This window comes from Megalobrama amblycephala, linkage group LG3, assembly GCF_018812025.1.
Source record: "Megalobrama amblycephala isolate DHTTF-2021 linkage group LG3, ASM1881202v1, whole genome shotgun sequence".
NCBI classification, from domain to species: Eukaryota; Metazoa; Chordata; class Actinopteri; order Cypriniformes; family Xenocyprididae; genus Megalobrama; species Megalobrama amblycephala.
Window position 1 is genome coordinate 36,871,297 of NC_063046.1, and position 116,400 is coordinate 36,987,696.

The 116,400-nt window shown below is 39.3% G+C and overlaps 1 protein-coding gene across 4 annotated transcripts; it reads right to left on the reverse strand.

Annotated features, from left to right (window-relative positions):
* Positions 1-13,794: 13,794 nt before the first annotated feature.
* casq1b (calsequestrin 1b) lies at positions 13,795-90,359 on the reverse strand. 4 transcript variants are annotated; one of them, XM_048185344.1, is made up of 13 exons: positions 89,941-89,957; positions 32,082-32,114; positions 31,863-31,970; positions 27,216-27,309; positions 26,633-26,733; positions 26,448-26,559; positions 26,227-26,300; positions 17,674-17,804; positions 17,536-17,581; positions 15,976-16,030; positions 15,769-15,869; positions 14,953-15,027; positions 13,795-14,440 (listed from the first exon to the last, which is right to left on the reverse strand). In XM_048185344.1, the coding sequence occupies exons 3-13, from the start codon at positions 31,908-31,910 to the stop codon at positions 14,189-14,191; spliced, it is 1,089 nt and encodes a 362-aa protein (XP_048041301.1). In that variant the 5' UTR covers positions 31,911-31,970; positions 32,082-32,114; positions 89,941-89,957; the 3' UTR covers positions 13,795-14,188. The 4 variants fall into 4 exon arrangements, with proteins under 4 accessions (XP_048041301.1, XP_048041299.1, XP_048041300.1 ...); XM_048185342.1 differs by lacking the exon at positions 31,863-31,970 and having other exon boundaries at positions 89,941-90,356; XM_048185345.1 differs by lacking the exon at positions 31,863-31,970 and having other exon boundaries at positions 14,305-14,440; positions 14,909-15,027; positions 89,941-90,359.
* Between the last annotated feature and the right edge of the window lie 26,041 nt (positions 90,360-116,400).

Here is a 116,400-nt window from a genome sequence, read left to right on the forward strand (position 1 = left end):
GCAACCACCTAGCAACCGTCCAGAACAGACTAGCAACCACCTAGCAACACCGTAGTGACCACCCCAAGTACCTTAGCAACTGCCTAGCAACACCCTAGCAACCACCCAGGTTACCATAGCAACCGCCTAGCAACCACCCAGAACACCCTAGCAACCACCTAGCAACACCTTAGCAACCACCCCAAGTACCTTAGCAACTGCCTAGCAACCGCCTAGCAACCACCCAGATTACCATAGCAACCGCCTAGCAACCACCCAGAACACCCTAGCAACCGCATAGCAACTGACCAGAACACCCTAGCAACCGCCTAGTAACACCGTAGTGACCACCCCAGGTACCTTAGCAACTGCCTAGCAACACCCTACCAACCACCCAGGTTACCATAGCAACTGCCTAGCAACCACCCTGAACACCCTAGCAACCGCCTAGCAACACCTTAGCAACCACCCCAAGTACCTTAGCAACTGCCTAGCAACCAGGTGCCGAGTTTTGCCACTGCAAGCACCATTCACATTTTCTTCAGGAAATGTACATTCTAGTTATTATTATTATTATTATTATTATTATTATTATTTCATTGATATTAAATTACATTTTAAAGTTTCAACCAAAAATAAAGTATGAGAAAAAGTGTTGTTGTTGTTGTTGTTATTTGGACAATTCATTTGCTCAGTCGTAAAATAAGTGGCTCTTTTAAAATTCTCTATAAATTAATTAATTTCCTTTGAGCTCAATTGACCTGTGTCCCTTACACAAATATCTGCCCGACTGCAAATGTGACACTGATTATTATACAACAGGTAAAAAAAAGTACATTTTAAACACAGTAGCCTACTGTCAGTATTTACTCTATTTTGCAACAAAATAATAGTCCCAACGAAATCCACAGCAGAACTACAACACCCATAAAGAAATACAGCCAAGAATGAATGACTCGATGACTCACTCATAAAAACAGTGACTTGCCGCCACCTACTGGCGGTTTTAGTTTAATATTTAAGTATCACTTTGTTTTAATTACATATTTCTCCACTGACCATTTTTATTTAAACATTATTTTATATAGTTATTCATAAAGGTAAAAATATGCATTGGGAAATCAATTTAGGGGGCAAATATTGTCCCTTAATGGAAAAGGTGTGAGTGGAAGAGAAGGGGTATGCAGAAGAATGGTAAACCCTTCAGGTGGTACTCCACTCTAAAAACCACTCTTACGCCGAGAGAGTTTACTGCTGTCTTACCGAATACCCACTAAGTAAACTAGACTACACTGGGGAAGCGAACCCGTAAGGGACGCTGCGGAGGCCACTACCTACCCAAAGGGGGAGGAGTTTACGTGGAGAATACACATATGGACTGGCCCGGGGGGCAGTACACATATGGGGTCCCTGGGATGGCTCCACCTGGGTAGGGGGAGACTCATCTGACAGGTGACAGCAGAGCTGGCTCTGCTAAGGGAAAGACACGGGCTCGCCGTAGGGAGTTTAGACCCGTGGACAATTACACATATGGGACCGCTCACGTAGAGGGGTCACGACATATGGGCCCCAGCCAACAGACAGCGTCAGCGACGGATGTAGGCCTGGCATCAGACACTCCGCAATGTCCGAGCCGAAGGGGGAGGCGGAGGAACTCGACAGGGTTCGCCAAGCGGGGAACACGACTGGAGTAAAAGTATGCACGTATCCGGCCAGGGGGCGGGAATGGCATTGCAAGCCGACACTTAGAGCGGGTACAACACGTCTACCGACTAGTAGATGCGAGTACACGTGAAGATACCGGCTCTACACGTAGGCTTTAAAACCTAGCGAACATGTTAGGTGTCGCCCAGCCCGCAGCTCTACAGATATCTGTCAGCGAGGCGCCATGAGCCAGCGCCCAGGAAGAGGCCACCCCTCTGGTGGAGTGGGCTCTCAACCCGAGCGGGCAAGGCACGCCCTGGGATTCATACGCCAAGGCGATGGCATCCACTATCCAGTGGGCCATCCTCTGCTTGGAGACAGCCTTCCCTTCTGCTGGCCTCCGTAACAGACAAAGAGCTGATCTGAGGTCCTGAAGCTTCGCGTTCTGTCCACGTACACACGCAGAGCGTGGACGGGACAGAGCAAAGCTAGGGCTGGGTCTGCCTCCTCCGAGGGCAGCGCTTGCAGGTTCACTACCTGATCTCTGAAGGAAGTGGTAGGAACCTTGGGCACGTATCCAGGCCGGGGTCTCAGGATGACGTGAGAATCACCGGGCCTGAATTCTAGGCACGCTTCGTCGACCGAAAACGATGCAGGTCCCCTACCCTCTTCAGGGAAGCCAATGCAACCAGAAGGACAGTTTTAGGACATAACCTTCAGTCGACTGATCCAAAGGCTCAAAGGGATGACCCCGGAGAGCTGTGAGAACCAGGGTCAGATCCCAAGAGGGTACGGAGGAAGGGCGAGGAGGATTCAGTCTCCTTGCCCCCCTCAGGAACCTGACGATCAGATCGTGTTTCCCCAGGGACTTACCCTCAACTGCATGGTGATGTGCAGCGATAGCGGCAACATACACCTTCAGGGTGGAGGGAGACAGCCTTCGCTCCAACCCTTCTTGCAGGAAGGAAAGCACAGATCTGACCGAGCATGATCGGGGGTCCTCTCGGCGAGAGGCGCACCATTCGACGAACAGGTTCCACTTCAGCGCTTAGAGACTCCTAGTGGAAGGAGCTCTAGCGGAAGTGATGGTGTCTATGACCGCTTGCGGGAGATCACTCAGAACCTCCGCATCCCGTCCAGGGACCACACGTGGAGGTTCCACAGATCGGGACGCGGGTGCCACAGGGTGCCCCGTCTCTGAGTCAGGAGGTCCTTCCTCAGAGGAATCGGCCAGGGAGGGGCTGTCGCGAGGAGAATGAGGTCTGAGAACCAGGTCAGAGTGGGCCAGTACGGAGCCACTAACAGAACCTGCTCCCCGTCCTCCCTGACCTTGCACAGGAGTTGTGCGAGAAGGCTCACTGGGGGAAACGCATATTTGCGTAGACCCGGGGGCCAGCTGTGTGCCAGGGCATCCGTGCCGAGCGTGCCGCCGGTCAGGGAATAGAACCACTGGCAGTGGGCAGTTTCCGGGGAGGCAAACAGGTCTACCTGGGCCTCACCGAAACGCTGCCAAATCAGCTGAACCGCCTGGGGGTGGAGCCGCCACTCGCCCGCAAGTGGAGGCTGCCGTGACAGCTCGTCGGCCGCACGGTTGAGCACACCTGGGACATGAGTGGCCCGAAGGGACCTCAGATGCTTCTGACTCCACAACAAGAGATGGCGGGCGAGTTGCGACATGCGACGGGAGCGTAGACCACCTTGATGGTTGATGTACGCAACGGCCGCAGTGCTGTCCGAACGGACCAGTACATGCTTGTCTGACAACAGCTCCTTGAAGCGGGCCAGAGCAAGACGTACTGCTAGCAACTCGAGGCAATTGATATGCCAATGCAGCTGAGGCCCCGTCCAAAGACCCGACACTGCATGCCCGTTGTACGTGGCCCCCCATCCCGTGGCAGAGGCATCTGTGGAGACCACAGCATGCCTGGACACTTGTTCCAGGGGTACTCCGGCCCGCAGGAACGAAGGGTCCGACCACCGGACAAGGGTGCGGCGGCAGCTCAGTGTCACGGGGACACGGAGCGTGCCGCGCTGCCACGCCCATCTCGGGACCCGGCCGCATGTTGAAGCGGTCTCATATGGAGCAATCCGAGCGGCGTGACCGCGGCTACAGATGCCATATGCCCCAGGAGCCTCTGAAAATCTTTCAGTGGAGCCACTGTCCTGCGCTTGAGCGAGCTCAGGCAGTTCAACACCGACTGGACGCGCGCCTCAGTGAGACGCGCAGTCCGTGCGACCGAGTCTAGCTCGAGACCGAGATAAGAGATCCTCTGCCCGGGGGCGAGTTTGCTCTTGTCCCAGTTGACCCGAAGACCCAACCGGCTGAGGTGAGCTAAAACCATGTCCCTGTGTTCGCACAACTGCTCTCGTGAGCTGGCCAGGATCAGCCAGTCGTCGAGATAGTTGAGGATACGAACGCCCTGTTCCTTGAGGGGAACAATGGCCGCCTCCGCAACCTTCGTAAAGACGCGGGGGGACAGGGCCAGCCCGAAGGGCAGGACTTTGTACTGATATGCCCGACCCTCGAACGCAAACCGCAGGAAGGGTCTGTGTCGAGGCAGAATCGAGACATGAAAGTACGCGTCCTTCAGGTCGATTGCTGCAAACCAATCCCGGGGACGGACGCATTTGAAAATGCGCTTCTGCGTGAGCATCTTGAACGGCATCTTGTGGAGATACCGGTTCAGGACGCGCAGATCCAGGATTGGCCGTAGCCCACGGCCCTTTTTCGGTACAATGAAGTAGGGGCTGTAAAACCCCGACTTCATATCGGCTGGAGGGACCGGCTCGATTGCATCCTTCGCCAGGAGGACAGCAATCTCCGCCCGGAGAACAGGTGCACTGTCCAACGACACCTGAGTGAAGTGGACACCCCTGAAGACCGGGGGACGCCGGGCGAACTGAATCGCATAGCCGAGTCTGATAGTGCGAATGAGCCAGCGGGACGGGCTGGGAAGCGTGATCCACGCCTCCAGACTCCGAGCCAGCGGGACCAAAGGCACCACAGACGCACCGGGGGTGGGGCAGCGAGGTAGAGTGGGATCCAACTCGGACGGCATGGGAGCGGCCCGGAGTGTGGTCGAACTCTGGGAGGCAGCAGTGCGTATGGGAGACGGCGCACGGGGCGCGGGCTGCACCATCACACTGCCACCTGCTGGCGAAATGGGAGGGGGCTGCGAGTGGCGAGGCGGGGCCTGGCACACTGGCAGGCGCACCCTGTTGTGACCTGGAGTTTGAGGAAACTGCTCTTTTTGTGATAAAGTGGGTACCGCTGGACTCCGGGGAGCCAGCGGCGGAAGATAGACAGACATCACGAATTCCCCCCGGCCCTCCTCCGGGGGTGGGAGAGAAGGTGGAAAACTCTCCCGAAGAGCAAGATCCTTCCCCTCCAGGTTGCCCGTCTCAGGGCCGTGACTTCCTCTTGCGTTTGCCACCTGGCTTGGCTGAGACGGGCTGGGCACCACGTCCGCGACCGGCACCCTGCTGCTTGGCTGGTGTAGGCTGCTGCTTTGCCGAACCAGCAGGGGCGGAGGACGACGCAGGCGGGCGCCCTCGGCGACGAGCGGGCTGAGGCTGAGCCACGGGCGGGTGGGTGGAGGCAGCAGCGGACCGCCGTGGCATGACGTGTTTGATAGCCTCAGCCTGCTTCTGTGCGGCGGAGAACTGTTGGGCGAAGCTCTCCACCGCGTCGCCGAAGAGGCCGACCGGGGACACGGGGGAATTCAGGAACCGCTGCTTGTCGGTTTCCCGCATGTCCGCCAAGGTCAGCCAGAGATGGCGTTGCTGGACTACCAGGGTAGACATCGCATGACCAACAGCGCGTGCTGTCACCTTCGTCGCCCGGAGGGCGAGGTCGGTGGCAGCGCGCAGCTCCCCAAGCAGTTGTTGGTCAGGCCCTTCCTGGGGCATCTCCGACAGCGCTTTTGCCTGGTACACCTGCAAAAGGGCCATCGCGTGCAGGGCGGAGGCAGCCTGCCCACAGGAGCTGTAAGCCTTCTCAGTCAGACCGGCTGAGAACTTACAGGCCCGGGACGGGAGGCGCGGCTCACCACGCCAGCCAGTGGCCGTTGGACACAGTTGCATCGCAACGGACCGCTCGACTGGCGGGATCCTCGCGTACGCCATCCAGGGAGGAGAAGGCGGACGAGGGACCGGGCCTCGCACGAACACTATAAGGTGTTTGCCAAGACCTGGTCACCTCATCGTGCACTTCCGGGAAGAAAGGCATTGGGGCGGGACGCTGGACCTGACCAGCGCGACCCCCCCCAAATACCAATCATCCAACCGAGATGGGCCGGGGCAGGGTGGAGGGTTCCACTCGAGCCCGACACACAAGGCGGCCCGGGAAAGCACAGCCGTCAACTCGGGATCCGACTCGGCCACCGCTACTGTCCCGGAGGGCGGCAGCGCGTCCGGATCTTCCTCCCCCGAGGACCCTGGCTCACCTTCCGATGCAGAGATCGACATCCGGTCCGCCGCAGGCGCACCAAAGGTAACGGCTGGACAGTCCGTAGAGGGCCCAGCGGAAACCAACGGCGGCACGACGGGTTGCGGTGCTGATTTCCGCTTCCGCTCGGCGGGGAAGCCCTGACCGTAATCCTCAGGTCACCCTTCCCATACACCGCCAAACCGTCCTTCCGGCCCGGGACGGAAAAAAACGGTCGAACGGGGCATAGGAGAGGGGACCCCCGCTTCCTGAGACCTCAGGAAGGAGAGTCTAGACCTCAGCACCGCGATAGTCATATTCCCGCAATGGGAACATGAACCATCCACAAAAGCTGCTTCAGCGTGCTGAACGCCCAAACACGAGATGCAGCGATTGTGCCCATCAGCAGGGACCAGGGAACGACCGCACCCAGTAACGCACAGACGAAATGACATACTGTCAGGGTTCGTCTGTAAAGCTCTTTTAGAAGGGGAAAGATCAGCTCACTTGTGCTGAAGCACACAGGGAGTGACGCGATGCGCTCAGGTACACCACTCCCTGAACACACCGAGGAACCGGCCCAAATCGCAACACGCACACACACTTTTAGAGTGTTGCTGTTACAACAGCAGTTGAGAGCTTATAGCTCGGCTCCTCGGAAACTCGCGACCTCGCTGGAGTGCCTTCACAACCAACACGAACAGCGCGCTGTTAATCCTCTTCTGAGGCAGTTTTAGTTTCAACTTAAACAAAGTCTGAAGCAGGACACCAGTGTATGGCTCCGAAGCGAAAGACAGAGTGCGATTGCATCTGCTTCCTATTTATATACACCTGTCGGGGGCGGTGCGCATTATGCAAATATCGCACGCCAATTCCATTGGCTTGTTTTAGTTCACACGAAGCTGATAGGGCTCTCTAAGCGATATCCCAATTCGTCGGTCACTACTGACGTACGTCGAACGTGACCGACTGAAAGGGAACCAGACCAATATGTTGTTTCAACTTAAAAATAAAAAATAAAAAATAGTAATTAGTCATCACAAAAAAAGTGTGATAACTAATTTCAACAACTACACCAATTTCAATAATTACTTTGCATTACCTTAATGTTTCGCATGTTCATATTGAACATTTATGATAGAATACTCTGTTAGTCTTTATCTCCCTCTGCTGGTGAGAAATAAGACGATTAAACTTAGAAAGTGCTTATTAATTAAATGCAGTGCTGCACTCAATTCCCGATCTTGAATCCACCCCATCACAAACAGTCAATCTTAAATTAGGATTGACTGTTTGTGATGAATTAGGATTGACTGTTTGTAATGAAGTCAGATATTTGTTCACACTGGGTAGTCTAGGGTTTCTCAGCTCTGGCCGTCAAGGACTGTCCTGCAGAACTGATCCCTGATCAAACACACCTGAACAAGCAAGGTCTTCATGATAACTAGAAAGTTACATACAGTTACAATACACTTTAAAATAATACTTAACCCTGTACTCTGTTACCCTCATTTTCCCCACTTGGGGTCAATTTGACCGCAGCAATTTAAACCTCCAGAATATGATTTTATTTGCAAGGGTTTATGTGTCAGGAACTTTGTTTCTTTACTACTCAAATAACTCTTTAAATAAAACACCCCCCACCCCCCTTCCGCTGCCTCTTATACATCTGGAATACCTATTGCTCATATATGAACAAATTTGCAAATCACAAAATTTCATGACTGACATAAAATTGAAAAAAAAAAAAAAAAAAAAAAAAAAAAAACAGATATTAATGGCTTCATATTATTATACATATCAAATTTGCTAACAAGGGTAATAACATGCCGTGTGGATTACTTTTTTTTGATGGATGGATGCACTTTTTTGGGCTTCAAAATCGTCATTCACTAGCATTATAAAGCTTGGAAGAGCCAGGATATTTTTAATATAACTCTGATTGTGTTTGTCTGAAAGAAGATAAACACAGGATGGCTTGACCCTAGTGGAAAAAAAGGTATACTTTATTGTATTTTAAATATATTCCCTTTTTCTATAGTACACTGCAAATATACTAACAAAAAATGTACTATCATTAAATATATAAAAAGTATATTAGTATCATATTTTCACAATGCAACTTTTAACACACTTTAAAATAATTGTACTTTAGTATATTTTCTAAAAAAATATATTTTAGAAAAATATACTTGAAGTGTAAGTTCAGTTTATTTTTTAAAAGTGTATTTATTTGCACTTTATAAAAATATATTTGAGGTATATTTTAACAGTGTGCTGAAAATGATCATTGTAACAATGCACTGAAAGTATATTTAAAAAATACATTATTTAATATCCTGAAGTTGTAGTGTATCTAATGTTAAATTTGAGTATATTTTTTAAGTTTACTTCTTCATCCTTGGAATTCATTATATTACTTGTGCTTATTTATTTCAGTATGAATGCATTACAAGCCCATTTAGTATATGCAGTGTAGCCTATACAATTTCCAAATATGTGTAAATGTTTATTAAGTTTAAAATGGCAGAATCATTTTACAATCGTACACACAAATCTATATTAAACAACACACCAGCAGCACAAGCAATGCGAAAAAATATGTTGAGTGGTTAAACTTATCGGAATTCAAATGTCTCTTCAACTTGGTCTGTGACCAATCAGATTTTGTTGCTCACTACCTTCAGCCAATCAGAGCTGCTGACGTCACGGTCGTCGTCTGAATCCCCTCGCTCAGTCACTCAGGTGAAGTATAATGTCGCAATGTATAATTTATTTAATAAAACACTGAAAGCGCAATACATCGCTCAATCTTGGGGATTCTGACCAGTTCAATCAAGTGACATCGCAGACTGACCGTGATGGCGACGACAACCGGCTAATCTAATGGCCTACGCGATCCTGAAAGAACCGGAGAAAAGTGCTGCTATTGGGAGGTGAGTTGTAGTCTACCAGTTAACAAACTTTATTTTCTTTTCTTTAACAAACGGAGAGCGATATTTCGGCTTGATATCTCCTTTTTGAGATTTTGTGTGGTGGTTTATGGCACATGTTTGTATGCAGCACCAAAACATTCATATGATTGGTCAAATCGGCCCGTATTCTGTACGATATTAATTCATAAAGTGTTTTATGCTTGACTATGTACCGAAAACAATATCGACATGCCATTCTGATACAGTTACCTGCTGCTAATCCTCATTTACTGTTCAAAAATAGTATTGGTTCAATGTAGGATTTAGACAGACTATTGTAAACGTGAATAAAGAGTTGAACATGCTGTCTTATATCTTTGGTATATTCTGTCAACAGATGTTGTTCTTCACGAGTCTCTGCGGTCATCATTGTGCCATCAGACACAATGAGAAGCTCATCAGAAAATGGAATATAATGTGTAATTTGTATTTGTGTATAGAGGGTCACCATGGTCCAATATTTTTTTTTTTCTTTAATGAAAAACATGGTAAGTTTTGCTGAATCTAAGTTTAAATAAAAACTATGCATTAAACTTTGGGAAAATGTGTTAAACTGTATTTAAATAATAGCACAACTGTATTGTGTGAGATTATGTAATTCAAAGTACAGTAGTCAACGTTTGAAGTGGATCAAAAAAGTTAGGACAACTTTGATTAAATGTTTTGATCCGCTTCAAATGTTGACTATATTATACAAAGTATAAGTAATAACAAAGTGTATTGTTATTGACTGCAAAGTGTGTAATGTTTTTTATTTGGAATAAGCCAAAGGTACTGAGCATACAGTATATACTATTACCTGTAAAATAATATATTCAGTGTATATTGCTTGTGTTTTCTGAAGACACTCGTAATTATTTTGTAATGTAGCCTACTTAAATCACAAATAAAGTGTACTTATAACACAAAGTGTACTCATAACAGAAATAAAGTATATTTATAACAGAAATAAAGTATACTTATAATACAACGTATATTATAACAAAAAATATACTTTTAACACAAATAAAGTATACTTATAACACAAATTAAGTACACTTTAATATCACTAATCAAGCATGTAATTAGTCCCTACACAGACATATACTTAAAGTGTACTAAGTATACTTGAAGTTGTTCCAATTTAGCACACATAAGTATACTAAATATACTTAAAGTTGTATTTTAATACTACTATAGCACACTTTAAATGAACTAATCATTAACACACTTGAAATATACTAATAATTAGTCTTGCTACAAGTATACTTAGTATACTTTTTTTTCACTAGGGCATGCTTTCTCAGGGGATCAGGGACCCTGTCCATTTTTTTCCTGGTGTTTTTCAGAGTCAGTAGAAAGGTCTGTTTTGTGTCCTAAGTTATTGGAGCTGTGACCTTTATTGTCTATAAACTGTTAGTGTCTTAAGGACTTTTCCACAGATAAGCATAATCTTTTCTTTTTTCTTTTTTTTTTTTTTTTCAAAGAAAAATCTGTAAATTTTGGATTTTTAAAAAATTATCTTTAAAATAGAACAGAGGATAATCATGCTTTTTAAATGTATTTATATTTTTGATTAGCTTTTTTCGTGTTAGAGCTTGCAATGCACCAGATTAAAGATGGATACATGAATAACAAGTAAAATTATAAATTATATATATTTTTTATTAAATTATATTAAATTATGGCTATACCTGGCTTATATGCAATATAGTCCAACACAGCCAGAATGGAGGGGGAAAAAAACTGAGGTGATTCAAAAAATATTAGCACAATTACCTAAAATAAAATAAATGAAAATAAACACATTATGTGTGACCGTATTTTTAAGATTTTTTATTTCCCGGGATTCAGACAAGGCTTAAGCATAGTCCCAGGCCCTGTTTACACCTGGTATTAAGATATGTTTTGGTCGATTGGATCACAGGAACATGAGGCAAACACATTCCCGTTTACACCTGGTATATTAATTCTTCTCTTTTGTCCACTTTTAACCACTTCTGTCCTAATTTATTTGAGGGCAGGGTCTATGGGCAGGTAAATGTATGGGTTTTTTCAAATCTTTCGATCTAATGAACAAAATAAACTCACTCAATTTGCATATGAATGAGATGACAAGCAAACATACAGAGAGCATCAGCTTTCGTTTCTGCTCTGATAGCTGCAAGACCACGACAAACGTGGTGAATGTGTGTTAGAAATCAGTAATGGTGAGAGAACATTGTGCTCGGTATGATTTTCGTCCAAACTAAACTTGTCTCCAGCCAATAAAGTTTAAATCTGGCTAGCACACTTCCCATAATGTTTACTCACAGAGTATGTCAGTAGGTGATCTTTTGTGGTAGTTCGAACACATTCCACCCCATTCATCTACGAAAACAATCCGGTCTTTTTCGATGACCCTTGGAAGTTGTCGAAAGTGGCTCTCCAGACTAAAGTACATGTTTGACCTGACCTAGGGCACATTTATAAAAGCTACTTAAATGTCCTAATTGAACTAAGGCCTAATCCTGGCTTAAAGGGGTCCTTGATTATGATTTCACTTTTTTAACTTTAGTTAGTGTGTAATGTTGCAGTTTGAGGATAAACAACATCTGTAAAGTCACAAAGGGGTTACTCAAAGGGAGATATTTTCTTTTACATAAATCACTTTTTAAGGACTACAACAAATGGCTGGTAGGGACTACAATGAGCTTCTTCCTGGGTTGGTGACATCACTTCATAAACAGCAGGTACATACACCCTGCCCCCCGAGAAAACGCACCAAAGGGTGTGAGGCCATGTTGGACTGCTTTAGAGAAGAGGAAAAGTTGTTGTAGTAGAGTGTTGTTGCCATGCGTCATTTACGCCGGACTGCTTCACAAATGAGGATCAATTCAATGCTGGATTTACACAAAAGATTAACATGATGGCACATGCTAGTCCTTGAGTTGAATCAACTCCACAGCAACTACATAAATGTATCCACTAACGATTCAGAAACGTCTAGTTGCATTCTACAAGTTGTAACTTCTTCCTGAGTCTCTCCATCAGTGTCCGACTCCAGTTTGAACAATGTAAGGCTAAACACTGTTACTGACAATCGTCAGTTTGGCAGCGTGAGATTCTCCAGATTTGTTGTTGTTGAGCAACTGAAGCGCAAGCTTTTAAAACTTTGCCCTCTTATGGAAAGGGGACTGGGAGCAGCAGCTCATTTGCATTTAAAGGGTCTGCAGAGTCTCAATGTTCACTGCACAATATTTGACCCCAAATATTGGGGGCGTACATATTAATTATCCCGACTGTTACGTAACAGTCAGTGTTATGTTGAGATTCGCCTGTTCTTCGGAGGTCTTTTAAACAAATGAGATTTACACAAGGAGGAAACAATGGTGTTTGAGACTAACTGTATGTCATTTCCATGTACTGAACTCTTGTTATTCAACTATACCAAGGTAAATTAAATTTTTGATTCAAGGGCACCTTTAAGTGTCGGTAGAACTATTTTTAAAATTCATAAAAAATAAATAAAATGAAACTGTTTACTGCAAACTTCACCTGATTCTTGTTATACATGTTCCCAAGTACCACTGTGGTGATCTTCATGTTGATTTTCTGTTTTATTCTTTAATAATTATATGCAAGTAGCGATAGTTCATTCAAAGTTTACTCAAGTGGAAGAATGTGACAAACATTGTAATAAACTTAGGCTTACTAGCACTATGCATTATATTTTTAAAAAGTAGATTATCTTAATATCAAAACCTTACATTTTCTCTGGACTCAATGATTAACACATGTCTGACCATTGGAACGAATCAAAAAAAAAAAAAAAAACAACTAGAAAATCGCATTCATGATGATTTATGGTGATTTTATTTCCGTTAGACCTTTGCCTATTGACGCTGATGCATTAAAGAGGAGGGGCTCCCCTGTTCCAAGATGGCAGCTCTATTGACGCATTCGTTCCAATGAACTGCCGTAGCCAAGGCGACATCTAGTGTATATATCTATGGTAAACACCGACTCGGTACTTCCGCCTACGTCAAGCGTGACCTTTTCAACGTAATTGTGTATTATGTGACGCCACGAACACGCATAGCATAACAGAGCAAGGGGAGCATTTGTGCTTACAAAACTTACATTTTTTAATTTTTTTTTTTTTAAATGACTGATCGTTTCACTAGATAAGACCCTTATTCATAGTCTGGTATCGTTTAAAGCCCTTTGAAGCTGCACTGAAACTGTCATTTGGACCTTGAACCGTTTGGTGCCCATTGAAGTCCATTATATGGAGAAAAATCCTGGAATGTTTTCATCAAAAACCTTAATTTCTTTTCGACTGAAGAAAGAAAGACATGGACATCTTGGATGACATGGGGGTGAGTAAATTATCAGCAAAAGTTTTAAGTGGACTAATCCTTTAATATGCATAAAAATATGTGTAAATGTGTAGGAAGAACATACGTTGGGTAATAAACCCAAACATATATATATATATATATATATATATATATATATATATATATATACTGTATAGGCTTGGAAAGAATATGTATAAATTTTAAAATGTTATGCTCTTAATGTTAATGTGTTAGATTCAGTTGTATAAATTCAAACTTAGTAGTTAAGTAATGCAGTGTTTTTATATTTGCTTTCTTTTGTGAGAAACTGATGATTCCAGTCTACTAATGAAGTGAAACTCCACATGCAATCTTGAGTATATTCACACACACACACACACACAAAGATTCTTAATCAGTGACCATTTCTTTCTGTATCTTCTCATTGCATTTACATTGCACAAAAACAAGGGAAACATTCTTTTTTTCTTTTTAATTTTATTTGTGATATTCCAGATGATGGAAGGTTAAGACTTCTCTTGAAAGTCAATAAAAAAAAAGATCTAAATAATTACAAGGCTTTTCCACTGTTTAACAAACACCTGCTTCTTTAGCACACACATTCTCATTAGATGTTACATGGGGAGTAAAACAGGTGCAGTGATCCTTGAATATGATGTTTATTTTTCTGAAGAATGATTATATTGGTGCAGAGTAAACGACAAGACAAAATGTTTCTCAAGTCCTCCAGACCGCATGACAGCTCAGTTTGCAATGGCTGAATATTTGGAGACTGATGAGTTCTTAATGTCACAAACACACGCGTATGACAGCGAAGTGATGCCTGAGATGAAGGTAAGAATTTATTCATCCTCATCATCATTGTCATCATCATCCTCATCATCGTCATCCTCATCATCCTCATCTTCACCATCATCATCATCCTCATCTTCACCATCATTGTCATCCTCATCCTCATCCTCATCCTCATCGTCATAGTCATTTTCATCATCAGGGTTGATTTTGCCAGTCATCACATCTTCGATCCAGGTGTCAAGCTCGTCAGCGGTGGGCATGTCCTCATCATCATCCATCTCCATCCACACACTATCAGCCTGAGAATCAGACAGACAAGATGAATTAGAGTTACTGAGAAAGAGACGGACAAACACAATTAATAATATAGAATAATCACAAATTTCGAAAATCTCCATGAGATTTAAAATGAGCTTGATGCACTTATATCAGACCTACTTAATTCAGATGGCTCTTTCCAACCTCTCCACTAATAATAATCACTTGTATGGAAACATCCTGACTCTTAATAATAAAGATTCTTTATTGGTATCAATGGTTCCCTGAAGAACCTTAAACATCCATGGAAGCTTTCCATTGCACAAAAAGTTATTTATAGTGGGAAAAGGTTGTTTTGATTATTAAAATTTTATTTCACACTAAGAAAAAAAGAAAAAAAAAAATCTTTTAAAAATTGATCATCAAAAATGGTTCTACTATGACACTGCTGCGAAGACCCCCTTTTAGAACCTTTATTTCCAAAACCGTATAATCTAAATCGCACTTACATGATCACTGCCATTAGAGACATGAAAGAAAATTATGTTCTCACATCCTCAACATCCACCACACCAATCTGAGGGGAGGAGAGGTCAATGCCAAAGGTCTTCTCCCAGTATGGCACCATCTGCAGGGATAGAGAGAGGTCAAAGGTCAAACCTCGGTTCATATGGTACAGTACAGTACTGGTACAGTAGTTCACTGTGAAATGTCATATTTGTAAGTGAGCGATCACTCTTGAAAAACTTCAAAAACTATTTTAAATTTTACTGCAGGGTTAAATAAAAAAGGTTTCTTTTCCATTAGGGGGATGGATTTTTTATTTTTTATTTTTCCCAGAAATTACGCTGTTCCATAAAGATAAATAGGCTACATCTGTTCTGATTGTCATATCTTTTTTGGAAAAAATAAATAAACAAACAAATAAATTCCTTGGAGGTTTTTAAAGCTGATGTGTGCTACATACTACATTAAACTTATTCAGTGGTCAGATTTCTCCTGAAGAGGGCAGCAGAGTCAAACAGATCGAGAAAGTGTTGAAGCACCTGCTCTAAATGTCAGTAGTATTAATTACATGCATGATTTTATAACAGCTGAGCATATAATGTGTTGTATATGTGATATAATGTATTGTGTATGTCATTAAACTGATTTTATGAATTATGAAAGTATGTATCTTCTATATCAACAATAGCACCAATGAAATATGTAAAATGACATCAACAATGTAGATTTGTTCATATCCTATAAACAACAACAACAAAAACTGCATTTTATCCAAGGCATCTTGTAAAAGGTACATCATTCAAAAAATTATCAAAGTTATGTTTAATGTTTCTGGATTCAGTATTTTTGTGGTTTGTCATACCAATGGAAAGTCATCAGGATCAATCCAGATGATGCTTAAATCTGGGTTCTCTGTGTTTTGTTGAGCCACTTCCTTCAGGATCTCCAGGAACTCATAACCGTCTGGTAAAAGTCAACATTCAGTCATTTGGTGTCAGTATATGAAATCCTTCAAAGACTCTCAAAAATAGTGGCTTATTGTACTGTGGCTTATTGTACTAGTGTTTACCAGGGTCAGACTCCTCAGCAAAAGCAACAATGTGCTGTCCATTAATATCATCTTCCTAAGACCAATAGAAGACAGTAACTGTCATGATAATGATCAGGTGTTGCAGAAATGAAATGATATACAACATCAACATTTTGCAAATGTTGCCGTAATGACTCTGCTACTGTTTTTTTTTTTTGTTTTTTGTTTTTAATTAAAAACCATTATAAAAACATAAATACACAAACCAGAAACATTTAAATGTAATTTAGAATAAATCTGTGAAAATAATTGTTTTAAACTGGGGTCATCTTTTAAGAGACACAAAAAAGATGAAAAAAAGGAAGAAAAAAAAAAAAGGATTTTAGGACTATTAAAGTTAGCATGTAAACTTAAGATATTAATTAAAAATGTTTCATTTAAAATAAGAGTCCATTTCACATTCATCAAATTAAAAATATTATAATATAATAATATTATTAAATTAATAATACAGTGGAGCTCAAAGGTTTACATACCACTTGCAGAATACACAAAAATGTTAATCATTATAACAAAATAAGAAGGATCGTGAAAATTGCATGCTATTTTTATTTAGTACTCTCCTGAATAAACTATTTAACATAATAACAGATGTTTACATAAAATTCCACAAGACAAAAAAAAAAAAAAAAAAAATACAGCTGAAAAAAAACACAAACAAACAAAAAAAAAACTGTTCAAAAGTTTACATAGCCTCGATCCTTAATACTGTTTTCAGCTTTTTTAATAGTTGTGCTTGAGTCCCTCAATTGTCCTCAGTGTGAAAAGGTGGATCTTAAAATCATACAGTCACTGCTGAAAAGGGTATGCAAAACATGCAGGAAAATCAAAGAATTTGCAAGATATGGAGGATTTTTCTGAAGAACAGAGCTCAGTTTAACTGCTCAGGACAAACAAGGGACTCATGAACAACCATCACATCATGGATCATCCAGGTAATGACACACAGTATTAAGAATCAAGGGTATGTAAACTTTTGAACGGGGTGATTTTTATAAATTCAGCTATTTTTTGTCTTGTGGACTTTATGTAAACATCTGTGGAATAGTTTATTCAGGACAGTTGTAAATAAAAAATAACATGCAATTTTCATGAACCTCCTTATTTTGTTAAAATTATTAACATTTTTGCATATTCTGCAAGGGGTATGTAAACTTTTGAGCTCAACTGTATAACTGTATTACATTTTTTTTTCCTCTCACAGTAAATGGGTTTTTACTGTATACATAAAACTGTTGTTAGGACCATGTGGTCAAAAACTTTTATAATGTAATGTAAATTATAATGTAAATATAATGTAATTATAATTTTATAATTTAACACTCTCCAAAATATGATTGCAGTAAGATCAAAACATAATTTATAGAGTGGGGGATGAAGTCACAGCAACAGGACTGAACATAAAGATTAAATTTCCTGAGAAAGACTCATACTGCACATAAAGAGCAAATACTGTAAAAGTATATAAAACAAATATTTTTGAATTCCCTGTATAGACTTTGTTGAAGTTAGTTTTGGATAAAGGATTGACTTAATTACCCAGATCTCATACATGCTGTGGGGCTCCAATTTTCTTAGAGTTGGTCTAAAGTAAGTACAAAAATAAGTAACAAGTAAGAAAAAAATATATATTTTTATAAATATTTTTTTATTAATGTATAAATGAACAGTGTTAACCTGTCATGTTCCTCAATGTAGCTAATGATGTCCTCCTCCATGTAGGGTTTGCCAGGGATGGTGACAGGTTTGCTCATGAAGGGCTCATAGAAATCCACTTCATTCATCTGCAGGTTTAATTTCTTAGCAATCTGGAGACAATCAGAGACACATGAATGAATACATAGCTCATTAAAGTGCCTCTATGTTTTTGGGATATTACCTATGATGCAGTGTGTGTAATATAGATATTTGTCAATGTAAAAGGTCTGCAAAGTTTCAAAGATCAAAGTGCAGATAAATGGAATTATTGTCTCCCAAAAAAAAAAAAAAAGAACCAATTCTGAATTGCCTGAAACGAGTCATCAGTAACTCCAGTACCAAATGGGACACTTCATATGCACTTTCTTGTGGACTTACAATGGTCACCATGTGTACGTGAAGTCCACGAGACCACAGGGTGTCACATTGACACTTTACGTTTCAGAGGGGTGCTCACAAGTGCCCCCTTTGCAGTCGATATGTGAGTGATCTCTGCAGCAGACTTCTTCCTAACAGTCAAAGCGGCTATTCGTCATGAAAGTGCGGACTAGTAGTAAGACCGTGAGTGTTTAGGGTGCCATTTGGGACAGGGCCTTACTTCCTGCGGGTTTTGTAACAGATTTGCATAATGCCAGCCTGTGGTCTTCACTTGCTGCCTATGAACAGCATCTACTTTAGCCAACACTGTATTTGTAGCTGAGCCTGGAAGAGTTTGGTTTATGTTGTCGACATAAGAAGATGCTGTTTTCTGTGCTGCCAAAGCAAATCCACTTTGATGCACTTCCAAAGGATGAGAACTTGGGCTGGAATTGGTACTTTTCATTTCACTCTAGAGCCGCATGATTAATCTTAAATGCTTGATTAATCTTAAATCTTAATTTTTTAAATGCTTCTAGTCTGCTTTCAAGGGTTCATTATTTCATATCACACAAGACAACTTATGTTCCCTTTCAAAAGAGAACTTGCACTGCATCCTGAGACACATATGGGGAATGCCTTCATGTGACTGGTATCTGAAGCAACTGTCAAATCACGGCAATTAACCCTTCGCAAAGACCCGCCCCCCTTAGTTACTGTTGCTTTGTCCGACAAGCCGTGGCGCTTTCACACCACACGCAGTGAAAAATACATCGCGGAGCAAAGAGGATACTGACAACACGTCGACAGACAAGACAAAGCAGGTAACTTATGATATTAAACAAAGTCCCAGCTTTCAAACTTTGTAATTTTTTAAGAAATTCAAATAATAAAACCTGTTTTGTGGCTCTTTAATGTGTCGTGACAGATTGCTGTAGCGCCTCAGCTCAAGAGGCTCGTAAACCGATCATCTCTTCCTACTAGTTCATTTATTGCATCCAGGGATGGGCAGTATTTATGATACATGTATTTCAAATACAAAATAGTATTTTGTAATTTGTTTTTGATAGGGTTGATGAAAATGGCTTTGTATTTTGTATAAAAATACTTTAGTTTTTTGTAGTTTTAAAATACTGTAAAATACTTTGTAAGAAGTCTACATGATGACATAATAACAATGCAGCCTCTGATTGGTGCTTATTCAGTAGTTTGCCCAGACTTGTTGAGTTCAGAACAGATGTTAAGTTTTAGAATAGTTTACCAATTTACATAATGCTCTTGAAAACTATTATACCGAGCAGCAGCCCTCCATATTTATGATTTAAAATCAATTGATTGATTGACCCTTCGTTACCAAATACCAAGTAACTAAACTAGGATACAACTATGAGTCATTCGCAAACTGTTAAATATTAAACTGTTGGTTACTTTAAAACTAACTGTCTGAATATGAATATTTGATCTGTTAAAGCCACAATATGTAAATTTTCGCCGCTAGATGTCGCTTATCCTTGATTTTGTGGAATCATGGGATGTGTTTTCTTCATGTCTACAGCCAGTGGAAAAGAATCGGGTTGGGACTCGGGCAGAAATCATGTTCATGGATGAGATTATTAACGTTACTGTGGTATAAAGCAGAGCAAGGCCTGAACGAGACCAATGGAGCGATTGCTAATGAGAGACGAGCGTGACTTGAGAGCAGCAGAACTTTTATTATGCCACAGTCACCGCTTGCGATTTTTCGATCTAGTGTATGTGGGGTAACGCAGTGCTGTTTATCATATTAGATACATTTGTGTGTTGAAAGTTGTTATAATGCTACTCTGCGTTCACATGGCAGCTGCTATGCGACATTGTTGCACACTGCAGTAAGCTAGATCGATACGAGGCATGGTAAAACATGGTACTCACAGTAACAAGAAGCTATATAACATGATTCGTTTTCTGTCAATGAATGAATCTAAACAGTTCCTCATCTGTCTAATAAAACATATAATATGTCTTATTAGACAGATGAGGAATATAATGCGTCTTTGGTGTTTCCATGGTTTCTGCAAAATAAAACCAGAACTTGAGGGTAACACAGGTATATATCACAGGCACAGTGTGTCGCCTATTAATTGTGTCCTGGTTAAAATTGCTTATTTCTCTGGATTTAAACAATCTTGGAAACATTTGGGATAATGTAAATACAAAAGTCAACAAAATATATAACATTGTTCTAGTGGTTTTAATCCAAATCCTACTGTACATATTGTGCCGTTAACTGGTTGCATATGTCAGATTTATTGCATGACTCAGGCAGTTGCTATCAAACATTGTTTACTTAAAGGTCCCGTTCTTCGTGATCCCATGTTTCAAACTTTAGTTAGTGTGTAATGTTGTTGTTAGAGTATAAATAAAATCTGTAAAATTTTAAAGCTCAAAGTTCAATGCCAAGCGAGATATTTTATTTAACAGAAGTCGCCTACATCGAACGGCCAGTTTGGACTACATCCCTCTACTTCCTTCTTTAATGACGTCACTAAAACAGTTTTTTGACTAACCTCCGCCCACAGGAATACACAAGAGTTGCGTTTGTAGAGTGTGTTTGTCGCCATGTCGTCGAAACGCTGTTATTTTCATCCCGCAGTCCAATCACCGGGTCTGATTCCGGCTCAAATTGATAGGGTAAAATTAAAGACATGTTTACAATAACACTGAGCGCGTGCATCTCTACGTTATGGTAAGAGGCGTGACCTTTCTGGGCAAGGAGCGCTAAACTGCTGTCGAATCACAACACAGGAACCGCTGGCACAATCAGAACTCGTTGCGTATTTCTGAAGGAGGGACTTCATAGAACAAGGAAGTCATCAGCCCGTTTTTATGACAGTGGAAACAGCGGTATACAGATAAGTAAATTATGTGAAAAATACTGGTTTTTTTTACACGCGAAACATGAACGCATGTTATATTGCACACTATAAACACAATCAAAGCTTCAAAAAAACACGAAAAACGGGACCTTTAATCAACTGAGTCAGTGTAATGGTGAAGGGATAGATCTAATAGGCCAATTGATGGAAGGTTTGCGAAGAAATTTCATGCTCCCTTGTAAAAGTATTTTTCAGTATTTTTAAAATACAAAAATACAGTAGTTTATTTTGATACATGGTGTGGCTGCTGTATTTTGTAGTTTTTGATACACTTAAAATTAAGCTGTTTGGTATTTTATTTTAACCCTTTAACACGTACGATCACACTGGTGTGATCAGTCTTGGCTGGTCCCTGGAGCGTACGATCACACCGGTGTGATTAGAACGTTCAGTGCATCGCGTGATCAACTGCCAAATTCAAATGTGCGTGCGCGCTTTGGCTGGCGCTAAACCAGAGACGGACGCGCGCAGCGCTTTTCATATATTACATATATGCAGTGTTTTCAACCAAATAATGTTTATTTTAGGTTTCAGAGATTTAAATACACATGAGTACTAACAAAACAATATATTTAGAGTTTGTAAAATACACAATGATGTCTATAGAAGCGGAAATAACAACCCTTTCCATTATAATTAGACGACACGTTTTATTCATATCAGATTGTGAAAGTAACTTTAAAGCTTACTCTATTCTTCCCCAGTTCACCGACTCACTTACTTTCATGTATTTCGGGAGAAGTGGATAAATTCACGGGTTGTAAATCCAACAGATCCAATTCACTGTGCGGCGCAAACTAACATGGCGGCGCCCATCGCTCATATGGCTCAACTAACATGATCGTTATAAAGGTGTTTAAACTGCAAAACACATCCACTTGCACATATTTGTCAATCGGAATATTAGATATTTCATGCTATAGTCAACAAATTTGTGAATATTTTGAATAACAAAGGAAAAATTAAATGAAAGCAGATCATCAGCCATACAGCGCTGCGGTGTGTCACATAACAAGCGATGACGCGTCACCATGGAAACCATAAAGTGATACGTTCTAAATAACGGTCGCTTCAAAAAACTCATGCTGGGGGGTTAGCCAGAATATTTAAAACTTACGTGCGAAAGGGTTAAAATACATTTTGATGCATTTTTGCCTAACCCTGATTGCATCAAATAAACATGAATGAACATGAGCAGGAATGTTGTTTCAAATGCGGAAAGACATCAATACACACCATTTTTCAAGTTTAAATCCATCGAGGTTAATCTTCTAACTCCTGACTGCTTTGATGGACAAAATGGCAGATTCAACGTTCTGATTGGGTAGATCGCTTGTCAATCAAACTCCCTGCGAAGGATCAATTCTATTGGCTAATAGTGCAACCAGAAAGTAAAGAAGGGGCGCCTAGAAAATATGCCGTTCTCTTTTCATCTTCAGGGACTGTTTGTTTGTAGCGAACTGTTCTATCAAGGTAAGAAGAAGTCTGTTAAACGTTTCAAGTGGTGACATGACTTGTGCGTTTGGGTGAGGAACATGCACGCTCAGTTCTCGAGGGAGCTGTTTGCGTTCATTGCAAACATTTCCCCTTGAGGACGCTCTGCTCTCTTTTGTCCATGAGTTCAAGAGAGGCGTGACTCTCTTGCATGAACCAGCAGTTGACAGAGCGTTCTGCTGGATGAGGATGCACTTTCCCTGGGTTCCTCTGGTACAGCAGACAGTGCTCTACTGGCAGCATGCCAGGAAGAGCAGGATATGGTTGATGAGGGTGAAGAAGGTGATATATCTGACCCCTCGTGGCCACCATGTCCTACGTATGATGATCTGTTGAGCGTTATGGAATGCACTTCAGGTAGACTTAAGCTGTTGTGAGAGTGTGTTAGGAAAGAGACCCCTCGTGGTAGATTAGACAAGAGGTTTCTTTCCAGCCATAACCCCGTGAGCTTTCCATTCCTTCCAAATCTCCACACTGAGATCGAGAAGGCATGGAAGAATCTGTATTCAGCCTGCATTCACAGACATAGACATATATTTATGCCAATGTTAAGGGGATGCACAAGCACAGATATGTGGAAATGCCCCCCATTGACAAGACATTTGCAAACTATCTTGCAGGTGGGGCGGCATCTTCCCTTAAAGCTCCGGCCCTGACTACAAAGGTGCTCAAGGGCATACGTGACAGCGAGTCAGGCTGGTGCTTCACTTTATACTATGTGCTTCAAGCATACCAGGCTGATCTGCTGAAAGACTTGGACCAGGGCCAGGGTCCTTCCCCTGAGGCAGTATCTGAGTTGCACCGCTCCACAGATCTAAGCACTAAGTAGACTGCCACCGTGAGCAGTGGATTGATGGCGGCAATGGTGGCAACAGAGAGGCACCTGTGAGTGGACCAGGCGGACATCGGGGAGAAAGAGAAAGGGTTTCTCCTTGATGCCCTGGTCTCGCCGACTGCACTTTTTGGTGCCTCCATTGAGACCTCCATTGAGGGGGCCCTGGCCCATCTTGGTTCGAAGACCGCAGACAGAGCCAGAGGGATAGCATTGCCTCCTGGGCCCCTCCTCCTTCGAGGATTAGATGCAGGGAAAAGAAACAGGATCTGAGGGAAGTGATCCAATGCCCAGCACCTGTGAGGTGATCCTTCCCTCTGAGGGTCTTCTTTTTTCTCTTCCCCCCTGTACTATTCTTCCCCTACAGGTACTTATAACATCAGGCCTGAAGCCTGGGCCAACAATGAGTTTGTTCCATCAATTGGAACCCCTCTGAAGGCCCAACGCCAGGCTTGGTAGTGAGTGCAGCCTTTCAGACTGCCACTTTATCATTTTCCCTGTTGTGAGTTGGGTTGGCCTCCTCTCTTTTTGAGAACTGTCTGTTGAGGCCACCGCTCCACTGAGCACACAGGAAGGTCATGAATATGGGTGTTTTGGCCCGCCTTGGGCCACCCCTTTTATGCGGCCTAGGCTTAGTACTTTTGGAATATGTCTAACTAGACAGAGGTAGTTTTTGCTTTTGCATCTACACCTCCTAGTCTGCGGTGGCTCAATGTAGGCTGCTCCCAGGAGAGCCTCTCCAGTCCAATACTTGCAGCTAGGGATCCTAGTAAGCCTCCTCTCACTGTAAGAGTCATCCTGCCGGATTGAGCGTTGTTAAGTTTCCTGTCAGTTAGAGAGTCAAAGCGCTTGTGCTGAAGCCTACGTTCTCTAGGGCCCTGGTTAATTAGTATTATCTGGCTTGTGACCTTTGAGCAGGTTAAGCTTAGCTCAGACAGCAACCTGTCTTGGAGCGAAAAATTTTTTGTTTAGACTTGCACCTTTAGTTTTGCTTCATGTCAAGCTGGTATTTAACTCCCCTTGTTCAGGGACCAGTGCTTTACTCCCAGAGCTCTGAAGTCCCTTGTGTCCAACACCAGTGATGCTCAGGTCGAGCCGACTAAGTGCTCCCTCCTATTCTGAATGGTTTTTGAGTACGCTACCTCAGAGCTCAGCCATTAGCCCTGAGCTCATACATGTGTTATTATGGAGTAGTAAGCCCTGTATAGTGGCCTCCTCAACAGTCTGGTTGCATGAGACCTGTACTCCCCTTGTTTTAAGGGTAGAAAGTGATATGCTGATTACATCACTTGTGTGGCAATGTGAATGAGTATTCCAACCTCTGGTTCAGTATCTCTGTTAGATTAATTTCCAAATTGTTGGCCCTCCTTGGTCCGCCCTTATGGTGATTCTCTGGGTCGAGCTACATCCTTAGCACTTCTAGCAAGTTTGTGTGTCCTGGCTCCCTGTAGTACACAGATCGAGACACAGACACAGGCTCCCAGGAGCACCCCTGAATCTAGCCCCAGGGCTTGGTTGATACTTTACTAAGTTGAGCTTGGATGGTACTCCTCTCATGTTAGAGGGTCGTTTTGTAGAGTACCTCGCTTGCTGAGTCTGGTCAGAAGGTCAAGGGACTCACGTTAGATCTCCCTGGTAGATTAGCTTTTTAATTTTAGAGCTGTAGGCACTCCTTTCTTGAGGTACGTCCTAGAGAGTTTGCTCCCTGAGTTTGCTCTGTGAGGTCGAAAGATACTTGTGTACTCCCTTGTCAGATCAGCTCCTGTTAGAGCTGGAGGTATTTCTCTCATATGGAACCCTATTAGGAGTGCCCAGACTCTAGAGTGCTCTTTGAAAAGTGCTCTGTATGTCCAGGGTCGAGCAGAGTGTCTCCCCTCATTTGTCAGGGTTTGGGAGGCACTATGCTGAGTCCTGCTCCCCAGGATACCAGTCTCTTTGTCCGGTGTGCATTGGTTACTGCTTTGTCTGCAGTCTCTCTCATTTGGCTACCTTCTCTGAGGTAAAATATTAAGAGACTCTGTTCGGAAACAGACAGGTTGTTGGCTAGATTGAGTCTCTAGTTGGACCAGGTCAGCCTCCCTGGTTGCTCTAGGAGTTGACACAAAGTCCCCCTAAAACATGACTGGCTAGGGCTCCTTTCAGTCCCTTGGCCAATACTCCCTTAAAGGAACCCCTTCTCAGTGAAGACTCTGGTTCCAAAACCTTGAGTGGCCTTTGATAAGTCCTTCTTTTATTTCATGAAGTCATTTCCTCATTTAGGAGTGATAGTTTGGATAGTGGCCATAGGGAGTAATGTCAATCACAGCCATTTCTCGGCATGCACTTCCCTCAGCATGGTGGTGTGGGTATTTTGTTCCCCATATGTGTCTCAGGACGCAGTGTGAGTTCCCTTTCGAAAGGGAACATCTTGGGTTACGACTGTTACCCTGGTTCCCTGAGAATGGGGAACGAGACACTGCGTCTCCCTGTCATGCCTCCGGGCTGCCTGCGTACAGTCCCTTCAGACGATAAGTGGACAACATGCTTTCTAGGTGCCCCTTATATACTTTCTGGCCGCACTAGTATTACGTTTTCCTACTTAATCCTAATAATAATTTGTTTGCATATTGCATTTAAGTTGACAGTTTTGGTGGAAACGCTGTGACACAACAGCATTTACTTGAAATATAGATCTTTTGTAACATTATGTCTTTACTGTCACTTTTGATCAATTTAATGTGTCCTTGCTGCAGAAAAGTATTAATTTCTAAATAAATAAATTAATGGGATTTTTACTTGCTATATAAGCACACTTTAATTACTTTTCATTTAATAAATGGGGTGTGCAAAAACAGGCATCATAGTCACAGTCATGTCAGTTTCCCTTTTTAAATGAATGAATGAATGAATGTATAAATGTATGAATAAATCGAATGAATGTGTGAAAGCACCTACTTTTGGCTCAAAGGTGGCAAAGAACTTGATGAAGGGATGAAATTCCTCAGCTGCGTCATCATACTCAATGAAGTCTGAGAAATAACAAATTTGGCATGATGGAAGTTGCTTGTTAAAATGAATTTAGAAAAAAGTACAACCTTAGCTGGAATCATCTCCTGAAATTATCTGGAATTTTTTATCAGAGTTTGTACATGGCAAACCCTAAATGGCATACTTACGTGAAGATTTCTCACTCTTGAAGTAGCCCATGAGTTTAATGTCCTCCTCGATGTTATGAAAGCCTTTGAGCTCTCTGTCATTACTGATGATCTCCACTGGTTCCTCAATCACCTGATAGAAGAACTATTAAATTACAAGTGACCTTTGGGTGTGTGATCTATAATCATGATGTATAATCGCTCACATCATAGAGGAATTCCAGCAGAGTGCCAGCTGCCAACTCGCCATCATACTCAATGATCTCATCATCGGCAAAGACATAGATGCTGTCCACCTCCAGCAGGCCTGCAGAAAACAAGCATCTGATTATAATCCAATGATAGTCCAAACTTTACTTTTAAAGTCAGAATAAAATGTTTTAATGATAAGAGTGTTGTTCTAGTAACAAAAAATAATATAGATCAAGGAACATGCTTTATTTTTTACAAATTGCATTAAAGCAATAGTTCCCTCAACAATTAAAATCTGTTAAACATTTATTCAGCCTCATGTCCAACTTGCATGACTTTTACAAATGCAATTTCAGTCTGGTGCTCAAAAAAAGTTATATGGACTACCTTTATAGAAGGTAAAACTTTACAAAAAGGTCCCATTAGTTACCATTAGTTTTCCATGATACAGAGCATTTATTTAATTTTTTGTTCACCAACAGTGTATACTTCAACAGACTGATGGCTACTGAAAACCGAAGATAAGAATTGTATTACAGGCTGTAAATGAAAGAATAGGGATTTCAGATGCATTCGTAGGATGTGATCAGAGATTACCCAGCTTCTTAGCAAATGCTCTGTCTTTCTTTGAATCCACCAGGCCGAATCCAACATCCTCATCCTCAAAATCATCAAGCACCTGGGCAGCAAGCTGTGGGAACAGCAAAGAGTTTATTGTAACCTGTGCAAGTCTAACTCTGAGACATAGTCTAAATGCAGAGCAGTTCTTTACTAATTGTGCAATCCTTTAAGAGTAGGCCATTCAGAACTACAGCCATAAAACACAACCTCTTTCACACTCAATATAGTCAAAGCCCAAACAAGGCACAAGGCCATCAATGCACATGCCAGAAGTGCTGCCTTTGTGCCTTTTAAATCTGTGTGAAAGAAGCTAGAGATAGACAAGAGATCTGACCAATGCAGGGTCTGTTCAGATCAGGCATGTAAAAGACTGGACACATAGGCACAGGTGCAAATGTATGTATGCTGTTGCTTAGGTCAACCGCATACATAAACATACAAACAGATCAATGCACACTATGATTATCAACACAACATAAGCATGTGACCATTCTATCATTTTAGCTTGTATACACACATGCTTGAAATGAATGCATAATGTAAACACAATAGTAATATTCAATTATCATATTAAAAATACAATCAAAAATAGCATAAATAATTATTTACCTTCACGTGGAGAAATGGGAGCTTTTAGCGGAAGTTCTACCCAGAAGACTCTAATGCACGTCATTACTCATTATCTAGCCAATCATTACACGTCACCTGAGTATATAAGTTCCGTTCCCACCCACTATTATGTTTGCAGTTACCTACGCCGGCATTCACCTCCTCCTCCCCACCACCACAAGGTCGGTCCCTGTCCATACATCGGGGGTAGGCTCCACCCCTGCCTTCATCTTAAGGCAGGATCTGCAAACGTCACAACCCATGTAAAGATAATAATTCCACAAATAACTGCAATTGCAGGTTTCAAACAGATATGGTGACAAAGAGGCAAAACTTATGGACTACAGCTTTAAATAGAGTACACTTTTATTACCATGTTTCTTAACACATGCAAGAACACTTTTAAAAAGTGCACTTTGAAACAATGTCTAATTAAAATTTAATTTAAAGTGCATTTTAAATAATTGTTTTATAATTCTGTGAGATCAACAAACTTGTCAAACCACTATTTCGTACTATTAAGACCTTTCTGAAACTTTTCAGAGAGTACTGTCTTTTCAGACTAGTACTGTCTTTCAGTGGCTTACTTCATATCTCTTGGACAGGCAGCAATTCATTAGCATTAATAAGCTCAAATCTCGCTCTGTCACTGTTTCCCATGTACCTCAAGGATCTGTTCTTGGTCCATTTCTATTTCTAATCTATATGCTTCAGATCATCCAGTGTCATGGTCTTAATTTCCATTGTTATGCTGATGATACACAAATCTATTTTACCTTTCCGCCCAATACTGTTTTTTCTCCCCCTTCTCTCACTTCCTACAGTATGTGTTTATGGGTTTAACTGAAGAAATGCTATATTAAACAGTACAGTAATAACACATCAATAATTTGTGTATTTAACAAACCAATAAATAAAATTATATAAAATCATGTGAAAACTATAACATACAAAAAATATAAACACAAAATTTTGCACTTTGATATCAAAACTGAATACAGGAACAGAAAGGACACGATTCTATCTAAGATCTCTACAACCTGTCAAGATACTGTGGAAACCCAACTCAGATTATGTAGAAAATGCTCACGCTCCCTTCAGTCTACCAGAGTATGTTGATTTACCCTTATAAACTGATAATTCTGATTATGTTCAAGATGCATACATGTTCAAGATGTTTTGTTCAACAAACAAACAAACAAAAAAAAACTTAGCGATCAGGTGTGAAATGAGAAGTGTCGGGGGTAACACATTACAAGTAACATGCATAACGTAATCAGATTACTTTTTGATGTAAGGAGTAGAGTAACGCATTACAAGTAATGTACATTATGTAATCAGATTACTTTATGATGTTACAAGTAAAGTACATTTCTTTTTTTATCTAAAACTTTGAAAGTTGTTCTTCACCAGCTGCAGAGCTTTTTGAACGAAAATAAGGTTTTTGATGTCTTCCAATCAGGTTGTAAGCACTTGTAAAAGCTTTAAATTATGTTTTAATGGCCACTGACTTAGGTGACTCTGTTGTATTGGTACTTTTAGAATTAAGTTCTGCATTTGATACAGTTGACCATGAGGTCCTTCTTACTTGGCTACAGAAAGTTGTGGGCATCAGAGGAACTGCACAAAGTTGGTTTCAGTCATACCTTAAAAATATAGGCTTTTCGCTCAATATAGGAGGATGCCATTTTGCCATCTTTATTGTTTTCTGTATGCTTACCTTTTGGCTCTATATTTGAAAAGCATGGCTTGTACTATAATTGTTATGCAGACGATACTAAACTTTATTTGCCCCTACAGCCCAAAAATGGCTCAGACTCCATCTGTGCCTGTCTTTCCGATGTCAAAGCCTGGATGACAATATTTTTTTTTTAAATCTAAATGAGAGTAAAACAGAGATCATCGTGTTTGGCTCTTCTGAAATCCCAAACATTTCTCATTAAATTCTGGTGTTTTATCTTCTTCAGTTAAGTCATATGTCAAAAACTTGAGCGTCTTATTTGATGGTGCACTTAAATTTGATATGCAAATAAATTTAGTTGTCAAATCAAGTTTTTACCAACTAAGAGCTCTCGCTAAAGTGAAGACTTTCCTGTCTTTTAAGCACTTTGAAACTGCAATTCATGCTTTTATTTCTTCTTGAATTGACTATTGTAACTGTGTCTGTATCCCTCTATCTTGGAATAAACAATTCTTCATTATCTAGATTACAAATGGCCCAAAACGTGGCTGCAAGACTTTTATGCAAGACATCACTGCTGCTATATATATACACACACACACACACACACACACACACAATATTTTATATATATATATGTAACCCCTCTTGTCCAGGTCCTTCTCACCCCGCCCTACGCGGGTCTCGAACCTGGGTCTCCGGCATGGGAGTCGGACGCTCTAACAAGGAGGCTAAAGGCTGCAACCTCTAGCGTCAGTCGCTAGAGCATCTCTTGAGATCAGAGGAGTGAGGTTTACTCGCACAGCAACTACTAGCTGGCCTCCGTTACACTCACCCCCCTAAACCTCACTCCCATCCGGGTCACGGCACCAATGTAACCCCTCTTGTCCAGGTCCTTCTCACCCCGCCCTACGCGGGTCTCGAACCTGGGTCTCCGGCATGGGAGTCGGACGCTCTAACAAGGAGGCTAAAGGCTGCAACCTCTAGCGTCAGTCGCTAGAGCATCTCTTGAGATCAGAGGAGTGAGGTTTACTCGCACAGCAACTACTAGCTGGCCTCCGTTACATATATATATATATATATATATATATATATATATATATATATATATATATATATATATATATATATATATATATATATATATATATATATATATATATATATATATATATATATATATATATATATATATATATATATATATATATATATATATATATATATATATATATATATATATATACTTGGTTTTGGTCTTTTTATGTTTGGTCTTTTTAGAACATTGTACAGCACATTGGTCAACTGTGGTAGTTTTTAACTGTGCTTTATAAATAAATTAAGATTGAGATTTAAAGTAATGCATTAAGTAACGTGCATTACGTAATCAGATTACTTTTTTGATGTAATAAGTAAAATAATACATTACACGTAATGTACATTATGTAATCACATTACTTTTTGATATTAATGCAAATCACACGACTAACACAAATACATTTGTGTAGAGTCAAAAAAGTTACTGCAGATGAAGTATTTTAAAAAAAAAAATGCTCACAGTAATAATATGAATTGTAGCTGAAATATAGCTAGTGTTACATGATGCACTACTGTCCATTGTAGAGGCTGATATGCAATTATGCCATCAAAAACCCATGCATATGCAAGAAAATGCTTTTTGAATAGCTGTCAACTGGAGCTCTATGCATTAAAGGGTTAAAATACTTGTGAAAAAAAAGTTTGAATATGCAACTGACTGTAAATGAAATTTGACAGTACAGTGGAGGGGAATATTTTCTATGAATAAACTTGTATTTTGCTATTTAATGACTTTGAAAGACTTGGAATATATGCGATGGACTACTTTTATGATAAATTAATGGCACTTATTTGTCAATTATGTAGCTTTCATAATTTTAGAAACCTGAACATTCTGCAAAACATCACCTTTTATGTTCCACAGGAGAAAGACATGGTTTCGAACAACATTAGGATGTGTAAATGATGGCTGCATTCTCATGTTTGGGTGAAATCATTCTTTAACATTCCTGACTTCAGTAAATCAGCACACAAATGTCAAAGACACAGCACTCACAAGACACTTAAGCTTCATTCCGACACTTTTTCGCTACATCAGAGTTTGTCCCAATCTTCTTGAATGAAATCAACAAGGCTGTGTTTAACACAGCTCATGATGTAAAAGTTGGGACAAGCTCTGTTCCTCTCGAGGGAGAGTGGCACATTCAAGAACAGACGAATAAGCGGACGGATGCATTAATGGTAGCAGCTCTTGTTGTCTCTGCCTCACAGGAAGTGCTATCCTGTAAACTCACTGCGACAGCTCTCACCGACCACATCCAACACGTCTGAAGGAGCATCATTCATTCTCTCCATGGGTCTTACAAACCGTTCATATGTCATAAAACGCCTTTAGAGTGGCTCTAGTGAGGGGGGAAGGATGCTATTCAGATATTTTGGATGAAGCTTTAGTGATAAGCCAGACTTGAGAAACAGAGAGAGAGAGAACAGAACACAACAGGACTTGAACATACCTGGTAGGTCAAGGCAGCAGGGCTTGTTAGCAACTGCAGAGAAAGGTCAGGTGACTTTAGAGTTTAGCATAAAATAACCAACACAGCATAAAATTAACTATTATTGCTCTTAGTCACAATTAAAGATTTGAAAACGAATTATGTTGTGTAATTGCTTTGTACAAGCCTTTGGGCTTTTTAGAAACACTTTCCCTGCACTTTTGTTCTGTTATATTTGTCTCATCGTGTCTCATATTTGTATATTATGCTGTCAAAAGATGTTCAGAAACAAATTCAAACAAACATCCCAGGCTCATTGGAAATACTCGACTGCAAAACAGCTCAAATGTATAGGCCTACCTATACACACATTTCACTGCAGTTGTGAAATGTGTGCTGAAAATGTTCCAGCTGAAATAAACACAAGTGGCAGTGAACACTAATTATGATTACAGGTGCACATTATTGATAAATACTTATTTTAGTATGGTTTCTTGCACAATATGACCTCAAAATACTTTTATAATAACTTTTATAATAGTGCATGATTTGTAAACTAATACATTTTGATGTTTTCATCACACAACCAGCTCCACATGTGTGGCTTTTCTGACATAATAAACTTGCTCAGTAGCTCACCTGGCTGGTACATCTTTGCACTTGTAATGTGGAGTGCTCTAGTATGAATCCCATGAAATCACGATTCTAAAAATATGATTTAAGAAAAAACAAAAAAACACCAGAAGCAAGCTAAAATGGCATGGTTGCTTCAACAAATGTGCTTTTATCTCACGTTTGCTTAACACTTGGTGGTACATTATTTTCAAATGCGTTTTAGCACTCACCAGGCATGCCGCAATACGTACAATAATCGCTGAAATTAAATTTTGCAACAGTCACATTTTAATTTATTTTAAGGAAATTTAACTCAATATTTTGGGACACATTTCACTTTAAAACTGCCGTGCTACACGCAACACAATACAATTTAGCAAAAATGTACCAGGCACATTTTTTTTTTTATGACTATCTGAGCTGTTTAATCCAATTTGTTTTGCAACCCAGAAGAAAGCTATTTTCTGTGAATGTGTGAGACTTCAGATTCATCAGACGCTATAGGTAAATAACTACAAGAATAACAAAGTGCAGTAACTGGTGAAACTATTTATACTACAAACCAGTGTGTTTGATTGCTGATGAAAATAAAATGACAACATATAGGCTTACTAGTTTGCAATATAATCTGTATAATGGACTGGTTTTGTACAGGTAAAAGAACTGAAAGCAGATGACAAATGGAATCCTTTACACATATTCGGGTTATAAATGCCCACACCGATCTTACATTAAAAATAAGGGCTGCATTCAAAATTGCATACTTCCCTACTATATAGTAGGTTAAAAAACAGTATGTGACATAAGAAGTATGTCTGAATTCACAGTACTAATAAAAGAGTATGCAAAGGATTGATGAATCCGAACGGGTTGATGTGCGCGTTTATATGTCACAAGCTTCTGATCAGATTTAATCTTTTGACATGCGTACACTGCACGAATATACAGAGTTTACCACTGTTGTTGCATACTAACCATTCTCATGTTATTTGTTTTAAAAAGCAGACTTAATATTTATCTAATTCGGGTCCTAATTAGGCGACAACGAGGACATGAACTGTTGAGTCATGCTGCCTGTATTTATCAAGTAGTAAAAGCAATTTATTCAACAGGAAAAACAGCTCGTTCCACACATCATACTTCATTATGCCATTTCTACGTCACTGCACATGCGCTCTACTCTCCAGTTTCAGTTTTCAATCCGATCAAGTGTTTACATGTCCTCTCGATCACATTACAAAAGGAAATATAGCTGCGAGCAGCGATGACGGGCCAAAGCCTGGTGGCACCGCTACCCCGGTGGCTTCAGGGCAACTGTGCATGGCGGGCAATGGGCATTTAAAACAGTTAAACATAAAAGGACTATGTCAATTTCAAACCACATTTACTGCAGCAGCTGATGCTCCTATGATCACAAACCACAACAGCCACATCCATGAGATTGTTTAAATTGAGATGACTTTCATGTCATAGAATGTCGTAAATCAATTTCAAATGAGTGCAGAATATCATCCTAATCTGACGTCTGTGATTTTTCTCAGACAACCCCTATAAAAATTCTAGAGGAAATTATATACTATTATTTGTGCAAACTCCACAGTGCTCTGATAAATCTAATCCAGCCTTAATGCAAATGTCTGTGATTGCTGATGTTGTATAATCCTAACACTTCTCTTCATGTGTTTTTTGACCTCCCTGAGCTGTTGTTTGTGCACCAATCTTATGCACCAAAAGCATGCTTTCATTTAAAAAATCCCATGGCACTTCTCGTAAAGAGTAGGGGTGTAACCCCGGTGTCCTGGCCAAATTCCCTCTATAGGCCCTTACCAATCACGGCCTCCTAATAATCCCCATCCATTGAATTGGCTCTTTCACTCTCTCTCCTCTCCACCTACAGCTGGTGTGTGGTGAGCGCACTGGCGCCGTTGTACTGTGGCTGCCGTCCCATCATCCAAGTGGATGCTGCACACTGGTGGTGGATGAGGAGAGACCCCTGATATGATTGTAAAGCGCTTTGGGTGTACAGTTGTACATATGAAAGCGCTATATAAATGCCTCATTCATTCATTCATTCATTCATTTAATTGCAATATGTGTGGTATAAGATGAAAAAAATAAATAAATTAATTAATAGAGCCAAATCACAGATACTGCAAAGACAATTTTAATGTCAGTCTCAGGTAATAGTAAGGTACATGTCTAGATTTTTCTGCTCACTTATGCAATTTTATTTTAAACAGCCACTTTTATAATAATGTGAAATTTACTGAAACAGGGTTTTTGTAGGGAGGATTATTATTTATGGGGGAGGAGGGAGAGAGAGAGAGACAGACTGAGAAGATCATTTTAAACAAACAACAACAAAAAAAAAACATCTAAATTGTGACATAAAGTAGTCTTTGATATATTTTTAAATATACCTGCACAAACAGTATAATAAAAACAAAGGCATTGTTCTATCTATATAAACTATTGCTCTAGTGCTTGATTTATCCAACCCTGTTTAAAAATAGGTATATTCTGCCCTCTTGTTGTTACTCTATGTATGACATTTATCCATTTTTCAATCAAATATAATTAAATCTGCCTATTTTTAACTTACACATGCTTTTTGAATAAAAAAAAAATGAATAAAATGTGTTTATTTGAAACATTTGTATTATTCTATATATAAATTAATAGTGTATAGTGTTTTTTTTTTTATAGAAAATATGAGTCATTCCGTTTCCGTTTTTTGACATTACTTCAATCTATCACCATGGCAACACCGTTCGAGATATCCATTATCCATTCTCAATTTAACATATTCAATGTCTTAGCACCATGGTAAAAAACGTTTGGTCTGAATCGAATAAACCCCCTAGAAGTAATAGTTTAAAATTCAGAGCCTGTTTATTAAAAAAAAAAAAATCCACATTCAAACCAAAATATCTGACTTCTTGTTGGTCAGAGCTAATGACTGTAAATCAGAAAGTTGTCCGGATTAATGAGAACAATAAGTGTACCGAGTTTGGTGATTGTAGGTTAAACTAACCCCCCCACTTTTGTCAAAAGGTGGCACTGTAGAGCCCCTGCTCCCTGCCCGTTTCTATGGCTTTGTCAATGTCTACTGTATGACAAGTATGACAATATTGAAGTGTGTCGAGTTTCATGCAATTTGAAGCATGTTAAGAGCCTCAAAAATGCCCAAGAATAATATAAAAGGTTCACGTGTTGCCATTGCAACAATATTTAAGATATCAAAAAAACATTGACAGGTCTACATCTGCCATGCTTTGACATTATTTTGCTGAAGTTTGAAGCAAATCGGGTAAAAATAAGAGGGTGATCTCAAAGCATTTTAAAAGTGATACACTTCCTGCAGGTGGCTCTTTGAATACATCTGAAGACTGCCATGTAGATGTCTTCAGGCCAGGATTATTATTAAACGTGAATTTTGGTGCCAAATGGACATTGCCTGAGTTACAACAACTGCCTGAGTTACAACAACTTCCTGTTTCATGGCATTAATCACATACATTAGCACTTAGCCAGGTGTTGCATGATTTAACATGTTTCTAGCATGTTTAGTACATATTGGGATATTTAAATGCTTCTGGGAGTGAATTACAGTGTAAAGCATGCTATTTCCTTTTGCCATCAGGTGGCGCTATGACTAACTGAATATTGGCATGTACAAGTCTTCACACCAGGACTCTTATCATACGTGTGAAGTTTTGGGTAGGTCGGACATTGTATGCCTGAGTTACAACAGCTTCTCCTTACATGGCGCAATATAAGACTTTGTCAGGCTGCCACGGACATGCCCTTCAATGAAAACTCAACATCAATGCAATTTAACATCGCTAAGGCCTTAAGATTAGAGTGAACAAATATGATGTTGATCTGGTTAAATCTCTATGAGGAGTTAATCACAGTGTAAAACATGCCATTTCCTGTTGCCTGGAGGTGGCGCTATAACTGTAACTGAATATTGGCATGTAGATGTCTTCAGGCCAAGACTCTAATAAAACACATGAAGTTTGGGGCAGATCGGACATTGTATGCCCAAGTTACAACAATTTCCTGTTTCATGGCAAAACATCAAAATTTGTCAGGCCGCCACGGACACGCCCTTCAGTGAAAAGTCAAGATCTTCGCAATTTAATGTCACAAAGGCCTTTACATTAGACTGACCAAATATGATGTTTATCTGATAAAATCTCTAGGAGGAGTTTGTTAAAATGCAACATCTTTGACCAAGCAATTACAATATAGTTCTCACACCATCGGTACTCGAGCCCTTTTAGGGTCCATGTAAACACAGCTAGTGACAACATGGTGAATTTAGTATGTCCAGATTACATTCATGTTAATATATAGAACACACTTTTTTAGGGCTTTCAAAGTAAGCACTTATTCAAAACAAGTACCTACTTAAGAGTGTGTACGATTTTGGACGCAGCCAAGGTGAATAAACCCGTATCTGCAATGGAGAGAAAAATTATATCGCTTATAACGTTTCTTGTGGATGTGTCATATGAAAAGTGCAATGAGATGTACCCAAAAAGCACCAAACTATTCCTTGTTCACAAATAGAGATAATTTATTTTTTATATGTATATTTTGAAGGTATTAAAGGCAAATTAAAATACAAACCCGATTCCAAAAAAGTTGGGACACTGTACAAATTGTGAATAAAAAAGAAATGCAATAATTTACAAATCTGATAAACTTATATTTTATTCACAATAGAATATAGATAACATATCAAATGTTGAAAGTGAGACATTTTGAAATGTCATGCCAAATATTGGCTCATTTTGGATTTCATGAGAGCTACACATTCCAAAAAAGTTGGGACAAGTAGAAATAAGAGGCCGGAAAAGTTAAATTTACATATAAGGAACAGCTGGAGGACCAATTTTCTACTTATTAGGTCAATTGGCAACATGATTGGGTATAAAAAGAGCCTCTCAGAGTGGCATGGTCTCTCAGAAGTCAAGATGGGCAGAGGATCACCAATTCCACCAATTCCCCCAATTCTGCGGTGAAAAATAGTGGAGCAATATCAGAAAGGAGTTTCTCAGAGAAAAATTGCAAAGAGTTTGAAGTTATCATCATCTACAGTGCATAATATCATCCAAAGATTCAGAGAATCTGGAACAATCTTTGTGCGTAAGGGTCAAGGCCGGAAAACCATACTGGATGCCCGTGAACTTCGGGCCCTTAGACGGCACTGCATCACATACAGGAATGCTACTGTAATGGAAATCACAACATGGGCTCAGGAATACTTCCAGAAAACATTGTTGGTGAACACAATCCACCGTGCCATTCGCCGTTGCCAGCTAAAACTCTATAGGTCAAAAAAGAAGCCATATCTAAACATGATCCAGAAGCGCAGGCGTTTTCTCTGGGCCAAGGCTCATTTAAAATGGACTGTGGCAAAGTGGAAAAGTGTTCTGTGGTCAGACAAATCAAAATTTGAAGTTCTTTTTGGAAAACTGGGACGCCATGTCATCCGGACTAAAGAGGACAAGGACAACCCAAGTTGTTATCAGCGCTCAGTTCAGAAGCCTGCATCTCTGATGGTATTGGGTTGCATGAGTGCATGTGGCATGGGCAGCTTACACACCTGGAAAGGCACCATCAATGCTGAAAGGTATATCCAAGTTCTTGAACAACATATTCTCCCATCCAGACGTCGTCTCTTTCAGGGAAGACCTTACATTTTCCAACATGACAATTCCAGACCACACACTGCATCAATTACAACATCATGGCTGCGTAGAAGAAGGATCCGGGTACTGAAATGGCCAGCCTGCAGTCCAGATCTTTCACCCATAGAAAACATTTGGCACATCATGAAGAGGAAGATGCGACAAAGAAGACCTAAGACAGTCGAGCAACTAGAAGCCTGTATTAGACAAGAATAAGATAACATTCCTATTCCTAAACTTGAGCAACTTGTCTCCTCAGTCCCCAGACGTTTGCAGACTGTTATAAAAAGAAGAGGGGATGCCACACAGTGGTAAACATGGCCTTGTCCCAACTTTTTTGAGATATGTTGATGCCATGAAATTTAAAATCAACTTATTTTTCCCTTAAAATGATACATTTTCTCAGTTTAAACATTTGATATGTCGTATTCTGAATAAAATATTGAAATTTGAAACTTCCACATCATTGCATTCTGTTTTTATTCACAATTTGTACAGTGTTCCAACTTTTTTGGAATTGGGTTTGTAGTAAAACCATTAAACAATTCTGTTAAAACCTGATAAATAACCTGCTCCATAAAATAAATCTTTTGATGCACTTGTAGCACCAGATTGTTGATGTGAAGTATGCTTATTTGTGAGAATATGACAGCTGAAATGACTCAGCTATGATTCATATCTGACAGCATGTGTTTAGACAGAGAAAGAAGCTTTTCAACTGAGAAAATAAAGAAAGAAAAAGAAAAACAATTCTTTAAGCTGAATTAACACCAAAATCATTTGTGACCCAATCATGGATGTTTTGTGTGAAAGGATTGAGGTCGAATTCAAATTACTGTATTTTTTGATGGTGAAGAGGAACTGAATTGTCTATGCCAATTTTCCCACCATAAATGTTTTATTCGTCCTGTCTGTAATGTTTAAAATGAATAAAGAGGTCTGACCTTCACTTCAGAAGTCAGTGAGTTCAGGAATCAGACAACAATGAGGAAAATAGTTCCTTTAAATATCTAAACCTGCACCAGAGAAAGTCAATGACATCTTTGACCTTTGGGTTCAGAGGTGACTTCATAACAGCTACTTTAACAATATAACAAAAAGTAGCATGGTGTTTGGAGTTGTTTTACTTCTTCGAGTAAATGGCAAAATTGAGCAGTAGTCCTTGACTGGCTTTGCTTTTTTATGATAATTCAACACAGTAGCTACTACATTTGTTCTATAGTTATTCCATTTTTTTGTTGTTGTTGTTGTTGTTCTTTATGTCTGTAAGGCCTATAAACCTTCAAACTTCAATACATTTTCAATGTTTTATCAGAACTTTCAAACAAGACTTTGTCAAGTCGAGTCACCATTATTTATTTAGCACTTTATACAATACTGATTGTTTCAAAGCAGCTTAACAGTAATAAACAGAATCAATGATACAACTTCATCATATATGAGACAAATTCAAATTCTGCTGTAAGGCAGCTCTAAAAGACAATAGTGTCATTATTCAACTCAAATTAGTTCAATGTTGATCCAATTCAGTTCAATGACTGTCTATGCTGCAAAAAAAAAACATATTGTAATATATTAATAAAACTATTTCGATTCAGCAAAAAGCAGCTCTTCAGAAGACAATATATAGTGTCATCATCAGATCAATTCAGATAAAGTTTTGTTACCTTTCAGTCAGTCACTCTCTATGTGTGGTCAGGGTTGGGGTTGGGGGTGGGGGTGGGGGTGGGGGTGGGGGGGGGGCATCATGCTCAGCTATGTGATTCAGCTCGTACAGCGTCCCCCCAAGTTCAGAGGCATTCAGTTCACTTCACTGAAAGCTGTCGAGGCCCATGTCTTGCGAGCGGAGATCACAGTCCTACTCATGAAGGACGCCATAGAGCCGGTCCCGATTTGGCAAACCCTGTTGAGTCCTCTATCACCCCTGGCAGCTGGACGTGATGGAGCATCTGATGCCAGGTCTATACCTGTTGTATCCATGTGCACCAGTTCTAAGCTGGGTGCCCATATGTGTGACCCCGAGGGGATCCCATATGTGTATTTTCCACGGTAAAGCTCCTACATGGAAGCCTGTGTCTCCCAAACCAGGTGAGAGCCACTTCAAAGACTTCCATATGAAGTACGGCCCTACAGGGTTGGTCCTTGTGTATACTCCAATAATAACATCCTGTGGGTGCTGCAGCATTTCCTTTCCTGTGGAAAGGGCACGCTTTCCCAGTGTTATCCAAGTTCACTGTGTAGGCAGTGTTCACCTTCTCTGTGTAAGCCTTGTCCTATCCTAGAGAAGGGATCAGCTGGCATTTGCAGGGCACTGGAAGGCGTTTTGCTAGGGATTCAAATTCATCTGTCTTCTCCGACATGACGTTGAGTGTGAACAGCTGAAAGAGAACATCTCGGTTACGTATGGAAATGGAGACGTCATATCCTGTCATTACAGTTGCTGTACCACTGCTGGGGCGCCGGGCAACCAGCTTGCCTCCTCAGTGAAAACCTGATATGCATTGCAATTGCTACCTATTTATAGCCGTGCTGCAGGGCGTGACAGTCAGATGCAAATATTGCATGCCCATTTGCGTTGGCTTGTTTAGTTTTCACTCGAAGTAGATTGGTCTCTCTAGCGAGATCCCAATTGGTTGGTCTTCTCCGACATGATGTCTCCATTTCCATCTTCAGGGAACAAGAGTTACATATGTAACCGAGACGTTCTTTCATCCGACAGTGTCAGAGAAGTCAAAAAGATAATATTATTGAATATTAATATTGACTTTTGTCAATCGAACATTCAAAATGTATCTTGGCTAACATTACTTTAACATTAACACTACTTTAACATTACTTTTCTAGTTAAATTTTGTGAATTTCTTTGAATTCCAATTAAATATTCACATTCACATTTGAATTAGTTCTGCAGCCTGTTTGCATGCTTAGATCAAATTTAGCTACATTTCATGAACTGAAATGGAATTAAACTGTGCTCAAGCATCTGCAGCTTTCTAAATGGCTGCTGAGAGATAAAATGTGCAGATACTGTTTGTCATTCCTTCTGTTACAATGCACATGGTCTGTGGGCTCTGTGCATGTTGTCTTGGGGTTTTTATGAGTGTCTTGGTTTGGACTGGTGGCTCAGTGTGTGAGTGAGTAGGTGCGTTTCATTCGACCGTAAGTGGACTGTGAAGTGTATTTCACAGGATATTTCGGCATCTTAAGTGAGATTCCAATCCGAAGGGTGCGAACATGTTCAGTTCGAAGGGCACTGCGAACAGTATAGGGAATAAGGGAACATCGATACATCACTTCACAGGAAGTAGAGAGGTAAAATCACCCAACTGTCATTGCGCACCGCGTCACCAGTCAGAACTACAATGGAGCAGAGCCGTTGAAAGAGGATTTAAACGGCTCTCCGATGGAAGAATTTATGTTTGCGTTTTGAGTATTTATAAATTTTGTTATTATTATACGAATGAAAATATGAATGGTTATGGCGATGAGTGTTACGTTTGCATATTTTATTGTATGAATAGGCATGACAAAGTGTTGAAAAGCTGGCTGTCATTATTTAGTTTAATTTAACATTACTTCAGGAGTGTTTACTATGCTGCTGCGCGTGAAAAAGAAAGTGCACGAGATGAGACCCAAACCACGGATTAAGAATACATTCATACAGTTAACCAAATGAGAATGATTTATTTCCATATGGCATGACAGTTACTGCCTCTAATCTGTTAAGAGTCAATTTTAAATTCCAAAGTAAATTATAATATCTATTTATTTATATTATATCATAATCTGCGTGACACCATCGTTGACTTTCTTTGATAATGTTTGCAGGGCATTCCAAATGAGCGATTGTTGTCAGTGAAGTCTACTTCAACTGATATACCGTGCTCAGGGAGTAGGGAGCAGTGAACACTGCATAGGGACCCTGTCGAATGGAACACAGCTAGTGAGTGAGTGAGTGAGTGAGTGATTAAATGAGTTAGTTTGCTCTGATGACTGATGAGAATCAACACATCACCTCTGACTCATCACCGCTCTCGTCACACTAAACGACAGCACCTGTTTCTTTTCTCCTCTACACATAAAATAATCCAACATTTTCCATCCTCCAAAACCTGCAAACCACAATGGGACATTCTGACTGCAGCTTGCTGTTTAATGGCAATAAAAAAGAGTGATGTGAATGGCAAAAGACCAATAGAAAAGAATGATGCTTTTCATTAGATGAACCCAAAATTTAGTATCAACATTTTAGTGAAGCCTAATTTTCTATCTTGCCATTTAAAATCACTAGGGATATAAGAAACAGCTATGATTACAGAGCAAGACTATTAAAATCATAACTACAATCCTGAAGGCACTTGAAGACAATATCTAATGAAACTTAAACTGTCAATTATTTTCACTTTCTTATTCTTATCCACCAATGCCTTTGTTTTACATGATAATTACATTATCATGCCAGATGGTCCTATTCATGCATCATACATCCTAACAGTGAATTCAAAACTGGTTTAGTTGTAGTTATGACTATAATAATATATATACAATATATTAAAATATATTACAGACACTTTGTAAATGAGATTCCCTGAGCAAGGTTTGGCTAACGTTCTTATTAAGATATGAAAACATTATTTCTGAATGTTTCTGAATGTTCAAAGCCTCTTTTCTTTAATAGTTGTTTAGCTTTGGAGATAAGCTTAATGTATTTGTAAACATTTTAATGAACTCTTAATACTAATGCAGGTAATGTCCAATAAAGTTTGGTATAAAGGGGACCAATAATGCCCCTTTTACAAGATGTAATATATGTCTCTGGTGTCCCCAGGATGTGTTTATGAAGTTTCAGCTCAAATTACCACACAGATCATTTATTATAGCTTGTCATATTTGCTCCTATTTGTGTGTAAGCAAAAATGCCATTTTTGTGTGTCCCTTTAAATGCTCCCATCCGTTTTCCAGAAGGGGGTGGAGCTTTATTAGCTCATGCTTTAGTTGCTCAACAACAACAAAACTGGAGAATCTCACATGCAGCCAAAATGACTATTGCCAGTAACGGTGTTCAGCCTTACATTGTTCAAACCAGAGTCAGACAATGATGGAGAGACTCAGGAAGAAGTTACAACATTCAAATGCATCTGCATGTTTTTTTGTTGATTCAACTCATTGACTAGCATGTGCTGTCATGTTGAACTTTTGTGCAAATCCAGCGTTGAATTGACCTTCGTTTGTGAAGCAGTCAGGCAAAAAATGACGGCATGATAACAACACTATACTAAAACAACTCTCTTTCTCTCTAAAACAGTCCAACATGGCATCACCCCCTTTGTTGCATGTTCTCAGGGGCAGGTTTATGTAAATTGTAGGGTTAGTGATGTCACTAACCTGGGATGAAGCTTGTTGTAGTCCCTACCAGCAGTTTGTTGTAGTCCTTAACCCTCTGGGGTCTGAGGATTTTTGGGGCCCTGGAGAAGTTTTGACATGCCTTGACATTTGTGCTTTTTTCAGTTGTTTATAAACATATTAATGGCAGAAGTGTCATTATACTGTATTCAGCACAAATTTGGCTACCATAATATGTGAGCAACATGTATGTACATGTTTGTATTTTTGAGAGAATGACGTTTAGGCGTGGTTATTGAAAATAAATAAATAAGTCACTGAAATAAGGCCACAAAACAAATACTAAATATGTGTTCTCAAGACTTTACTGAATGTAGAAGCCTAGAATTTTTGCTTTAAAATGATGTGAAAATCATGCTGATTACTAATTCACATAAACAATATATTGATTTAAATTTTGTAAGACACTCTTTGGTTTAGAAAGACAGTATGCGTGGAGACATGAATAATCCTGAATAATGCTGTGATTCACACCTGAGGAGACAATTACCTGCATAATGAGCCACATAATGAGCCTTTCAGTCAGGTAGGCTTTGTGAGAGAAAATTAAGGAACCTGAGAACAAAGTAGTTTATTTTGTATTTAGTTTATTTAGAATATAGTTAACAATATAAATTAGACACATTTTGAATAAATGAGGGCACATTTTGAGTATACAGATTTACCTGGAAATAAATCCTGTTCAAAGATATAAGTGAGCATCACTTACAGTACCTGGCACTCCAAGGTGTTTGGTGTTTTTATGCGCTGGATAAAAAAAAACAAAAAAAACAAAAAACAAAGAGAAAATAAACCCTTTCCTGTTTTAAGTCAGTGATCTCACCATCATATTCATTCAGAATGTCCAATGTGGGTCAACAGATTCTGAAATCTGTGAGATAAAATAAAAAAAACCCTCTGTGAGCATGCTGATAAATAATAATATAAACTACTGTATTAATATTAATATAATGTCCACTCTTAACAGAAAACATGATTTGTGTGATCTCATGCATGCACGTATTATTGCACATCATGTGAAGAAATTATGTATAGGCCTATTATATTTTAAATTATACACGGTACCGGTCAAAAGATTGGACACATTTCTATTTTTAATGTTTTTGAAAGTCTCATGCTCATCAAGCCTGCATTTATTTGATCAAAAATGCAGAGAAAAAAAACAAAACAGCAATGTTGTGAAACATTATTACAATTTAAAATAATGGTTTTCTATTTGAATATACTTTAAAATATAATTTATTTCTGTGATGCAAAGCTGAATTTTCATCATTCATTGTGAAAAAAAAAAAAAAAAACTTTAGTGATGTGGCACTTCACATATGGCTAATTTATTTGCAATTTAATATGTTGCTAACACATTTTATTTAATTGTTTATTACAAATTTCAGTCAATTTCACTCATCTCAGTATAGCAATATTTGGGGTAAGCCAATATGGCATGTTTACTAATGTAAGTTATGTATAGTAAACGAAAACACACATCTGCGGCATTCATAAAGAGACACACAGAACATGCAGGATTCATATTTAAACAGTGTCTTTGCCGTTGAAACAGCAGGCAGCATTGACTGTTTACATGGATCGCCTCAGAATTTGCCTTTGAATAGTGTGTGCTGTTCATGGGCATGGCAACATTAGCAGAAATTCAAACAGATTACACAAACAGAGACTATTTGTTTTTGATTTGACTTACATTATTTAAAACCTGACATTTCAACACTTCTTTGGACATATGTGTTGTGTTTGTGTTATAAGTATTCTCTAAGTTACAGTTCATTTTCTGAGGGAGTATCAGAATGGATTTCATTCAGATAGAGAGGGCAGATTGTGCATCATGTTTGTTTTTATTTATTTTGCAAAAACACTTGGAGATGGAGATAAATCCAGGTACAAGAGTTTATTAAACAGAAACTGAAGAAACAGGTGAATAGCTGGAGATGAGTATAAGGTAATTGATGGTATCATAACTCATGAAACTGATTTCAGTTTAATAATCAACAAAATAGAGAGATCATTGGTGATAACTAAGCAAATATTTAATTACTACAATATTATAATATTATAATTAATTACAACAGTTGCAGTACACAATGTGGACAGGCAATAAGATTAGATCAGATTCCAATTGGATACACAAATAATCAGAATTGCACAGACAGCGTGAATGTAGCCATAGTGTATTGCAACTGTTCAGATCAGGGCTGGATTTCCCGAAACCTTCTTAACTCTACATCGTTCTTAAATTATACCTTAAGCTGTACCTTAACATTAATACGTGTTTCCCGAAATGTTCTTAGTTAAATATACCTTCTGTAAGTCATACTTTCATAAGGTTGGTCTGGACCACTCTTAGCTATACCTTATAGCTAAGTACAAAGTAGATAAGGAAAACTAGAATGCTGGGTGCACTCAGAGCACTGCCATTACTGTTTACAATGCATGGAATGGTGCATTGTGATTGGTTGAGCGGATATATCGCATTCTGCAGAGAAGGGAGACTGGCGTTTGTCGTGGTTTGGAAAGAAAGGGAGAAAACATAACAGAATAACATGGCAGATTTCGCATTTTGAGTAAAATTAAAAATTGACTTTTCAATACCGACCAGATACAATACTGATTTTGCCCATTTATTCATTTATTTTTTTAAGGCATTTATTGTGTCTCATTTGCAATCACCCTGCTACTTTTTTTTTTTTTTTTTTTTTTTTAATTAAACTGCAGTTAGGTTCTCTTATTTCAAGCTGCTGCTTTTTGTTACAGAGCACATGGTTATATTCCTGTGGTCGGTCAGTTGACATAACTAAAGGACAGAACTGTGCTTTATTGTGCCAAATTGGGCTATGATAGTAGCTGAGGATGGCAGTGGACTTCAAAGCTCAGATGCCTAAAGCTGAAGTGGAATCTATGTTTGAGAGATGCGAGTGCTTTTATGAGTGTGATTCAGCTGTAATATGAACACTGAGTGTTCTTCACTGTGCAAATTTTGCTATCCAGCAGCAATGATAGGAAACATAGAGAGAAAGATAATGAAGCATGTGAAGCTGTGCTTCTTGAGTGATTACACATTCATAGAGTCTCTATGGAGTCCAGATGCATCCAATTCATCCAGTTTGTAGCTATAGTTTGGATGAATATGTAGACTTGCATACAGAACAGGAATTATACCAGCGGGTAAGAGCATGTGGTTTAAGGAAAATCTATGACATAATTAACAAGGGAATTATGTAATAGTCCTGATTGCAGCCAATTTGTCTAAAAATATACTTTTAAAATATACTGCACCATATCACAATGAAGTGGCCCTTATTTTGTTAAGGAAACGTGCTATTATACTAGTATACTGTCCATTTCAGTGAATTGGTTCAAAACGGGGATTTCAAGGATTGTTTTTTTTTTTTTTTTTTTTTTTTTTTTGCTTTATCAAATATATACACTGCGTTCCAAATTATTATGCAATTGACATATCAGTAAGATTTCAGTACAATAAACATTCAGATTTTAGTTTTTCTAAGAAAATGTTTGTTTGTTTATTTATCCATGTCTTTTTAGATCACTGGTATCAATCTCAGACAAAATAATTTGCCAGATCTATGGAAACCCTACTTAGAGGTTGTTCCACATTATTAAGCAAGTCACAGTTCCCATGCAATATGGGGCGAAAGAAAGATCTTTTTGAAGATGAAAAGCATGAAATGGTGCAATGTTGTGCAAAAGGCATGAAAACAACTAATATTGTGTGAAACTGAATGGAGATTATCAAATTATCATAAGATTTGTGAGTGATTTAGAGCACAGCAGAACTTGGTTTATTAATGAAAGTTCCTGTCAAAAAAATTAATTGTATTAAAAGGGCAGCTATAAAAAAAGCCAGTGTTGAGCAGCAAACATGTATTTGAAGCTGCTGGTGTCTCTGGAGTCTCAAGAAGCTCTCCATGCAGGCTGGCAGCTGTGCTTAAAGATGCATTTCAGCCACTCCAAACCAAACTTCACAAAGAGAAACATTTACAGTGGGTTTAGAAATACATGAAGACTCATTTTTAAATAGTATTTTTCACTGACTAATGCCGTACTACAATGGATGGTCTAAACGGATGGATTTCGGGATGGTTGGTGAATGGCCACCACATTCCAACAAGACTGTGACGTCAGCAAGGAGCTGGCGGGTGATGATTTGGGCTGGAATACTGGGAAGTGAGATGGAGGGTATTAAAATGACTTTTGCAAGATATGTGAAGTTCATAACTGGCCATTTTCAGTTATGGTATAAAAAGGAGGATAGTGCATAGTACAATGCACTATTGTACAATGCACTATGCACTATCCCATGCTGCAAAAAAACACCACAGCAATAAAACTGTTTGAAAATGTATTTCTACACCCACTGTAAATGTTTCTCTTTGTGAGGTTTGGTTAATGGTGTCTAAAATGCATCTTTATGCACAGCTGCCAGCCTGCATGGAGAGCTTCTTGAAACTCCAGAGACACCAGCAGCTTCAAATACCTGTTTGCTGCTCAACACTGGCTTTTTTATAGCTGCCCTTTTAATACAATACATTTTTTTGATAGGAACTTTCCTCAATAAGCCTTTATCTGACCAAGTTCTGCTTTGCTCTAAATCACTCACAAATCTTATGATAGTTCAATAATCATCGTTCAGTTTTCACACAATATTAGTTGTTTTCATGCCTTTTGCACAACATTGCACCATTTCATGCTTTTCATCTTCAGAAAGATCTTTCTTCCTCCCCATATTGCATGGGAACTGTGACTTGCTTAATAATGTGGAACAACCTCTAAGTAGGGTTTCCATAGATCTGGCAAATTATTTTGTCTGAGATTGATACCAGTTATCTAAAAAGACACGGATAAATAAACAAACAAACATTTTCTTAGAAAAACTAAAATCTGAATGTTTATTGTACTGAAATCTTACTGATATGTCAATTGCATAATAATTTAGAACGCAGTGTATTGCACCGTATGTCACAATAATAAACACTTATGTTTCTCTGATTTTTTTTCAATGGGCGGTCATTTTTGACCAATATCAGCTCAGATCAATGAGGCCTACGATAATTCAGTTTCAAAAATAAAAATACAAAACCTGTCCTAATTTAAAGAAAACAAGTTGACAAAAAGATTGAATCCAATATTTGGTAATAAAACAGCGTAGCAAGTGATTTATAAGCTGTTTTTGTAGGCCGGTAATTTTTGACCGGGAACACCACAAGTGTGACTTTATATGTTTACATTTCAAAGCACATTTCCTGCTTAAACATTAAAGCACACTAGTATGATAAACAATGCAATTTTTTTTTTCATATTTTTTGTAAAATTGACAATTATCCACAAAAAACACTTTATGATGTTTTATTAAGAAAATTCGGGAGGAGCAAGTTCAGATAATTAACCTAATTAGCACAGGTGGAGAGCTTTCAGTTAATCAACTCAACCAATGTCAAAAGGTATAATTTCAGCAGACTTACTTCTGTTCATCTGAGAGTTTATCAGCATCCCTCCTCCACCCCATCTCCTCACTTCTAGTTCTATCTACTTTTACCACACCAGGGGGAGTACTCTGGGTTCGGGCCACAATTTCGAGCTTGAATGCCCTCTCCCCGGACAGCATGCCAAATACGCATAACTTTACTCTATTTAATTATATGGTTATGTGAACTCGTGAATTTCACTCAAAAACTGAGGTGCCTACTCTCAGATTAATGAGGCCTATGCTTAATCAGATGCAAAAAGAAATACAAAACCAGTACTAAATGAAAGAAAACAAGTTGGAAAAAAGATTTAATCCAATATTTGGTGATAATATAGCATAATGAGAGATTTATATGCAATTTTTTGTAAGCCGGTCATTTTTGACTGGGAACACCACAAGTGTGACAAAGTAAGAAAATCTTCTCCGGGTCAAAATGACCCGAACACCACATGAGGGATATATATATATTTGGCCATCCAGTTGTCTAGAGAGTGGATGAGTGTTTATGTTTTATTAGTTTCTGTGATACTAAACTTCAGTAGCAAAACAGTGATGTAGTTATAGTAAGTTAATTTTCCTGAATCAGTTCAAACTGTCCATTTTAATGAACTGATTCAAAACTCTGATTCAAAGATTTATTTCGCATCATCACTCATACTCATTTTTATGTTTTAAGCTGTTATGATGTAAGTAAGTATCTGGCTCAGACATTTTACAGACTTTTTGGCTGTTTTTGCTGCGAGTATATGCATGTTTATGCAACTACTGGCACTTTTAAGTCCTAGCAATGAAATTTTAGATTTATGTTAAAAAATTGTCATATGATGCTTGATAAATATAAACACAGTGTCACTGCACACCTTGACATTAAAAAAAATTGCTGATTAAATTGATTTAATGAAAAATTATGAAGAATTCATAGGTCCAAACACCATTTTTGTGCATGTCCCACAACTGTAGTCTCAATGCTAAGATACGTAAAATGAGTTAATTCTTTTACAAAAAGAAATGATTTAAAATGAATTTCTTCATATAAATATTACTTTACACCATCTTAAAGATCTTTTTTTATTTTGTTTACTGATCATTTATATGAATATTTTTCATCTAAATGGACCTGTCTCACACTATTGAATCCTTACCGCCACACTGAAAAAAGACTTTTAATATGACATTTGTTCAAAGCCAAACAAAACTAGTTTCTATGGAAACAGAAATTAGTACATGAGCACATGGCTGACAGATTGGGCTGCCCACATTAGGTCACTTTTCTTCTGAAGTATTTATTGTGTGTCCTTACCATACCACTTAGTACTTGTGTATTTTGAACTACTGTACAAAAATTAATTATACATTTATATTACTGTTTAATACATGTATATTAGGTGATAAAAGATAAAACTAATGCATCAAACTTTGCTAGCTGCCAGTTATCTGCAATATTAGCAAAAAATGCAATTTCTGCAATATGTCTTACCGCAGAAGCTTTGGGTGTCACAGTGAAAATCTTGTGTTAGGGTAGAGACAAATTCATGGTTTATACTGTATGTTAAACTGATCAGCCACAACAATAAACCACTGACAGGTGAAGTGAATACTATTAATAATATCATTACAAAGGCAAGGCCTGGGATATATTAGGCATCAAGTGAACAGTCAGTTCTTTAATTTCATGTGTATCAATGCTTCCCATGATAGGATAGTATCAGAACACAGAGTGCATAGCAGTTTGCTGCATAACTGCACACTGGACAGGGTGTCCATGATGACCCCTGTCCACTGCCGAAAGTGCCTACAATGGTATCAAAACTCGACCACTTGACCAAGAGATGGCAGCAGAATGCCCTATGAGAAAAAGGCAGGCTGGTGGAGGCAGTGCATGCTCAGGGCAATGTTCTGCTGGGAAACCTTTGGTCCTGGTATTCATGTGGATGTTACTTTGACACGTACCACCTACATGAAGATTGTTGCAGAACATGGCAATGGTGTTCCCTGATGGTTCCTTTTTCAGCAGGCTAATGCACCCTGCCACACTGCAAAAATTGTTCAGGAATGGTTTGAAGGACATGACAAAGGGTTCAAGGCCTCCAAATTCCCCATATCTCAATCCGATTGAGCATCTATGGGGTGTGCTTGATGAAAAAATCTGATTCATGGAGGCCCCACCTTGCAACCTGATACCACAAGACACATTCAGAGGTCTTGTGGAGTCCTTGCCTTAACATATTACACCTACATGATATTAAGCAGGTGATTTTAATGCTGTGGCTGATCAGTGTACAGTATATTGAAAATATTCTATTGTAAACTAAATATAAAAATGCCATTTTTGCAACCTTAGATGAAATTCATCTGCAATACGATGACAGAAATGCAGAGAAGTAATGAGAAAAGACCCAGAAAGATATGAAGAGTTATGGAAAAAGCATTACCTTAAAGAGAGAGAGAGAGAGAGAGAGAGAGAGCACCTAATCCAAACAACAAAAGATGTGTTCGTATGTGCTCTTTATATTCATCCCTCTGAATCTCATCATACTATAATGAGGACATCTTTGTATCTCTCCACAGTCAAATTAACCACTTCCAGGCCAAGGGAAGTGTGTTAATCTGTGGGTTCTAAATGCCAGAACAGGATCCTTCCTGACAACACTACAGATAATGGAAATAACTATATTTTTGGACAGAACTTCCCACAAAACATTGTAAACTTCACAAGGTATAACTCTGATGCCCAAGTAAACACAAACGAGAAGCATCTGATTGAGCTTGGTCTGTACCTCGTCAATGGCAGGATGAGAGGGGATTGTCTAGGGAGATACACCTACAGTTAATTTCATGGTTGCTCAACAGTTGACTACACGATCACATTTTTAGATCCATTCTCTTTCAGAGTATTCACAGTTAAACCACTAACACCTCTATCAGATCACAGCCAAATTGTGATTTATCTAAAAAGGACAAAAAATACTACAATAAATTCACAGCCCAGTAAGCTGTACAAAATTAGAGAAAAATACAGATGGGCGCAAAACAGCACAGAAAAATACGTGACAGCAATGGACCATCCAAAAGTATGGTCAATTATAGACAACTTCCACAACAGAATTTATCCTCATGATGGAGATGGAGTAAATCTGGCTGTGGAGAACATAAATTGTATATTTAAATATTTGGCAACTTTATCTAACCTCAAATCCTCTAAATCCATAAAACAAAACAAGATAATGAAAAATGGTTTGATTTAGACTGTAAAACAATGAGGAAAAAAATAAGACAATTATCAAATCAAAAACACAGACAACCAAATGATGCAGATTTGTGTCATCAATATTGTAAGGAACTTAAACAGTATAAAAATATACTCAGAAAAAGAGAGAAAAGAGAGAACAGTGCATGCAAAATCAGCTAAAAACTATCAGCTAACTAAGAATCTGTAAATTCTAAAGAATTCTGGGACAATAGGAATTTCCTGAATAAGAAAACAACATGAACAAACAGCCATACAAAAATGGAGACACCTGGAAAAATCACTTTGAACAACTTTATAGCAAAATAAAAATGAACCCAGAACAAATCCAAATTTATGAAAAAAATGATCAATATGGAACATAAAATTGGTAAATGCCAAAACCCATTAGACTACCCCATCACAGAAAATGAACTGATTAATAAAATCCAGATCCTAAATATCAAAAAAGCAAGTGGACCAGATGGCATCCTCAATGAAATGCTGAAGAACACAGAGCACAAATTAAGATTGGCCTTACTAAAACTCTTCAACTTGGTTCTGAGTGTAATTTTCCTGACACCTGGAATAGAGGACTCATAACACCCATATTCAAAAGTGGAGACAAATTAGATCCAAATAATTACAGGGGCATGTGAGCAGTAATCTGGGGAAGCTGTTATGCAGTATCATCAACAGAAGACTCATACAATTCCTTACAGAGCACAATGTCCTGAGCAAAAGTCAGATTGGATTCTTACCAAATTATAGAACATCAGACCATATCTGAGCTTGCTTTGTAGATTTCCAGAAGGCCTTTGATTCAATTTGTCTTCTGTCTAAACTTCTAGAATCAGGTATTGGGGGTAAAAAATAAACAGAGTTCTTCACTCAAGGGCGGGGTGTGAAACAGGGCTGCCCACTATCACCGACCCTCTTCAATATTTACATTAATGAATTGGCGAAACAACTAGAACAATCAGCAGCACCTGACCTCACACTACATGACTCCACTATAAAGTTCATCCTGTATGCAGATGATCTGGTCCTGCTGTCTCCAACAGAAGAGGGTCTACAGCAGAACCTAGACATCCTGCATCGGTTCTGTCAGACCTGGGCCCTGACTATTAACTGTAACAAAACTAAAGTACTAGCATTCCAGAAAAGACCTAGATGTCAGGTAAATAGACACAATTTCACCCTTGGTATGACCAAAATTGATCATGCCACAAACCTTGGGCTGAAAATAAGTGCAATTGGAAAGCTAAATTTGGCCATGAATGAACTGAAAGAGAAAGCAAGAAGGGCCTTCTATGCTAGCAAAAAATCAATCCAAATTGAAATACCAATCAGAATCTGGCTCAAAATATTCCAATCAGTCATAGAACCTATTGCACTATATGGCAGTGAAGTTTGGGGTCCTCCTCTAAACCACAAATTTGACAAATGGGACAAATCACCAACAGAAGCCCTGCATGCTGAGTTTTGTAAGAGTATCCTGAAAGTACAGAGGAATACACCGAACAATGCATGCAGGGCAGAATTAGACCAATACCCTCTATTAATCCACATTGAGAAATGAGCCATCAAATTTTGGAAACATCTAAAAACAAGTGATCCAAACTGTTATCATTTTAAAGCCCTTAAAGACCATGAAGTGAACATTGAAAAAAGCTTGCTGATTCAGATGGTCCTGAGGCTGCAAAAACAAACTAACATGACTAACAACAGCCAGCCTCATGACACTGACACCCTCAACCACAGAATTAGACCCAACCAAAGTATAAAAGCACAAAAAGAAAATTACCTGACCCACTGGACTGAAACAACAGAAAAACAAAGTAAACCTGAATGTTATTTGGCCCTAAATAGAGAATACACAACAGCAGAATATCTGAGTACAGTGAAAGACTGTAAATTAAGAAGAATAATGATGACGAGGTACAAACTGAGCAATCACACGCTGACTATAGAGACAGGCAGATACAGACAGAACTGGCCACATTTGCTCGTACTGTGACCTGGGAGAAGTAGAGACAGAGCAACACTTCCTCACCAGCTGCCCTAACTATGAAGAAATCAGAAAGACGTTTTATCCAAAATTTGAAATACTTGGCCCTAACTTCATAAAATTAAACAATAAAACACAAATTCAACATTTATTAGGTGAAAAAAGAGATTGTATCCTACTAGCAGCAAGATACATTGATGCCTGTCACAAAAAGAGGCATCTGACTCAGTAATGTGCTCACACACACACACACTCACTCACTCACAAAAACACACAAACACGCAGACTCACACACATACACACTGATTTCTGAATTGTTCATAGAATTCTAAAATGTTGATTGATTGTTCTACTTACTTTTTTATGTATTTTCTTTATGTGTGTATATTTACATGTATTTTGATTACTTAAAGGTAATCAAAAGGTTACTTAAAGGATTAGATCACTTTCAAATAAAATTTTCCTGATAATTTACTCACCCCCATGTCATCCAAGATGTTCATGTCTTTCTTTCTTCAGTCGAAAAGACATTAAGGTTTTTGATGAAAACATGAAAACAGGATTATTCTCCTTATAGTGGACTTCAATGGCCTCCAAATGGTTTAAGGTCAAAATTACAGTTTCAGTGCAGCTTCAAAGGGCTTTAAACGATACCAGACAAGGAATAAGGGTCTTATCTAGCGAAACGATCGATCATTTTTGATCAGGAAAATTTTATTTGAAAGTGGACTAATCCTTTTTACAATACCTAACTGGCACAAAATGGCATTACCGCATCAATGTTTTATGTTAATTATTATTCACATTTTTATTTGTAAAAAAATATTTTAACACTTAAAGGCAGGGTAGGTGATTTGGTTCAAAAACATTTTTGTTATGCTGGTTGAAAGTCTCTTCACATCCTGATAACAATTATTGAGTTAAGCGGTCTAAATGTATTCATATGTACAAACCCGATTCCAAAAAAGTTGGGACACTGTAGAAATTGTGAATAAAAACAGAATGCAGTGATGTTTCAAATTTCAATATTTTATTCAGAATACAACATAGATGACATATCAAATGTTTAAACGGAGAAAATGTATAATTTTAAGGGAAAAATAAGTTGATTTTAAATTGAATGGCATCAACACATCTCAAAAAAGTTGGGACAAGGCCATGTTAACCACTGTGTGGTATCCCCTCTTCTTTTTATAACAGTCTGCAAACGTCTGGGGACTGAGGAGACAAGTTGCTCAAGTTTAGGAATAGGAATGTTGTCCCATTATTGTCTAATACAGGCTTCTAGTTCCTCAACTGTCTTAGGTCTTCTTTGTTGCATCTTCCTCTTTATGATGTGCCAAATGTTTTCTATGGGTGAAAGATCTGGACTACAGGCTGGCCATTTCAGTACCCGGATCCTTCTTCTACGCAGCCATGATGTTGTAATTGATGCAGTATGTGGTCTGGCATTGTCATGATGGAAAATGCAAGGTCTTCCCTGAAAGAGACAACGTCTGGATGGGAGCATATGTTGTTCTAGAACTTGGATATACCTTTCAGCATTGATGGTGCCTTTCCAGATGTGTAAGCTGCCCATGCCACACGCACTCATGCAACCCCATACCATCAGAGATGCAGGCTTCTGAACTGAGCACTGATAACACCTTGGTAACAAATTGGGTTGTCCTTGTCCTCTTTAGTCCGGATGACATGGCGTCCCAGTTTTCCAAAAAGAACTTCAAATTTTGATTCGTCTGACCACAGAACAGTTTTCCACTTTGCCACAGTCCATTTTAAATGAGCCTTGGCCCAGAGAAAAGGCCTGCACTTCTGGATCATGTTTGATATGGTTTCTTTTTTGACCTATAAAGTTTTAGCCGGCAACATCGAGTGGCACGGTGGACTGTGTTCACCGACAATGATTTCTGGAAGTATTCCTGAGCCCATGTTGTGATTTACATTACAGTAGCATTCCTGTATGTGATGCAGTGCCGTCTAAGGGCCCGAAGATCACGGGCATCCAGTATGGTTTTCCGGCCTTGATCCTTACGCACAGAGATTGTTCCAGATTCTCTGAATCTTTGGATGATATTATGCACTGTAGATGATGATAACTTCAAACTCTTTGCAATTTTTCTCTGAGAAACTCCTTTCTGATATTGCTCCACTATTTTTCGCCGCAGCATTGGGGAAATTGGTGATCCTCTGCCCATCTTGACTTCTGAGAGACACTGCCACTCTGAGAAGCTCTTTTTATACCCAATCATGTTGCCAATTGACCTAATAAGCAAGACCTCCTCCAGCTGTTCCTTATATGTATATTTAACTTTTCCGGCCTCTTATTGCTACCTGTCCCAACTTTTTTGGAATGTGTAGCTCTCATGAAATCCAAAATGAGACAATATTTGGCATGACATTTCAAAATGTCTCACTTTCAACATTTGATATGTTATCTATATTCTATTGTGAATAAAATATAAGTTTATGAGATTTACCTCTTCTCCTGTGTCCTATTGCGCCCTCTACTGTACAGGCATTAATTTGCATTTCCTTCATTCTGAGGCTCATTCATTTCACTTTTGGTGTGAAAGGGCCTTTACATTTTTGGCAAATGTAACTTTTTTGTTGGTATAAAAACAAACAAATAGCTCAGCCCAGATGAGAAAAAGTAATGCAAATGTAAAGTAATGCATTACTTTCCATAAGAAGTAACTTAGTAACGCAATTAGTTACTTATTAGGGAGTAACGCAATATTGCAATGCATTACTTTTAAAAGTAACTTTCCCCAACACTATATATATATATATATATATATATATATATATATATATATATATATCATCTGTGGAAGGCGTAGGACCATAAAATGTTCATCCAATAATAGCGCTCATTCCAAGTGCAACGATACAATGTCAACTTATATCAACTTATGTCCTGTCAACTTATGTATTTCCATATCTCCACTCACCCTGCTCGCGCAGACATCACATGTCATCAGCGAGTTTCATGCAGTGCAGAGTTAGACAGACGTCAATCACCGAGCATGCAACAGAAACAGCAGCCACCTTTTACAGTTCCTCCTAAACCAAAACAACAAGCTTATTCTGCTTTCACGCCATAACTACTTTCATTTAAAAGAGATGGAAACCCATGACGTTATACTCGGAGCAGTTGACTCGAATTTATGCGTTTCAATAGCAATACTATGTGTCTTTGGAGGCACTCTGAGGGGAGGGTGAGATGTTATCCTTGACCAATGACCAATCCTGCCTTTAAGTACAGATGATTTACACATTAAAATTACAATATCTGTAATAGTAAGCAAAATGTTTGATCTTTTGTGTATATTAAAACAATTGATATCTAAGGTAATTTTCCATGACATAAAGAAAATGATAAAATCCCCTAATTTTAAATGATTTTTGAAATATCAGTATTTACAAAAAAAGCAAAATCTTGAAAACAATTATTTAAATGTCTTAGTTTTTTTTTTTTAGAAATTAAAAAAAGAAAAGAGTATAAAATGAATGTTATTGTAATGTTTCTGTAAGGACATTTTGTAAGAAGAGATGAAAATCATATATATAAAAATATTGCTCATTATTAAAATATGATTACTTTAATAATGAGCAACAGTTTCAGCTTGATTACAGTTTCAGCATGATTATTTTCAATTATTGTATTGTACTACTTTTTTAAAACCAATTGGTGACATATTTTATACATCTAATTGAAAAATATCAAAAGGGCACCTACTATGCAAAATCCACTTTTACATGGTGTTTGGACATAAATGTGTGTTGGCAGTGTGTGAACACAACAGCTCTACAATGATAAAAATCTACCCACTCCTTTTTTTAATCCCCATTAAACCAAAGCAGTCTCATTAGACATGCCGTTTTGATTCTCTGAGCAGTGTTTCAGAGTTTCTGCCCTCAGCCAGTTGTATGCTGTCCGCCATTTTTTCTCCATGCTCGAGCAGCTCGTGACAATGTCTCGTAAGCAATCCTGGTGTTCTGCTGTTGGATGTAAGAGTGAACATAGGAGTCTTCATTTTCTCTCAACATCTGAGCCACTGAGGATGCAGTGGATTAGTTTTATTTTTGAAGGTAATGTGGCTGCACACCAAAATATACCTAAATTCGTTTTTGTCTGTGCAAATCATTTTATGCCAGACTGCTTTGTGAACGAGGGTCTATGCAAAGGGACAATACAAAACACAGGTTTTGCTAAAACGTTGTTACACAAGGATGGATTAGTACTAACTGTTGCATATAGTCTCTCTGGAGCAATACTGGTCACAGCAGTAATGAAAGCAAGAGCAAGCACTTTATTACTGTTCATCTGAGTTGTTTTAAGGATATTAAGTTTACCAGTTTATTAAGCACCCCCATAGAAAAAAAGAATTAGGTCTGTATATATTTGTTCACTGTTAGTTGTGTTAGAGTTTTTTGTAAGATGATCACTGTGTATGTTGATAATGCAAGGGAGAGAGAGTTTATGGATATGCACCTCTTGTATTATGTTTTATTCAGCTGTGATTTTCTGGAGTGAAAACGGACGCTTCATCTTTTGTGTGATGTACAGTGAACTTCATAAAACTCATCAGTAAAATTTTGGCCATCATTCAGACGGGGTCTGCTACCACAGGCTTGTACTAATAGTGGATAAAAGCAAGATAACAACATAATTTATAACCGTAATGAAACTAAACTATACCTGTTCTATCTCCATGCAGCATACTGTATATTCTCTGGCCCTGTATGCATCATTGTCCAACTCCAGTTCGAACTGAACAGCATTACTAACAGTTTCTAACATTTTCAGTGTATGAGATTGTCCTGTTTGTTTGATGCATGAGCTCTTGAAGCTCTGCCCTCTTCTTGAAAGGGGCCGGGAGCAGCAGCTTATTTGCAATTAAAGGGACACACACAAAAACGCTGTGTTTTTGCTCACCCCCCAAAACTGGCCATTTTAACATGCTATATAAAATAATAATAATAATAATAATAATAATAAGATCTGTGGGGTATTTTGAGCTTAAACTTCACATACCAATTCTGGGGACATCAGAGACTTATTTTACATCTTGTAAAAAGGGGCATAATAGGTGCCCTTTAAAGATACACTAATATTGTTTATTGCCCATCTCTACTCAGGAATCCCCTTGTGCCAAAACTACAACAAATTATGAATAAAACAGCCATGATTGTCTGAAATGATATATAAAGTTGCAAAAGGCTCTATTGGTGTCTGGGAAAGCACGTACTCTCCGCATTAATAAGTTATATGTGCCATGAAGCAGACACAGATCATTATGTAAGACTCCACTGGTCGGCCATAAAAAATTCACACAGCCAGTCTATATATGCAAACTACAAGTGAACAACACACTCTCATAAAAAAAGGTACAAAAGCTGTCACAGGGGCGGTACCTTTTCAAAAGGTTCACTTTTGTACCTTATTTACCCATAAAGGGTGCATATATTTGTACCTTAACCCTCCTGTTACCCTTAAATTTACCAACACCACCATATATATATATAATAATGTTTGTTTGTTTATTTGTTTGTTTTTTGTGATGGATGTTCCCTTGTTTTTTCTGAGTAGTTAAACTGCCTAGTGTTCTTCAGAAAACTCCTCCAGGTCCTGCAGATTCTTCAGTTTTCCAGCATCTTTTGCATATGAAAAGATGGATCTCAAAATCATACAGTCACTGCTGGAAAGGGTTCAAATATGCAAAAGATGCTGGAACACTGAAGAATCTGCAGGACCTGGAGAAGTTTTCTGAAGAACATGGTCAGTGTTGAAATTATGTGCTGTGTATTTAAATTTTTCTGGTAATCAAATGAAGGGATAAAACATTCATTTATTTTTAATCATAAAATTTAAATAAACCCTTTCATTTTTGGAAAGCATAGTGATGCACTACATGTTTACTGTTAATATTAAAACATGGATGAAAAAATGTGTGATTATTCCTTCATTCATCCATTGACTCTCAGGACACGCCTCGGTCTCCGTAGTGTTATGATACGTCATGTTCATGTAGCAGCAGTATTGATAAGTGAACGTACTTGAGAAACAGTTTAGAGTGGAGAAATCCATCTACATAATAAAACATTGGTCACAAATTGGTCACTTTCTAAATAGTAAAAGTATAGCACATCTTACTAATAATTATATATAAATAAATCACTTATTTGCCCCCTTTGAAGTCAAGATGGACGAGATCTGCACTGCTACCATCTACCGAGAGCCACATCTCTCTGTCAATGTGCTCTATCCCAAAAAAAATTGCCTCAATTCTGCCATCATTGTGCCTGTCCCCAAGAAGACAGCTATCACCAGCTTTAAATATTATAAACCTATAGCTCTCACCTCCACTGTGATGAAGTGTTTTGAGAGGATAGTGTTAAAGGTGCCATCGAATGTTTTTTTACGATGTAACATAAGTCTAAGGTGTCCCCTGAATGTGTCTGTGAAGTTGCAGCTCAAAATACCCCATAGATTTTTTTTAATTAATTTTTTTAACTGCCTATTTTGAGGCATAATTAGAAATGCGCAGATTCATGCTGCGGCCCCTTTAAATTGCGCGCTCTCCGCCCCCTCCCGAGCTCTCAACTCAGCTAATATAACTCTCAAAATGGATCTTTACAAAATGTTCGTCATGCATGCTGCATGCATACATCGGATTATATGAGTATTGTATTTATTTGGATATTTACATTTGATTCTGAATGAGTTTGATAGTGCTCCATGGCTAACGGCTAATGCTACACTGTTTTATAAAGAATGAAGTTGTGTTTATGAATTATACAGACTGCAAGTGTTTAAAAATGAAAAAACCGACGGCTCTCTAGTCTCTGTGAATACAGTAAGAAACGATGGTAACTTTAACCACATTTAACAGTACATTAGCAACATGCTAACAAAACATTTAGAAAGACAATTCACAAATATCACTAAAAATATCATGTTATCATGGATCATGTCAGTTATTATCGCTCCATCTGCCATTTTTCGCTATTGTCCTTGCTTGCTTACCTAGTCTGATGATTCAGCTGTGCACATCCAGACGTTAATACTGGCTGCCCTTGTGTAATGCCTCGATCATGGGCTGGCATATGCAAATATTGGGGGCGTACACCCCGACTGTTACGTAACAGTCGGTGTTATGTTGAGATTCGCCTGTTCTTCGGAGGTCTTTTAAACAAATGAGATTTATATAAGAAGGAGGAAACAATGGAGTTTGAGACTCACTGTATGTCATTTCCATGTACTGAGCTCTTGTTATTCAACTATGCCGAAGTAAATTAAATTTTCAATTCGATGGCACCTTTAAGAAACATCAAATTGATGCTTTCTCCTGCACTGGATCAACATCAGTTTGCATATTGAGCTAACAGGTGAATAGTTGACACCGTCAACACAGCTCTCCACACTGCGCTGAATCAACTGGAGTGCCTGGGATCTTAGGTGAGGATGTTGTTTGTAGACTTTAGTTCTGCATTTAACATGATCATCCCCTGCATAACGGTAAATTAAACTGCTCAACCTGGTTGTCAGTGTCCACATATGCATATGATCAAGGATTTTTTAACAAACCAAACACAGACTGTCAGGTAGGGAACACACTACTTACTCTGACACTCAGCAAGGACAGGCACGTGCACACATAGACATAAAAGAGGGCTTGAGCACCTGCCCTTTTTCTTCCTAGAGAGAAAGTGCCCTTTTTTCTGGGGTGCTTTTTTTTTTTCTTTTTTTTTTTAATAAATGAATAAATATTTCTGTTTGCGCACAGCTTCCCTGTCAAAAATGTATTTACTGAAAAAAAAAAAAATTAATAACAATAAATACTATATATCAGGTCGGCTTTGTCGAGTTCAGCAGCCCTCCCTCTGCGACACGGCATTCATTCCCGCACGTGCGCGCGCCACGCTCATGTTTGCTGCTGGCTACTTTTGATAACTATTCCCGGGAAAATACAACTGCTGTCTGCCGATGAGAAACGAAAAAGAAAAAGCCCTAGATGGATCCATCCCGTGCATTTCTTTCAGGTAGCCTATGTATGTTCACAAACCTGTGGAATTTTTGCCTATTTAAGGGTGAGATTATTTATACGTTTAACGCCGGGTCAATAGTTTGATCACCAGCAACGCATCTGCCTGATTTGATACTAATGTAAATTATGTCATTTTATAATTTCAATTATTTTAATGGGCTATGTATTGCGTTTTGAACCATGTTAAAGATATCTGTAGGGCTCTCAATACCAGAAGAGGAGCATCCATGAACCACATTATTAGACAGTTTTCTAAGGATGCACAATTTATTAAAACTATTTAAAAATCATAATACAGCATTACATAATGCTATTCTTAAATCTATGCTTACACAGGAGAATACATCAATAAAAGTTTAAACCCTCGCTGTCTTTACATGTTTGATGTCCATATATTCTTGTTGAAGAAATTACAGTGGCTGTAGCATTTCTGTCATAAAGAAGTGGATGAATATTATTATTTAACTAATAATATTTTTTTTTAAATTATGGTGGTTGGCTTTAATCATGGATTTGATCATGCTGTGCTGTGCTGTGCTGTGTAACAACAAAAATCAGCAGGCTTTTGGCGCCCTCTGCAGGCATTTGTTATAATACATAATGTAATTATAACATTTCAGGGGAAAAACTCTTGATGTGTTTAAATGTGCAGATTAGCTTGTTTTGGTTAATTTAGAAGAAATCTACAGATGCAAACAGATGGATGGTAGTAGGCTTAAAATAAACACCATTTAAATGTGTAGGATTAGGGTTAAGTTTTCTTTCCATTAGAGTAAAAGACATGGCAGCAAAAATGAACCAAAATCTTAAAATTACCCACTACATGAAAGAAGTATACCAATAACACCAAAATAATTAAAACGATTTATTGATTTGTGCAAAATAAACAAATTATTAGTGAAACTATGTCCCTCTTCTTGGTGCAGTCATTTATTCTAAATATATATAGCTACTTAAAAATAGTAGTGTAGAAAGTATGCACATTTAGGCATAGTTTCCTTTGCTGTTGCCTGCTCTTGTGACAAACCTAATGAATATCAAAGAAGACCATGGTCTTTGTATGAACTGATTATTTTGTAGAAATCAAGAATAAAACAATTGTGTGAGTGTGAGGGAATTAAAATAAATTGGTAAGGAAGTCAGAGTTGTCTTAATATTTAAGGGTTTATTTTTTTTTTTTTAATAAATAATTATGAGAAGTGCCCTTTTTACCCACTTGAGCCCCTGCCCCCCAAAATGTCTGTGCACGTGCCTGAGCAAGGAGCTCTACAAGGTTGCGTGCTAAGTTCTCTTTTCTACTCACTCTACACCCACGACTGCAAATCAACCCATAAGAAAAACACAAGCTGATGACATCACTTGGGTGGGGCTAATTGGGGAATAGTCTGCCTACAGGAAAGAAGTTCCTGAACTATCAGAATGATGCACCATGTACAATCTGACACTTAATACCTCCAAGACAAAGGAGCTCATCATTAATTTCAAGATACAGGAGGAGGAACCAACCCCTTGTATATAGTTGGATTGTTCGACTGCCTTCATTTGAAGACATTTATAGAACCAGATGTTTACGTCTTTTAAGATGCGCAGCTCGAGACTCCTGGAACAGTTTTTTATCCACGAGCCATTATTTGTAACTGAACGAATAACTGAACTCTATATAAAAATGGGAGACTGTACATTATAAGCTATGGGGTTGTGCAATAATATATTTTATTTATTGTTTATATTTTACTATTTATGTTTTTCTATTTTCAATGCCCTTTTTGTCTATATTTGTCTGTATATATGTTTCATGTGAATGTACCACTGAGGAGAAGCACTAAATTTTGTTGTACAGTTGTGCAATAACAATAAAACTATTCTATTCTATTCTATTCTATTCTATTCTATTCTATTCTATTGCCTAGTTTGGCAGATGAGTGTTGAGATGGCTGCAAGCCGCAAGTAGCAGCACACTCTCTCATCTGTCGCTATCAAATTGGGGTTTAATGCAGGGTTATGTTCCTTGATAAACATACCACTGTAGAACATGGCAGATGAAAGCTGGCATCTTCCTTTAGACAATTTAACATTGATGACATTTAATGCAAATGCCCTTATATATGCACAGGCTCTCCATGTGATACAGTATCACAGGGCTGACATAAGCCAATAATATTGGCATGATTTTACACATGCTTCAAACACCGTGTTCCCCTGACATCCCCATAGCATCAGCATCTGATGCCCCCTGGAATATGATTGCCCTTTCCCTGTTTCCTGTTATCCCCCAGGACACAGAACGCCCAGGACACCCATCCACCCCTGACAGGAACTATTAAAATTGGTTTTAAAGAGACCCTTTAAAGAGACTTTGGCAGCGTGAAAGCTACTGCCGGGTATCTCTCATTGGGTCCTTAAGACAGTAGAAAAAGCAATACACTACCCTCCAACATCATGGTCCCCACTACCGTGAAATTGGAGCAGGCACATCTGCTGTCACAAGACAATTTCTTCTGGACAAAGGGACCATAGAACATGTTCCCCTCCCAGGGAAAAAGTCAGGCTACTACCGCCAATACTTCCTGTTTCAAAAAAGATGGGGGACTGCATCCAATTTTAAATCCTTGAGGCTTGAACCATTCTGTCAGAGTGCTCAAGTTCAAGATGCTAACTATCAAGATGATTCAACATCGTCGCAAATTCAACATCGAGATTGTTTCGTCTCGATGTTGATTAAGTGGACATTTTAATTAAACGTTTGGCCACTATTAAATAAAGATTTGCTCATGCTGTAAAGTCACCAAGCTGTTGGCACCCTCTGTAGGAATTTGTTATAATAAATAATGTAGTAAATTATATATATTACATTGTATATTTTAACATTGTTGTTCAATAAAACAATATTATTACTTGCTTTTGATGCTTTATTTGAAGCAATTATTATTGCCTCAATATTATTATATGTATTTTAGTATATGTATTATTATATTATATGTATTTTATGTCATTTTAGTTTAATTACCACAAAAAATTTATTACTCAATTAATCATCAAAATAATCAAACAATTACTCAATTATCAAAACAGTTGTTAGTGTCAGCGCTAGACAAGTTACATTTCATCATTGAAGATTTCTTAGAAAAGTGTTAAAATATTGTCTCATTCTCGTGAACCCAATATTGTGTATCACCTCGTCGTTGTCAGACTCCTGCTTGAATTGCCGATGACTGTACAGCATTTTGAAATGCAATTTGTAATCTGAATCCAGTTCATTTAACCACTGAATTGACTGAGATTTAGACCGTGGTTTGCCTGGAACATAACCTCTCTATGTTAAATCAATCACCTTTGAAACTTTCACAAGGCACTTTGCTCTACTAAATTTCAAATTTCTTACATGAAAAAGAGATATGAATATATCCCACCATTATGCAGAGAGCAGGCCAATCCAGGGACATGAACAGGCCACCCACCCAGATATTTTATATAGTTTAGATATTTGAAAAGGAACATTTTTATAAAGTTATTTATAGTATTTATTGCTTTTTGTTGTTGTTGTTGTTGTTGTTGTTGTTATTTTTCTTTTTCTTTTTTGTGTTGTGTTGTTTTGTTTTGTGATGTACACTACTCCCTGATATCCATCAGAAGTGTTGTCATGTGCTGAATATTTCAAAAGCTCTGAATGTGCTCCACCATTTTGTTGATGATGTAACTAGAACCTGTTTTGTTATTGGCAGACACAAATAAAGTCTGTCTAACAGATAAATAATGCATTTGTGATACAGAACACTATGTTGTTCTAAGCTACACATAAAGAGACACTTATGCACCTCTAAACTCTTCCACGATTAGATTTGAGAAACAACCACATACTGTACAAACAGATTTAATAAAGGTTTTTGATAAACAGTTTATTTATTATCTATAGCAGTGCCATCAATGGTCAGATACACTAGATGGCAAACTTTCAACTTTAACCCAAACATAGTTTGACTTGAAGTGTTAGCATGAGGAAAGACAAGAAAAAGAAAACAAAAACTTGGAAAGTGAGGACAAGAAGAAAGAAGCAAAAACTTGTGAGGACAGAATGACCAACAGAAGCAAGGACAGAGCAGCTGAATGTGAGAAGGAGGTGAGAACATTGGTCATACTGGCTAAAATTAGCCACTAACAGACAGACCCGAAGATAGTAGCAGCTATTCTAGCTGTGAATTTAGAAGGTCCGGAAATTGCTGATGCATAGCCATGATATAAATTTAATATATCTCCGGCAAGATGGCGCCTGTGAATGTGGCATGCCATCTGTCGCTCTCTATCATGTCCTGTATGTGGTTATTAATCTGTACTCTCTTGCCTTCTAACTACGTTGATTCTCTCGTATATGATCGTCAGACCCTTCTTGGCATTTGCAATAGCTACATGGATGTATTCGAAGCGAAAATAGGAACTTTCGCCGACTACACACAAGGAAGTATCTTACGTGATATTCCAGATTTTCTTCGTCGCCAGCCGTTGGATATTATCCCGAGAAAACGCCGGAGACGACGTGGGAAACGCGGCGGAGTGGTCGTCAGATTAAAGATCCACCTGCACGCTGGCCTTCCACTCAGCTTCACTCAGGATCTGAGCCGCTTTGCGGCCTGGTATTCGCCGATCCTGTCATCTCGATATCTTACATCTATTCCAGCTGACTACCCTGCTCCTCCCGATTCTCCAGTTCGACTTCTACAGGACTCTGTTTTGCGGATTGTCATTCGACCTCGTCCGGAGGGAGTAAACACTGCAAATCTTCGCTTTCTGAGCAAAGCCCCGGTCTCGCGCAGCACTCTGGCGTTGCATTCTCCAAAAATGGCGCTGATAAACGCTCACTCCCTGGTTAACAAGACTTTTATTCTCAACGATTTTATCTCCTCTCACTGCCTGGACTTCCTGTTTATCACCGAAACCTGGGTGAAGGTAGGAGATTTAAGCCCTTTCTCAGAACTTGTTCCTACTGACTACTGTTTCTATAACTCTCCCCGTCCTGTTGGAAGAGGTGGAGGACTAGCTATAATCACAAAGAAAAATTTTAGTCCCCGTTGTCGGACATTGCCGTCCGCAAATTTCACGAGCTTTGAAGTCCAGCTATTACTACTTGACTGGTATGACCCCATTGTTTTAGCTCTGATATATCGGCCACCGCATTTAACTAAAGGCTTTTTAGCAGAATTCACAGAGCTTTTAGGGGATCTCATCACTAATTATGATCGGATTATTTTACTAGGTGATTTTAATATCCATGTGTGTTGTCCATCGAAACAACTAACGTCAGAGTTCTTGAACATCATTGACTCTTTCAATCTAAGACAATGGGTTACTCTCCCTACACATACCCAAGGTCATACTCTGGACTTAATTCTGTCTCTTGGCCTGCTGATAACTGACAATGAAGTGATTGAATCTCTCATATCAGATCACTTTCCTATCATATTTAAAATGTCTCTTCCTGCCATCTCAAATAAAGCAGCATCTGACACAAGACAGACCCGTATTTACTCACCACCTTTCTGCGAGGCTTTTACTAAGCTTTATAATGAAGCCAGCATTTCTATGTCACTTGAATCTTCATTAGCTGCACTAGATGCTGAACAACATTATCAAGTTTTAAATACTGTATGGCTGGATGTCTTGAATGTTGTTGCTCCTTTTAAGTCTTTTAAGCCAAAACCTACATCCGAGCCATGGGTTGATCAAAATATTCGCTCTCTAAGACAATCATGTAGGAAAGCTGAAAGAAAATGGAAAAAGGACAAACTGCAAATTTCGTTTGATATTCTTAAAAACTGTTTGACTTTGTATCAGTGTGCTGTTAAGAAAGCCAAGTCTCTCTACTTCACTAATTTGATTGACAAACACCACCACACTCCTAAAATTCTTTTCTCTGTTATAAATTCAGTGTTAAATCCTCCTGTAAACACCTTTCAAAATCCTACCTCTGCACTCTGTGAAGGTTTCTTAAGACATTTCAGTGACAAAGCGATGAGTCTGAGGGCCCAGATACAAGCAACTGATCATGAAAACTTGACGCTTGGAAACCCACCTGCCTTTTGGACTACCTTTAACCCTGTCTCTCTACAATCAGTTAAGGAAGTAATTGTAAAACTTAAACCTTCCCTATGTCCCTTTGATACAATACACCCTCGTTATTTGAGGCAATTGACTGACACTATTGGACCGGGACTGGTGTCCCTGTTAAATAAATGTCTACATTCAGGGTATATCCCGGACAGCTTAAAAATGGCCATGGTCACTCCAGTTTTAAAGAAACCTTCACTGGATGCATCTGTCTTAGCCAATTTCCGGCCTATATCTGTTTTACCATTCATTTCTAAGGTGATGGAAAAAATTGTGTTTTTACAGCTCCAATCCTTTTTAACTAATAATCACATTTATGAGACATTTCAGTCTGGGTTCAAATCTATGCACAGTACCGAAACTGCCCTTGTTAGAGTCCTCAATGACATCCTCATGGCTACTGATTCAGGCAATTCTGTTATTTTAGTTATGCTTGATCTGTCCTCAGCCTTCGATACTGTTGATCACGAGATTCTTGTCTGTCGCCTGGAATCCTGCGTCGGTCTACGGGGGGAGGTCTTAAGTTGGTTTAAATCTTTTTTAACTAATCGAAGCTTCTCAGTTAAAGTCGGTAATTTCACCTCCTCCTTAGGCAATCTAAGCTGCGGTGTTCCTCAGGGTTCTATTTTAGCTCCCACCCTTTTCTCTCTTTATTTACTTCCTTTGGGCTCCATCTTTAGGAAACATGGCGTTTCTTTCCATTGTTACGCAGATGACATGCAAATCTATCTGCCTGTAACAGGAAAAGAAAAATCTCCTCTCCATACTCTATTAGCGTGTCTGGACAATGTTAAATCATGGCTTTCCAATAATTTTCTTTTCCTGAACTCCGATAAAACGGAAGTCATTGTCTTCAGCCCCTCTGACTCCAGAACACAAAATCAAATTGATCTTGAGTCATTAAGTTCGTTTATCTCTCCCCAAGTGAGGAATCTGGGAGTGGTTATTGACAACTGTCTGAAATTTGACAAACAAATAAGTACCGTTGTTGGTTCAAGTTGTTTCCATCTTCGCTCTCTCTCAAAAATCAAAACCTTCCTTTTGGAGGGCTCTTTAGAGACTGCAATCCATGCCTTCATTACATCATGACTGGACTATTGCAATTCCCTGTACTACGGGATCGCAAAAACCCAAATTTCTAGATTACAAGTAGTCCAAAATGCTGCAGCGAGATTTCTGAAGAGGCGTAAGAAATTCGATCACATTACGCCCCTCCTGAGATCTCTACACTGGTTGCCCACCCAGTTTAGAATCGAGTATAAAATCCTACTACTTGTATATAAGTCTTTAAATAATCTAGCTCCCTCCTATCTGACCAACCTTCTTCACCCTTACACTCCTGCGAGAGGACTGAGATCGGAGGGAAAACTACTCTTAAAGATCCCTAGAACCCGTCTAAAGACAAGGGGAAATCGAGCTTTTGAAGTGGCTGGCCCCACGCTCTGGAACAATCTTCCAAACTCTGTCAGAATGGCTTCCAGTTTATCTGAGTTTAAATCATGCCTTAAAACTCATCTTTTCTCTCACGCTTTTGGTATATAATGTAGGTATTTGAGTATAATTATATATGTGTATGTTCATGCATGTATATGTATGTCTGTATATGTGCATATGGGGTGTATCTATGTGTGCATGTATGCGTATATCATGTATGTCTCATGTACGTGTGTGTGTACGTGCAAATATCTATATATATAATGTAGGTGTATATGTATGTGTGTATACATATGGATGTATATATTTGTGGATATGTGGATATGTGTGTGTATATAACGTCCATATTTCTCTGCCTTCTGTTTCTTTGTCTTTTAACTGTTTCCTTTATATTTTATGTACACTTCTCTTCTAATTGTTGTACAGCACTTTGGTCGGCCTGGCCGTTTTTAAACGTGCTTTAGAAATAAACCGAACTTGAACTTGAACTTGAACATTCCTGGACCATGGCAGTTGTAATTGTCATGGTTAAGACACATATTCAGTAGCGGAAGGTAAAAATAATTACATTTGAATGCATTTAAAATGTATTAGCATTTAAATGCATTGTCATGCACAAACATTTTTCAGTGTTTAAGAATGAAAGAGTTTTTGTAAGGAAAAAAGTATAGAAAGAATGAATCAAGTCAAACCAAGTAAAATGCTGAAATCATAAGGCTCTCAGGTGGAGCTCACTGAGGAATTTGTGAGAGGTGTAAATCTCTCTCAATCCTCAGTGGCTGACGAGGGTGAGCTGCTGGATGATGATTATGTCCTCTCGTTGACATCATCAGATCCAACAGCGAGTGCTCTTGTGGCGTCAAGCCCAAGAGAGCAGGAGATGGCTATTGAAGAGGAAGCAGGTGAGCCTGCTGAGACTTCAAAGCCTCACAGCCCTGCATATGCGGAGCTGCTTGAAGTTATGGAGCGCGCTTCTGGCAGTGCGTGTTAAAAAGGGGCCGCACGCGAACAGCTTGATGAGCGGTTCCTTTCTGGCCATAACACAACAGCCCCCGTGAGCCTTCCATTCCTTCCTGATCTTCACGTTGAGATCGAGAAGGCATGGATCTGATCCTGGGCCCAGACAGACAGGAGATCCTGGTTGGTCCCAATTCGAGGATCAGAGACAGGGCCAGAAGTCCAGTGTTGCAGGGCACCTCTTCCTCCTCGGAGCAGGTCCCAGAGAAGGCGGGACTCCAAGAAGAAGAAGCAGGATCTGAGGGAGGGTAGTTAACATCTACCCTCTCCTCTCTTCTTCCACTTCCTGAATAGTGGAAATTTTTTTTTTGAAACACGCTTCGTACAGTCAGGCTGAGGGCTGTGCCTATGATGAATATTTTCTTTTAGGCTTAAAAGAACCTTAGAATCCATCCCTTTCATGATGAGGAGTCTTCGGTCTTCGAGCCGCAGGAAGGTGAGCTTGGTCTATATTTCTGTTATAAAATATATTGACCTTAAGTTTCCTGTATAGTTTTTTCCTGGGCATGTAAGAGGGAAAAAAAGACAAGGGGAATTTAGGGCTCTGAAGTTCCATTAGGTTGGCTAGAATGATTTATTTCTGTGTTGGCAAACAAAATGGCTGCGTTTACAGCCACAATATGGTAGAGTAGCTTATCCTCTGGTCATAGCTAGAGTTTGTATTCAAGATTAGCACTCTTTACTTCAGATAGATCTATGTTTAGCGTCGGCCTCCGGGGCCGCCTGACATTGTTTGGCTTGGGTTGAGCTTTGCTCTTCTGAGCTCTTGTTTTTAGAGAGTTATTTCAGAGTGGCCTCTTCTCTAGTGAGAGTTTTAGAGGCTGAGTTTAAGTCCCAGGCAGATCTATCACAGCTATAGCTGGCCTAAGCTAGAACTAGGGTTTAGGTGATATACTAAAGCATTTCACCTTTTTATTACTTCCCTTGTCAGGTTGTATAGTTTTCCTAGTTCTGGCCTCCTCTTATCAGAGTTGTCAGGCCAAGGCCCATTACCGCTTTTTGTGTAGGTGCAAGATAGATAGCAGCTAAGGTAGCAGGCTATTGCTAGTCTCCCTGGTGCCGTGGTAGGCCCCTTATCATTATGTGGATAAGAGAATGCTAGTGTTGCATAGGCCCCACTTTTTCTAGAATTTTCATTCATACTGTGTTTTGTCTTTTCCCCTGAACCCCTTGAATTAACATTCAAGCTGAAGTGTAATGGTGTTAGCTTTGATTAAGCTCCTGGTCCCTAGGGTTCAGTACAGAGGTAAGAATTTCTGTTCTGGTGAAAAGCATCCATCCTTGAGTTTCAGTATGGTATGAATGAAAAGAAAAGCCTTGTTTATGCTTTAATGCTTTTATGCTTTCTATTTTTTGCCCTACACAGTGTGAGCTATATCTCTATTGCTGCCACAGGTTAGCACCTGTTTCTGTATTAGTAGGCTTGGTTCTGGCCTCCTTCAGAGCAAGGTGACTAAGTTCGTACTCCCCTTGCTTTAAGGGTTTTTACTGAGTGCATGGCCTGTTGGAATGCATAGCTCAGGTTGAGTTTGTTTAGGGAACCTCAGTATTCAGTTTGGTTCTTATGTAATTCCCTTTAGAGTTTGAACACTGCCACAAGAGTTGATGTGTTATTTGGAGTTGAAGGCTTTGGTCTGAGCCTCCTTCTGAGCACAATAGCTTGTAGTATCACAAGTTTGTTGGTAGATGTTTGGTCAGAGTTTTGCTCACTTAGAACTAGCACTGCCACAGGTTTATGCCCATGTTTATTTGAAGTAGTAGACTGGTTCGGGCCTCCTTCAGAGCATGGCAGCATATATTCTTTGTACTCCCCTTACTTGTAAGAGTTAAGAGTGTTTTTACTGAGTACATTGCCTGTTGGAATGTGTAGATTTAAGTTCAGGTTGAGTTAAGCTAGGTAACCTCACTTGATAGTTTGGTTCTCAGATTTGTCTCCCTTAGAGCTTAGACATAAATGCCACTAGCTGATGCCACGTGTCTTTCTGGAGTCACAGGCCCTGTTTGGGCCTCCTTCAAGAACATGATGGCACAGGTTTGTAATGGTGGAATGTTTGGTTTAATTTTGATACTGCCACTGGCTGACGTCCGTGTCTTTCTGGAGTAGTAGGCCCTGTTTGGGCCTCTTTCAGAGTATGTTGGCATAGTTTGTACTCCTCTTGCTTAAAGAGTTTTAAGTGTTTTACATAGTACATTGCCTGTTGGAATGTGTTGAATAGAATCAAGCTCAGGTTGAGCTAAATAGTTAACCTCACTGGTTAGTTTGGTTCTAATATATGGCTCCCTTAGAGCTTAGAAACTGCCACTAGCTGGCGCCACGTGTCATTCTGAGTTGTAGGCCCCGTTTGGGCCTCCTTCAAGAACATGATGGCGTAGGTTTGTACTCCTCTTGCTTAAAGAGTAAAAGGTGTTTTTACTGAGTACATTGCCGGGTGGTATGGTGGCTCAGGTTGATTTAAACTAGTTAACCTCACTGGAGAGTTTGGTTATCATATTTGGCTCCCTTAGAGCTTAGAACACTGCCACAAGCTGATGCCACATGTCTGTCTGGAAGTCGTAGGCCCTTTTGCACTCCCCTCAAGCATGGCGGCGTGGGTATATCGTTTCCCATATGCGTTTCAACGCTTTCCCTTTTGAAAGGGAACGTCTCAGGTAATGTATGTAACCATGGTTCCCTGAGAACAGAGAACGAGACACTGCGTTATCTGCCATGCATCAGGGCTGCCTGCTGAACAGTCCCTTCAGACGATAAGGTACTGACTGCTTCTCTAGGCGCTCCTTTTATACTTCAGGGTAGCGTCTTTAATGACGTCATAGGCTGTCGCCGGCCAATAGGATTGGTGAGATTTGATAATTGCTTTCAGACACCGGTTCATGTGATGGCGTTCCCCATATGCATTTCAACGCAGTGTCTCGTTCCCTGTTCTCAGGGAACCATGGTTACATATGTAACCTGAGACGGTTGCTAACGACCCAAGGTATGAATCAGTATAAGTATTTTTTTTCTTGGTGATGGATCTGGTGAAGCTGTCAGCAATCAAAATATTAATTTTGAAGATGTTGAAAATGACAGTTGTGAGAATATGTTTGAGATTGTGAATAGGCTCAAACATATTCTCAAAACTATCATTGGCTGAATGCACTGGGAAATGAGCTCTGACGAGGACAGTGATGATGGCATAAAACATCTGCTCAAACTGAACCCTTCCAAGCACCAAAAGTAACAAAATATGCTGTATTTTATTCTTCTGTAATTGTTACTCTGATACCAAGGGGTGTTTTATATTACTGCGACAGGTAGATATCCATTCTTGCTAGATATAGTCACTAAAGACCCAAATATGTAAGAATGGTTGGCAAAACATTCATGCACTTAAGGGTTAAATACACCAGGGAAGAAGAGGGAGAGTGGGGGCTCTGTAGGAGGATGTGGAGCTGTAGAGGGATGTGACCACGAAAGAGCTAACAGAGCAGTTAATGAGGGAGTGGAGGGAGGAGCCAGGGAAGAGATGCTGGAAGGATGGACCAGGTGAGAACCCAGAGCACACCCAGGATGAATGCCCATGGCAGAGCGACAGACAGAGTAGCCATGGCGGAGCCCTAATGGAGAGGCCGGATGATGTCAGGAAGATGACTGACAGAGTTGGAGACCCAGGTGTAGCTGAGGAGATGAAGAGCCAGGGTGGCACCTCTTGTCTGGAGGGCCAGGACGTAGCTGACAGCTTGTGAGACTCAGGTGGAGACGGGGACCTGAAAGACAGCAGTGGAGCTGGAATGACTGAGGACAGTGGTGGAGCCAGAGGGAAGGCAGAGTCTGGTGGAGCTGAAGGGGTGGAGTCTGATATCAGACCAAGGAGGAGCCAGAAGGAATGAGGGAGCCCTGGGAATCCAGTGTGATGAAGTCCACGTTGGAGACAAAGAGCATGGAGCCAAGGTGGAGTCTGAGGCTCTGAGGCCAGAGATTGAGCTAGGGGATCATCACACCAAGGCAGAGCGGAGGACCGGGAGGATCCAAACCATTGCTGATCCACAGCTGATCCAAACCATTGTATGGTGCCACTGAAGCCAGCAGAGGCAGGGCCGAGAGACTGGCTGCTGGTGGCTGAGGATGAGGGAGATAGATAAGATAGATAGATAACTTTTATTGTCCCTTAACGGGAAATTTGTTTTCACAGACTGTCATACAGTACACGTAACTGGCATACAAAAAACAAAACAAAAAAAAACACATATGTACACAAGAACAACAACACAAAAGCACAAAAAGGTAGATGTTCAACTTTGTAGCCTGTTAAGAATTGAGATTGCAGATGGTACAAAGCTCTTTTTGAAACGAGCCCTTCTCCATGTCGGGGTCCTATACCTGCGCCCGGAGGGTAGGAGAGCAAAGTGGTAGTTGAGAGGGTGCTCTGGGTCTCTTATTATGGTTTGGGCAAGGCGGGCTATTGCTCTGTCATTGAGTTCTGAGATGTTGGGTGTAGGAGCATGTATTATTTTTGAAGCTATGTATGTTATTTTATTCAGTTTGTTTTTGTTGATGACTGACAGCATGGTATAAAAACTAGTGGAGCAGTATAACAGAATGGGCTGGATAATGCTCATGTACAGTAGTAACAGAAGATGAGGAGCAACGTAAAGGGAACTGAGTTTTCGTAGAACATGCAGACGTTGTTGTGCACGTTTCTGATTGTCTGTTATATGATGGTCAAAAGTGAGCTTATTATCCAGGGTGAGTCCAAGATATTTGAATTTCTCAACCTGTTCTATCATGTTGCCATGAATGGAGATCTGACTGAGACTGGGTGCATTAAAAACCAGTTCTTTTGTTTTCTCAACATTAAGATGGAGAAAATTGTCTGTGCACCAATGTGTGAAATGTGATATTGTATCGTGGTAAGCAGCAATAGTAGTGTGATCATTGAGGAGAGCCAGAATTGCAGTATCGTCAGAATATTTATAGTATGTTGTAATGGATGAAGGACTAATACAATCATTAGTGTAGAGTGTATAGAGAAAGGGAGAAAGGACACAGCCTTGAGGAGCTCCCGTATTAGTTATGGTGGTATCCGATGTGACAGGCCCTATCCTCACAGCCTGTGGTCTGTTGCTCAAGAAACTATGAATCAGATGGATGTATTGAGGTGCAACATTAAGTTGGTGTAATTTTTTAATCATCTGATGACGTTGGATTGTATTAAAAGCTGAGCTTAGGTCCACAAAAAGAACTGCAGCAAAGTTACCAGATACTTCCAAATGTTGAAGGAGGGAATGAAGGAGACATACAACAGCATCCTCCGTCCCTCGCCTGGCTTTATAGGCAAACTGATGTTTGTCCAGCTGTGGATTGACAATTGACAGGATGGTACGCAGAATCAGTTTTTCATAACATTTGCTTGCTATGGCTGTAAGAGCAACTGGTCTGTAATGGTTGGGCTCTAACGGACGGGGTTTCTTTGGTAGAGGAATGATGGTGGAATTTTTCCATAGGGAGGGCCACCGTGCTGTGCTGTATGACTCATGCATTATGGAATAGAAAACCGGGGAGAGTTCCATTGCACAAAGCTTGAGCACCCTGGCAGGGATGCCGTCTGGCCCCATGGCCTTGCCAATTTTACACCTGCTCAGCTCCCGTCGAACATCCACCTCTGTAAAGGGAGGAGTTGTTGATGGATCTAAAGGGAGAGCATTAAGTAGCTCATTGCAGACAGCTGAATAGTCAGTGACGTCAAATCTGGAATAGAAGGTATTAAGACTATTTGCAAAGGTTGTGGGATTGGTGATTGTGCCATGGTCTTGTTTCACATTCTGTCCTGTCAATATTTTTATTTTCCGGAAAGCTTGTTTTGTGTTCATTGTAGAAAACTCATGTTCTATTTTCTCTTTGTATTTAAGTTTTTCTTTAATAATGTCATTTTTTATTTGTCTATCTAATATTTTAAGTGAAAGCCAATCCTTGCATTGGAATATTTTGTGTTTTTCAACAAGTTTATGTTTAATCTGTGGGGTAATCCAAGGCCTGGAGTTGGGAAATGTTTTGTAGGTTTTTGTTGGTATGCAGTTATTCATACAAAACTTTATATAGTCCGTTATAGCTGACAGTCTCTTATCCAAAGTGCCGCTAAAAACGGTCCAGTCCGTACATGCAAAAGAACCTTGCAGACATGCAATTGCATCCTCCGACCACTGAGAAGCACTGTAGATTTGTGGCTTGATGCGCTTCAATTCCTGTCTGTAACCAGGAAGAAAGACCAAAACATTATGGTCCGAAGAGCCCAGAGGAGGATGAGCCCGAACAGTAAATGCATCCAAAATATTCCCGTAACACAGATCCAAGATATTTCCCTTCCTTGTAGGACAATGCACATACTGATGGAAGGAAGGCAGTACGCTGTCAAGACTGCAGTTGTTGTAATCGCCCATATAAAACACCGGGGCTCGGGGGTATTTACTTAGCATTAAGTTAGCATTCTCCGCTATTAGCTCTGCTGCTGCTCGTATGTTAGCGTCTGGTGGACAGTAAACACACCCAAAAACCACCGTGGGGAATTCTCTTGGAAGATAGAAGGGGCGTAATGATAGTGTTAATATCTCTACGTCCGGTGTGCATATGGTGCTGTGTATTTTTATGTTAGTGCACCAGCGCTTGTTTATAAAGACACATAGTCCTCCACCCCTCTCCTTCCCTGACTGACGGGTCCTATCAGCCCGGACAGTCAAAAAGTTGTCCAGGCTGATCTCAGAGTCAGAAATGGATTCATCAAGCCAAGATTCAGTTAGTGCGATGATACACGCATCCCTGAAAAGTCTCTCCCCCTGACACTTGGCATGAAGTTGATCAATTTTATTCCGAAGGGAACGTACATTGGCCAATATGACAGAGGGTAACGGAGGTCTAAAAGGACGCCTTCTTAGCCGGGCACGGACACCACCACGGCTGCCCCTTTTCCTCGATCGAATCTCCGAAGGGATGTCAGTCGGTTTTTCGTTACAGAGAATAGATGACCGGAGTCGCAGAAGCTCATCCCGGCTGTAGGTGAGTAGTGCGCCTCTGGTAACATCTGACTGTAGTGGCGTGAGCGCTGTTCCATTCTTGATAATCCACAAAATCACGAGAGTAATCCACAGCAATTTCAGCATTATGTCGTTGTTAACTTAACCGCACACACTTGACAAAAACTTAATAACAAATAACTCACATAGAAGACGAAAAACTAGACAAAGCCAGGACAATAGCGTGAGCTGACATGACAGACGTGTCGTCGCAGCAGAGCATGCGCCAGAACAGCCTGGGAGTGTGAGGCTGGGTAGGACCAGCGGAGACACAGGAGACTTGGAGCTGGCGGGACCAGCGGAGACGCAGGAGACTTGGAGCTGGGTGGGACCAACAGAGACGTGGGAGACTTGGAGCTGGGTGGGCTCAAGTTCTTGGTCTGTGGGTATGGCTGAATTCTGGCTGGGCTCTGGGTCTGGATTGGGGCTGGCAGGGTCTTCTTCTGCTGAGCAGATAGTGAAGAGAGAGTCATTTAGGCACAGTACCCATTCCATGTAAGCAGCAAAATTCCCCCGAGGACTGTCCATAAGCATACATGCCTTGGATCGCTCGCTGAGTTTAGAGCAGAAAAATACACAGAGAAGAGCAGTCAGGATAGTGGGTGAGGCATTCCAGATCTAAAAATCCATTGTGTTGTCCTCGAGGGGGCGCTCTCCTTGCACCAGCAAAAGGAGGCGCACAGCAGGTAAATCCATAATTTTATGGCCTAATCTAATCTTGGTCAAGTGTTCTGTCACAGTTAATCCTAGCAGTCTAAGAGAGCATGCAGGAAGATGATTAAACTTACTTTTAATAAACACAGATGGAAACGAAACACTATATGCTATAACATTCACACTAGACAAGGAACTGAGGAAAACCAAGGGCTTAAATACACAAGGGAAGCTAATCAACAGAACAGGGAACAGGTGTGAACTAATTAGAAACATTGGAAACTAACAAGTGGTGAGAAAATGAGAATAAAAGAAATAGGAACTAGAACTAAAACCAAACCAAAACACAATGAAACCAACATATATGTGACAGCAGCATTAGCATTCCCATTCATCTCAATAGCCTTTGCTCACCTTGTGACTAATGAGCTGCAGGAAAATTGCCATTGAATCAATGATTGGCTGATGGAATCGCAAGAACACACACTGTATCAAACCTCCACCACTGAATATCCTGATCTGTGATGTCAAAGACTGAAGACAGGACAAATATAAGACTGTTTTAAGCTTTGAAGAGCCTTCAAAAAGAATGTCACTGGTAAAACATTTACTATAATATAATGAAATACAGCACAAATTAATCAGAACATAAATACACATTAGCATATTTTTAAAAAGAATATTTATTGTGGAGAAAATAAAACTTTAAATTTAAGTGTGAATTGAATGTAATGTTTTTAGACACTTAAATGCATGTTAATTATTATTAAATAAAAATGTTTTATAGTTTAATTTTATATCAAATGCAATTAGCTGTTATTAGCAGCCAATATTGTAATACCTTTATATGTGTAACGAAAATAGTCCACTGGAGGCGAGCGTAGTGAGAACCCAAGTGCAGTTTTAATAAGAATAATCCAAAATACAAATGTGAACAGGAACATGAAAATAGACTTGACTTGACTTGACTTGACTTGACTTGATTTGACTTGACTTGACTTGACTTGACTTGACTTGAACAGACTTGAACAGACTTGACAAAATGACTCACCGACAGCAGGTTACATTAACAAAACACGAAAAAAGAAACATGGGGAAGACAATGGCTATAAATACAAGAACTGATGGAACACATGACTAGGACAACCAATATGGAAGTGACACAAGGAACAAGAGAACCAATAACAGAACAGAACTGAAAACCACATGACCATAAACAATCAATGAGAACATGACACATAGGCTGCGTCCGAAAACTGGAAAATGCTGCCTTCTGAGGACACATTTCAAGGTAGTAAGGCATCAAGGCATGTCCGAATCCAGTGTTAGCTTCACTTCCTGTCTCATGAGATACCTTCCTCAGATCGATTTTTGAAGGAAGCATGGATGTAGCCTTAGCTGCCTTTGATATCCCACAATCCTGTGCTTTCCATTCTGTGACAGTTGAGCTAGAAAAATAAAGATGGCGTCCGAAAGTTGTGTTTGCTGCTCATTTTGTGTATAAATGTACGATATTGACCAACATATTTCAATTTTGATATCATTTCTATAGAGAAATTACTACTGTAATAATTAAATATTTGTTCAGTTCTCACCAAAGCTCGCGCTATATTGCTGTAGATCATTAAACTCTTACGCTGCCTCAGAAGTCTGTCCGAAATCAATTTCGTGAGGTACCTTCATGCACAAACACTGCCGTACAAGTCATTCTCTTATAAGACAGCGAGGCAGCAAGACAGCTACCTAGGTTTTCAGACGCAGCCACAGACTAAGGGAGAACATGAGGAGCAAGGGAAGCATGACAAAAACAAGCAACATGAAACAAATTACAAAATAAAAGACATGGAAACCAATGTCATTTCATAATTACTTCTGTTGTCTATAAATTATGGTCAAAGTGTCCTGCCAAAATGTACTGACAAGAATCTTTGGTAAAGTAAAATACACTTTAATGTAAAATTTCTATTGAAGCATGTAATATATTTTAAAGGTGTACTTAACACTTCATGAAAGTGTACTCTCTTTAAGTACATTTAAGTGGTCATTTACCTCATTAACATTATATAATATGCAAGTACAGCTTTTAAGATTATGCTAAGATTTTAAGTATATTACAAGCATAGGCACCAATCCCGAATACCCGGAATGTGAGTTTTAATGAGTGTCACCTGCACGCCACACCAGTCTCGAGTCCCATGGAGGAGCTCTGGAAGGATAAAAGCAGTGACAACAGTGGAAGATGAGAGAGGACCAAGCCTGGAATTTATGTTGTTGTTTTATTATGTTTATATGTGGCAGTCGTCTGTGAGGGGTTGCTGCTTTACTTTTGTTTTGTTGTTTGTTTATTTTGGTCATTAAAATTATGTTGAACGTTTACCAGTTCCTGCCTTCTTCTTTCTATATCAACAAACCTTGTTGTGGTTTGTGGGGAGGAGCAGGCAGAGCGAGGGGAAGGGGAGCTTGCTGCCGGGTGCCCGTAGTCTGAGGAGCCATCGTCGTCCGCCGGGAGGCGGAGGAGTATGGAGCAATACACAAAGAGTGTCCAGTAGTTCAATTTATGTGTCGCCACACAACTTAGACATTTCAGCATAAACGCTCCCGATAAATTATTTGTTATTAAAGCATTGCTATATTCACAAACCACTGTTAATTGTAACAGAAAAGTAAGAATACTGTATGAGGGATTTGGCAGGCAGAAAGTGCACAAAGAACGTTCCCCTTTTAATCACTAAATCTTTTCACTCATCTTAGTATATTGTGACCTCACAAAGTTCTGGTATAATAAATAAAGCTGACTGCATATCTTATTTACATAATGTCTACACTTTGTCTAAAATTAACTTTCACTTTTGTTAGTTTCACTCAAACCACCCTAGTTCACGTTACTTAAAAAACTCATGTAACTACATGAACGTAATTTAACTGCGTTGTTTCTAACAATGTGTATTATCAGCTTTACTTAGTAAGTGTTTGTTCAGTCAACTTAACATTGCTGAGTGAAACCCACAAATTAATGTTGACTAACTGGGCAGTGGATCCATAGTTCCCAGCATGCTATGCAAGGGACTGCATTATGAGAATACATTTATGGATTAAAGTGTTATTTTATGTGTTTTTCAGTAAAGGGAAAGATGTTGTTAGTTTATGTTAGTGTTTAATGTTCAGTTATGTTGGACATTTATGTTTTTGAATTTTGTGGTTACCATTATGCAGAAGAGTGGCACCTGTGTTTATGCTGTGAGCACTCATATATGCATGTTTAGGATGGAATTCCTGCTCTCAATTCAATTGAGTTTGTTCAATTAGTTATTCTTTGAGTGCAGTTTGTAGAGAAAATAGTTCATTTAATAAGGTAAATTAAGTCAATAAATGTGTTCACCTTATGTAAAAAAAACATTATTAAGTAAAATGCACATATAAATATTATGTAACAGTGACAAATTTACTCAAATAAATTTTGCCAGCTTTACTTGAATTTATTTTGTTCATACAACTAAATTCTCATTTGTACAAATTACTCATATATATACTCATATATTTGCATGGAACCACTTGACACTAATTTTTTGAATAATGAGAGGATTTGTGAGCTTGCAGAACTCAGAATCCACTCACCACTCAAAACATTTTTTGTTTTTGATCGCTCATTGTCCAAATCTGTTTCGCCACTATATATTTATGAGAAAACTGATCCTAGACCAGCAGTTTTGGGCAGCTTTTCCCTCTAAAAGTGTGAAACCTGTGGGCACCCACCGGCAGAAACATAAATCGGAGCCTATGACTACAAGTACACATTCAATACAAGTAGTGCACTTCTTTTCACAAGGGAATACATGGCTATGGTGAAAGATCTTTGTCCTCATATGGTGCAGTTAGTTACTAACCAGACCTTGACCCTTCGATCAAACCATATGCAGTTCATTCGATCCACTCCTCAAAAAAGTACATCCAACTATATTCATGCCAATTTATACATTATCAAGCCCACTCATTGTGTTGCACTCTTCCGTATGATGTTACCCAAAAACAGCCCACTGCCATAATTTATCACCATAACACTTCTTGTGGCATTTGACCAACATACTTGAAATGCATGATCATATGCATGTACAGTAGCTCAGAGCAGCAGGTTTATTATGCAGCAGCTTGGACTATAGGTTTCTGGAGCCACAGCACTGGATAGGCCATTCATAGGCCATAGTATCTGTGTGATAGGGACTTTAAATTTGCATAACCATGGGACAGTTACTCAGGGTCAAAATGGACCATATAGAAATGGATTCCCTATAGAAAACCTAGTATATCCTGATTTGGAACAGGACAGATAATACACCACCCAGTCTGAGTCATTTAAATTCACATGCACAGTCAGATTTGGAAAGCACTTGCCCTCACTTCCACTACTATATGTATTGCCATCTCCTAATGTACCAGCTCATAAGAAACATCCAAATCATGACACTAATGCCTTTTCAGTAATGGAGTATTAGCAGGGAGTGTCTCAGATGGTAACCATGACAGATCTGTGATAGCTTAAGAGATTAAATACGCAAATCAGGAATAACACGAAGCACTGCAAGCAGCAAAAGACTCATTGAGCCGACTCAAGGGGAATAAGGGAGCCGTTTCCTTATTTCTGAAGGCTATGCCTTTATATATTGACAGTGCAAGGATTATCAAAAGGTTTAAGGGAAGAAACAAGTCCAAAAATCTAATGGTGATTTCTCAAATAATATTTTCAATCTCAATGGCAGGTCCGTGACAAATACTACTGTAACTAATAGACCTTACTAATAGACCTTAGTCAGGGTAGACAACTTAAATTTGTTGCTATCTTCAATGACTATGTAATTGATAGAAGTGCAGTCCATTAAAAAATATTGTACAATTTTGATGTTAATAAAAGCCAGTTAAACATTTAAATTACTTTTTACAAATTTTTCATTATCAAAAACTGACTATTGAACATTTTCATCTCCCTCAGCCGCATTTTCATTTAAATTATATTAAATTTCATTATGAATTATATACTTGAACTAAATTCTATATCTGACAATTATACCAAGCAAACAGCATATTCAGGCCTTGAATAGGCCTTGAGGCCCTTGAATTCAGGCCATTTTCCACACATGAAGAGACGCTGGTGCAAATTTTTGTGGCACAATTTTATAGGAGTTTGTGAACAACAACTCTATATTACAGTAAGAATTTTTGCTAAGGAGTTTGTTTATTTATTTATTTATTTACTTGAGATATATTAAGGCTAACTGGGGACAATTGGGCCATTTTTCTCGGTCATCTCAATGGTGAAATGTGTCTCAATTTACCAGAATTCACCCTATATTAGAGAGGAAATATAGATATATCAACATATTTTACTGTATTGACAGCCTTAGTTTCTGGTGGTAGAAAGTTTGACCTCTATCATAATTTCAGTAACACTTTACATTAAGGTTTATAAACTCTTTACAAAGGGATGTAAAGAGTTTATAAAGGCGTTTGTTAATGAGTAATAAGTCATTTACAAATGCATTATAAATCATTAATAATACATTTATAACTGCATGAATTAAAAGGGCAACTTTAATGCAATACCTGCCAAATAGTGAGCCGTTTTTAACTCACATGTTATAAATGCTTAATAAATGTATTTATTAACAATAATTTAACTCAAAACCAGATTCCTGATTTATTTCATGATGCAGCAATAACTAATCATAACTAACAAATCATAATTAGACTGAAGGGTGTTGTATTTGTGGTTTTCTTATTAATATTTTATTAATATCTCATGACTGCCACTTTTCTTACTATGTTGCTTACCAGAAGTTTCTGTCTTACCCATGATACTCTCCAAAAGGCTCATGATGCCTATCCACAGCTTGTTTATCAAGATGAAATTGAACTCTTTTTTTATCAATATATGTATTATTTTTTACATGAACAATTTACAGAATTAGTTAAGTAAACAATTTTTCTAAACACCCTCTCACCCCTGTCCCACCCATCAAGAGACAGAACACTTGTATGACCATTATTACAAGGCCTTGAGCTGATGTGTAAGATAAAAATTATGAAAACAATAAAATAAATATATAAATGCATTTAAAAAAGTTAAAGTAAAGAAGGGTTACATTACCACATCAGCATTTTCAATCAATGTAACATCCAAATTATTCAAATATTCAATAAATTTGCCCCAAATTTTTTCGAGCATCGATGATTATTTTTTAAAAATGATACATTATTTTTTCCGCAGGCACATAGGACAAAAATGGCTTCTCTAAGCCATTCAGCATGACTGGGTTCTTCTGATTTCCAATGTATAGCTATACATTTCTTTGCTGCTATCAGAGCCATGTTAACAAAATGTAAATTCTTCCTTTGACCAAATTGGAGGGCCGATTCATTGCCCGAAAGTGAACCTTAATGTAAAGTGAACACATATGAACCATTTATTAATGAGTTATAAACATTAATAACCTGTGAAAGTGAACCTTAATGTAAAGTGAACACATGTGAACCATTTATTAATGAGTTATAAACATTAATAACCTGTGAAAGTGAACCTTAATGTAAAGTGGAGACATGTGAACCATTTTTAATGAGTTATAAACATTAATAACCTGTGAAAGTGAACCTTACTGTAAAGTGAACACATGTGAACCATTTATTAATGAAATAACACAGAAATAACACAGCGATTACACATATAATATACAAACACAGGGATTATAATATAAACACTTGAAAAACACAGTCTGCAATGTCACCTCAGTTAGCTTACCCATCAAAACAGTAACGTAAAACACAAAGCATGTTGGAACAGTACTGTGTGAATTCTTCTTCTGAAAAGTCTTTATTGGATGCTCACTAGCGCCAACTCCTGTCACACGCCAGATCATGCATGTTTAGTGATGTAACCCTGAAAGAGTGATGTGACCTGAAAGAGTATTTAAAGTATAGCCTAATATATTATTGTCATGTCTAGTTTTCTAAAACTATAGCTTACTATAGTTTGTTCTCCTACATTTGAGTTCAGTTATCTTCATAATAAAAAAAGCTGCATCTAAATCCTGCTTCCTCACTACTCTTCAACCAAATGTGACAATAATGTATAATAATCAATGCATTCTTTTTATTATAATTATTATTATTTTTATTATTATTATAAGTGGTAGTAGTAGGCTATATTATACTCTTTCAGGTTCACATCACTATGCATGTTCTGGCGTGTGACAGGAGTTGGCGCTAGTGAGCATCCAATAAAGCCTTGTCACTTTTCACGAGAAGAAGTCACACAGTACTGTTCCAACCAGAGCCGTTAAATATGAGGGTTCACTTTCACAGGTTATTAATGTTTCTAACTCATTAATAAATGGTTCACATGTGTTCACTTTACATTAAGGTTCACTTTCACAGGTTATTAATGTTTATAACTCATTAATAAATGGTTCACATGTCTCCACTTTACAGTAAGGTTCACTTTCACAGGTTATTAATGTTTATAACTCATTAAAAATGGTTCACATTTGTTCACTTTACATTAAGATTCACTTTCACAGGTTATTAATGTTTATAACTCATTAATAAATGGTTCACATGTGTTCACTGTACATTAAGATTCACTTTCACAGGTTATTAATGTTTATAACTCATTAATAAATGGTTCATATGTGTTCACTTTACATTAAGGTTCACTTTCGGGCAATGAATCGGCCCTCCAATTTGATCAAAGGAAGAATTTACGTTTTGTTAACATGGCTCTGATAGCAGCAAAGAAATGTATAACTATACATTGGAAATCAGAAGAACCCAGTCATGCTGAATGGCTTAGAGAACTTTTGTCCTATGTGCCTGCGGAAAAAATAAAGTATAATTTAAAAAAAAAATAATAATCATCGATGCTCGAAAAAATATGGGGCAAATTTATTGAATATTTGAATAATTTGGATGTTACATTGATTGAAAATGCTGATGTGATAATGTAACCCTTCTTTACTTTAACTTTTTTAAATGCATTTATATATTTATTTTATTGTTATCATAATTTTTATCTTACACATCAGCTCAAGGCCTTGTAATAATGGTCATACAAGTGTTCTGTCTCTTGATGGGTGGGACAGGAGTGAGAGGGTGTTTAGAAAAATTGTTTACTTAGCTAATTCGGTAAATTGTTCATGTAAAAAATAATAAATATAATATAATAAATATATTGATTAAAAAAAAAGTTCAATTTCATCTTGATAAACAAGCTGTGGATAGGCATCATTAGCTTTTTGGAGAGTATAATGGGTAAGACAGAAACTTCTGATAAGCAACATAGTAAGAAAAGTGGCAGTCATGAGATATTAATAAAATATTAATAAGAAAACCACAAATAAAACACCCTTCAGTCTAATTATGATAGTCAATTTTTGCTGCATCATGAAATAAATCTGGTTTTGAGTTAAATAAGTGTTAATAAATACATTTATTAAGCATTTATAATATGTGAGTTAAAACGGCTCACTATTTGGCAGGTATTGCATTAAAGTCGCCCTTTTTATTCATGCAGTTATAAATGTATTATTAATGATTTATAATGCATTTGTAAATGACTTATTACTCATTAACAAACACCTTTATAAACCCTTTACAAAGGGAACCTTAATGTAAAGTGTTGATAGAGGTCAAACACCGTTACAGAACATTGGCATATTAATATGCATTCAATAATTATTTTTGATATCATAATAAAGGCCACTATAACTTGAGTATTTGGCTTTGGCCAGCCGCACTTGCAGTACCTGCGCGGGAGTGCCGGAGTGGTTAACTGTTATTTGTTTAAGATAACTACAAACTAACACAGCGATTACTCATATAATATAAACACTAGAAAAACACAGTCTGATTTTACTGATTTTACCTCAGTTAGCTTACCCATCAAATCAGTAAACACAAATTTTCACTTCAAAGCATGTTGGAACCAGAGCAGGTTTCCACTTTACATTAAGTTTCACTTTCATAGGTTATTAGTATTTATAACTCATTAATAAATGGTTCACATGTGTTCAATTTACATTAAGGTTTACTTTCACAGGTTATTAATGTTTATAACTCATTAATAAATGTTTTACAGGTTTCAACTTTACATTAAGGTTCACTTTCATAGGTTATTAATGTTTATAGCTCATTAATAAATGTTTCACAAGTGTCCACCCTACATTAAGGTTCACAGTTAACCAATACTGGAATTATTATTATTATTATTATTATTATTATTATTATTATTATTTCATTATTAATATCTCATCAAGTTATGGTTATTATCTTATTTTTATTTTCAAAATAAAGTTGGAATTTAATCTTCAAAAAAAACAAGAAATCAGTTTTTATACACTGCTCTGGATAGGCATCATGACCTTTTTGGAGAGTATCATGGGCAAGACAGAAACTTCTGGTAAGCAACATAGTAAGAAAAGTGGCAGTCATGAGATATTAATAAGATATTAATACGAAACAAACAAATACAACACCCTTCAGTCTAATAGACTGAGAGTCAATTTTTGCTGCATCATGAAATAAACCAGGAATCTGTTTTGGGGTTAAATAATTGTTAATAAATACATTTATTAAGCATTTATAACATGTGAGTTAAAAATGGCTCACTATTTGGCAGGTATTGCATTAAAGTTGCCCTTTTTATTCATGCAGTTGTAACTGCATTATTAATGATTTATAATGCATTTGTAAATTACTTATTTAACAAACACCTTTATAAACCTTTTACAAAGGGAACCTTAATGTAAAGTGTTACCATAATTTCTAAAGGAAATGTCATATCCTATGCAGGGAAGTTTTTGAATGTTGTTTTGCGAGAGGGACGGTAAACCTTCGAGTTACAAAGACTGAAAACCACTTACATAAATGAAATCAGTGAGAGAATCAGAAAACCACTCAACCCTTTATATATTTTTCTTTTTGGTGGGTACACTACAGTTACTCACTAAGGGACTAACATCAGTTCAGTTGAACTGTAAGACGACACTGCAGTGATCTAAAAATGTCAACACCGACAACAGCTGAGAAGAGCTAGCTGATCTCCAGTTAGTATACTCACATCTATCACAAATCACAGTAAGGAAACACAATTGTTAGTATAATAATAATTCATGGACCACATCTGAGAGATATCAGATAAATGGAAGAGCTTTCATCATTCTAAGACAGGACAGAGTCCAAGGGCCTCGTTTATAAAACAATTTGATACCATGGATCCTACATCAAAAGAGAAGATCATATTGGGATTTATAAAGGGATTTATAAAGATAGAAACTGACATGAAAAAGTTCTTATGCATATGAAGAGCTTGTTTTTTATTTTTGTTTAAAAGCTTGTTACATTACTTATTAAAATCTTACATCTTTTATAAAAATCTGATTTTTGCTGTTGCTTGTATACCATTAATTCAATTAATTTAACATAGTTTATGGAAATGTAATAATAAATAGGTGATCACAATATGCATTAATATATGCACAAATGAGCAACATTTGAATCGCTTTTTAATAATTGCATCACAGAGCATGAATTTCTTTGCCCATTGACGATGATGAATACTGTACTTCTGAACCAAAAAGACATAATTGTGGCCATAGTTGATGCACTTGAATTTAAGATTAATTTAAGATAAACTGTTAAAGAGAGACTCATTCAGAAACATTTTACAGATGCTATCACAACTTAATATTTAGTGTTAGAATAACTTTCCTGGATTTAAATTAAGATAACTCAAATATCTAAGCTGTCACTTAATACAACTTCACATTTCAAGTTGACTAAATGTAAAATTTTAAGGCAGCACTTTTCTTTCTTTCTTTCTTTCTTTCTTTTTTTTTTCAGAAACATTCATTTCAGAAACTGCCATACAGTACATTCACTTTCAGGAATTATATGCTCAATATATGCACATCTTTATACATGAGGCCCCAGAACCCAACATGTCTCCTTGTGATTCAACCCCATCGCCCAATGGTTCACTGAAGGACACTTCATTCACTTGAACCTTTTCCAATTTGCTATCACTTCATTCACTTGAATCTTTCCCAATTTGCTAATATTCCTTTCTCATAATTCTCCACGCACCTCCAAAGCAAGTTCCTCCACTTCAAATTGCTTTCTGGACATGCGGTCCTCGCCAACAGGTTTGTGGTAGTAGATCACCATAACATCATATTTCTTCATTACAGACTTGTAGTTCTTGCTGGTCAGTTGATGGACACGGTCCTTCCCATCATATTCAGGGAACTCCAGGCCCTTTTCACTCCAACACAGATAAGCAAAAGATAGCAGAACCACTAAAAGCACCCAACCCCACTTCATGTCACTGTTATGTCGCACTTGAAATGGTTAAAATTAGTTGCTTGTTTTTACTTTGTTCCTAACTAAAGTCAGACTATTAGGAACAAGGTCCAATCCTTGTGCTCGCTACCCAGAGAAAAGCAGGTCTCACTCCTTACACCCTTTTAAAAAGACACATGCACATGTCGACTAGCTGTTGGGGAGGGTGGGGATGTCACTCTGAACACGGGTATGATATGGGTTGGAGCAACTAGAATGAAACTCAAATTGCACCCAGACCAGTCAAGCATTCCTCTTGTTAAGTCGTGACGTAAGGAAAGCTGCTTCCGGTTCCAAGCCTCTACTCATTTCACTAGAGAATACTATACTATCTCAGCAACTGTTTATGAGCACTATTTATTCATATTACACATTTAAAGTGTAACTTCTCCAAATTTCAATCTGCTTTATATTGTTACAATGTTGGTAGTATAGTATGATAGTATGTAAATAAACAATGTTTACTTGTACTTCGTGTTACCTGGACCGAGAAATTCAAGTTTATTTGTCAACAAAAGTCCAGACAAATAGACAAAAAAGACTTTTGGCAGCTCCAGGGCTTTCGTGAAAACTACAGATTATACTTCTGCATTTTTGTATCCACGCCCATGGACGGTTATTATCAAAACAATTATTCTAAGAGTAGGTTTATGACTGAAAATTATATCGTACTATTTCTACTCTTTAAACAGCATTATGGTGTAAAAAAAAAAAAAAAAAAAAAAAAAAACCACAGCTTACTTACCTGTACGTGGCAACAGCTTACTTACCTGTACGTGGAAACGTTTTGCTTCAGGGGGTTGAGCGGCACTGGCTTTTTTCTCTTTCCTCTAGTCAGGAAGCACTGATTTCATTTTCCCCCATACCTTTCTACTGTATATGCAGCCAAATTTTATTGAAAGCCCATTTTGCGGTGAAGAACCCCTTAAATCTTAGCATTTAAAAATAGTCTACATTTTTCAGCTTCCTGGATGCATTTTTCTAATGATTTATAAAAGATAAATCACTGTCTGGCCATCTAGGATTTTGGCATAGAGATAAAGGTTAGGCTCATGATTTAGTATTACATCATCGTGAGTGTATATTCACTGTTCTTTGTTTTCTTTTGGCATCTGTCCCACATTTGGACCCATAAGAGGTGACACGTGACATCAGACTTTATGTGTAGATAATGCTAGTCAAATTTGACAGTTTTTACCTGCTGGTGCTTTCATTGAAAGAGGGCAGGTATTGAAGTGAGCAACAGGATTCCATTGCCATATTAAGTTTTGCAGGGCTATGACCCTTACTAAAAATAAGGTGATGTTTGGACACTGAGAACAAGATGGCATGTACTGTACGTTGTGCCACTACGTGGTCAAGCTGGCACAGCTGAAATGAAGTGTCTAGTTTCACCCTGATTTTGTTTGTTTGCCAGAGCAAACACTCCCAAAGCTTTTGCTCTTCATTGTGACATGAATCCATAAAGGAAAGTGGGAGGAATGGTCTAACAATACAAACAATTGGCTATTTATGACTTTAGAATAATGTATTATAAATTTAGCATAACCGACATACAAATAAAATTTACTTTAATACACTGTGTCTGCCAAATGCATTAATATAAAAGTATTGACAAATTATTCAGCATAAATCATATGCATTTGTGCATATTGTACAGATACATATTATTTTGACTTGATTTATTTTTAATTTCAATTTATTTTGCCTAGTTTACATTAATATGCACAGAATTAGATTCATAAACAGTAGCAGATGGAAAGAAAATTAGATAAAGCATTGAAACAGTCCCTCAAATATTCATTTACAAACAACATTGAGTTGGGATATTAATAAAGTTGACACTTGACCTTAGCTCTTATATTTCATGTGCTGCCAGCTAAAACAGTTGAGCCGTTTGGAGGGAGTTATGTTTGGGCCAGTGAAGCGAAGTGGAGTGTACTATGGACTGTAAAGATTTTTTTTGTTGTTTTCTTTCAGTTCTTTCTTTTTATTTTACTACGAGAAAAAACCTATTAATCAACAGCAATTTATTTGGATTGCAGTGCTTTTGCTTTCAAGGTGACCACAGTATGAAAAAACAAACAAACAAACAAACAAAAAAACTTGTATTTCTTATTGGCAATTCAGAATTTGTTTTGTAGATGATATTGTGTGCTGTGTATTTTTGTTTTGTATTAAAAGCTTTTTTACATTATTTAACATTAAAGTTTAAAATTTTATTTGACACTGACTGAATGGCTACGTTCACACTGTCAGCTTTTAGGACTGACAACTGCGTTTACTTACAGGTGTGAGTCTCGAAATGTTCTGTTCCAACAGCAACTTACAGTAGTTTCTTGAATACTGTCTTAATGAATGTGCAACTAGAGTCAAGTCCATATGCTCTTACCTGTAATAATAGTGACAGTGACTAAAGTTATGTAATAACCAGTAATAATAGCGACATCCATAAACCTGAAAAGACTTAACACTTTTGATACTACAAGAGTCCAATTGAGCTGAGAGTTCATCCATAAAATCTTCATTGACCGACTCCAATACATCTCGTTGTGGATGGATACGACTGTAACCATGGTTCCCTAAGTAGGGAACGAGACGATTTGTCAGAGATGATTCTGTGGGAATGCCTCTGCGTGATTGTCTCTGAATCAAGTGCGTAATCACTGGAACGCCATTCCGTAGCATGTGATCTCATAACCAGGAAGCTTTAAAGGACACCCGGCCAAACATCATCAGCTTCTGATTGGCTGAAGAAAGTCACTCACAGGCATGCAGAAAGCATGGCAAGGCTACACAGCATCTCGTTCTCTACTCAGGAATCCACAGTTATAGTTGTAACCGAGACTTTCCCTTTCGAGGGAACTTCTACGTTATGTTGGAGATGACGCTATGCCAATGTGAATACCCACTATGCCATACTGAAAAATGCCTGTATTACTGTAAATTATAGCGAGCACAGGCTAATAATAATAATATGTTTTATTTATATAGCGCCTTTCAAGAACCCAAGGACACTGTACATAACGTTGATAGATAACATGAATACAAATATACAATCAGTATACAACACATGATCAAGCAAACCTGGTGAAGAATCCGAGTCTAGACTATAGAACCTCACAAATTTGTGTGGAGAGGACCATTCCCCAGCTTATCACACACTTCTTGAAGAGAAACCCCTGATAATAAAGCCGTTATTCTCCTAATTTCCACAACTAACCACTTGCTAATTCTTTGCTTAGATGCAGGAGAACCCTGCCTGGATGAACCGAAGTATACCAACAGCTGGTCAATTTTACACCACTGGGTGTACAGCTCTTTGGACATAACAATCTAGTGCTCTGACTGGACATAGCAAGTTTGTTCTTTCCTGGTCCGATGCCTAAAAGGGTGGAGGACAGTATAGCGCATGCAGTATAGCGCATGCCACACAGGAAATGAGTACCACAAAAGAAACGAGACACCAAAGTGTTTCTCCCAAAAGACTTACCACCCAAAGGTACGTGGTAAGCCACAATGGCTGCCACATACACCATCAGAGTGGAAGGGGATAGCCCACCCGAGTAACAATCCTGGAGGAACTCCAGCACTGAACCAATCAGGCATTTAACTGGGTCCACATGACATTCTTTGCACCATGAAGTGAACACTCCACTTCAATGTGTACAGTCTCCTTGTGGAGGGAAAGAACCAAAGTGGAGAGTGTGGTGTTTCTTGAGAAGCAAACAGGTCCACTTCCGCCTGGTCAAACTTTTTCCAAATCAACTCCACCATCTTGGGGTCGAGTTTCCATTCCCCAGGCCTCATCCCCTGCCTTGACAAGATGTTTGCTCCCTCATTCAGGTGCCCAGGGATGCAGATTGAACTCAAAGAGAGCAACTTGCCCTGGGCCCACAGGAGGAACTGGTGTGCAATTCTGTAAAGAGTGCATGACCGCAGTTACTTTACTTACTGAACAAGCCCGCACCCGGGTCCACATGACAGCTTTCACATTACCAAATTTTCATGCAAACCGTGTCCTGTTCTGAACTAAATTGCCAGTGTGAAAACGCCCTAAATGACAGATGTGGCAAGTCCTCAGTCTCCCCTGCCTTGATGCTGAGCACATCTACCTCCTCATAGCTGGATAGCATCAGCACTGGGCCCTCACTAGGTATGGAAAAAACACAGAGCATGCATCCAATTCCCTAGTGAAGGTGCTGGATCTAGCTGGTGAGAGCCAAGAAAAGGCAGAGCCCATCTCAACCTCCTCCACTAGATCCATTTGCGAACCCCATGATCTAAGCCATCGCCCTGCCTTGGCAGAAGGAGGACCCGAACCACTAGGAGCGCTAGCTTGGGCGGTCTCCTTGAAAACCACCAGGTGGGAGCGGAGCATCCATAGTGGCATACGTTCACAAAGAACACAGCCAGCGCCCCTTGAGAGCTGACTATGCATGCTCCGCTCCCAAACAAAAAACGCACAAATCATGAGTATCACACCCTATAATGTAAGGCAGGCAGGGAGAAACACATAATCTGAACTGCTGTTTACTCAGCATAATTATTCAATATAGTTCCTATGGGACAAACAAACACCAAATAAGTGGCAGAGAGTGTTAATGATGTTTGATCCAGGCATCCTTTAGCTTCCTGGTTATGATGTCACATACTACAGACTGATGTTCCACCATTGAGCGATTACACATTTGCTTCAGGCCCAATCACACAGAGGCGTTCCCATAGCTTCATCGCCGATGCAGCATAGAGGTTCCCTCAAAAGAGAATTGATGGGAGAAACCCTGGTGGAGAACATTGGGGAACAGACTATATATTAAACCTTAAGATAACACACAGCTCATATCCCCATCGCTGTTACAGAAAGTTACAGAAAGCAAAACCACATACAAAAACCCACAACACACAGTAGACATGCGTTTATTCAGCAGTACTGAGGCTCTTTCTTGCTTTCTTCCATCAATCCTTTTTTTTTTAACTAATACTGTATTTTAATACGATTAATTTGAAATTTTAAGCCTATTTTTAGGCCTAATTTTATTTTATTTTTTAGTTTTATTTATTTATTGCCTAAATTAGTAATGATTTTTATATATGTGTTTATTAAAAATAGCAGGATTTTATGTAAAATTCACTTTAAGGAAGATCTAGTTTCATTCATGGTGTTAACATGAAAAACGTGATTAGTGGAAGATTGCTGCCATCAACTGGAAAACAAACACTTTTAAAATTACTTTTGACAATTAAACAGTATGTTAAACGTGCTCAATGAATACAGTTTTGTGCATGAATGCTAGATTACCCTTGTTATTTGTGTTTAAGCTATAATGCGGCTTAGGTACTGTTCCCTTTCAAAGGAACTCACACTGCATTGAGAATTGATGCTGTGGGAATACCCTGCATGATTTCGTCATGAAGCACTTGTGAAATCAGTCCAATGGCGTGATGGAAGGTGGGTGATGTCATGACCAGTAAGCTATAAAGCACACCCAGACCAAACAATGTCAGCTTCTGTGCCTTCAGCAAGTGCTCTGTGTGAATTTGTCTCTGTCTATTTATTGTTGTTTGTCCACAAACATATATTTATTTAGACAGGAGTATAATGGCGAGCAAACAGTAGGGTGACCAGACGTCCCATTTTTCCTGAGACAGTCCCATACTTCAGCTCTATTTTTAGTGTCCTGTGGTGACATACGCTTAAAGATGTCACAGAATTCACATACAGTGCTTGTTAGGTTTCCCCTTTAAGAATGTTAGTTGCCAGCGGTGTGTGTTTTCCCCTTTAAGGGATTGAGGTTTTCCTCTAAGGGTGTTCGGATTATTTAAGCATTAGCCAGTTCACGGCTTTTCATTCAACTTTGATGTCGTCTCTGTTCATTTAATCACACGAACAACCACATGTGGTGACCCTGATACTCTTGGACGTTTCCAGATTGTTTTTTTCTTTTTTTTTTTTTTTGGATGACAAAATGACGGCCAACGTGGTCACTCTGAAGTTACCTGAGTTTTGGGAGCAGCAAACATGGTTTGCCCAGGCGGAGGCACAGTTCGTGCTGCGAGACATCACTGTGGATGACACAAAGTACTACTACATCGTAGCTTCACTCAGCGGTTCCACAGCATTGTGAGCCTGTTAAACAAATCTCCAGAGAGGGACAAATATGATGCCCTTAAAACGTTAAAAAGTACCTGTTGGGAACTTTTGGTTTGACTGAATCATAGCGTGTGAGGCAGATTCTTTAGTTACCAGGACTGGGTGATGCAAAGCCTTCTGAGCTTATGGACCACATGCTGACATTGTTAGGTGAACATAAACCCTGCTTTATATTTAAGGAACTGTTTTTTTCATAAAATGACAGAACAAGTCCGCACAGCTTTGGCCGGCGCAATAATTACGGACGTACAAGCACTGGCTAAAATGACGGACAGTCTACATACTGCTGCACAGAGCATATCAGCATCTTTCAACGCCTACATTAACCCACAGGTGGGAGTGGCTAATCGGATTGCACAAGCACCACCACGGCAAGACAACTCTGGATTTTGTTTTTATCATTCTCTTTTTGGGGACAGGGCCAAGAAGTGTCGATTGCCATATAATTTCAGTGGTAGGAGTACCACACAGTCTGTGAATGCTGTGGACAATGGACATGGTGGTTGCCTTCTCTTAATTATGGATAATATATCAGGATGAAATTTTCTCTGTGACACTGGGGCTCAGGTGAGCGTACTGCCAGCGACACCTCTCGATATGCGGTCTAAGCTTAAGAACCCCTGACTCTAGGTTGCTAACGGCAGCAAAATCCCAAAGTACAGTAAGCGCCAGGTTAAGTTGTGTTTTAACAGACACTGTTTCACTTGGGATTTTGTTGTGGCTAAGGTAGCTCGTCCTTTGTTGGGTGCTGATTTCCTTTGTGCAAACGGTTTGTTGGTTGACGTGCAGAACCGCCGCTTAGTCGATGCAAAAGATTACAATTCTTTTCCGTGTACGCTCTGTAAGGCTTGATTTTCCTGCTAAACGAAAACTGAGATCAAGCATCCTGCAATAAAGCAATAAAGCGTATCTGGAGAGAAGATCTTAAAAGAATAGCATAGGACAACGCCTTGCCCCCACACATCTACAGTATGCAACCCCCCCCCCCCCCCCACACACACACACACACAAACTCTCCTTCCCCCTGACTCAAGTCATTGAAAGTTTATATTCTATGCATAATGTAACTTGTGTATCTATTGTTTTTCCCTTTTCATGTTTGGTATCATTTTAAAAGTCTCAGTGCGGTTGGTAAAATGGTCTCAATTTCACAGCAGTCACTAGTATCATGAAGAAGATGGAAAATTAAGGAAAATTCTGTCCTCTTTTTGGGTGGTGTCTCTTCTCCTCTCCCCCAAAACAGGTGTTGGTGTAATAAACATTTACGATCCTTTTGTTCTGGTTCTGGTATAAAAGGTAAAGAGCAAAGCAGTCAGGGGGGACCTTCTGTAACCAGAACCCCCATACAGAGAATGTCCTCAGACATTCACCCATTCCTGTGTATATATGCATTTCTTTGAGTAATCGATGTTATGCATTTATTATTTCTGAATTGGCTTCTAATTGTCTAATTGTAATGTAATTAGCATGATCCATTTTTACTTGACAAATAAAATGTTATATTTGATTTACTCTGGATTCTTCTGAAATCATTATGACTGGTAGATTATTGGAGTCCATATTTCCGCAAATCTGCGTCAGGATAGATTAAAACTAAAGGCTCAATGAAAGGAGCATGTTGCACACCATGGGACCTTTTGATTTTTGTTTATCAACTGGCTTAAGTTGCAGTATCGTGACTAAGAAAACTGTGTTTTTGTATGAACAAGCATGTGGCGGTTCGACTCAAATGCATTAGTAAACTTTGCACCCTCTGACTAAGACCAGAACTGGCGAGTTTGTGATCGTGAAAAGAACTAAAACGGCCGAAGTGACTTTTCTAAGTGATATGGGTCCGTAATGAAAGAATAATTGAAAATAAGAGATACTCAGAATAATCAAATATCTAAATTAATACATAACAAATGATTAATTTCTAATTGGAGACCCAACCCTTAGAATAAGAATCATTTGAAATTGGAGTCAGATTAAACGAGTGAAATTAAGTGAACTTCACAGAGACGCTGAAAAGGCATACACGCATTAACCTTCGCCCAACGCCATCGGATTCCGTTTTTGGGCCGATGGGGGGTTCCTTACAGCTCAGTGATTTTTCAACAACAACTTTGTCAAATGCCTCAGAGCCTAGTTGCGAGTTTTTGTGCATGCTCACTGAGTTTTCCGACTAACTCAGCCAACTTTCTCTACAACGACCACGAAACATGGCATAGAATATTACATTTCTACTACAGGTCCACCTGTGTATGCTCGTGCTCGTTGTCTTGACTCATTGAAATTAGCCGCCGCTAAAGCTAAGTTTGCGTACATGGAAGAGTTTGCATGAAGCATTGTACGACGTTTAAATAGTCCTTGGGCTTCTCCCTTGCACATGGTGCCTAAGTCAGATGGCAGTTACCGTCCATGTGGTGATTACCGCAACCCTCAATGGTGTCACAATTCCCAATCGCTACCCTGTTCCGCTGGCTGGCAAAACAATTTTCTCCAATGTAGACCTGGTGCAAGGTTACCACCAAGTGCCGGTCCACCCGGACAACATTCCGAAAACTTTTGGGTTATTTGAGTTCATGCAAATGCCGTTCAGCCTGAAAAATGCCACTCAGACATTTCAGAGACTCGTAGACTCTGTGTTACAGGGTCTGGGCTTTCTTTTCGTCTACCTGGTATGACATTTTAGTCTCAAGTACATCCAAGGAAGAACATTTCTCGCATCTCTGTTTGCTTTTCGAACGCCTTAGAATTCACAGACTTATCATTAACCCTGCCACGTGTCAATTCTGCCTTTCATCTATTGATTTTCTGGGACACAGAATTACTAGTGAAGGCGCATGCCCATTGCCTTCCAGAATGGCTGCAGTTAAGAGTTTTCTATTGCCACGTATGATTAAAGGTCTCCAAGAATTACTGAGAATGGTTAATTTCTATCACAGATTTATTCCCAAAGCAGCTGAGCTTATGTGTCCCCTCTATAAGGCCCTTAAAAGTGACAACCCTCGTCAAATATTCAGTTGGATGAAATGATTGGAGCTTTTGAAAGCACTAAACAGGCTCTAGCAGAGACAGCCATGTTGGCACATCCGCTTCCGGACATTCCGATTGCTCTTACTACAGATGCATCTGATTTTGCGGTTGGGGCTGTGCAGGAACAGTTGGCGCATGGGCACTGGCAGCCACTTGTGTTCTTTAGCTGCCAACTTCGTCCTAATGAACAAAAATACAGTGTGTTTGATTGGGAGTTGCTTGGCCTTTACCTCGCCACTTGAGATTTTTGTTTTTTGCTCGAAGGCAGGCCATTCACTGCCTTTGTCGATCACAAGCCATTGACTTTCGCTATGTCAAAGGTTTCGGAGCCATGGTCCGTGCGCCAGCAGCGGCTCCTGGCTTACATTTCTGAAATTAACTACTGATATTCAACACATTGCAGGGAAATCCAATTCAGTAGCAGATTGCCTTTCACAAGCAAGCACCAATGTGGTACACTTAGGTGTGAATTACTCCAGTATGGCCACGGACCAGTGTTCTGATCCGAAAGTTCAGTCCTTGAAGACAGGGGTCATGCGCCTTAAATTGGTTGATGTCATGTTTGATGAGGCTGGCATTTTGCTACTCTGTGATGTTTCGTTGGGTCTTCCTCATCCTGTACCCAGTTTCTGTACCCAGAAATGAAAATGTTTTTGATGTCATCCACGGTTTGTCACATCCGGGTATCAAAGCTTCCCAAAAGTTGATTGCTTCTAAATTTGTCTGGCGCTGTCTCAAGAAAGATGTGAGAGCGTGGTCTGTTTCATCTCCTCAGACCGTGGTTCCCAGTTCACATCTGAGCTTTGGGCTGTGGTCATGCATTATCTGGGCATTAATCTTCACACTACAGCTTATCTCCCACAAGCGAATGGTCTGTGTGAACATTTTCACCGATACGCTGAGGGCTGCCCTGAAGAATGACAACTGGTATGACTGGCTACCATGGGTGTTGCTAGGACTTCGAATGGCACCTAAGGAGGATTTACTGGCTTGTTCAGCGGAACTTGTTTATGGGCAAACACTTTGGGTGCCTGGTGACTTTGTTCCTGATATCAACAACCTGTGGTATAACCCACGAAACAGTCCTACACTGCGAAGCCATGTCTGCACTTTTATCCCTATGCCCACCTCTCAGCACAGACTTCACAAGGCTTGGGTTCCCAGTGATCTGTCTTATGCAAAATTTGTGTTCATTCGACATGATGCACACAGAAGGCCATTGAAACCTCTATATGATGGACCATTCCGGGTTCTGGAGTCCACAGATAAGACATTCATTATTGATGTAGATGGGAGGTCGGATTGTGTCTCAATTGATCGTCCTAAACTAGCTCACAGAGACCTGGATTGGCCAAATGAGGTGCCTGTGGCACCCCGACGCAGACGACCTGCTCAACGTGTGAGCAGATGGCAGATTTCCATTGAGATGTCATCCTTGCCCGTGTGAGGATCCTGTTTGTTGACTTCAGCTCTGCCTTTAACACTATCATCCCATCACTCCTCTGTCTGTCAGAGGATCACCAGCTTCCTGACAGACAGGCAGCAGCTAGTCAGGCTGGGAAAATTCTCACCCAGCACCCGCACCATCAGCACTGGCGCCCCTCAGGGCTGTGTTCTCTCCCCACTGCTCTTCTCCCTGTACACCAATGAATGCACCTCTAAAGACCCCTCTGTCAAGCTCCTGAAGTTTGCAGACAACACCACACTGATCGGCCTCATCCAGGACGGTGACAAGTCTGCTTACAGACTGGAGGTTGAACAGCTGGCTGTCTGGTGCAGTCTTAACAACAATGGAGCTCAACACGCTCAAGACAGTGGAGATGATCGTGGACTTCAGGAGAAACCCCCCTGCTCTCCCCCCACTCATAATCATGAACAGCACTGTGACTGCAGTGGAGTCATTCAGGTTCCTGGGCACCACAATCTCCCAGGACCTGAAGTGGGACAACCACATTGAGTCCATTGTGAAAAAGGCCCAGCAGAGGTTGTACTTCCTTCGCCAGCTGAGAAAGTTCAACCTACCACAGGAGCTGCTGAAACAGTTTTACTCTGCCATCATTGAATTCATCCTCTGCATTTCTATATCTGTCTGGTTCAGCTCAGCTACCAAATCTGACCTCAGAAGACTACAGAGGGCAGTCCGGTCTGCTGAGAATCATTGGTACAACCCTCCCCACTCTCCAAGAACTGTACTTATCCAGAGTGAGAAAAAGGACAAAGAAAAACACTCTGGACCCCTCACATTCAGCACACTCCCTCTTTGAACTGTTGCCGTCTGGTCGAGGCTACAGAGCCCTGAGCACCAGAACGAGCAGACACAGGAATAGTTTCTTCCCTCAGGCAATCCATCTCATGAACACTTGACAAACACGGAACACACAACACTATAATACATTATTTACTTAAAACACATGCTTATTTATATTTCTAATTTGCACACATCATAACTGTACATACAAATTGTCTATATTATATATTGTTTTTTGCACTTTGTCTATCTTGTATATTTGTATATTATTCTTTTATTCTTTTTATTATCTGTATCTTGTCTTGTCACTGTCACTCTGTTGCACTGTGGAGCTTCTGTCACTAAAACAAATTCCTAGTATGTGTTAAGGCTGAGTGCAACAAAAACTGTGCTTTCTCCATTTCAGAGAACCACTTTTTCAGGTGTGGTGTGGGATTAGATGACGATGCATGCACATCTTTCTCCTGCTCAAAATAGCAAAATAACTAGGCCAGTCACTCACTGTCAAACAGTTGCGAGACTGTTAGGTCTGTTGGCGGCTGAATCCAATGGGATACCTTTTGGCCTGCTGTACATTAGACCTTTGCAGTGGTGGCTCAAGACCAAGGGGTTTCCTTGAGGGGCAATCCATTCTGCATGATGCAATGTTACACGCAGGTGCTTTGTACTTTGGTTATGTGGAAGAAGTCTTGGTTCTTGTCCCAGAGTCCTGTGCTGGGAGCTCCTTGTCATCTCATAAAGCTCACTCCAGATGCTACCCACACGGGCTGGGGAGCAATCATGGATGGTCGCTCAGAGTCTGTGGACAGGTCATAATTTCTCCTTGCATCTGCCTGGTGATGATGGCTCAGACTCTACACCCCTGGGCACCAGATTCAGGGAGCAGACATCCTGTCGAGACAGGGGCTAAGGCCCAGGGAATGGACCTTGAGGTGGTGGAGCTCATATGGAGGTGCAGAAGTGGCTGAGGCTGTGTCTGTACACGGTTTCCCTGATTGTTCTTCTCCCCGGAGTTCAGGAGTGAAGAGTTATGGAAGTATGGGTTTGGCCTCTGAGGGGGCCCAACTCATAGACTCAGGTCTCTCAACTGAGGTTGTGAGACCATGCTAACTCCAGAGCTCCCTGCACAAGCAAACTGGCGGAAATCATCAGCTGGATCCAGTTACTGCCCGGTTGGTACGGTACTGGAATTTCTGCAGAATTGATTCTCTGCAGGGTTATCCCCCATGGCGGTCTAGCTGCTTACCACGCACCTTTGGGTGGAGTCTTTGGGGAGAAACCATTGGTGTTTCCTTCATGGTGCGTTGGATCAGGAGGAGTATGGTGGCTTTCTAAACCTTTTAATAGGGGTATCCCTACAAGAGGTCTGTGATGCGGCATGCTGGTCCTTTCCGCACACATTCGTCAGGTTTTACAACCTAGATTTGGGCTTCACCCCTGGGTCCCAGTTGCTTTGTCTTAGTTGTGCTCACCTGATTTCACACAAGACAGGCACTGGTCAGTACGACAGCGTGGGTATAAAAGTTCCCACAGCATCAATTCTCGACGCAGCGCGAGTTCCCTTGAAATGGAACATCTCGGTTACAACTGTAACCTTGGTTCCCTGAAAAGAGAACAAGATGCTGCGTCGCCCTGCCATACTGATCGACTTGCTTTGACCTATCAGAAGCTGACATTATTTGGTCTGGGTGCGCTTTATAGCTTCCTAGCATCTTGTTCCCTTTTCAGGGAACCAAGGTTACAGTCATAACCGAGACATTTTTTGTATAGTTTCACCATCATCAGCTTTTTAAATCACCCATTGAAAGTAACTTGACTCATCAAATAAAGATTGTATCAATTACATCGTTTCACCAGTAGGTGGTGACAAGTGACTGTTAAAAAAATGTATTTATCTGAATCATTCAAGAGATTTGTTCAAAAACACTGAGTCATCTAATAATGAAACAAGTGAAGTCTTTATGAGTTAGTCATTGATTCATAAAAAATAATTAATTACATATACATTTAAAAAAAAATAGCAATAAACATGTTGTCAGAACCTCTAGTAAATTATGCTATTTTGTTTAGTTGTCTATTCAGCATCGTGATCCCTTAAAAAAAAAAAAAAAATTACAGTGCCTTTTTCATTTTCCTACAGATTTTTTCCTTACACAGACTGGAGAGATGGGTGGGTATAAACAATCAAATTCTTTACTGACAAATAGGTTAAAGTTAGCAGAGTGAAAACAGGCAGTAATGGCGGTGAGTGCAGATGGGGAACTTGCAGGTGACAATCCACACACACACACACTTTTAATGGTTACTGATATGCAATGAATAACTTTACTTTCTTTGCAGGATGTCCATGTGGAAACTGGGGAACGAGGAGGAACAGGAACATGGAGACTGAAGAGGAGACAGGGATGAGGAGCAGGACACAGAGGTAAGTATACTTCAGGTAAGTTGCAATCCAAACAAAAGTAGTCTTAGCAATCGACGAGACCAGACAGTGAGTGTGAGTGGCGTGTGTTTATATCTGGTGCAGGGTGATGAGGTGATAGTTGACAGCTGGTGATGAAATATGGAATACTTATGATATTGATGGACTATAATCGAGTGCAGCGTTAGTTCAGTCAGGCCACGTAGGCATAGTGCTGTGACCAGCTGACGCGGCCAGCTGTCAAATCGCTCCAATCACCACCATTCTCCTATTAGACCGGGGACATATATACGTGGCATTACTGCTCGGTAAGAATGCTCAAACTGCTCGCAACCCTCCGTCCCTCCCCATTATAAGCATGAACATATTACTGTGCATTTTCTGGTTGTCATCTTCTTTTGTTTCAGATTACTAAGGCTTTTAAGTCCTAGCTGGCATGGACCTCTCTGCTGAGAGACACTCATCCTCACATCCTCATGAGATCCTCACATCTACACGATTACCATTGTTCGCTTTTAAAGACATTACTAAGTGTCTTAATTGTCTATGTATTTCCAAGCTGATGGTTCCATGGGGGGTTAATGTTAAAGCTCTTGTATGTTCAATTAATTTCGGAGCAAGAACCCCCATAAGGAACCATACCGCCAAAGATAACTTGTGTTTCAATAAACTCAAAGTAACTTGCCAAAGTGGTCAATTCCATAAATTTTGGCTTGTGCTCTTATGATAATGTCATGCAGTGTACACAAACAACAGAATATTTGCCCAAAACTACACTATTGGCACAATGTTAGGAAAACCTGTAGGCAGAATGACAGAGGAAGAGATTATTGCACTGACATGTAAACATAACAAAACATGACACCTATTCACTTACAAATCTGACTTATGAAATGCAGGGTTTCATCTGCTGCAATACAGCCAATGTATTTTCACGTTTTGCAATCAAGTACAGTAATGTCAGTCAAATGTGCATAAAGATACAAAAGACTGTGATGTCTTTATACTCTGTCAAAAATGTTTTTATGGTGAATTTTGTTGCTTGGCAACTACAAACCTGACAGACTGTTAGCTGAAGTTACTTATTTTTGTTGTTGGTTATTGGTTTGAATCTCTTTCAGACTGATTCATTGTTTGAGGTGAGGGTCATCCAAAAGTTTTCATATTTCAGTAGAGCGCATATGATCAAGATTGTATTCAACTGATCACTGAAAACTCCAGACCCTGTTGACCCCTATTTAGAAAAATGTAGAAAGCAAAGTGTTTTGTTAATGAGAAGAACTGTATTGTTCACTACTATTTTCAAGTGTTGTGTAACGTCATGTGTGAGAGAACAGAAACGAAAGAGTAAACAAGATGGATGAAGTTTGCTACTCCTGTCTCATGTATTTTATTGCTGTTTACTAACTCCAGACAGATACCACAAATTGACAAAGAGAATTTTTTTTTTTTTTAATAATGTAATGTCAGGATTATGTTCTTTTTAGTGGTAATATTGTTCCCGGGTTTCTGTTTCCTGTGTTTCCACACATTTGTTTTTATGGCTACTAATGAGTTTATAGATTAGTCCCAACTGTCTCTTGTTCAGTTCCTCGTTATTCCTGAGTATTTCTAGCCCTCAGTGTATTCAGTTCTTTGTTTTGCATTGTACCACTGGTGAGTGTTCTCCACAGTTCTCCTGAGTGGATTATCTTCATTGTTTTATTTAATAAAAAGAAGTACTGCAAAAGATCCCTCTTCTCTTCATTTGTTTACCCAACTGTGACAAACAGATGTATTGTATATATAAAAATAATGGCTTTACAATAAGGTCCCATTAGTTAACTTTAGTTAATGCATTAACTAATATTAACTAACAACGTGCAATACATTTGTTACAGTATTTATTAATCTTTATTGGCGTTAGTTCATTGTTCATTGTTAGTTCATGTTAGCACAGGTCTGTTAAATAATATAAACAGATACAACTTTTTATTACTTTCTAAATTTATTTGAATAATGTGTTAATAAATGTTAAAATAAACATGGATTAATAACATCTTTAGAAGTATTGTTTATTGTTAGTTTGTTATCTAATGTAGTTAACTAATGTTAACAAATAAAACCATATATAAAGTGTTAACACAACAACACACGCTTACACATTGTTGGGTACACCTTGCTAGTATTGGGTTTGACCCGCTTTTGCCTTCAGAACTGCCTTAATTTGTTTGTGGCATAAATTCAAGGTGCTAGAAACATTACTCAGAGGTTTTGATCCATATTGCTGCAGATTTGTCGACTGCACATATGATGTGAATCTCCCATTCCACCACATATTTAAGGTGTTCTACTGGATTGAGATCCGGTGACTGTGGGGGCCATTTGAGTATAGTGAGCTCATTGTCATGTTCAAGAACCCAGTTTCAGATGATTTGAGTTTTGTGACATGGCACATTATCCTGCTGGAAGTAGTCATTGGAAGATGGCTACACTGTGGTCATTAAGGGATGGACATGATCAGCAGCAATACTCAGGTAGGCTGTGGCATTTAAACAATATTCAGCTGGTACTAAGGGCCCTACCCAAAGTGTGCAGAATATATCCCTCACACCATTACACCACCAGAAGCCTGAACCATTGAGAAGGTAGGGTGGAGTCATGTTTTCATGTTGTTTACATCAAATTCTGACCCTACCTTCTGAATGTTGCAGAAGAAATTGAAACTCATCACACTAGGCAACGTTTTTCCAATCTTCTATTGTCCAATTTGTTCCAATTTTGGTGAGCCCATACGAATTGTAGCCTCAATTTCCTGTTCTTAGCTGACAGGATGCATCCGGTATGGTCTTCTGCTGCTGTATCTTCTTCAAAGTTTGACGTGTTGTGCGTTCAGAGATGCTCCTCTGCATACCGTAGTTGTAATGATTGGTTATTTGAGTTACCCTTGCCTTTCTATCAGTGCAAACCAGTCTGGCCATTCTCATCTGACCTCTGGAATCAACAAGACATTTTTGTCCACAGAACTGCTGCTCACAGGATATTTTCTTTTTTTTTTCCAGACCATTCTTGGTAAACCCTAGAGATGTTTGTGCGTGAATATCCCAGTAGATTAGCAGTTTTTGAAATACTTGAGACCAGTCTCTCTGGCGCAAACAACCATCAAAGTCCTTTAAATCAGATTTTTTCCCCATTCTGATACTCGGTTTAAACTTTAGCAGATTGTCTTGACATACCTAAATGCATTGAGTTGCTGCCATGTGATGGCTGATTAGATATTTGCGTTAACAAGCAGATGAACAGGTGTACCTATAAAGTGGCTGGTGAGTGTATAAAACTTTTTTTTTTTTTTGGTTCAAATCTATCATCATCATAATAATGTGGTTGACTCTTGTCTGCCTTCACTTTTTTTTAACCAACAGCTATTACAAAAAAATCCATATATGAATGATATTGGAATTATATTTTGAATGCTCAAAAATATTTCAAATTTAAGAATTTTGAACAAAATGCTTGTGATCAACATTTAAAACCAATGCTAGACCTAAACCTTCCCCATTTTACAAGTGAGTGGATGACATCTGCCCTCACAATAGCAGTCTTTTTTCCTCTTGATGTTTCTGGGTGCCTGATGAGGCACAGTTAAACTGTGGCTCGGCTCCTGGCCTAATTGGGTGGGTAATTATGGTTTGACACAAACGTAGAGCCGGAGAGTTAATTAACCACAGTCTGGCAAATGACATTGACAAGCTAACTGGGAATAACGCTGCCTTCAAGTGTTGGAATGATGGTATTTACAAGATGAGAGGCCATGAATTTCATTTCAAGTGGGGAAAATCTGGATTTGTTTGGGGCGTGTCAGTTAAAGAATGGCAGAAGCTAACTGATATTGAACAATTAAAAATGTCATTATGAATGTTGGTGGTACTTTAGTGCACTGATGATGAAGAATAACGATAGAGTTTGCAGGACTAATTTTAGAGAGAAACATACTTATGCATGTTTGCCTAAGTAAAAGAGTTCTTTGTAGGACAGCTGTGAATACCATATTGTTTTGTGTCTGTTGCTTTTTTTTCCAACTCAAATCTAATTCAGCACTTCTGCAACTATAATTTGAGTTGCTATACTTTTATTGAAAATATTTTACAGGGAAGCAAGAGAGTGAGAGAGAAAGAAAGCTAGAGAGGTAAAATGACTCTGCATTTTCTTTGTTTCTCTGTTGACTCACCCTCCACACACACACACACACACACACACACAAACAACAACAACAACCAGTTCCTTTCAGCGACATCACAGAATGAGTCCAGCGGAACAGAGCTTTCCAGAACCATCAGATGACACACAGGCATGTGCTCTCTGTCTATGAATGGTGCTTTCCACAAATAGGGCACAAAACAGGGTCTCTAAGAAAAGAGTACACTTTCGTGTTTATTTCTTAACACAGTTAAATATACTTTTAAAAATAAATGATGTTTTATTAAAGTTTGGGAGCAGCAGGTTCAGATAATTAACCTAATTAGCACAAGTGGAGAGCATTCAGTTAATCAACTCAACCAATAGCAAAAGGTATAAATACAGCAGACTTATGCTGCGTTCACGCCACCTCGTATTTACAGGAATCTTGAGATGACAACACTTGACGTTGTATTCGGAGCTGTTCACATCCTTGGACTTGGAATTATGCGTTTCCATGGCACCACTATCACGAATCTACAGTGGTCAGGTGGTACAGCGGCCACGTGGTACATCTGGGAGCTTTCAGAAAACTCCCAGCTCACAATCTGTAATTACGAGCTCTACGAGGATGTGAATGCTTTTTACACGCTAGAATCTCATAACTATAGGAATTACGAGGCCGCGTGAACGCACCTTTACCTCTGTTCGTTTGACAGTTTATCAGCATTAGGCCCCGCCCTACATTCCCAAAATGTCAGAAATCGAGCTCTTGCCATCCAAAGAAAAATCTTTTGTCGTCAAGGAATCTTTACCACAATCCTCTGGCCTAAAGTGCGATTATCCTCCACCTAGCATCATCGCCAATCCCTCTGAATTTTTTCATGGGCATCAGCCCAAACAAACTGGTCCCAGCATGCCAAGGCCTACCCCCACCACCACGAGCAAAACATCTGCAATCTCTTCCCCATCTTTCTCTTCTCCAACCCATTCAATCATTCCAGCCATAAAGAAAAAGTCAATAAGGCCTGTCGAGCACCAAGCTCGTGTCTCGGGCAATGCCGCCCTTTTCCCGCAAAGGAAGGGGCCTTCCTCCAGCATCAGGCAGCTGCAACAAGCCCTCAGCAAGCTTCACCACAGATTCAGTTTCGGCCAGCTCCCACTCTCAACCCCCGCTGGCTCAAAACTGTAAGAGCACAGCTCAAATCCTTCTCGTTTTCTGCCCTGGTTGAATTTCGCTTCGGGCTTCAGTCGCTAAATCACAAGCACAGTTTATGCTATCTGGATACTCATTTCGGTCGGAGGAAAACAGTTTTCATAAGTGATTTGCTGTTCTAAACTAATGCGCTGCTTCCTTGTAGCTTAAACGCATGCATACAAACAGCAGCTCGCACAATACATGCAGTCAATTCACACGCACAGTCCGACACAGAATTATTATGAAATTATTGTCAGTGTCGTCCTGTGATTTATCAACAAAGTTGAATGGAAAGTGAAAGCTATATGAGTTTCTTTTTTTAAGTAATTTAAAGGTCCCGTTTTTTGTGGTTTTTTGAAGCTTTGATTGTGTTTATAGTGTGCAATATAACATGTGTTCATGTTTCGTGTGAAAAACACAGTATTTTTCACATAATTTACTTATCTGTATACTGTTGTTTCCACTGTCATAAAAACGGGCTGATGACTTCCTTGTTCTATGAAGTCCCTCCTTCAAAAATACGTAACGAGTTCTGATTGTGCCAGCGGTTCCTGTGTTGTGATTCGACAGCAGCTTAGCGAACCTTGCCCGGAAAGGTCACGCCTCTTACCATAACGTGTAGATGCACGCGCTCAGTGTTATTGTAAACATGTCTTTAATTTTACCCTATCAATTTGAGCCAGAATCAGACCCGGTGATTGGACTGCGGGATGAAAATAGCAGCGTTTCGACGACATGGCGACAAACACACTCTACAAACGCAACTCCTGTGGGCAGAGGTTAGTCAAAAAACTGTTTTAGTGACGTCATTAAAGAAGGAAGTAGAGGGATGTACTCCAAACTGGCCGTTCGATGTAGGTGATTTCTGTTAAATAAAATATCTCGCTTGGCATTGAACTTTGAACTTTAAAATTTTACAGATTTTATTTATACTCTAACAACAACATTACACACTAACTAAAGTTTGAAACATAGGATCACGAAGAACGGGACCTTTAAACCCAGCTTCACTATTGTTAAAGAGAATGCCGTTCAGACTGGTAGGACAAATTCATACACGCATTCGTTCTCACTTATGCATTCAAATAAATTCCAATTCATCTGTATCTGATTTACAGCAAACAAAAATCAGTAAGTAATGTAAAGACTAATAAATTGTTATTTTGAGGGTTCCTCCTTGTAATGGGAGAAACAAAGCTTTTCAAAACTTTGAATCGATTGAACCAATTGCTTCGCAAAATGATTCACTGCGCTCGCAACGTCACGCTAGTGATTTCTGCTGGACAGAAGGATATAAATGCATCGTAAATTTAGCTCAAGCAAGCGTGAAAAACATTTTACAAACCAATTGCAAATGTTTTATTGAAAGTGCAATCTATTAAATGCAATTAACAAATTATCTAATACCATTAAGACCAATAAGAGACTATTAAAATAAAAAAAGCTAAATTCAATCATTTAAATCAGACTACTTTGCTGTTTGATGATCATCCAACATCAAACAATGATTTCAGTATCAAATTGAAGTGTGAGAGGTGAATATGTGCACGTTATAACATGTTTTAGGCTTCTCATCACGTAAGCGAATGTTATCGCTTTGAGAAAGCCAATGAAAAACCAGAGAAAATAAGGATATTTACAAAAACGTTTAATGATCAATCTCTCAGCCCTGCAGGGTTTCCAATGAGCTTGGGATTTCAATTGTCCAGGATAAAACCACAGATCCTTCCACGTCCATTGAATGCTGGGCATTGACTTGGATACAGTTAATTTCCAGGCCTTACTGCACAAGGAAATATCGATAGGACATTTTTGGTCGCGCCCACCTGCCTAGACAGTCTAAACAGTTCTAAACTCAAATTGCTATCTTTGCTCAGCCACTTAAACTTCATGATGCGTTTAATCCTGTAAGTCTGCCTTTCATCTCACATCTCCTCTCCCTCATGTTTTTGATTCACATGCTAGAAGACGAGCATCGGACCGCCAGGCTCCACTCCTCATTCCCATTCAGGCTGCTGACTCCAAAGGCGGACCCAACCCCAACCTATTCACTTTTCCAGTTATTTGTTCCACATTGGAGCAGCACCCAAGTCAAGTCAACTTTATTTATATAGCGCTTTTTAAAATACAGATTGTCAAAGCAGCTTACAGGAAAATAATTTTGGCTGCACAGCAGCTTTAGAAGAAATGGTGTTATTGTCCAGCTCAAGTAAGTTCAGTATTGATTCATTCCATTGTAAAAAAAAAATATAATAATAATAATAAAAATAAATAAATCACTTAGTTAATTTGTCTATACAGCAGCTCTGGAGAAAACAATGATGTCATCGTCCAGTTCAGTTCACATACAATGGTGTCAATGCAGGTGAGTTACAACCCGAATTCCGGAAATGTTGGGACGTTTTTTTTAAATTTGAATAAAATGAAAACTAAAAGACTTTCAAATCACATGAGCCAATATTTTATTCACAATAGAATATAAATAACATAAATGTTTAAATGGAGAAATTTTACACTTTTATGCAGAAAATGAGCTCATTTCAAATTTAATGCCTGCTACAGGTCTTAAAATAATTGGGACAGGGGCATGTTTACCATGGTGTAGCATCTCCTCTTCTTTTCAAAACAGTTTGAAATCGTCTGGGCATCAGGTTATGAGTTTCTGGAGTTTTGGTGTTGGAATTTGGTCCCATTCTTGCCTGATATAGGTTTCCAGCTGCTGAAGAGTTCATGGTCATCTTTGACGTATTTTTCGTTTAATGATGCGCCAAATGTTCTCTATAGGTGAAAAATCTGGACTGCAGGCAGGCCAATTCAGCACCTGGACTCTTCTATGATGAGGCCATGCTGTTGTAATAGCTGCAGTATGTGGTTTTGCATTGTCTGCTGAAATTCACAAGGCCTTCCCTGAAATAGCATATGCTGCTCTAAAACCTTTATATACCTTTCAGTATTCATCGTGTCTTCTAAAATATGCAAGCTGCCCATACCGCATGCACTTATGCACCCCCATACCATCAGAGATGCTGGCTTTTGAACCGAGCGCTGATAACATGCTGGAAGGTCTCTCTCCTCTTTAGCCCGGATGACACGGCGTCTGTGATTTCCAACAAGAATGTCAAATTTGGACTCGTCTAACCATAGAACACTTTTCCACTTTGAAACTTTTTAAATGAGCCTTGGCCCACAGGACACAACGGCACTTCTGGACAATGTTCACATATGACCTTCTTTTTGCATGATTGAGCTTTAATTGGCATCTGCAGATGGCACAGTGGATTGTGTTTACCAACAGTGGTTTCTGGAAGTATTCCTGGGCCCATTTAGAAATGTCACAATTATGTCGATGAGTGATGCAGTGTCGTCTGAGGGCCCAAAGACCCCGGGAGTCCAATAAAGGTCTTTGGCCTTGTCCCTTATGCACAGAGATTTCTCCAGTTTCTCTGAATCTTTTGATGATGTTATGCACTGTAGATGATGAGATTTTCAAAGTCTTTGCAATTTGACGTTGAGAAACATTGTTTTTAAAGTATTCCACAATCTTTTTTTGCACTCTTTCACAGATTGGAGAGCCTCTGCTTATCTTCTGAGAGACTCTGCCTCTCTAAGACATCCATTTTATAGCTAATCATGTTACAGACCTGATATCAATTAACTTAATTAGTTGCTAGATGTTCTCCCAGCTGAATCTTTGCAAAATGTCTTGCTTTTTCAGCCATTTGTTGCACCCGTGCCAACTTTTTTGACACCTGTAGTAGGCATCAAATTTGAAATGAGCTCATTTAGTGGATAAAAGTGTAAAATTTCTCCATTTAAACACTTGTTATGTTATCTATGTTCTATTGTGAATAAAATATTGACTATGTGATTTGAAAGTCATTTCATTCAAATTTAAAAAACGTCCCAGCATTTCTGGAATTCAGGTTATAAAACATTGTTGAATATCAAGTGTCCCCAACTAAGCAAGCCAGAGGCTACAGCGGCAAGGAACCACAGCTGCCCCAAAAGGACTCTCCCAGCATCAGATTCAAACACTCGGTCACTGGTCATCAGAGGCTTTTAAGAACTATATCCGACCATATCCAATCCAATCACTTCCATATTAAAGAAACTCAATCAACCCTTACCAGCTAAATTCTTCAATTCCAGCTTGTTCTCTCACTCAATCCTACAAGCTCACCATATCCGCCTCAATTAAAACCATCAATCAAATAAAATAGTGAAAATATTCTACCTCATTGCTGCAGTAGTGTCTTCCCACCTGCTCCTGCAGGAGCCCTCTATATTCTTACAATGCAGTAGCAGTGTTATCTCCTCCGCTCCCACAGGAGCTCCATCTCTGACTAACCTTGCCTTCAGGGCCACAGCAGTGTTATCTCCCTGCTCCTGCAGGAGCTCAGTGCGCCTGGCTGACCTTCTCCACAGTGATGATGTCCCCTCTGCTCCCACTGGAGCCCAGTTTCTAGAGCTAATTTTGTCCAACTCTGTAGCAGTGATGTCCCCTCTGCTCCCGCTAAAGCTCAGTTTTCTGAACGAATGAAGAAAAAAAAAAACCCTGAAATTTCTTTCTCTTTCTTTCCCCATCCAACGAGGCTTGTCCGTCTGATGCCATGAGTATTGATCTCCCATCAGATGCTGCGAGAGCCCTCCTGGTCAAGCATCTTTGTTTTCTCTTTCTTCATCCGGCGAGGCTTACCTGTCCAATGCTGTGAGTATTGATCTCCCGTCGGATGCAGCAAGAGCCCTCCCAGTCAAGCATCTATGTTTTCTCCTTCTCCGTCGAGCGAGTATTGATCTCCCAGCGGATGCAGTGTCTGCCCTCCCTAATGGGCATCTATGTCTTTCTTTCTCTGTCCACTGAGGCTTACTCATCCGATGCTGTGAGTATTAGGGCCCGTCCGCCCGGCGATGTGCGCTCCTGTCAGGGGCGGCATGGACCGCCCCAGTCAGACGGTTTAACTCATGTTGCTCCACATTTATCGGCTGGCAGGGCTTTACCAGTCTGATGCCGTGAGCCTTGGTCTCCCGTCGGATGTTGCGAGAACCCTCCTGATCGGTCGTTCCAAAATTCGGCTGCTCCTCGTTTGCTCCGGTGCCATGAACTGCTCCCGCCAGAGGCAACACGGGTTCTCCTGACCACGCTTCTTCTTGAAACGCCATCCCACCAATTCTCTGTGTCTTTTGGGGGTCTTTAGTCTGGCGGCTGTCCTTTGCTCTTTTGCTTTTTGGGGGAGTACTCTTGGTTCGGGCCAAAATTCCGAGCTCGGAGCCCTCCCCCCTGGACTGTATGCCAAATACGCATAACTTTTACTTTGTTAAGTTTGGGAGGAGCAGGTTCAGATAATTAACCTAATTAGCACAAGTGGAGAGCATTCAGTTAATCAACTCAACCAATGACAAGAGGTATAAATACAGCAGACTTTCCTCTCTTCGTTTAAAAGTTTATCAGCATCCCTCCTCCACCCCATCTCCTTACTTCTAGTTCTATCTATGTTTACCACAACCACTCTGGGTTCGGGCCAAAATTCTGAGCTCGAAGCCCTCGCCCGGACAGCATGCCAAATACGCATAACTTTTACTCTATTTAATTATATGCAAATGTGAACTGAAATTTAGCAGTACACTTTAACCATGTTTCAAAAGACAATAGAAGTAATTTCAAAATTATATACTATATATAAAGATGTACTTATGTCCTACTTAAGTGGGTCAAATGGGGAAATATTGCAGAGACAAATAGCTAAATACATACAAATAACAAATTCCAAATATAATTAGATGTTTAGTATATGTTAATATTATGTCATTTTAATTGTCCGGAAGGTCAAGACCTCTGATATGTAACAGCCTAAAATTCTCATTATAAGCAACTTTTCATGATGGGTTGGATTTTAAATAGTAAGCATATTGAATAAAAACATGAGATTTGTGCTTTTAATGTTCTTAATGGGACCCATTTGTGAAAAGCGCCTAACAAATCGACAAGGTCCAGAAACTTCTTTTTCTTCTCCAGTCTCCCTCCCCCCTCCCCCTTCTCTGCTTTCTCTTTGTCACTGTGTTTCCTCAGGATGTTTTTAGAAGTTCTTCTGCGAGTCTCTTTCTTCTCGGTTTCGTGAATGAGTCAGTCTTGTGACAGCGAAAAAGAACTTCCCCATTACAGCATTTCATGGGACACACACACACACACACACACACACACACAACGCTGCTTTGACATGTCAGGTTTATGGATGTCAGTCTTGCTCTCATTTGCATGAATGTGTTTTTTCTGTCTATGCACTTGCATGTATTTTTGCATGTTCGTGACAAACTGAGCATGCACGCACATGCATATATACCCTAAGCTATGATAAATAATGAATAAATAATTCAGCACATTGACCAGCATATGACAAAACAACTAATGTGCATACAAGGATCAGACCTCATGTAGAAATATCTTCTGTGCATCAGATGCTGAGCAGAATCTGGTTGGCTTTTCGCTCCACGGCAGCCGCACACATGTGATATAAGTCACTGCAAACTGGGTCACGGCAGCATGGCGGACTGCCACCGTCAGCACAGCGACTAAATCCTCTTCCACTGCACTTACAAATCCCTTTCAAAAAGCAAATTAAAAGCTAACTATGTGTTAATACTACACTGATACCAATGAACTTCATTCTCAACAGAAGGAATTTGCATTTCCAATATGTACGAATGAAATTTTCATAAAACTGCCTATGCTGAAATATGCAAATATTACAATAGGCATGGACTGATGCACTGCACTGTGATTAAGTGGCTAAAGTCTCTCTCTCAGTTCAATTAATATATTTTTACTGGCCTGACAAAAGTATATTTTGTACATTGCCAAAGCATTAAAACAACATAGAAAATAGCTTAACTGAACAAATGAAATAGGATTTTAACAAATAATATTATAGTGTAATAAAGACATGCAATCATGTTCTTTTTTTAAACTCTGCAATGCTTTCAAACTCCATTTTCTTTGGATTTGCAGTGTATTA

What these genes read in the sequence shown, in the direction of transcription:
- casq1b (XM_048185342.1), bottom strand. Translation starts at nt 90,177, where the DNA reads ATGAAGTGGGGTTGGGTGCTTTTAGTGGTTCTGCTATCTTTTGCTTAT. An exon ending in CTGCTGCCTTGACCTACCAG is followed by an intron (nt 27,310 to 32,081) that starts GTATGTTCAAGT and finishes CTGTTCCCACAG; the next exon opens with CTTGCTGCCCAGGTGCTTGA. An exon ending in TGCTGAGGAGTCTGACCCTG is followed by an intron (nt 15,870 to 15,975) that starts GTAAACACTAGT and finishes GACTTTTACCAG; the next exon opens with ACGGTTATGAGTTCCTGGAG.